General features: G+C 41.4%; 5 protein-coding genes and 1 long non-coding RNA gene across 9 annotated transcripts; 3 read left to right on the top strand and 3 right to left on the bottom strand.

Annotated features, from left to right (window-relative positions):
• The first annotated feature begins 15,684 nt into the window (after positions 1 to 15,684).
• LOC136139205 (uncharacterized) lies at positions 15,685 to 17,086 on the top strand. The gene is made up of 2 exons (XR_010656793.1): positions 15,685 to 15,765; positions 16,736 to 17,086. It is a non-coding gene; the product is annotated as an uncharacterized lncRNA (long non-coding RNA).
• A 950-nt stretch (positions 17,087 to 18,036) lies between these two features.
• Positions 18,037 to 26,732, top strand: LOC136138171 (RAD52 motif-containing protein 1-like). Of its 4 annotated transcripts, XM_065896773.1 has the most exons (8): positions 18,037 to 18,132; positions 18,513 to 18,692; positions 21,727 to 21,849; positions 22,225 to 22,393; positions 23,345 to 23,443; positions 25,090 to 25,179; positions 26,364 to 26,377; positions 26,652 to 26,732. In XM_065896773.1, exons 1-8 carry the CDS (start codon positions 18,037 to 18,039, stop codon positions 26,730 to 26,732), a joined length of 852 nt encoding a protein of 283 aa, XP_065752845.1. The 4 variants fall into 4 exon arrangements, with proteins under 4 accessions (XP_065752845.1, XP_065752847.1, XP_065752844.1 ...); XM_065896775.1 differs by lacking the exon at positions 23,345 to 23,443; XM_065896772.1 differs by lacking the exon at positions 26,364 to 26,377 and having other exon boundaries at positions 26,608 to 26,732.
• A 1,104-nt stretch (positions 26,733 to 27,836) lies between these two features.
• LOC136139040 (leucine-rich repeat-containing protein 37B-like) lies at positions 27,837 to 64,830 on the top strand. Its single transcript, XM_065897964.1, has 12 exons — positions 27,837 to 27,841; positions 28,367 to 28,438; positions 35,081 to 35,152; positions 38,412 to 38,483; positions 39,111 to 39,191; positions 45,089 to 45,160; positions 45,705 to 45,779; positions 54,638 to 54,756; positions 56,776 to 56,911; positions 58,277 to 58,580; positions 59,004 to 59,108; positions 64,777 to 64,830. The coding sequence occupies exons 1-12, from the start codon at positions 27,837 to 27,839 to the stop codon at positions 64,828 to 64,830; spliced, it is 1,167 nt and encodes a 388-aa protein (XP_065754036.1).
• Positions 64,831 to 71,689: 6,859 nt separating this feature from the next.
• Positions 71,690 to 104,729, bottom strand: LOC136139039 (leucine-rich repeat-containing protein 37B-like). The gene is given in 13 exon segments (XM_065897962.1): positions 71,690 to 71,740; positions 72,408 to 72,451; positions 75,013 to 75,131; positions 82,968 to 83,042; positions 83,587 to 83,658; positions 89,556 to 89,636; positions 90,264 to 90,335; positions 93,595 to 93,666; positions 100,302 to 100,373; positions 102,756 to 103,128; positions 103,131 to 103,235; positions 103,809 to 103,921; positions 104,425 to 104,729. Coding segments are annotated over 13 exon segments (1,554 nt in total).
• Positions 104,730 to 105,137: 408 nt separating this feature from the next.
• On the bottom strand, positions 105,138 to 115,486 carry LOC136139038 (RAD52 motif-containing protein 1-like). The gene is made up of 8 exons (XM_065897961.1): positions 115,474 to 115,486; positions 114,504 to 114,625; positions 113,944 to 114,123; positions 110,792 to 110,914; positions 110,248 to 110,416; positions 109,194 to 109,292; positions 106,935 to 107,019; positions 105,138 to 105,240 (listed from the first exon to the last, which is right to left on the bottom strand). The coding sequence occupies exons 1-8, from the start codon at positions 115,484 to 115,486 to the stop codon at positions 105,138 to 105,140; spliced, it is 894 nt and encodes a 297-aa protein (XP_065754033.1).
• A 303-nt stretch (positions 115,487 to 115,789) lies between these two features.
• On the bottom strand, positions 115,790 to 119,447 carry LYZL6 (lysozyme like 6). The gene is made up of 4 exons (XM_065897756.1): positions 119,249 to 119,447; positions 117,868 to 118,026; positions 116,882 to 116,960; positions 115,790 to 115,893 (listed from the first exon to the last, which is right to left on the bottom strand). Exons 1-4 carry the CDS (start codon positions 119,385 to 119,387, stop codon positions 115,824 to 115,826), a joined length of 447 nt encoding a protein of 148 aa, XP_065753828.1. The 5' UTR covers positions 119,388 to 119,447; the 3' UTR covers positions 115,790 to 115,823.
• Between the last annotated feature and the right edge of the window lie 6,409 nt (positions 119,448 to 125,856).

Here is a 125,856-nt window from a genome sequence, read left to right as displayed (position 1 = left end):
ACAATCCTGGGGACTTCCCTGGTGGTGCAGTGGTTAAGAATCCGCCTGCCAATGCAGGGGACACGGGTTTGAGCCCTGGTCTGGGAATATCCCACATGCCACGGAGCAACTAAGCCCATGTGCCACAACTACTGAGCCTGAGCTCTAGAGCCCGAGAGCCACAACTACTGAAGCCCATGTGCCTAGAGCCCATGGTCTGCAACAAGAGAAGCCACCACAATGAGAAGCCCATGCACCACGACAAAGAGTAGCCCCTGCTCTCTGCAACTAAAGAAAGCCCACGCACAGCAATGAAGACCCAACGCAGCCAAAAATAAATAAATTAATTAATTAATAAAAAAAAACAAAAAACAATCCTGTGAGAGAAGGATGATTATCCCCGTTTTACAGAGGAGAAGACTAAGGCTCAGTAGAAAAGAGCCCCAGGGAAGGGACAAAACTGTCTGGTTTCCTCATTCTAAGTCTTGTGTCAGACTTCACCAGATCAAACTGCCTCAGGTCTCTGGTTCCAAGAGTTTCAGGCAAACTGATTACTTATAGACTAAGTAATAATTAACTTAGTACTCAGAAAGCTCCATTTTTATCAAATAAGCCTAAAATCAACAAGAAACAATCTTACCCATCAGGTCTGTAGTCCCAACCAGGTGAGGCCAGGTCCTTTCCATGGTACACAGGTTTCACAGCTGTCCTTTCTTAAATGTTCCAACACACAGGAAGGAATTGTTCTGGTTGCTTTTCTTTATTATACTGCCTGGGCTTCTGTAAACATCCAATTTCACTTCTTCCAGAGACCAAGGAAGAAAGAAAAGAAATGGCTTATATGAGACTTACATTCAAAGAAGAAATGGATGGCTTGGCTTCCCCGCTTCTGAAACACTCCATCCATAGGTAAACAGCAACCTCTTCTCCTTAGAGACTTCTCAGCCATTCCCAACAGCCTCCTCTCTACAGCCTGAATCCAATCCTGCACCGGGCTGTTCAGAAACAAACAGCCTGACGTTTAAGCCATCCAGCTGCTGTACCAGGTGATGAGTCATGGTTTTCAGTTGGAAAAGAATGACAAAGTTATCTTCTGATTCAGAAAGGCAGCTGATCTTTCAGACATGTTAGTGCTGAGTAAACTGTACCTCCTCCCACCCGTAAAAAGCTGGATTTCTGGACAAGTGTCCTGGAGGGCGGGGGATGGAGAGAGCGTGCTGGGGGAACTGCATCTTTGAAGCAATTGGATACCAGCTGGAGGGCAAGAAACGTCTAGCCTGTGATTCCCAAACCAAAGGCTAGTGAGTGAGCCCAGAAATGTGAATCAGTGAACAGGGGGTAACTTTCTTTCCCCGCTCCTTCCTTCCATTCAATAATACCCATCTCCCCCATATTTTTGTCCCATCCTTAGGATTCCAGCAAGGACCAAACTCTGAATGACTAAAAACAGGAACTTTGCTCAAGGCATTCACCATTACATTTCTAGTGCCTAGAACAACACAGAGCACGCAGTGGTGCTCAGAAAATACCTGAATGAACAGAAGAATAAAACAAAAATAAGGCTCAGGGGCAGGTTATCTCCATTTCACAGACCGAGGAAAGCTGAGGTATACAATTCTCAGCCACGATGCAACTCCTTTCATTAAATCACCCTGCCAGCAGGCTGAGACCACTCCGATATATTGCACCTTAATGGGGGGTGGGGTGGGGGGATACTGAAGGGAGAGCTTCAACTTTCAAAGGAACAAGACTATAAACGGCAAAAGCAAAGACAACGGGTCCTGTTTGGGGCCCTTTAAAATTGCTGCCAAACGGCCAACCCTCTGAAGCCAGGTCACTAGAATTTGGAGAGAATGTGTGCCCTAAAAGCCCAGGAGATGATAAATGCTGAGCTTGGGGCACGGGTGCCTCAGGAATGTCCCTCTGCCTCAGCTACTCAGATATCTCAACTCCCCACGTTCATGGGTAACCAAATGGCCAAAACTCAAAGATTCAGCACCTGCAAAAAGAGGAAGTGATTCAACAGCCTCTGTACTCGCCTTAGCCTCCTGGGAACCCTCTCACCTACACTCTTCACAACATGTAACATCATCTCTGGCATCCACTGTGTTCCCTGTGTTAAGCGTTGAGACAGGTCTGCTGTCAGCTCCAGCCGGGACGAACACTGGGTGAGGAGGATCCTTTACAAGTGCCAGGACAACACACATGGACGTGGTTCTGTGACCACAGTCACACAGCGGTACTCCCTGAGTTTCTCCTGGGCCAGAAAACCAGCCAAAAGGAAGTGATGGCTTCCATTGGCCCAGGCTGTGAGTGAGCTAGGTGAGTGGCCATTCCTCACCTTCCAGGTATGTGGGCGACACCCACCATTCCAGCAGTAGCACAAGTCATTTAATATGAATGCTAGACCCATAATCCCTGGGAGCAGGTACAGCGGACAAGACACCCGGGAAAAAAAATCCCTGACCCTGACCCGAGGGCGGATCTCTACTTCTCCACACTTATTTACCACCTGAGGCCCTGCATGCACCCATCAAGGTGCTCAGTCTCTAACTGCTGGGCTCCCAGGAAGCACCTAAATTTGGCTGTTGAGGGGCAGCCGGTGGGGTTGCCAGGGGACTCTGCACTAAATTCTCAGATTGAATGGGGACGGGGGTCAAGAGAAAAATGGGTGTAGAGCTGAGGTGGGGACAGCAGAAGTGAAAGGGCAGGAGATCTCATTTTTAATAAGATTGGCTGAGGGTGGTAGTAACTGGGGCACCAAGAGTTGGGGGTGGTTTAGCAAAGACTTAGGGATGGGGGTGTCCTCTGATGGTTGGAGATGGAAAGGAAGTATATGGTGGGCTAGGAAGTTAGGGTATGAGTCTGTGAGGACAAGATACATGTAAGACTTGGGATAGGGCTGAGATCAGAGTTATCAAAAAGAAAAGGGTGTGCTCAACAGGGCATCTACTTTAGTGGTGGGTCTTAAATGAGAGTGGGACAGAGGTGGGGAGCTGACCAGGGGGGTGTGGGAGATTCGGATAAGAAAGCTGATCCCGAAAAGGGCAAACCAGAATGGTGGGTCCTGAAGAGGCCTGTGTGCAGCATTAGCACGGCCAAAGGGGTTGAGAGGTGAAGACGAGCTGTGTTAAAGGGAGGCGGAGGGATGTGGCCAAGGTCGGGGTTGGAAGTGGGCTACAGGGACATCAAGGGTGCGGCTGCATTTACGCAAGACCGGCGGTGAGAGGGTGGGGGTAAGGGCTGGGGTCAGGTCTCGAGTAGCAAATAGAGGGGAGAGGCCAGCAGCGGCAGTGCGGGCCGAAGGCTAGTTGGAGTGGGGCGCGGGGCTTGGGCTGGGAAGGGTGAGGACTCTGAAGCAGGACAGTCTCAAGGTAACCAAGGGTTTGTGATCACGGAGAGGGCTGCTGTTCCCTGTTCGCCTGTTCCCGTCCCGGCCTCGCCGCCCCTCTGCTGCCCGCCTCGCCCCCGACCCCTAACTCACCAAACGGAGTGGGGAGGGGGGCGGGGGCACTCCCGGTCGCTGCAGCCCCTAAGACTCCGACCGGACGCTGCGGCCTCCGGACTACTGACAACAGGAAGCGGTTCCCGCGGCGCCTGACGCCGTCTATCACGTCGGCTGGGCGTCCGGCCCCGCCCTGGCCCTCGGAGCCAATCGCGGGGCGCGGAGGAACCGCGGGGCGGGGCCAGCGCGCTTGGACGCCCCAGGGTTCCCAGGCCCGGAGCAGAGACATGATCTGGGAGACTCGCGATCCTCCCCTTTCTGTTGGGCGCAGAGAGGCAACGCCACAGACTCCGGGCGGAGTGCGTTCTCACTGCCTGCCTCTCGCAGGGTCTGCGTCAGACGAGATCCTGGCTTCTGGCTTCCTGACCTTATCTGGCCGCAGCACTATCTGCGTAGAATTGGGGCCGACACATGGCCGCCTTCAGCGAAGGTTGCCCACTTGTAAAATGGGACCAACGCTTATCCCGTTTTTGCCTCCCCCAGGGCATCAGCGTAGCCCGGTGGGCAGAGCCCAGGCCCAACTTAGAGCTTCCCTCCTGCTCTCAGGAAAAACGTAGATGTTTTGAGCACAGCTTATACCAAGTGAGCTCCTTGAGGTCCTCTGGGCATTGTCCTGTAACGCGCCATCATCCCCGCGCCGCACATGCTCAAGCAATTCTCATACAGCCTTGTTTGCTTTACATCGTATAAGTGCTATTTCTCTTTCAAATGGAATCAGAGCAAAACGTCAAAAGTAGCAGGGGTGTCCTGCCATACTTCAGACATTTAACACATGCAGGCTTTGATCGACTGAGAGCCTAGGGTCTGAGCGTGGGCCAGGGGCGGAGACGTACCACTACATGCAGGTCCAGGGGACCCTGGAGTGGCTTACAGGGCTGGGAGAGGAGGGGACAGGCCAGTTCTTAGGAGCAAGCTCCACTGATCTCTGCTGGATTCCTGTGCTCCATCCGCCTCTCCAGGGAAGGTGTTCCTCATATCTCTGGGAAGACTGAGGTCCCAGTGTAAGCAGTTGTGTGTGTGTGTGTGTGTGTGTGTGTGTGTGTGTGTGTGTGTGTTTCCAGGAGGAAAAGAACCCGATATAGCTTTTTGACATAAGAGAAGCCATTTTCAGCCTAAGCCATTTTGTGATCTGAGCCTGACCACAATGCTTGCCTTTGAACAGGTCTCAGTAATTAATGATCTTAAAGGAAAAAAGGAATGGAGGAAAGCCATCAAGAAACAATAATTCCGCGATAAAACAGGAGTCCTAGTTCCCTCCTTAAGGGATAGACTTAATAATCTGATACATATCTTTGAGTTGTACTACAGGAACTAAGGACCCCCACCCAGGTGGAGGGTGGTAACTACATGCTAAGACCGCAGACTGGTGGAAAATTAAGGAATGATGATGTTGACCTTTTCTGACCCTGGTGACTTCAATCAACTAAAGCTTGGACTCTGTCAACCTTTGCCCCTATTCTATGTTGAATTCCCCTCTGCTCAAGCCCCTTCATGAATGTGCATACACCACCCAAGCCCCTTCATGAAGTATGCATGTGCCCTTAGTTTAAAACTGCCCCAATTTTGCTGTCTGGGGAGATGCTGCTTTGGGAAAGATCCTCCATGTTCTCTTGCTGCAAGTAATAAATCCTTCCTTCTGGTCTTTGACTTGGTTGTGATATTGAATTGGTTGACTGGACCTGTGCCAGGGTCCTGGCCAGCTGAGACCCCTGGTCTCTGCCAAGGAGGTTTTTTCTGCTTGGATTAGCACAGCCAATAATGAAACCGATGCTGAGACTGGAACAGACAAGCTTTATTCAATGGCTAAAGAATGGAGAAGAGGGGCTCCCAGGTGGCACAGTGGTTAAGAATCTGCCTGCCAATGCAGGGACCCGGGTTCAGGCCCTGGTCCGGGAAGTTCCCACATGCCGCAGAGCAATGAAGCCACAACTACGGAGCCTGCGCTTGAGAGCCCACGAGCCACAATTACAGAAGCCCGTGTGCCTAGAGCCCATGCTCCGCAACAAGAAAAGCCACTGCAATGAGAAGCCGCACACCTCAACGAACAGTGGCTCCCGCTCGCCACAACTAGAGAAAGCCCATGTGCAGCAACGAAGACCCAACACAGCCAAAAATAACTAAGTAAAATAAATAAGTGAATAAAAAAAGAGAAAGAATGGAGAAGAGGAACTTTTCTCAAATCAACTTCTCAACCCAACTCAGGTGGAGACATCATATATATAGGAGAGGTAAAAGAGAGTGAATTGGAAAGAGACGAGGAATATTTGTGAGTTATCCAACAACAGGGGTGTGGTTTGGACGCGGAATTGATGCAATACTCCTTTTCAGTCCTTGTCTGGGCTCTTCCAGTTGTCATGGCAATTGTCAACTGTCATGGCGCTAGTGGGTGTGTCATTCAGCATGGTAATTCATTACAGTGAGGCTTAAGGTCTACTGGAAGTCAAATCTTCCACCATCTTGGGCCTAGTTGGTTCTAACCACTTCTTGTTTTTCTCTTTGCAGCTTCCTCCTGAAACTTAGATAGACTTAGTTTCCATTCGAGGGAGGGGTAGGTGGATGATTCTGGAGAAACAGCCTTGGTAATAACAGTTGTGTCTTTTAGGGACTTCCCTGGTGGTCCAGTGGTAAAGAATCCGCCTTCCAATGCAGGGGGCACGGGTTCAATCCCTGGTCAGGGAACTAAGATCCCACACGCTGAGGGGCATCTAAGCCTGCGCACCTCAACTAGAGAGGCTGCATGCTGCAAACTACAGAGCCCCACGTGCCCTGGAGCCTGCGCACCACAAGTAGAGAAGAGAAAACCCACACGCCACAACTAGAGAGAAGACCGGCACCACAGCGAAGGGCTCGCGCACCACAGCGAAAAATCCCGCGTGCCACAACGAAGATCCCACGTGCTGCAACTAAGACCCAACGCGGCCCAAAATAAACAAATAATAAATCTTTTTTAAAAAGTTATATCTTTTGGCTTGACAGCCAACAAGAGGTGAACCCAGCTTTCAGGTGACACCAGTGACAGTTTCCACTTATAAAAGCGTCTGCTGGGGCTGTGGTCGGCCCCTTCTGTAATTCTCCAGCAGTGAGAACCACCGCGGCTTTAGGCTAGATGCATCTGACTGCTGAGCACCTTCACTGGAGTTAACAGTTGAGCGGAAAGATTAGAAATAAGGACATAGAGGCAAAGTGTTCTCTCAGGGCCGAACTCATTGTAAACAAGGTGGAAAGTAAGAGATTTACTAGGGAAATCGGTTACCTTGGCAGGACAGTGTTTCTGGTCATGATTGGCACAGCAAGAGCCTCACTGGCTTGGCACAAGCATGCCCTCCCCACAAATGGAACGTGCAACGTCCCTCGGTTATTCTTTTTTTTTTTCTTTATTTTATTTATTTATTTATTTTTGGCTGTGTTGGGTCTTCATTGCTGTGTGCGGGCTTTCTCTAGTTGTGGTGAGCAGGAGCTACCGTTCGTTGTGGTGCGCGGGCTTCTCATGGCGGTGGCTTCTCTTGTTGCGGAGCACCGGCTCTAGGCGCGTGGGCTTCAGTAGTTGTGGCACGTGGGCTTCCGTAGTTGTGGCTCGCGGGCTGTAGAGTGCAGGCTCAGTAGTTGTGGCGCACGGGCTGAGTTGCTCCGCGGCATGTGGGATCTTCATGGACCAGGGCTCGAACCTGTGTCCCCTGCATTGGCAGGGGGATTCTTAACCACTGTACCACCAGGAAAGTCCTCCCTCAGTTATTCTGATAGGGGCAGAGTAAAGTAGGTGATTAAATAGTTAATCCCACTAGGGGATTGTAAGCAAAAACAAAGTATGGGAGACCCCTGTAAGTTAACGATTACTCAAGAAAGCAGGTTTGCTTAACCACAAAGCCAAGCAGGCTTGCTTAGCAACAAAACCATGCAACAGAAGCAAGAGACATGCCCCCAAACTATAAAACAATGGTGGCATGAGACCCACATCCTGCCCAGTGAGCTCAGTAAGTTAATGACCCCTAGGACATACTCTCTGTACACATAAAAAACAATAATTTATGGAAAGGTGATATTTCAAAGTGAAAGACCCTCATTGTACTGAGACCTGGAATAATTTTTCCATAGTCCCATGACAGAGAAAACCCCTCCGCCCGACATAGAGGAGGACTAATGATGGAAGCATGATGTCTACTCAAGAATGAGGAAGACGGTGGTCTTTTCCCCCTCCTCACTTTTCCTTTGATTATACAACTGTAGCCCACTGAGTTCTCAGGGCGGGGCACCCTCTCACCCACCCGCTTGTAAGCCTCACAAGCGTCCTCTTCTAATAAATCACTTCTTATCTAACACCTTGCCTCACTGAATTCTTTCTGTGCTGAGACATAAAGAACCAGAGCTCTTTGGAGCCCCCTGAAACGCCCCCAGCGGTTTCAATTGGGATGAATGTTTGCACAGCTGCCATCTGCAAAAGCTGTGGGAGTCCCCTGGATTAATGCTGTCTGACTTTTCAGCAGCACCCCCATCTCCCGGTCTTCTCTTATTTCCCAGGCTTCTCAGCCTCTGTGAAAAATCTGTGGGCTTGTCATCTTGCTCTACAAAACTTTGTGAAGCTGAATAAAGCCTTGCATCCTGGCAGGCGGCTGGGGGTGGGACGGCTGGAGAATGAAGGAGCATTCCACAAAAGGTTTCACACATGGACCAAGAGTCCACCAGGTAGACTCCAGCTAGAAAAAGAATCTCACATTACCACACAATTTGAAGAATAATAAAAGCACTTGCAAACTGCTAGACAAGAGAGCTTGAAATGCATCCTGGAGGAGGTGACTTTTGATGGATTTAAGTTTTAGGGACTTCCCTAGTAGCGTAGTGGTTAAGAATCCGCCTGCCAATGCAGGGGACACGGGTTCAAGCCCTGGTCTGGGAAGATTCCACATGCTGCCGAACAGAGCCTCCTCTGCTCCCTGTGATTCAGTGGGCACTGAAGTACTGGTTTAAGACCCCGCCCAGCATATGCACATGACCGTGGCTGGCCAATCAGGGTCTCCTCCTGCTGGACACATGGTCCAAAGGTGTGGAGTGGGAATGACTAATGACCATCTTTGCTGTCAGGGGGCAGGAGTCCTCTGGAGGCTGAATCCATGAAAGAGGAAAGCAGAGTCAAGGGACAGATGGGGAGAGGATGACGTTGTTTGAGTCCTGGAAGCAGCCAGCTCTAAGCCCGTAGGCTTCCTGGTTATGCGAGCTGATATACTGTGTGCCATTTGTGGTTTAAGCATTTTTTACTTGGATTGCTTTCACTTGGAACATAAAGAGCAGTGACTAATATATTATCTTTGTGAACTTGGGCGAGTTATTTACTCCCCCACCCCCGCCCCCAAGTCTCAGTTTCCTTATCTGTTAATTGGGGAGAATAAGATCTACCTCACAGGTCGCTGTAAGATGAGATAACATACACCCTCAATGTGTGATAGCTGTTAGTGATACAATAATTCTATTTGTGGAGACACAGGATTTATTGGCTCTGCAAACAGGGCTTGGTGGATACGTGTGTTACGAGGCCCCCTGCTGTAACTCGTCTTCCCAGGACTTACAGCCACATCTTGGAAACCCACTGCTCAACGGGTTGCCTCTTGAGCAGAGCAACGTCTAATCTTCTGTCCCCTTTTGGTCTATGCTTATTCCTTCTCTAAAAGCATCATGTGGTGTTGCATATTCCCCCTACCCCCGTTGCGGGAAAGAAAGTGGGGCCCGAGTGGATGCTCACGTTCCAGGTCTCAGGCGAGTCCCTGGGATGGCTGCCGAGTGTGGGTTCTTGGCTTCTCGCAGGAAGGAATTCAAGAGTGAGCTATAGTAAAGTGAAAGAAGGTTTATTCAGGGAGATACACACTCCACAGACAGAGTGTGAGCCATCTCGGAAGGCGAGAGGCCCCGAGGTATGGGCTGTCAGTTTTCATAGGGGTGGGTAATTTCATAGGCTAATGAGTGGGAGGAGTATTCCAGCTATTTTGGGGAAGGGGTGGGGGTGTCCAGGATTTGGGCTACGCCCACTTTTTGACCATTTATGATCAGCCTTGGAACTGTCATGGCGCCTGTGGGTGTGTCATTTAGCGTGCTGATATGTTACGAGTGTGTACTGAGGTTCAAGGTCTAGTGGAAGTCGACTCGTCCGCCATCTTGGACCTAGTTGATTCTAACGTTTATGTCGCGTGCTCTGGCTATGTCATTCTTTTTTTTTTTTTGCGGTACACGGGCCTCTCACTGTTGTGGCCTCTCCCGTTGCGGAGCACAGGCTCCGGACGCGCAGGTTCAGCGGCCATGGCTCACGAGCCCAGCCGCTCCGCGGCATGTGGGATCTTCCTGGACCGGGGGGCGAACCCGTGTCCCCTGCATCAGCAGGCGGACTCTCAACCACTGCGCCACCAGGGAAGCCCCTATGTCATTCTTTAGAGGTTGTGCCCTGCCCCCTTCCTCCTGTTTCACTTGGAAGGTATGCATTCTGCAGAACACTTCTTTCTGTTACACAACTAGGAATATCCTTACCAACAGGTCCCATGGCTGCTGTTTATTGATGCAGAATAAAATCACAGTCATCTGCATACATTTCTCAAGAGAAAAAAAAAATGCCGTCAACCAGTGCTTGACAATAGGTTGTTTTTCCCTTTTTTAAAAAAATTAGGGGCTTCCCTGGTGGCACAGTCGTTGAGAATCTGCCTGCCAGTGCAGGGGGCACGGGTTCGAGCCCTGGTCTGGGAGGATCCCACATGCCGCAGAGCAACTGGGCCCGTGAGCCACAAGTACTGAGCCTGGGCGTCTGGAGCCTGTGCTCCGCAACAAGAGCGGCCGCGACAGTGAAAGGCCCGCATACCGCAATGAAGAGTGGCCCCCGCTCTCTGCAACTAGAGAAAGCCCTCGCACAGAAATGAAGACCCAACATAGCCAAAAATAAATTAATTAATTGAAAAAAAAGAGTAATGAATTTAAAAATAAAATAAAAATTTATTTATTTATTTTTGGATGCATTATGTCTTCGTTGCTGCACGTGGGCTTTCTTTAGTTGTGTCGAGCAAGGGCTACTCTTCGTTGCGGTGCGCAGGCTTCTCATTGTGGTGGCTTCTCTTGCTGTGGAGCACGGGCTCTAGGCGTGCGGGCTTCAGTAGCTGTGGCTCGTGGGCTCTAGAGCGCAGGCTCAGTAGTTGTGGCGCACGGGTGTAGTTGCTCTGCGGCATGTGGGGTCTTCCCGGACCAGGGATGGAACCAGTGTCCCCTGCATTGGCAGGCAGATTTTTAACCACTGCGCCACCAGGAAAGCCCTGTTTTTCCTTTAACATCCCCTTGCTACTTCACATTGTTGTCTGTGAGCTCACAAGAGCAGAGAGATGGTGGCAGGAGCTAAAAGTTCACACTGTGAAAAAAAATTAAATGTGAAATCATAATATCTATTAACTTATTTTGTTTTAGGCTGATTGCAAAGTCATCTCCTGGGAATCACTGTCCTGGTACAGTGACCCTACATGGAAATTTCTATTTATTTGTTTATTTATTTATGGCTGCACCGGGTCTTAGTTGCGGCATGCAGGATCTTTAGTTGCGGCATGTGGGCTTCTTTAGTTGCAGCATGAGAACTGTTAGTTGTAGCATGCATGCAGGATCTAGTTCCCTGACCAGGGATCGAACCCGGGCCTCCTGCATTGGGAACACGGAGTCTTACCCACTGGACCACCAGGGAAGTCCCCCTATATGGGGATTTCTAATTCCCAGTTTGTTTTTTTTAATTTAATTACTTAATACAAATACATGATATAAAATTCAAAAGGTACAAAACGGGATATGGTGCTGCAGTCTCCCAGTTTTCTTTCCTGAGAGCAACTACCGTTATGAGTTTGTGTGCCCTTCTAGAGATATTCTGTACCAGCATCATCCAATAGAACCATAGTGATGAAACAGTCTATCTGCATATTGTCCGATATGGTAGCCGTTAGCCACATGTGACTATTGAGCACTTGAAATGTGGCTAGTGTGACTTAGGAGCTGACTTTTAAAATGTATTTAATTTGCATTAATTTAAATTGGGATTTACATAGCTACATGCAGTAGTGGCTACTGTGTTGGACTGTGCAGTTCTATACTGTACATCTAACACAAAGTGTATAATAGCATCTTGCTTTATTCACACAACAACACATACATCTTGGAGATAGATTGTTCCAGTCTGCCTTATTTTTAAAACCTGCTCTCGTAATCCAGTAAGGCAATCCCTTACCCAGTCTAGAGAAGTCATCACTTTTAATAAAAAGCTCTAAAATCTTTTACATGCATCATAACCAACACATCTCTCAAGAATGCTGCGTTCCCCACCCCTCCACTTATACCGGCCTGGGCCTGAGTAGTTTGACATTGAATAGTCCCTTTTAGGGACTGGAAGCTACGACTTACCATGAGTCACTGCCCTAAAATACGCTTTCCACCCTCATGCCCTGTGCCTGGAATTCAGTGGTGATGGTGGCATTCTTTAGGGTTAATCATGGCTCCCTTTAAGTGGTTCTCCTTTAGGGCGAAAAGTCTGCAGGGCAAGGCAACAATGAACGGAGAGCATCTGGGGCCAGTTTTGCTTCTGCCCCGATGACAGGGACAAAGACATGATGAGAGGGGCCAAGGGGCTTTGTGGAGCCATGCGGGCTCTGATGGTGAATCTCACTGTTCTTAAAGTTGTCTTTAAGTCCACGTGGATCCCTAACTAGGATTGTGGTTTTATTTAAAATTTTTATTTTTTATTTTTTTTTTTTATTTTTGGTCGCACCACACAGCACATGGGATCTTAGTTCTCCGACCAGGGATCGAACCTGGGCCCTAGGTAGTGAAAGTGCCTAGTCCTAACAACTGGACCGCCAGGGAACTCCCTAGGATTGTGCTTTTAGACAGCCTTCCTCTTAGGATATTTCAGGCAGTGAGTCTCTTTCCAGTGTCAAATGGAGTCTAGAGAAAGACACTTCACTAACCTGTTTTGATGTTTACCCTGTACAAACCTTTTCTTCTGTGAGGTCCCTATGTGAGGCTGATGTGGGTAAAAAACTCAGCTCCAAATGGCATAGTTCCTTTGCAGCTTATGGGGCCAATACATAGCATCTTGTGCTGACCTCTAGGAGGTCGGTCTGTATTTCACAAGGAATCATAAGGGGAGAATGAAGAAATGGTCTAAAATTCACTGAAGAATGTTCCTGAGTCATCACTGGGGGCAGGGCCTGCTACTAGACATTGGGGAGAGGAAGGAGATATGATTCTTGCCTTGTCAGCGTTCCTGACCTAATAGAGAACAGTGTTTGGGTCTGCACACTATGGACACTGTCTTTCACAATGTTCCATTTAGAGGTGACACCTGAAAGAGTGGAAGGTGTGCATTCTGCGGAACACTTACTTCTGTTACAGAACCAGGAATATCCGTGCCAACAGGTCCTATGGCTGCTGTTTATTGATGCGGAATAAAATCACAGTCATCTGCACACATCCCAAACCAAGACTCAGCCACATCCTGGGACAGATAGAATCATTAGTCCCGATTCCTCATCCCTCCCTGCATCCATACTCTTTGCCATGTCTCACTGTGGGCAGAGTGTACTGTCCAGTCCCCTGGCTTGGGTCTTGGCCATGTGACTTGCTTTGGCCCATGGAGTGGGCAGAAATGAGAGCATGCCAGTTCCGTGCCCAGCTGGAGGAAGCCTGATGGTGCTTGCCCCCGTATGCTTCTCTTGGGTAGATGCTGCCTCTTCAGCCCGGGCCCCTGAATGAACACACATGGAAAAGAGCTACCTTGGCTGATCTGCAGACCAGCAATGAGAAGCAGAGCAGACCCAGCCAGCAGAGCATTAAACCATAGCTGTACCAGCCAAACGGCAGACTGATGGGAATCGTTATTCCAACCCACTGAATTTCTGGATGGGTTTATTACATAGCATTATTGTGGCAGTAACTAACCAGTACATGTACCCACTCTTTTATTAGGTTATCAGTTCTCCAGGTGTCAACGCATCTCACTCTCACCAGGACCCCAGGGGCCAGAACTGGCCAGGGCCTGGTGCTCCCCAGGAGTGAGAGGCCCTCACCTCCATGGGGGGCGGGGGCAGCCGTCCAGTGTCCAAGACAAGAGTCCAGTCTCCCTCCCAGTCATCCTTTCACCTGGCCTCTCCCACCCTCAAATCCCTGCTCACCTCAGACCCCGAAGAAGCCAGAGAACCTCGGCAGCCCCTACTTCCCTGCCCCCCTTCCTTCCACACCTCAGCAGTTCAGTGAGCGTAACAAGGCTTGTTAAAATGGGTCTCTCTGCTTCTGAGGTTGACTCAGGATGGGTGGGCACGTGAGTTTGGAGGGTGACAGGCTCTCTGCTGGACCAAACTCTAGCCAGGCTCCTCTGAGCCTTCCTCTAGATCCAACCTTGGCCTATAAAGACGTCAACAAACACTAACATAGTTTCTAACAGCTCGAGACCACATGTCTAGGATGACCCTAGCCCTCCTTAAAGTGGCTGCCTGAAAAAAGCTCAAGGCTGCCTAAAGGATTTGCTGTTTGTTCTAGCCAGCACCTAAAGATAGGGCCCTTGTCTCCCGGCTTCTGGGACAGGGTAGGAGCCTAACTTTGAGAAGCGTCAGTTAGCCAGCACAGATGGGTTTCACGTGACCACCCCGCCTTCCCCTTCTCACTTCTCTGACTAGACAGACCCTCCCCCCTCCTCATCCCCTCATCTTCCCTTTAAAAGCCCTGTACAGGTCGCAGTTGAGTTCAGTTCATGAAGGTCTCTTTCCCTCTACCACTGCAATTGTGCATTATTGATTGAACTCTGATTTTACCACTTTAAGTAGCATGTGGCTTTGTTTATTATTGATAAGGGGGGGCGTGTGTGTGTCCAGGACTAGACTTTTATTTTTATTTACTTATTTAGGATCAGCGTTTTATTTTTAAATTTTTATTTTTTTATTTATTTATTTTCTTTACTTTTTGGCTGCGTCAGGTCTTAGTTGCAGCATGCGGGATCCCTTTATTGCAGCGCGCAGGATCTTCGTTGTAGGGCTCGGGCTTCTCTCTAGTTTTGGCGAGCAGGTTCTCTCTCTCTAGTTGTGGCACGGGTTCCAGAACGCGTGGGCTCTGTAGTTTGTGACGCGCGGGCTCTCTCGTTGAGGCGTGCAAACTCAGTAGTTGTGACGCGCGGGCTTAGTTGCCCTGTGGCATGTGAGATCCTAGTTCCCCAAACAGGGATTGAACCCACATCCCCTGCATTGGAAGGTAGACTATTTATTTATTTATATTATTATTATTTTTTTAAAAAATTTATTTTTGTCTGAGCTGTGTTTTCATTGCTGCACGCAGGCTTTCTCTAGTTGCGGTGAGCTGGAGCTACTCTTTGTTGTGATGCGTGGGCTTCTCATTGTGGTGGCTTTTCTTGTTGTGGAGCACGGGCTCTACGCAAGCGAGCTTCAGTAGTTGCGGCACGTGGGCTCAATACTTGTGACTCGCGGGCTCTAGAGCACAGGCTCAGTAGTTGTGGCACACAGTCTTAGTTGCTCCGCGGCAGGTGGGATCTTCCTGGACCAGGGCTCGAACCCATGTCTCCTGCATTGGCAGGTGGATTCTTAACTACTGCACCACCAGGGAAGTCTGGAAGGCAGATTCTTTACCACTGGACCATCAGGGAAGTCCCAGGATCATCCTTTTAAAGAAGCATCCTAGAGATGTTTGAGTGTAGAGCTCCACAGACCATATTTTGAGAGATGATATTTCCCTACGGACACCTTTCCTCTGGCAGCCCTTTTGAATGGCAGCTATGTTCTCTCCGATGCTGCACTGCCTGCAGTCTACCCAGCTTTCATCCCAGTGAGAACATTCCAGAGAGCAACTAAGGATCAACTCCAGGTGTTTCTCCAATCACCTCTGCAGCTGACTGCATGTCACCAGCAACCAGTGCCTCACCTGTTGCCCAACTACAGTGACACCTTCCAGATTTCTGACTCAGCTAGCTCTCCACCATGTTATTCTATGTAGAAACACCCCCTTTTACAAAGCCTTGGACACCCATAAGCCTATATAAAAAAAAAAAAGGAGTAGGGCTCCAGGACTTCTCCAAGTACAGGTGGTGCCTCCTCACCATACCTGTATACAGACGCATGTTGGATAGTGTTGGGTTGCAGGGAGAGCCAGTCTTCGGGACTGTCCCCTGTGCACTGACGGGTATCCTCTTTCTCCCTTTCAGAACTGCTGAGCCCAAATCTTCTTTCAATCATCAACTGTGCAAAAAAGATTGTGTCCGGAACAGGGGGGATGAAGAACTGGTGAGGAGGCCATGGTGGGATGAAGTTAGTGGGCAGAGCCTTAAGAAAGATGTAGTGACAGAGAAAGGGACAATAGGCCAGGACCTGACCTTTTCTATAGCCTAGAAAAATGTGGGATGTGGCAGAGCTTGGAATTCCGACTTAGAAGACCTGGGATCTGGCTCTTCCTCTGACACCGTATTAAACAAAACTCTTTTGGTTGTAGGCACAGAGCAACTTGAGCTAGCCGGGGGAGGTTTATTCTGAGAGGACAAGGTGTCTTGCTGAGCCCACATGAGGGGTGCAGCTGGGCCTCAGGAAGAGGGTGGAAGCAGGGCTAGAAACTTCCCTTTGCAGGTTTCTGCTTCTCTTTGTGCATTGGCTTCACTACTCCCTCTGCAGACCAGCTTTCTCTGCTCTACAGTCTACCAGACAGACTATGTCTGCCCTGAATCTATGGGCTAATGTCCTAAGCAACCATAGAGACTAGCTAGGCTCAGTCCCAGTCCAAGTGCCTGGCAGGGAGGATCTGATGGGTTCAGCTTGGACCCTGTGTCCCAGCTCCATTCATTCAGCTACAGGCATGGAAGAAATTAAGCAACATAAACACGGCTGCCATGGGCCCTCTCTACATAATTGGCAGCAACATTTTCTATAAGAAGTGTTGCTGGGCTTCCCTGGTGGTTCATTGGTTAAGAATCCGCCTGCTAATGCAGGGGACGTGGGTTCGAACCCTGGTCTGGGAAGATTCCACATGCCGTGGAGCAACAAAGTCCATGTGCCACAACTACTGAGCGAACGCGCCTGGAGCCTGTGCTCCGAAACAAGAGAAGCCACTGCTATAAGAAGCCTGCACACCGCAACAAAGAGTAGTCCCCACTCGCCGCAACTAGAGAAAGCCCGTGTGCAGCAACGAAGACCCAACGCAACCAAAAATAAATAAAATTGATTCTTAATAAAAAAAAAGAACCAATCTTCCTTCTCTCCACAGGGTAAAATGGAGGTTGCACTGTGCAGGCCGGCCACTCTCCTACTGGATGACAGGATGCCACCTGGCATGAGACAGGGAGCAGGCCTGTGGTGGAGTCATTCCAGAACTCCTCTCCTCACTTGGGAATTCTTCATTTCTCCTTCCTCTTGCCTCCACCTCATGTTATTTTCTTCCTTTCCCATTTACAAATAAAACTGACCAGAGGCCCAGGAGTAAATGGTTTTCTAGGACTTCCTCCTTGTTCCTATCCAGGCCCAGGCCCCTGGTTCCTGACTGTCATTTGCAAACCAAGAAGACCACGATGAAGAATTTTCTATATTTTTGGAATTATTAAAGCATTCCTTGTGCAAAGAATGTGTTAATTTAGTCATGATTAATCCCAAGTATATTTGAGTACCTAATAGAGTATGAGTGTGCTAGGTACCAGAAAAAGGATGATAAATCTGTAAATATTGTTCATGAGGTGTTCATAATCTATCTGCAGAAGATTATGGATCTTCTCCATACACAGATAATGGATACAATGAATAAATGGATACATACAATGAATGCAATGGATAATGATATGGATAATAAATCTATAGTTATTGGTTTGAAACAGTATCAAGATCCAAGTGATTCCTCCAAAGTCAACAATTCTTGAAGTAAAAGAGCTCAGAAGTAGGTAATGGGTGGGGATAAGGGTCTGATATATTGAGGTGGAGAAAGTCGTGGTGGGGATGAAGAAATGTGCTCGGTGATTTGGGGGTACTTTAGGAAAATGGACTGGAAACCAGCTTTTTAAGAATTTCATACTAGACTGTTGATGGCTTTAATGTTATACCTTGATTTACATATTTAAGACTCATGCAAACACTCAAGTCGAAGGATTGCATCTTTGGTGGTCATTTCTCACACAGAGTCGGGAAATCTAAGTTTTTAAAGTTCAGTGGATAGTTGGCGCTAACTACTTAGTACTCTAGTCTTCTCTGGGAGTTTGAAGATGAAGCCAGCTGCTGTAAAGATGTCCGCACCATTCGATCCTGTAAACTCACACTTTGGACTCTACGCTAAAAATACACTTGAATAGAAACGCTAAACTCCAAAACTTCTGGGCGCGCGGGTTGCGGAAGGGGAACTAGAGGCAGAGGCAAGCCCGGAGTGGGAGGAGCGAGGGAGAGGTCCGAGCACCGCCCCTGTCCCACTCCCACCCAGCTGGCTCCGCCCCTCAGGCTCCCATTTTTAAAAGGCGCGGGCGCGGGCGCGCGTGCGCAGGCGCAGTCCGCTTGCGCCCCGAGCCGCGCACGCGCGGTAACGGTCGAATGGTGGAGTTGGTAACTTTTGCGGTTCCCGTCGCGGGTGACAAAACCTTGCTGGTGTGGGAGCTGAGCTCTGGACCCACGGCCGAGGCCTTGCAAGTGAGCCGAGCCGGGGCGGAGGGAGGGGTGGAGGAAGCCGCCCCGCGCCCCAGTAACTGGGCGGCCCGGGGTACTGCTTCAGCACCTCATCTGCCTGTGGTCTCCGCTGAGAGGAATCTTAGTTCTAGAGCCGACCTGAGCAGTCAGCTCGCCCCCAGAGATTTTTGAGAGATAGTTGCCAACAGACGGCATTGCCTCCTAATGCTTCTCGAAGCTTAGGATTTCAGAGGGAAACTTGTTCATAAAATGAGAAGTGTTTGGAGTTGCGGGCTCACCACAGTTGCCTGTGGCGAAGGGCTCGGGGAATATAAGGGAATGGGCGGTTTGTTTTCCTGGGCGTGAAATTTCCTGCACTTACTTAGCATGCGACCACCCTACAGCATTCTCTGTTCACAGTCTTCTCCCAGTTTGGCCTTCTGTATTCGGTCCGAGTCTTCCCAAACGCAGCAGTGGCCGGTCCTGGGTTCTATGGCATCATCAAGTTTTATTCAGCAAGGGATGCCCACAGAGCCCAAAAGGCATGCGACCAGAAGCAGCTTTTTCAGACATCTCCAGTGAAGGTGGGTCCAAATGTGGAATTCCTCGCTCTACTGGGATGAAGTGCTGAATTTAAAACTGATAGGTCATCGGGAATTCCCTGGCGGTCCAGTGTTAGGACTCTGCACTTTCACTGCTGAGGGCCCGGGTTCAATCCCTGGTCGGGGAACTAAGATCCCAGCGGGGGCGGTGGGGGGTGGTGGAAAGGCCAGCGTTTGTAGAGCACTGTGGTGTACAGAATGCTCTCAGATTCACTGCTGCACTGATCCCCCAGTTCCCCAGATCTATCTTTCTTTTTTTTAGATGAAGAAACTCGAACTCAGGATGGTTAAGTGACTTACTTAAGGTTCATGACAGTACATGTGGAAACTAGAGGCCAAACCCAAAGTTAACTGATGTTAAACCCCATGTCATATTATGCTGCCCTTTAATTTAAGAAATCTTCACAAGAGTCTTCCTTATATTTACTTTTATGTGGATTTCAAATGTGTGAGGTTGACAAACGTTTTTCATTAATTAATTAATTAATTTTTGGCTGCGTTGGTCTTGTTGCTGCATGCTGGGTTTCTCTAGTTGCGGCGAGCGGGGATTCCTCTTCCTTGTGGTGTGTGGGCTTCTCATCACGATGGCTTCTCTCGTTGCGGAGCACGGGTTCTAGGCACACAGGCTTTAGTAGTTGTGGCTTACGGGCTTAGTTGCTCTGCGGCATGTGGGATCTTCCCGGACGAGGGATCGAACCCGTGTCCCCTGCATTGGCAGGCGGACTCTTAACCACTGTGCCACCAGGGACGTCCGGAGCTTGAGGAACTTTTGTCAGATGTAACATAAAGGAGGCCTCATCACCACTCTCAAGCTGCCTATTCAGAACTCCCTTCACATTTCAGAAAATGGTTAAAATATTCTTTCATGCATTGTAGAAACCTTATTCCATATTAACATGCCATCCAATTTTACTTCCCCAGAATTAACATTTCATTATGTGCCTCCATTCAGCCACCATTCCTTTTTCAAGGACCTTTTCAATTCCTCTGAATAAGTGAGTGAGGCTTAGATTTCCCAGAACTTTCCCTTTATAATTGTGTGTCTTCTCTGATTGGCTTCTCGCTCTGGCTACTTCCTACTGACCTTGCTGCCTATTCTCACCCATATTTCTTTACTCACTGATTTCACCTTTATTGAATCTGAGAACTCTCCTCAGATGTGACTCCAGGTACACTACCTCCCACTTCTGTACCCTGTTTAACACCCTCTTTAATCCTGGCTGTACTCCCTGGGATTGAAATGATTTTGTGTCAGGCATTCTTTTGTTTGCAGACCCTGCGACCATTTCACATAACCACTCAGATATTACAGATGGTCCTGGAAAGATTATGAAACAGTTACTTGGTGTCAGTTGTGAGTAATGAGTTCTTTTCTTATATTGGACATGAAGACCATTCCATAAGCTTAGGTTCTGAGATTTTCACAGCATAAGGCTCGGCACTGATAGAATGTTCTACAAGTCACTATAGAGTTGAGAGGAAAGGGCATTCGTATTAGATTTCCTTATTTAATGCAGAGCTTTAGTTTACTGCCCACACGCCCGAAATTGTTACCTACTTTAATTATGCGTTCTTTTTAAAATTTATTTATTTATTTATTTGGTTGCACCGGGTCTTAGTTGCAGCAGGCAGGCTCCTTAGTTGTGACTCGCAGTCTCCTTAACTGTGGTGTGCGAACTCTCAGTTGCAGCATGCATGTGAGACATAGTTCACTGACCAGGGATTGAACCAAGGCCCCCTGCATTGGGAGCATGGAGTCTTAACCACTGCACCAGCAGGGAAGTTCCAATTATGAGTTCTTTTATTCATTGGCAGTTATACATACTTCTTATCATTTTTCCCTTGTATTTTTTATAAATATAGAAAAGATAATAACATCTTAAAATAAAATGAAGGAAAGGCCTAATGTATCTGAGTTTTTCTCAGTAGCACGAAGGGATATGTTTGCCAACAAGAACTGTGGCAAGGTTATCCCAGATGTCAACTGTCTCTACTACCCAAGGGCTCAGAGCCCTTCTGAAGCTTCCTAATTGTCCAGGACAGCTCCATTATGACTCACTGTACAGGGCCTAGCCTCCCATGTGACACAACATTTAAAAAGTAGTCTTCATTTCTCCTTCCCAGCAGGCAGCTTCAGTTGGAGAAAATAATTTCATTTTCTTAATGTACTCATTCATTCACTCAGTCAACAGACCAGCACTCCACTATTATATGCCAAGACCTATGCTTGTTTCTGGTAACAGTGAAAGAATAATATACGGTTCCTTCAAGCACTTAAGGAGCTCATAAACTAGTGACGGGGAAGATGCACAAACAAATCAAAGAATTAACAATGCTTTGATTTTCTTTGTATTTGAATTTTTATGACTGTATTTATATACTACACGCTGTTCAAAATGGAAATAGACATTTAAGAAAGAACTAGTGATGGAAAAACTCCACAGTAATATGTAAGTCATTGAGAGAGTTAAGACTGGAAATATTGGCACTCTTAAAGAAGTTTGTTAATGCAGATGAATCTCTAATTCTTTTGGTTGCTTTATTTACATTTAGAGAGGTATACGTATTCGTCTTCTAACAGGGGTTAGTAACTTGGAGAGGGGGTGCTACAGATTAAGGTCCTAATTCAGTGGCAGGTCCATCTTATCTCCTCTTCAGCTCATATTCTCAAGCAGGAGCTACAGGATGAGATGACTAAAACTGTTCACTTCCTTTGCTTACCTCCAGCCCCATAATAGGCTTCTGCTGGGTTTCCTTGGTTGGTTTCATCATCACTTTCACCACCAGAGGTCAGGGAACCTTCCAGTTAATCAGGGGCCCTGGAAATGATGCAGGAAAGTACTGACCTAAAAATAATAAATAACATTTATTTAGGGCTCACTGTGAACTTATTGCTTAAAATGAGCTACTTAATCTTCACAGCCCCTCTATGAAATTGGTATTGATAAATATCAGGTATATCCAAAATAAGTCTCTATGTAGGGTTGTGATATTTTTAGGTCTTTTATGGCTTTAGGTTCGTCTCGGCACCGGACATAAGGCGGTTCAACATAATACGCCTGCCCTAAACAGCTCCAGATGCCAAGAATTGGCAAATTACTACTTTGGTTTCAATGGGTGGTCAAAAAGGATCATCAAGGTAAACTCTGTAGACTTTCTTTGACTAACGAGACTCCTTTCATCATTGAATTCCTAGACTTTAGAGAGAAGAATAGAACAGGGCTATGGGGAGGAGATGTGAGAGGCTTCCACATGGAAGTATCTGAGCATTGGCCTGCCACCTAGAATTAGTGATAATCTCAATGATATGGACGGTGGTGTCCCTAATTTTCTCCAGTATTTGTATGGTATATAATAAAAAATATTTGACCATATCTAATCATTCATTTGCAAGTCTCACTTGATTTTGAAGCTATAGTATACCTAAACTATTACCTGGGATTGCTGGAGTTTAGTTTTTATTTCTAACAACAGAATATTTTGAAGTCTAGCCTTTAATTCAAAATCCTAACAGCTTCAGGATCTTTCTAACCTTGAAGAAAAGGAAAAGGAAGATATTGTGACACCACTTCAGAAGCAAAGCCTGAAGTTGTTTTGTGCTTTAGAGGTGGTATTGCCCTCCCACGAGTGCAGGAGTCCCGAAGTTGGCATGGCTGAGGAACCTTTGGATAAGTTAGAGGAAGGTCTGTTATCCAATATGTGTGTGTATGGGGAGGTGAGGGAGTGGGATTTCTCTTTTTTCCTTTCTTTCTGAAATTCAACTTTTCAGATACATCATCACCATAGCTAAGCAAGTAAAGCCCTGGGCAGAATTTCTCTGCCTGACAATATAGGTTTTTATCTTAGGCAATACCTGACAGCACCTTAAACTTTAGAATTTTAGAACTGACTGCCTGCCAAGAAGCTTAGGAGGAGGGAAAATGAGTTAGTTTTTGTGTTTTTTTGGTTAATAATTTGTTATGTGCTAAAATAGTCCTTCAAATACGGATGTCTTCTGGCGTTCAGTTATCCCAACAAAATCATTGTCTAAAGATTGAAATAAACTCTTGTGTAAATGTTCAGTCCTTTGCCTCTTATAGAAGGGCCTGAGCGGAAAATGTAGATCCCTAGAAAGGGGATTCCGATTGGTACTGAGTTTTTTCCTAGAATCCATGGCACTTGGGCTTAGGGTTTTAAGTCAGAGGCAGGGCTGTTAGCGAATGGAGTGGAGGAGGCTCCACCATCCACCTGAGTGGGTGATGGTTGAGGAGAGGCCAGATCATCTGCACTACCACCAAATCTATCTCACTGTATGAATCCAGCCCTTCACGCACAGGAGAGCAGGGTCTGTAGCAGTGTAGCCTCAGCTTGTCCACTTGAAATCTGTGTGTCATATGCGATTTGTACCACGTTCTTGGTTTGCATTTCCCATCGAGTATTTTAGGAACTTCCAGAATAGATCTGAGCAGTAAAAATGTGCCAAGCCAGGGTATACCTACAGCAGAGACATTCAACCGCACCCCAGGGTTGTGCCTGCCCTAATCACTAAGATAATGATCTAAGAATCACAGATGCATTTTTAGTTTTAAACATATAAGCTAGAAATCAGTTATTCAGACAGGCATTTTAAATTCATCTGTTTTGGTTGGATTTAGGGTCATTATCATTCCTTATGAAAAGGAAGGTAACCCAGAAGCTTGCTATTCAGAAGGCTATGACAGATGCATTCCAGAAACTGCTGATTGTGGTTTTAGGTAAGACCTTTCTGATTGTCCTTGAAGTACTTCAGTTTCAGTGAGCAAATAAACTTATTTGAAAAGTTAATTGGATGAAAATAATGGTTATCTAAAACATTACGTATTCTTTCATTCACCAGATGCTTTCACAGCAGCAGTCTTAAATTTGTTCTTTGTGGCATTTATGAGAAAAACGACAGCACATATTATTGTCCCCAGTGTTTAGATGTAGAAGGACTTGCCTCAGTTCATACAGAAAGTGTTTGATCCAGTTCTTCCTCAATTGCTTGCTTATCGTACAGAATAGTGTAGTGAGTATAAGCCTTGCACACCTGTGTTTGAGTCCTAACTTTGTCTCTTAGATTTATTTGTTGTTGTTGTTGCAATTTTAGGTTTTTCTAGCCAGAGAAATTTGAAGGTGTTTAATATCTCTAAGCTGCAATTTCTTTATCTGAAAATAGGGTTAGTAATTCAGCTTACCACCTAATGGGGGATATTGTAAGAGTAAATGAGATGATGAATGTGAAAAGCTTAGAACTATGCCTGAAACATAGTAAGCAGACAAAATATATGGACAATTATTATTATCGTTGTTTTCTTGTTGAAAAGTTTATTAGATTATGTTTTTGGAATCAGTTTAATTTCAGTTTTCATTTCTGATGTATTGGGTGAATATGATTGTTATATAATTATTGGCTATGTTTCTGTGAGCCTTGAAAGTGGTCATGCTACTGAATAGCGTTGATTGTGTTCCCTATTGAGTTATACAGCGGTGAGAATGTCACAGGCTGTGCCCAAAGGAAACTTTATGATTAGTAGATTCCCGGAACAGAATTGCTCCCCTGCTTCACAGCGCTGCAGGCTTAGAGACTGAGAAATCCTAGCTAAGTTTCAGAGACCTTATTTGCTTGTAAGAGTTGACCCTGCATTGGTCTTGGCCTTTCCGCCTGGGCAGTCCTTCCAATGAAGTTTGACTTCCCTGGTCATCAGGCTGAATCTCCACCAGCTATCAACTCTGGGTAACAACCTTTAAGAACCAAACTAAATGTCTGGGTTGTTTGTCCTTAATATGCCAAGGTACTCCTTATATGTACTCAAAACTCCTTAGACCAAAAAGCCTGGTGGCTGTAGCTTGCCTTGAGGAAAGCTGTATTGTCCAAAGGGTACATGGGCCAGGTTCTGCCAGTCGAGTGTTCAAATGCTCTCTGTTTCTGTCTCCAAAGCTTTGTTCATTGTATCTGGTAGAATTTTGGTCCCAAGGACTAGGCACTTGCCTTGCTTCTAACATGAAGTATCTATTATAGTCCAGTGGTATCTATCCCAGGTTTGAACTCACTTTGACCCCCACCTAATGCCTTCCTATTACGTTGTATCGTGATTGAACATTTTTGTTTCCACAGCTTTTAATTCCTATGTCATTATTCCTTAGTTCTTATTTCTAAGATCATAAAGGTTTTTGAACCAAAGTTGATACTTGTTATATATTTTTTCACAAGTAATTATGATAAAAACGAAAGTGTCAGATGAGGGAACTTCTAGGAAAATGCTCTTATTTTCTGCTTTTGGAAGTCAAAAGAATGTCTAATTATTGGGTGCTACCATTGTATACAGGAAGTTTTAGAACAAGAAACCTTGTGAATTGATCCTTGTTAGTTTTCTTTCAGAAAGTGGTAAAGTAGCTGTGGCATATAGACCCTGTGAAGAGGTCACAGATGCTAGAACCGAAGAGGAACTACAGGATTTCATTCAGGTATGTGGAGATAAAAACTCAAGGGGTACACAGCCAGTGTAGCTGTAATTCAAAACACCCAGCAGGATTTGGAAGACTTGGGCATGTCTACTCAGCTCTGTCATTCTTAAGAAAAGGTGAAACTGTGAAACTGCTTTTGAGGCAGGGAATTTCTAGGACTTTTCCAAGTCCCGAGCCTTGTCTCTGGCCCCTTATTTGAAGTTTGGAGAGCAGGATTGAGGGCTATCAGTGTATGTCTATAGTTGTGGACACAGGAGAAGACACAGGTCTTTTAGAACTCCCCTCAAATAGAATTGCAGGGATTTGGGAATAAAGTAACTATGGCCTTAAGTGTGATTATGCTACAGTGTTTTAAAACTATTCATGCCTTTCAAGTAAGGTATATTACCCAGATCTCAGCATCTCATATATATCTTGTGTTAAATATTTTGCCGAAGAACCTTTCTGTAAACCAATTATATGGATGCCTCGAATTAGGGATTAAGTTGTCAACGTAATTTCTAAAAGATAACATTAATGTACTGCATATAGGATTTTTATTAAAAAGGAGCAAAAAATGTGTTTCATGTCATTGAGAGCTTATTTTCGGGCTAGATATCTGATGATTTAACTCATCCCAATGTTGCAAAGTTTGTTTTGAAGGGAAGAAAGTAGAGAAAGAAAAGGTGGTTATGTTCTGAAAAATGTAAAAATTTTGAAAGTTTTTCCTGTACAAAATAATTATTTTAATTCAATTTAAATCAGTCAAGGAAACTTCAGACGTATCCATGTTTGGGCTTTAAGAAGTCTAGCTTCCTGTGAAATGTGAGAGGAAGGGATTCCGTATTGATACTGAAGATTTCAGAAACCTGATTATAACAACAGATCCATTCCTAAATGAAGCCAATCTTGGAATCAGTTCCATTTAGAAACCATTATGTGCTAGGCACTGGAAATAAGATGAAGCTCCTTCTCTCTTGGAGTTTAGGTGTTAAAGGTGGACCAGACAATTAAAAAGGACTAAAATCAAATAGATTATGAAAAGGCCTGTGAAGAAAGTAAATAGGGTGCTAGTTACAGTAGTTCAAGAAAATTACTTAACATGCTGACTTTAACATTCTAAGTGTCTTCTCCATGTGTGCACACAGGGTTGACCTCTGAAAAGTGACACTGTAGTTTTTTCTAGATTAATGGCTCTGTTGAGACAAGGTGGGGTGTGGGAAGTTTGCCCATGCTAATGTAAAGGGCCATTCACTTGGTTTTAGACTCTCCTTCCCAGAATGAATTGCTCACCTGCCCCAAACCCCTCCTACAGAAGTTCTGGAGTCATCACTGATTCAGTGGTAACCCCTAAAAACAGAGTGGTGAATGAATAATGAGACGTGAATACTGAGAGTTTGGAGGAAATGGCAACATTTTCGAATAATTGTAAGGAGTGTTCGCCTCCCGGCAGCCGAATTGGTGCTCATTTTGCTGGTCAGCTACTTTTCTTCTCAGCCGTGTGGCCAAAGGGAGGAAGAATCTCTCTCAGACTTCAGCTGTGAGGAGGAAGAGTTCAGATTGCCAGAATTGGATTAGCACTTTTGAATTTCCCAGAATGCCACGTCCTGTGGTTTCCTCAGGAAGCTCTGCATCCTTTCCAATCCCCCTTGGCCTCTGGGCTGCTGGAGTTTGGGGCCACTCGGGTCTGCAGCCCAAATCCTGCCTCATTGTTTGGGGCCAGGGAGGGCCCGGCAGGAGGTAACTGTCGCCTTTGCAAGGGGAAGGATGGCTTGCGCCCTGGGGACTCTGGGAAAAAGGCCCACTCTGGTGGCGCGGATTGGATCTCCACACGAGCCTAATAAAGGTGGCGTAACTCCATATGTCGTAAATAACGGGTGGGCCGTTAGGCGGGGGAGGGGCGCGCGGTTGTTAACGGTGAGCCCTCGCGTCGCGGCGCTGGCATAACGGTTCCGTTCGGCTCTGAAGGAGGATGTGGCTCCGGCTCCTCACTGGCCTGGGCCGCTGCGTCTGGGAGCCGCCGCATGTCATGTCGTGGCTGCGCCTCTGTGTCACGGCTGCACCCCACGGCTCCTCCTCACATGGCAACGACTGTGGCTTCTAGTCCAGGCAGTTCAGGCTCCGGAGTGGGTCCTGGGCCCCGTCCAGGTGACCCCCAACCCCCCGCGGCTGACAGAGGCTTGGGCAGAATGATGATGGTATAACATGTGGAAATACAGCAGTTGGGAAGCAGAGTCAGTTTGAGGGAGATGAGTTCAGTCTTAGGCATCTTTTATTGGTGAGCATAAAGCAACCAGAAGGCTCTGTTTGAGTGGAAATGTCCCTCAGGCAGATGGGCAGACAGGTATCCGTTTTGACTTATTTCTGACTCCCGTGAAAAATGTGCATATAAACTGAATAGTTCCATTGTTGCTGAGGGAAGAGGACAAAGCTAAAGCTAAAGATTCAGTCATCCACTGAGTTAGTGGTTCAAACTGAACCTCAGGCATTTAACAGCTTCTTTAAACACGTCTAATTCATGGATACATTCTCACTGTTTAAAAAAAGAAATGTCACAGAAGTATATCGGATAAAATGTGAAAATTGCACCCCACCTTCCCTACCACCAATAAGGTAACTCCTGTTACTGTTTTGATGTGTGTCCTTCCTTCCGATCTCTTTCCTTTGCATTTTGTTCCCCTAATGAGGTAATAACTTTACTCCTTGTTCAGTGACTTGTGCTTTTCCCTACGCAATATGTTTAAGAGATATTTTCGTATTAGTCCCTCTAATTTCTAATTGCCTTGCCCGTATCCTTCTAACGCCTGGAGAGATTCTGAGGGCACTGAGCCAAAGCTTTGGTGTTGCCTGCCATAGGATTTCTTAATATTTATTTGCTGATATTGATAAATGTTTGCCATTTTTCTCATTGATTTGTAGGAGTCATTTTAGACACATAAGTGATTTTGGAAAAAAAGTAATTGGCATTTTGTATCCCAGAATTTGGACAGATAGGAAGTTCAGGTTCTGAGGGGATGCCTCATTGTTTGTGCCAGTGGCCTCACGGTATGTTTTTATTACTTGTGCACACTGGGAAGCTGGGCAGCTGTGGGAATTGAAAAGCTGGTCTTTTCTGCATTTGAATATTCCCTACATGGTGGCCATGATTCTTTTCCTTATTCTCTACATTCTTTTCCTACCTATTCAAGCATATGAACTGTGTTTCTTCACAGAAATTTCCAAGGAAACTCTATTTCTTACCTTGATGAAAGTATATGGAAGGCATACCGCTGGGCTGAGAAGCTGTGAGTATACTCTCCCCAAATGTGAATACAAAAAGCTAACTGCATTGTAAGATCCTTCTTGGTCCAGAATTTTGAGGTCAATACCTGTGAGCAAAGGTACTTCCCCTTCCATATCCCAAAGCAACCTAATGATTGAAATTCTGTGTTTATATAAAAAATTAAATTTGGCAGGACCTCTTGAAAATCAGTAAGAGACAATTTAAACTTATTTTCCATTATACAAGTAATACATGATTGTATTCTCAATATATAACAGTGAAATAAGAGGTATAGTGAAAACCCTCCTTTTGCCCTAATCCCGCACCCACTACTTTGAGTTTAGTATTAATCCTTCCAGATCTTTTCCATACGTTTGAGTACATACATATTTACAGATAGCAAAAGAGGTTTGTGTGTTTTTCTTATCATTTTTTACATAATTAACATCCTGAAATTTGATTCCTTCATTTCATGATATGTCTTAGATTTCTTTCCTTCCCAGTACATAGAGGGTTACCCCATTCCTTTAAACTCCTGCATAGTATTCCATAGTATGAATGTGTTACAGTTTAATAATGCCCCTATTGAAGGATGTTTAGATTATGACGAGTTTTCTTGTTACTTGCATTGCTGCAATGAATATCCTTGCACGTGCATTTTTGTGAGCCTGGTCGTTTATTTCTATAGAATAGTTATCTAGAAATGGGATTGTTGGGGTGAAGACTATTTAGATATAAAATTTTATTTGCCCTCAAAAGAGTTGTGCCAGCTTACCCTGCAGTCACCATGCTGTGATGACATTCATTTCCCCACACCCTTCCACCACTGGAGATTCTCACTTTTTTTTTTTTTTTTTGCTAATCTGACAGATGAATAAAAGGGGTCCCGTCTGAATTTGAATTTTCTTATTATTTGTGAAATTAAATATGTTTATATGTTTACTGAACATTTGTATTTTATCCTTGAATTGTCTGTCCTTTGCCCATTTTTCTGTTACTATTTTTTTATTGATTTGTAGTAAAAGTCAGTTTAGATACATAAGTTATTTTGGAAAACAAACATTCCAAGTAATTTTCATGACAGTCTGTGGTCATATCCTTAGTTCAACTTGAATAGACGTCATAAATGACTTCTGAATTAATAATAAAAGACATAACAGTCAATCTAAAAACTGGTATTATGACCACCCTTAAAGAGATGCCCCCTAAGTCTGATATCTTATTGGTAATGAAAAAACTGCTAGAACCAAGCCCTTTTTTTAATTTACAGATTTCCTAAATACTACATGTAGTTTATATTTCCCGTGATAGTACCTAACTTGGAGATTTAATTTCCCAATCTTGTAAGAAAAATGAAAGTCTTTTGGCACAAGAAATAGATAACATAATTTCCTCTGGGAGTGGAGGGGGGTGGTAGACTGAGGGACAGAGGTAAGAGAAAAAGTTTGAATTGTGTGCTACATATTTTTGGAATTTTGAGATGTGAATATATATTACATATTTTTAAAAGATAAATTCAAATTAAAAATTAATTTTTAAAAAGCATGTGCTTCGGAGATGATACACTATAACATGAGTCTGGTAAGGTTTGAAGATTTCTAAGTCAGCTTGAGGTTTATACCTTATAAGCAGAGGTTCCTAACTTGAGGTCAGTGGTTCCCCAAAGCAGAATTTCTTAACCTCCCTCCTGCTCCCCGGTGTATAACTCTTTGGCAAGCTGCAGAAGCTTATGTTCTTGGGATAATGTTTTACAATGTATAATAAGTCAAAATATATAGAAAAACAAAGGAAACCAACTATACTGAAATACTTTTCAGAATATTTTTAAAATTAGTGAATAGTAATAAATATGCTTCTCTTAATGCTTTAAATAACAAGATATAGTGGTAGGTCTAATAAATATTATAACTCCAGGGTAGTGATGAGAATAAATGATATTTCGAGGTATCTGCAGCATATACGTGATATGAAGTGACCTGTGATTTCTATTGGGGACCAAATTAACTATGCTGCTGATCTACTGTGGTTCGTTGCCTACATTCATAATGGAAGGAAGTGCTGGTTTTAGTTAGAGATTTGTGAAAACTGAGATGTACTTTTATTTCCCATCCAAGTTTGGCACTCTGCATTCAGTCCTCTCTATTCACAGACCTCTGCCCTAAAAGGATGATCCACAAGTCGAAATTGCGTGCACACTTTTGCGTGTGTTCAAGAAAGTGCAGTTTTTTAGGGAAAAACACCATTGCTTTTATGAAATTCTCAAAGGATTCTTGCCTCAAAAGATTGAGTCACAAATGTAGGGGAGAAAAAAGACATTTCTTTTCCTGTAATTATCCTCCTGAGTGATGATAAATGGATAATTTGTTTTAAATAAAAGTATCTGATAGTTGATAATTTGTCACTTTCTGAATTCATTCAATAAATATTTTTCGAGTATGTACTATATGCCACGAACTGTTTTACATGCTAGGGTTACAGGCCCAAGAATGAAACAGCCCAAGTATCCCAGTTCTCAGGGGGTTTACAAATAAATAGAAATCAGTATATAAGTGTAATAAATAGATAGATCTAATTTCAAGCATTGCTAAGTACTTTGGAGAGAAAGAAAGCAGGGGAAGGAGAGTAAATCAGTTCCAGAAAGGCCTATTGTTTGCATTATATATATAGTTAAATCAGTGAAACAAACAAACCCTGAGCCCTCTCAATTTCCTAGAAGTTTCAGAGGTGGAGAGAAGGATAATTGTCAATAATACAGAATCAAGAATGAATGTGAAATTCAGAAGATTGCCTTAGACCTGAACCCTGGTCAGAAGTTAGACATGGATCTTTCTTAAATGTTAACTTCATGCCTGGTTTTGATATATTCATGGTGTGAGAAAGTTTTAGATCTGGCTTTAACTCTGATTCCCCATAGTTTAAAATTTTTTTCTTCAGTCAAAATGTATATTTGAAGTTCTACAGATTAATGTATTTTATTTCAGTTATTCAGTTATTGCTTATTGGAAGCCCCTTTTTGGGTAATTTTCTGGTGACTGACTCATTCTCAGTCTAAACTTTACTTCTAGGCTGAATTTACCGTTGTTATTTTAAAAATTTCTACCATCCTGTCATCCAAACAACTTCACAGAAAGAAACCCTATTAATTTGAAATACATACTGTTTGGTTACGCCCTGTCCTACCATGATATTCAAACTCCAACCAGTCTGATATGGGCATCAGCCAATCAGAGAAGACAGTGCCATAAAGAGTTGAGGATCGGCCCCATCTCTTTGCAGTACTTACTGAATCCTTGTCAACTTTCAAAGTTATAATTAGTATATATGAGTTCCACTTTTGTGCAGCTTTTTTTCATATACCATCATTTCCTGTAACGTTTGTATATCATTTATGGTATATACATACAGTTTTGTTACGCGATATGGGGAGGTAGAGTTTTCTCCTACCTTTGATGGTATGAAAAGGGTTACCATACACGTCATTGGACATATTGATTTGGTTTTTTTCTTTTTGAATCATTTCCATGGAAATATGAAACCACGACTTAGAGGTGAGAAAACAATCAATCTTAGCACCATCTGTTGACCATTCCCCCTAACATGTATTCTGACAATCACTGCGATTCCTCCTAAAATGGTGAATTTCAAATTGAGGTCAGGGTCTTTCAATCATGCTCAGGGCTCCAAGAGTTCTTTGTGGGAATTGAAGTCTTTTGTGTTTTTGTTTTAGTGATCTTTTAAAAATGTGTGTGACTATATTCTCTGTAATATGAACCACCTTAATAACTGAGTTGCAGAGTTTCCAGGTAGTAATATTTTAATTCACATAAGCTATGAGTAAAGAATTAATTTATGAGCTGGAATTAAGCTATGAGATGGAATTAATATAAATATGTGACCAAGAGACACTGTGAGTGAAAAGCAGAACGTTTTAAATGCAGAATTCAGTGGAAATAGTTTCACAAGGCAACATAGCCTGTGTTCAGATCCCCAAGGCTCCTGAAGGATGTACCACTCTTAATATCACCTGCAAGGAAGGGAATTCTTCCAGGCAAGAGAACCTACCTTTGACATCTTATAGAGTTTCTTCCGTACTGGCTCTCTCTCTACCATTCCCTCACTCCACTCTTGGGATACAGGCTATGTGCCTTCCTGCTTACCAGATATAAGAAACTGGTGCAAAACACCACCCCCTCCTCACCGCAGCATGTTCCTAGTCTTTAGTGTGAGACCAGCGGAAGCAAAGTGCTTGACATTCCTCGGGCAGACCAAGGGGTCAGGCTTGACTGTGAATCCTTCCTGCTCCCTTCGTCCTGCATTCTTGAGAAGTCATTGGCTAGATCTCTCAGTTTCCTAATTTATTCTTTAACTGTCATTTCTGCTGCTCATATACTGAGTTTTCTTTAATTCTTGCGAACACTTTTCATTCGTATATTCCTGAGTTGATTAATGGAGGCACTATCTGCTTACATCTGTCTGAGGGTAATAATTGTGCTGTTCTATGGTTCTCTTGTGCTTCGTTAGCTCTGATTCATTGGCTCTAAGCTCTTTTGTTTGTTTTCTGTCCTTAATGGAGTTGGCTTTGTCACATTGTTTGGTCATTCCTGAGTGTAATTCATCTTTGTAGTTGAGATTCTACTGGTTTGTTTCCTAGCTTTAGGGGAGAAGTGAAACGAGCTGTTGGGGGTTATTACTCCCAATGGGTTCCCCTGAGAATAAGGCAGAGGTGGAAGGTGCCTTCTGGTGGCTAGCAGGGTTCTGGGACCTTGCCCCCTTGCTAACACCAATTGCTCCTGCCTAGAGGAAGACACCTTTTGCTTCCTGGATCAAGGAGGGAAGATGTGGGGTTGATGTGTGCTGTAGGCTGCTCCTACCACACTATTCCAACTGATCACCCTGTAGGTAGCTCCGGGCCGTTTCTGGTAGGGGGGCATTTGTGGAGCTGCTCCCACATATTGAGCTAAGGTTGTGAATTTTATGTTATATCTTTTGTATCATTCTTAGCGATTTTGGTGGAAGTTTAAGGGGTGGAGACCTGACATGTTTCGACCTGACATGTTTCAACCTGCCAGCTTGAAATAGCACAACTTCTTAGGAAACAATTTTGTATCCCTAATACATCCTAGACAAACTCAGACAAATATGTATCAGGATACAAATACAAGAATGTTCAAAGCAGTACTGTTTTTAATAAATAAAAACTAGAAAAATCTCAGTCTACACCAACAGTTGAATGAATAAAGTGTGGTATAATCATACTTAGAAGTCATACACTTCATCAGAAACATAACGCAAGAAGCCACATAAGTAATCTTAAGTTTTCTGATAGCCACTTACAAATAAAGGTAAAATGAAACAGATGAAGTAAATGTTAATATCTTTTACTTAACCCTTATATCCAAAATATTATCATTTTAACATGTACTCATTTTATACATGATTAATAATATATTCTATGTTGTTTCCATACTAAGTACTTAAAAATATCCAAAGTAATATCATATCTACATGTCTCAGTATAAAAATTAATGAGAGAATCTACATTTCTTTCCCATACTAACTCTTTGAAATCACAATTTGGTTTCTAAATTTTATTACAAATACTTGATTGGTATTTATATTTCATAAAATTTACACTCGAAAAAGTAATATCACATATGCAAATTGTTGCTAACATAAACATTTTCCAATAATTACATTGAGTATCAGTTTTTTTAATTTTAGAATAATTAAAGTTAATTAAATTAAAAATTGAACTCCTTAGTCACATTAGCCACTTTCAGATACTCAGAAGCCTCATGTAGTTGGACATGCAACACTACATACTACAGGCAAAAATGAACTAATTTTACAAAATAATGTTGAATGAAAGAAGCAATGTGGCAAATAATACATATAATATGATTCCACTTATATAAAGTTCAAGAACAAGCAAGACTTAACTGTGTTGTTTATGGCTGATAGAGAAAAGGCAAAACTACATTTAAAAAGCAAGGAAATTATTCTTAAAGTCAGGATAGTGGCTACCTCTAGGAAGTCAGAGAGAGGGTTGTGACTGGAAAAGGGCACACGGGGGGCTTCTGGGATGCTGGCAGGATTCTTTCTTGACATGAATGGTGTTAACGTGGGGATCTGTTTTGTAATTATTAAACAGTTGAACAGTTGTTCAATTGAATTATTGAACAGTTATGTATATTTTATGCACATATTAGTTTTCAAAAAATTTTAATGGGGGAAAAAGTCAGATGGCTTCATTTGCCCTGATACAGTTCTGTGTGGGACTTCCCATTAAGGTTTGGGGAAAGAGAGGAGGGAAGGGCAGCTCTGCAACGTTGGTGCCACCCAGAGCTGGGTTCTAACAGAGACTTCGTGATCTAGACAGTAGGCATTAACTATATGATTTGGTGGGAAGAGTGGGTGGTGTGTGTGTGTGTGTGCGCGCGCAGGCACACATGCGTGATGGAGAGAGATGGACACAAAGGAGGATGTGAAAAGAAGGTATAAATGAAAACAGAGCAGAAATCACCATCCCTAAATTAAATAAGAATTAGCTTGTTTAGGTGGCACCATTACCCAGCTTTCCTTCCCATATAGGAGTTAGTCCTATGTAATATATAGTTGTAGTTATTTTGCATTTTGATCCAGAAATAACCTTTTCATTTTTCAGAAATCTCAGTGAAAATTATTTGACTGAATTACATAAAGACTCATTTGAAGGCTTGCTATCCCTCCGATATTTGTAAGTTAATCATATTTATTTATGAGTTCTTATCTATAAAGTAGATTATCTATAAAGTAATTAAGGGGTTCAAGTTAGATAATCTCTTCAATTTCTTCTAGCAATAAACTTCTACAGCTCTGTAAGTCTGTGTAGGGCCCCAGCCCATCACTAGCCCTAAATATCTCCGATTCGTTTTTAATTTTTTAATTATATAGGCAAGGTATAGATAGAAAAATACCCTTTAGTTGTAGAGGAAAAGTGGTAATGAGGTCTGAGCAATTATAGACTCCCATATAAACATTGTTATATAAGTGTTCATATACTCTCCATCTGTATTTATATTTTGTTTATGACCTATGGATCAAATGTGGCCCACAGTCCGTTTTTATACAGCCCATAAGTCAAAAGTGATTTTGAAAGGGCTGTAAATGAGAAAAAAAAGAAACGAAGAAAAATAAGTGACAGAGACTGTATGTGGCCTGCAAAGCCTAAAATGTTTACTTATCTGGCCTTTACAGCAAAGGTTTGAAAAAGTTGGATAGTGACATGAGAGGAATTAAAATTAACCTCAAATTGTCACCTACAGGACAAGAAAACATAGATCCCTTACATTCGTATGAATGCCATTAACTCATAACTTTGATAATTTAATCTAATTTGAATTAACATTTAACTATTAAATATTTATGCAGATGAATTATAGAAACAGTACTGTCAAGGGACTTCCCTGGTGGTCCAGTGGTTAAGACTTTGCCTTCCAATGCAGGGGGTGCAGGTTCTATCCCTGATCAGGGAGCTAAGATCCCACATGCCTCATGGCCACAAAACCAAAACATAAAAAAAAAGAAGCAATATTGTAACAAATTCAATAAAGACTTTTAAAATGGTCCACATCAAAAAAAAAAAATCTTAAAAAAAGAATGTGTATTGTTAAGAACATATTAAGTTACCAAAAGAACAAGCTGTTGTTGAGGATTTCAATGCAGGAATTGTGATGCCAATATTAAGAATGTTTAAGATGATGGTTAAGTGGTATATTTAGAAATGTTTACAGTAAATCAGCATATCAATAATGCCCCTAACAAAAATCTCTCCAGCCTTTTGTTTTCTTGTTTTTTGTTTGTTTGTTTTGGTTTTTGGGCCACACCACAGGACTTGTGAGATCTTAGTTCCTGGACTAGGGATTGAGCCCAGGTCCCCAGCAGTGGAAGCGCCGAGTCCTAACCCCTGGACAGCCAGGGAATTCCCTCTCCAGCTTCTTTATCAAAGAGGAAATGCTTGCCTAGTGTTTCTTTTTATTTAGGGATAAGGAGATAACAGTGTTTTTTGCTATAAAAGCTCAGTTTTTGTCCTTTGTCCATGGCATCCAAAGCTGTGTATGTCATTAATCCTTAAGCCAATTAATGATCCTCTTTAGCAAATAGATTCTTCTTGCAAATATAAAAGGCTTAAGGGAAGTGGGTATAAAGAGCCTCACATGACCCTAAAAATAGTTCTTTTAATTATCAAAGCTTCCAAGCCTCAAGGGACAATCACTTTTATATTAATCTCTTCTCTGCCATCTGGGCTCCAAACCTTACAAACACAGTTTGAAGAAAAACAAATAAGATAAATGCTCAGTGGACTAGGCCCTTCATTACTTGTACTATGAAATACTTTATAATCTGATTATTTCACGTTAGCATAAGAATTCTCATTCTTAAAAAAAAATGCCAATCAATAATAAAGCGGAAAAAGAATATGCTAATAAGCACTATGCCTAGTGTTGTAAACACGACGACGGGTAAGACAGGTTTCCTTCTAGCAGCTCATGATCTCACAGGGAAAATAAACATATAAGCTCAAACCATAATGACAAAGTGCTGTGGAGGCACCATGAAGTAATAAAACTACATTTCTTTTAAAACAGTCATTTCCTCCTTCTATCCACTCTCCAGCTATATTTTGATTTTATAAATATTTGAGTTTGCTTTATGTCCACGCGTTGGCTTTAAACATGATAGACGACGCACATAAGCAGTATCTAGTCCATACTTTGAAGGAGTTTATACTCAGAGGAAATGGGTTGCAAAAATAGCTATATTTAAAGAAAGAAATGAATATGGGCAATGAGAGCTATAAGTTGGTATTGGAGCACAAAAGAGGGAAAGAAGACTTCAAATTGGATCAGGGAAGATGTTACTAGAGCAATGCTGTTGAAATGGGACCTCGAAGGGCCATTGGGTATCACTGACAGACATCTTGGGAAGAGTAATCTTGCAGAAGGAGAGTGGGAGAAAGGCAAAGCACAGGAAAAATACTCTGAGTACCTGTAGAGTACAAGTGGGAAGAGTAGGAGAGTAGAGCCAGATCATCTAGGGCTTTGGAGGCCAAGCCAAGGATAATATGCCAAGCTACCATGGTACCACAGCAGGGCTTTAGGGCAAGCTTTAGCCTGCAACAGAACCAACCACTGGGAGGGCTTGTGAAAACACAAGCTCCACCTCCATAGTTACTGATTCAAGAGGTCCCCAGTAGGGCTGAGTATTTGTATCTTCAATAAGTTCACAAGTGATGCTGGTATTTGAGAACAACTTCAGGAGAGTTAATCTGGGGATCGCGTGGAGGATGGCTTAGAAACGGAGAGCGAAGAGATGGAAACACCAGTCAGAAGACAGTTATTTCACCCATCCAGGTGAAATGAGAGACTAAGCTGGAATCAATGGAAATAAGACAGTCAGCTATAGTCAAGAGTAGGTATTTTCAAATAAAAGTCAATATGATAGAAAGTGTAATACTGAATTAAAGTTACATATTAATGAGAGGAGTAACTTCCTTTCAAGTTGTGTGAAAGGGTATCTTTTATTTCTTCTGGTAATGAATTGGCCTAGAAAAATAGAACTATACTGGGAAGTGTGTAAATATAAGAATATTCCTTTGAATATTAGAAATTATAATGATATATAGAGATAAAAACTTTGAGCTCGTAATCTGGAATTTGATGTGACCACAAAAGGTGGAATCTAATCAATGCTTCTGCTCTCAGGAAAGATTACCTCCAAAATCTATCAAGATCTATAGTTGTATATTTAATTTATGAAGACCCTGAAGGTGAGACTCTTAAGAGAGGTGAAGGCAGGGTTAGGGGCTCTGGAAGGTTCAAATAATAATTCCTAAGGTTTGGAGTTTATACCAAAGCTTCTTATTTATTATTATCATGCTAAACTCTACTAATTATTCCTACTAATTAGATATCTAATAGCTAACTGAGGCAATATTTTCCTTTTCCTTTTTCTAGAGATTTATCCTGCAATAAAATACAGTCTATCGAAAGACGTACATTTGAACCACTACCTTTTTTGCAGTTTATGTAAGTTACAACTATAACTTCATTATATTTGGAATTTTTATAAAGCTTAATTTTCTATAAAATTAGTTACTCATTTTGAAATGTGATTAAAATTACTACTAAAATTTTGTAGCAAATCCTTTTTGTGTCCAGCAAAGCTTAGTGTGAGAGTTATTAAACGGATCAGAGTGAATCATTGTAGAGCAGTGTTTCTCAACCATGGTGATTTTGCACGCAGGTGACATTTGGTAGTGTCTGGAGACATTTTTGCTTGTCAGAACTGTATATGCTCCTGGCATCTAGTGGACAGAGGCCACAGATGCTACTAAACATCCAACAGTGTACAGGAGAGCCTCCCACAGCAAAGAATTATCCAGCCCAAAATGTCAATAGTGCTGCCTTTCTAGAGAAATAAAGATCACTTAACACAAGTGTTTAATGAGCATTAACTATTTTGTTTCTAATGCACCACATATAAAATCGTGAAAGTATAAATCATAATATCTTCCACAGTGAGATTTCATTAGTGTGTGGGGGGAATAGTGATGTTATGTTTCATCATATGTAAATTAGATTTATTGCCAAACGATAACTGTTCTGAAAGAATATATATTTTTCTTCTTCTTTGGCTTGTGTCTTTTCTTGTAGAAATCTTGGTTGCAATTCACTCACAGAACTGAGCTTTGGAACGTTTCAGGCCTGGCATGGAATGCACTTTCTACACACGTTGTAAGTGAAATAGAAGATGAATACATGTAAAAAACTGTGTGTAAAAACATCATGCAGTTATTGGTTACCTGGGTGCAAGCCCAGTTTGAATTCTGGAAAGTATGTCTTGAGAGCCATTTTTTTTTTTTCAAATGAGGAAACTAAGGTACAAAGAGGCCAGGAGACTTGTTTAACTCATATATATGAAACGCTCTGCTTTCCATAGTACTGATCTTTGGCATGGGCAATAAAAGGCACCCAGCAAAAACGCTCAAATTAGCATTGTCATGGAATCCCACTGATGCCTCTCCACTATGCGAGTGGTCCATGAAGTTCCGCTTTTGAATTTAACTTTGATTCCTGCTCATGTGCAAAGTTCCTAACTGCTTAAAATGTATGCAACACAGAGCTGCAAAGAACTAAGTTTAGCACCCAATTCTTCAGGGAGCAACAGGTGTGGGTGCTTCCCCAACCATTATTAGCTCTTTTTAATGGTAAAGCAGAAAGAATTCCTGAACACCCACCACAGGGCTCTCCCCAGCCACCCAGAACATTATTTTTCAAAAAGCATGTATCTCTGAAGTGAATTATCTGTTGTCAATAGGAACCTTTTCGGTATGGAAAAAGACGTTGTTTGTGTTCAGCTGTAGTGTGAAAAATATAAGGAAAATACATTGTTGTAGCCTAATTCAATATACTTTCTTTGCTGACTGTTCTTCAATAAGAAGTGTGGGTTTTACACCCCTTCAGCTCAAAAATTCTGTGATTTCTCATGACACAAGGAAATGACAGTGGGTACGTTCAGTGGCCCGAAGGCGATTTTAGACTCAAGGTAAAGAGCTCTTCTACACCTGGCTTTGGAAAAGACTCTCTTACCTGTCTTGTGGTTCAGAAATCCAGTTTCACACAGTTCACACATTTTGGTTAATGAAGGTGTTGTGGCTGTGTCTGGAGCTGGATTAGTAATTTCTGCAGATACCTATCTTTAGTGGCCTCCTTCCTTTCCCTTGTTTGTTTGCTGATGCCTACCTTGGGGAGAGAGCACCAAGGGTCAGTTTTTCTTTTGCCAGCACAAGGGAGAGCAGGCTCATGACACCCCTTCACCAGGAGGTTTTAGGAGCGTCAATACAACCTCTTAAACTCACCACCTTTCCTAAACATCCTATAACACCAAGAGTTCCTTATAAGCATCTGAGTTTCACTATAGTTATGTAGGCAACCCAGGAAAATACATTGTGGAAATAAATAAATAAATAAATAAATCACAGTTTAAAAATTAATGAATTCATTCAAAAACATTCCCTGAGTGCCATGCCCACCGTGTGCCAGCACTGTACTAGCTGCTGGGGATACAAACACGCGTCGGGCAGGGACTTTGTCCCCAAGAAGCTTTCATGCCGGAAGGAGAAAGATGGGTGTTGATGGGAAAACATAGATGAGAGCCATTCTAGCATCTATGCAGCAGGGTAACAAAGTGAGGAAGGGGGGTGATGAAGTAGAAAATGGGTGGTAGGTTAGAAAAGATTTGTGATGGAAGAGGCACCAACTTGTTCCTTTGGAATTTGTGTTCCTCTTAAATGACAGAAAAAGGTAGTGAAAGAATCAGAACTATCTGGAGTTGGAAAGAAATCAGTACTGTACTCTCAACAGACTGTCCCAGTATAGTCAGTCTTTGTTTGGGGCTAAGTCTTTCTAATAGAAAAAGCTAATTTGCTTCAGGAAACATTTGCCATGATGAGATACAAACTTTATTGCATCTCTTTCCAAAGGGAAGCCACCAAGGGAAGATGCCACCCTCGAGTTAGGTCACTTTACTACCCTATAATGACATATTACTGGGGTGTTTATAAGTTGCCTGCATTAAATAAGTTTGGAAAAGGGCCCCAGCTGAGGTGGATTTATCATGAATTCAATGAAGCTTAGGCTTCAGGGCTCCTCACTTGCATAGCTCCCTTGCAAGGTCTTGAGAGGGGTCCTGGCGATTTTTGTAGTCATAACTTTGCATGTTTTTATTAGATATGATTTCCCAAAGTAGATGAGGTTCAGGCCCCACAAAACCTTGATTCATCACTGGGTTTCAGGTAATTATAAGACAGTAGGTTTCTTGAATGAAGCCTCGATGTTATTGACAAGCATAAGGTGAAGTAGTTAGCAGTGTGGTAGTCCATTTTAAATCCGAAATCTACCTCAAAGATGAGCCAAGAGCTTATTAATTAATAAAGTACCACTCTTTGAATGGTGGTAGTAATCATATCTCTTTCAGATAAAATCAGGAATGAAATATATTATGGAAAACCAGCAGTGGTTGATAATCCTAAATGTTAAGTATACCTTTTTTTCTGACTTTAAAGTATTTCTCCTTCATTCACCTATGCAGGTGCAGACTGATGGCTTATTTTTAAAAATTCTTTTAGTCACTTCAATGGTTCTAACAATACAAGCTCCATGATTTTAGGAGCTGGCTTGTCTGTGGTACATCAATATTGTACCAAGAACATAAGCACTACAAGAGAATAAGAGGAAAATCAAAGCCTTATCCCTATTGAATTATTTACCCCATTGTTGAGAATATCAGTGAGGGAGGTGAGGCCACACTATGAAGGCAAATTGAGCTGCGGTCACAGAGCCGCCCTAATGCTTCCCCATTCAGCTAGCACTGTTTCCTCTAGATAGCTATATACACACAAAAGCTTACACACTTCAGGGTGCTGTCATCACTTTTTGCTATGTACTAGAATCCTGGCTGCTTCTCAGATTTACAAAGGCATAAACGCTAAAAACAAAAATAACTTGGGTCTGCCCTGTGGGGTGATTCAGGGTGGCTGTTTTATTTGTAATAGTTCAGAATTTTGAGATCGTCACACCTAGCAACTACTATACTTTTCTTCTCCCAACTGCATCTTATTCTTCCCACCTGTAGTATTTTCTCCCATGCTATATGTTTTCTCACTTTCTTGATAGTGTCCTTGGAAGCACAACCTTTTTAATTTTTATGAAATCCAACTCATCCATTTTTCCTTTGGTTGTTTGTGCTTCTGGTGTCATATCTAAGAAACTGTTGTCTAATGCGAGGTCATAAAGATTTACTCCTGTGTTTTCTTCTAGGAGTTTTATAGCCTTAGCTCTTACATTTGGATATTTGATCCATTTGGAGTTAATTTTCATATACGGTGTGAAGTGTAGGAGTCCAGCTTCATTATTTTGTGTGTGGATGTACAGTTGTCCCAGCATCATTTGAAAAGACTGTTCTTTCCACATTGAATTGTTTTGGCACCCTTGTTGAAAATCAGTAGACCATAAATCAGACGGTTTATTTCTATACTGTCAGTTCTGTTCCATTGATTTACATGTCTTCTTATTCCAGTACCACACTGTGACTGCAGTAGCTTTGAACTGAGTTTTGAAACCAGGATGTGTGAGTCCTCCCACTTTGTACTTTACCGACACTGTTTTGGTTTATTCTGTTTCCTTAAATTGCTATATGAATTTTAGAATTAGCTTGGCAATTTCTGGAAAGAAGTCAGCTGGGATTTTCACAGGAATTGCAATGGGACCATAGGTCGATTTGGGAAGTAGTGAAATTTTAATAAGATTATCTTCCAGTCCATGAATCCAGCATGTCTTTATATTTAGATCTTCTTCAATTTCTTTCAACAGTTTTGTACTTTTCACTGTGAATCTTGCCCTTACTTGGTTAAATTTTTCCATAAGTGTTATATTTGTTATGATGCTGTTACACGTGGAATTGTTTTCTTAATTTCATTTTTGGATTACTCATTGCTGGTGTGTAGAAATAATATTGATCTTATATCCTACAACCTTGCTGAACTCATTTATTAATGCTAACGGTTATTTTCCTAGATTCCCAGGAATATGTCTTGTGGACTTCCAGTTTCCCAGGAATACATTGGAACATTTCAAAGTCTCTGTGGACATCTCATTCCTCAGCTTTTCTTTTTAAGCTTTTCGGTTGGGCTGTTTTTTGCCCCCAACTCTTATCCATTGCCTCATGCAACCGCCATGTTAAAATATTTGCTTGAAAATGTTTTCCAGAAATGCCAGCTGAGTAGAGTCTTTTCTCACTAGACAGCTCTGAGTCAGCTCAATGGCAAGCCTTTCAAGTGAGGTCTCCCAGGGGACCACCAGACATGTAAAACAATGACAGTTCTTTGGGAATGAGGCTTTGAAGGACCTCCCAGTCCATGCTGCTCCTTCTGGTACCAGGGATGTGGGCTGTTTTGCAAGGCTACCGCTGGCATGGAGAGCAAAGTTCAAGGACAAGTTAAAGCAACACAGATCTCATTTTTCTTACAGAAATTAATTTGTTTTCCTTGAATAAATTGCTCCCCAATTTGCTGCCAGTATGTTGGTTAAATTTCCAGAGTTCAGAAGTTGATTCTGACCATTTTTGCCAGTTTTGTTGTTTTTGTTATTGTTATTTTTGCTTCTATGGAGGGACGAATTTTCAGATGTCCTTCCTCCATCATTTTTACTGATTTTCCTGCAATTTTTAAAAAAATCTATAAAGTCTCAATGTCCATATGCTAATTAACTATTTATCGTGAGAGATGATTAAGGAAAAAATAAATAAAAAGAGAAATAAATAAATAAATAAAAAGAGAAAATATAATTCTCATAGAGGCTTTCCCAGATGGGTAAATGAAGTTTGAAAAGGTATGTCTATATTTAGTGCTCTGCAAATTAAGGTTAAAGTAACAGATGTTTTAAACACACCCCCCTCCTTTTCTTTTCATTCAGGTTAAACACAGGCTTTAGAGTCAGAACTAAGTTCAAATTCTAGCTCGGCTTCTTACTAGCTTGATGACTTACAACAAGTTATGTAACTTCTCTGTGCCTCAGTTTCCTCATTTGTACAATGGTGTAATATATATATCACATAAGGTTACTGTGAGGATTAAATGTTAAATGCTGATCACAGATGCCTGGCAACCTAAAAGATATTAGTTTTGATAATTATCTTTATAATATTCTGCAAAAATATGCTAATAATTCTTGAGTAGAGTTAACCTAAAGTCAGATGTTCTTTTCTTTCTTCCTGTTTCTTTTGGGTTTTTTTTCCCCCTTATTTGTTTTAAAGAACTAAGAAAAAAAGAAAGAAAGAAAGAAAGAAAGAAAAAACTAAGAAGAAAATCTATTCCAGGATTTTGGAATAAAATTTTGTTCCCCAAAATTAATTTGTTTATTTTATTGATATATAAACAAAATGTTATTTATTCAGCAAACATTTATTAAATACCTAGTAAATATTAGGCACTATGTCAGTCACGGGAATAATAATGACAATAAAGTGTGGCCTCTGCTCTCAAGTTGCTGACAATCTAGGAGAGTGACAAGTAAACAGTTGATTACATACACAGTAACAAAGGCTATAATACAAGAATACGCATGGGACTATGTGATGGGAGTATGGCTTTCACCAGTTCCCCTTGGATTTATCCCTTCTTTGGCTCCAGAATCAAGGAATTAGCCCTATTTTTGTCTTTAGCTGGGTAGTTTAAATCATGAAATTTTAACAAATTTGTGGAGATGAAAGAAAAACACCTTGAATTATGGAGGACACTAGAAATAGTACTTTTTTACAGAGCAAGGGCTTCCTACCAGCATAGTCACTTTGAGGGTTTTTAACCTAAAAAGTTCTTTGGCATATTTTTTCTTTGCTACCCACTTTTTTTCTATTTTATTGTTTGTTTGTTTCTTTCACTTCTCCACTTTATCATCTAGAGACCTGGGTAGTTCCCAGTGAAAGAGTGTTTTACAGATTCTACGGGTGATTTATAGGTAAAGAAAGAAAATGATTTTTTTTTTAACCTTCAAGTTCCATACCAAAAAAAATGAGTGTAAGCTTTCATGGAAGTAATTAAAAATGCAGATAATTTTAATTCCATTCCATTTTTCAGAATTCTCAATCGTAATCCTTTGACAACAGTTGAAGATTCTCATCTTTTTAAATTGCCAGCATTAAAATATTTGTAAGTATTGCAACAGGTTCATGGCTCATGAGATAATTTCTGCCCCTTTTTACTTTCGTCAAAGATTGAGTACTTTAGCTAAAAAGTCATAATTTAGATTTTAACTGGGTTATTGAAAATAAGAGTTATTGGCAAAGAAAAGGATTAAGAAAAGATATATATGGATAAGACAGCCAGCAGAGTATGAAAACAGTGTTGAAGAACACATACAGATATGGAACATGTAGATGCATGTAGGAATATTATTTATCCCAGAAAGAAAAAAGGAATAAGGGGTACATTATTTTTTTTTAAAGAGTGATCAAAAGAGGTAGATGCAGTTGAAAATGAGAAGTTAGGATAATAGAAAATGATTGTACTGTTCAGCACCAAGGTCATTAATTTGATGATGCAAATTTAAATTTCTTCAATAAGAGCTGTTTTGGATTATCATCTATGGCAAGTAAGAAGGCAGCATTGAAGTAATCACATATTCAGTGTCTTTTTAAGTTTAGAACTTTTGTCTTTGGGTTTTCTGTCACGCATGTTTGGGCTTCTCCTTCAGAGACATGGGAACAACACAAGTGTCACTTACAACAATTGAAAGCATCCTCATGATGACCCTTGAATTGGAAAAACTGTAAGTTGTTTTTTCTTACATTTATTTTCACTCCATTGTTTTTTTAGGTTTGTTTTATTATTTTCTTAAGTCAGGTTTATTTATGTATAATTTTCATTTAACAAAATTCACTATTTTTAAATATACAGTGTGACGTGTTTTGACAAACGTATAGTTCTGTCGCCACCACCACATTTGAGGTAAAGAAAACTTCTGCACTCCCAAAAGGCCGCTCATGTCACTCTGCAGTCAATCCATCCTCCTCTCTCTATCAGCCCCTGGCAACCACCAATCTGATTTTTGTCCGTATAATGTTGCCTTTTCCAGGATATTTTATGAATGAAGTCATGTGGAATGTAGCTTTTTGTTTCTGGCCTCTTTCACTTAGCCCGTCTCTTTGGAGATTCATCTGTTTTGTTGCACCTGTCAGTAGTTCATTCCTTTTTATTGCTGAGCAGTATTCTAGTTGACTGGATACACGGTTTGTTTACGCATTCGTCGTTTGATGAACATTGAGTTTTTTCTCGCTTTTTGGCTATTATGAACAAAGCCTCTGAAAACAGTCACATGTGTGTCTGAACATATGTTTTGTGCGAGCATATGTTTTCATTTCTTTGGGGTAAAATCCCTAAGGGTGGGATTGCTTCATCATATGCTAAGTGCATATTTAACTTTTTAAGAAACTGCTCAACTGTTTTCTAAAGTGCCTGTGCCAGTTTGCTTCCCCACGGGCAGTCTATGAGAGTTGCGGTTGCTCCATATCTTCACCTGATTCTTATATTAAAAAAAAAAAAAAGTTTAGCTTTTCTAGTAGGTGTGTAGTTGCATCTCGTGGTTTTTGCCACATTTTCCATTTCTGTAATAGCTGATGATGTTGAGTGTCTATTCATGTGCAAATATATTTTTAAATGAAGTGTCTGTTCAAATCCATTTTTAATTGGATATTGAGATTTAGGAGTGCTTTATATAAAAAGCAATGGAAAAAGTCCTTTCTCTCAAATACGTGTTTAGTAAATATCTTCTCCCAGATTGTGACTTATCTTCATTATATTAAAGTGTCTCTGAAGACTAGAAGTGTTAAATTTTTGATGAACTCTTAATTTAGCAATTTTAATTTTTTTTCATATTTATTTAATTTATTTGGTTGTGCTGGGTCTTAGTTGCGGCAGATGGGCTCATTAGTTGTGGCTCATGGTCTTCTTAGTCGTGGTATACGAACTCTTGGTTGCGGCATGCATGTGGGATCTAGTTCCCTGGCCAGGGATTGAACCCGGGCCCCCTGCATTGAGAACTCGGAGTCTTAACCACCAGGGAAGTCCCTTAGCAATTTTTCTTAGATGGTTTGTGCTTTTTTGTGTCTTATCTAAGAAATCTTTGTCTGAGATCCCATTGTCTAACCCAAAATCACGAAGATTTTCTCCTCTGTTTTCTTCCAGAAGTTGTGTAGTTACATTTAGGTCTATGATTCATTTTGTGTTAATTTTCATATATGTTGTGAGGGAAGGGTCAAGTTTCATTTTTTTTTGCAGTTTAAAAAACTATTTCTGTAGGACCCTATTGTGACAGTTTATTACACAACTTACTGCACCTTAAATTGTGCCATCCCCCTTACAATATGGAAAGCTAATAGAAACCTTGTTATGCCAAGGCTAGTTGAGGGGATTGCATGAGATTAGTATGCGGAAAGGGCCCTGCATTTAGCAGTCTGTTCCAACCGTCTTTGTCAGGTCAGCTGACCAATGACTGTCTTCACCATGCCGTCACACATTGGTCACTGCTCTAGCCTCATCTTCCTCAGCCTCCCACAGCATCTGCCACAATTGCGATCCCTGTCTTGTCAGCTAGATGCCCTCCTCTCTGCGTATTAAAAAGTATTTCCTTATGTAACGACAATACTGTTAACACACAGTATTTAAGAAATTAAATTCCTACACAATAATATTACTTAATAAAGATTTGCTATTCAAATTTCCCCAATTGTCTCTCTCATATAATATCATTTCTTTTAACAGCTTTTTGAGGTATAATTGACATACAATAATCTGTGTTCACACACACACATACATACACACCATGAAGACATCACCAAAATCAAAATGTACATCACCTCAGAAAGTTTCTTAATGTCTCTTGGTAATTCTTCCTTCCCATTGTTCCTCGCCCTTCCCAGTTGCCACGCAGCCATTGCTCTGCTCTCTGTCTGCATTTTCTAGAATTGTATGTAGATGGAATCATACAGGGTATACTTTTTTCTAACTGGCTTCTAACTCAGCATGATGATTTTAATCTTCATCCACATTGTTGCATATATCAGTAATCCATTTCTGTTTATTGCTGAATACTATTCCATTATATGGATGTACCACCGTTTATCTATTCACCATTGATGGACATTTGAGTTGTTTCAGTCTTTGTCTATTACAGATAAAGTTGCTATGAATATTTGTGAACAAGCCTTTGTATGGATGTATAATTCCATTTCTCTTGGGTAAATACCTGCAAGTAGAATGGTTGGATCATTGGTAAGTGTTATGTTTAAGTTTTTAAAGAATACCTATTTTCCATAGAGGGCTATAGATCATTTTACGTCTCTACCAGCGGTGTATGAGAGCTGCATTTTCTTCACATTGCAGCCAACATTTGGTATGCTCAGTATTTTTAATTTTAGATAGTTTAATAGGTGTGTAGTTGTATCTCACTGTAGCATCCCTAGTGATTAATCATGTCAAACATCTTCTCATATGCTTATTTTCCATCTGTATATCTTTGAATTTTTTATCTGTATTTTTCTCGAGTTTTGAGAGTTCTTTATATAATCTGGAAATTAGTCCTTTATCCAATATGTAAGTTGCTAAGTATTTTCTTCTATTCTGTGACTCATCTTTTCATTCTCTCAGGAGTGTCTTTTGCAGGGCAGAAATTCTTAATTTTGATGGTGTCTAATTTATCTATTTCATTCTTTTATGGATTATGCTTTTGGTGTTGTATCTAAGAAATCTTGCCTAACTCAGGGTCATAAAATTTTTCACCAGCTTTTTTTTTTTTTTTTTTTTTCCCGGTACGCCGGCCTCTCACTGTTGTGGCCTTTCCCGCCGCGGAGCACAGGCTCCGGACGCGCAGGCTCAGCGGCCATGGCTCACGGGCCCAGCCGCTCTGTGGCATGTGGGATCTTCCCGGACCGGGGCACCCCCTGTATCGGCAGGCAGACTCTCAACCACTGCGCCACCAGGGAAGCCCTCACCTGTTTTGTTCTAGAAGTTTTATAGTTTTATGTTTTACATTTAGATCTTTGAACCAATTTGAGTTCATTTCTGTATATGGTTTGGATGGAAGTTCATTTTTCTTTTTCACCTGGATATTCAATTTTTCCAGCATCATTTGTTGAAAAGACTATCGTTTCTCCACTTAAATACTTTTGAACCTGAAAGTCAGTTCTCCACATCTCTCTTCTTCAGAACTTTCTATTCTGTTCCTTTGATCTTTTTGTCTATGTTTACACTACTATCACAATGTCTTGAAGGTGTAGCTTCATAAGCCTTGAAATCAGTTACTGTTAGTTCTTCAACTTTGTTCTTTTTCAAAGTTGTTTTAGTTATTCTAAATTTTATTTCCATATGAATTTTAGAATTAGCTTGTCAATTTCTATAGAAAAGCCTACTGGGATTTTGATCTATAAATCGATTTGGGGAGAATTGATGTCTTAACAATATTGAATCTTCTGATCCATGAATACTTTATATCTCTCCATTTATTTAGGTCTTCCTTAATTTCTCCCAGCAATATTTTACAGTTTTCAGTGTGCAAGTCTTTTACATCTTTTGTCAGATTTATTCTAAGTATTTTATCTGTTTGATTCTATTATAAGTAGTATTTTAAAACTTTGATCTCTGATTGTTGATACAAATTAATCTTTTTGTATGTTGATCGTGTACCCTGCAAACTTGATAAACTCATTTTTTAGTTCCAGTAGTATTTTTGTGGATTCTATCAGGTTTTCTACATAATCATGTTATCTGCAAATGAAGATAGATTTACTTCTTCCTTTCCATTCTGAATATCTCTTTTCTTTTTGTTGCCCCATGGCACTGGCTAGAACCTTCAGTGCAATGTCAAATAGAAGTAATGAGAGCAGACATCCTTGCCTTTGTCCTGATCCTGGAGAGAAAGTACTTTGTCCTTCACCATTAAATATGATGTTAGGTATTTTGTAGAAGTCATTTATCAAGTTGAGGAAGTCTCCTTCCATTCCTAGTCTACTGAGGGCTGTATTTTTCTTTAATGTGGAATGGATGTTAGATTCTTTCATTCTTTTCCTGCACCTATTGCAATGACCATGTGATTTTTCCCTTCTTTTCTTTTCTTGATTTGTTTACTTATTTTTGGCCGCATTGGGTCTTCATTGTTGCACACAGGCTTTCTCTAGTTGTGGCGAGCAGGGACTACTCTTCGTTGCAGTATGCAGGCTTCTCATTGCCGTGGCTTCTCTTGTTGCAGAGCACGGGCTCTAGGTGCACGGGCTTCACTAGTTGTGGCACATGGGCTCAGTAGTTGTGGGTCACGGGCTCTAGAGCGCAGGCTCAGTTGTTGTGGTGCACAGGCTTAGTTGCTCCATGGCATGTGGGATCTTCCCAGACCAGGGTTCAAACCCGTGTACCCTGCACCGGCAGGTGGATTCTTAACCACTGCCCCACCAGAGATGTCCTGATTTTTCTTTTTTAGTGTACTAAGTTGGGTAAGTTGATTTTCAGATATTAAAGCAACCTTTCATTCTTGAGATAAACCCCACTTGGTCATGATGTATCATGTTTTCATATATTATTGGATTTGATATGCTAAAATTTTGTTAAGAATTTTTGCCTCTGAGTTCATGAGAGATATTGGTCTATAGTTTTCTTGTAATGTCATTGTCTAATCTTGGTATAGTGAAAGTTGGCCTTATAAATAAGTTGGGAAGTATTCCCTTCTCTTCAACTTTCTGGTAGAGTTTGTGTAGAATTGGCATTATTTTATTCCTTAAATGTTCAGTAGAATTTATCAGTTAAGCCACCTGGACTTGACGCTTTCTTTGTTGGAAGGTTTTAAACTGCATATCCAATTTCTTTAATATCTTTATTCTTGAATAAACTTTACTAGTGCATGTCTTTCAAGGAATTTGTCCATTTCATATTGAATTTATTGGTATAAAGTATTCTATAATATTCTCTTATTATCCTTTTAATATCTATAGTACTTTTCTATTTTGCAGTTCATTTATTTCTACTTTGACCTTTATTGTGCTCTTCTCTTACTCTGTGATTAATTTGCTCTTGTTTTTCCAGTTTAAGGTGGAAGTTGAGGAAGCTGAGTACAGCATTAGCATATCCCACATGTTGACATAATATGTTTTCAGTTTCAGTGAGTTCAAAATAGTTTTTGATTTCCCTTCTGATTTCTTCTTTGACCACAAAGTTACTCAGAAGTGTGTTGTTTAGTTTCCAAATATTTGGAGCTTTTTCAGCATTTTTAATTTCTAATTTAATTCCATTCTGGTCAGAGACATATATTGATTGACTAAAATCCTTTAAAAATTTTTTTAAAGTATTTTTTTAAGTTATTTTTTTGCTGCATTGGGTCTTTTTTGCTTTGCCTGGGCTTTCTCTAGTTTTAGCGAGCAGGGGCTACCCTTCATTGTGGTGCACCGGCTTCTCATTGGATGGCTTCTCTTGTTGCAGAGCACAGTCTCTAGGTGCGTGGGCTTCAGTAGTTGTGGCACACAGGCTTTAGCGTGCAGGCTCAGTAGTTGTGGCGTACGGGCTTAGTTGTTCTGCGGCATGTGGGATCTTCCCTGACCAGGGATTGAACCCGTGTCCCCTGCACTGGCAGGCAGATTCTTAATCACTGCACCACCAGGGAAGTCCCAATTCCAGTATTCTTAATCTTTTGTGTAGATCCATATTCCAATCTGGTGTCATTTTACTTCTGCTTAAAAATACTTCTTTTAACATTTCTTATAGTGAAAGTCTACTAGTAATGAATTCTTTCAGCTTTTGTATGTCTGAGATAGTCTTTATTTTGCTTTTGTTTTGACACATGTGGGTATAGAATTCTAGCTTGATACAATTCAATTCACTACTTTAAAGATGTTATTCCACTGAGTTCTTGTTTACATTGTTTCCAACAAGAATTCTGCTGTCATTGTTATCTTTGTTCCTCTGTATGTAGTGTATAGGTTTTTCCTCTGGCTGCTTTAAAATTTTTCTCTTTATTGCTGGTTTTGAGCAATTTGATTATTTTTTGTGCCTTGGTGTCGTTTTGTCCACGTTTCTTATGCTTAAAGTTCATTGATCTTCTTGACTTTGTGTGTTTACCAATGTAGAAAAATTTTGGGTATTATTTCTTCAAATTTTTGTATTTCTCCACTGCTTCATGGACTCTAAGTACACATGTACTAGACCACTTGACGTTGTTGCACAATTTGCTGATGCTCTATTCATTTTTGTTGTTTTGTTTTGTTACACGTTTTGTTTCATTTTGGATAGTTTCTATTACTATGCCTTAATGTTCACTGACCCTTTCTTCTGCAGTGTCTAATCTGCCATTAACCTCATTCAATGTCTTTTTCATTTAGACATTGTTTTTAATCTCTAGAAGCTCAATTTGGGTCTGTTTTACATTTTCCGTGCCTCTACTTAACATTTTCAGTGTTTAGTCTGGGTTTCTTAACAACTGAAATACAGTTCTAATACCTTTTCTTCATGTATAATAACTTTTCTTGTATGTGTGTGGTACGCAGGCTGCTCACTGTTGTGGCCTTTCTTGTGGCAGACCACAGACTCCGGATGCGCCGGCTCAGGAGAGCCCCATGTATAACACCTTTTTAAATGTTCTTTTCTACCAATTCTAACATCTGCATAGACTATGGGTTAGTTTTGATTGGTTGCCTTTTCTCCTCAGTATGGGTCATATTTTCCTACTTCTTTGCATGCTTGGCAATTTTTCATATGATAACAGATGTTGTGAGTTTAGTTTATTGTGTGCTATATATATTTATATTCCTGTAAAATGCTTGGGCTTTGTTTTGGGTGAAATTCAGTTACTCAAAACAGTTTTATTCTTTTATGTCTAGCTGTTAAGATTCGCTGGGTGGGAGTCCACGTAGCCTTTAGTCTGGAGCTCATTATTTGCAACTACTGAGACAAGTCCTTTCTGAGTATCATAAGGTCTTCCAGTCTGACTTGTAGGAAGAGGTACTGTTCCTACAGCCCTGTGTGATATCCAGTTCTTCTTATTATTAATCCTTTCTTGTGGTTCTTTTCCTGGCATCAAGTAATTCCTCACACAAATGTACTGACCAATACTGTGTTGAATTCTCAAGAGATCCCTCTGCATACCTCCAGAGTTCTTTGTCTGTGCACTTCTTTTCTCTCTGATACTCTGCTTTGTGAACTCTAGTTACCTTGGTTTTCCCAGACTCTCAGCTCCATTTCCTCAGTCAGGGCGTACACCAGGCTCGGCCTGGACTTCTCTTCCCTGTACCATGACCTGGAAACTCTCTCAGAGAAGTAAGTTAGGGCTATTACAGGTATCACTTCATTCATTTTCCATCTCCTGGGGATCACTGAACTGTATTGCCTGAGGTCCAGTTTCTTGAAAACTGTTGTTTCATATGTTCTGCCTGATGCTTTCATTGTTTCAGGTGGGAGGTTAAATTGGTCCTTGTTACTTCATCTTGACCAGTAGCCAATAACATTCTTTAAGTCTGTTTTATTTTGATACAGGGTCCAATTAAAGATTAGGCATTGCATGTCATATCTTTGTTTCCTTTAATCTAGAATATTTCCCTACTATTTTTTTTTTTTGGTCTTTTATGACATTGGCATTTTTGAAGAGTCTAAGCCAGTTGTCTTGTAAATTGTCCCACAATCTGGATTTGTCTGTTTCCTCATTTGATTCAAGGTAAACATTTTGGGGAAGAATACTATATACGTGATGTAGTCTTCATACTTCATCACTTCAGGTGGCCCAGTGCTAAGTTTGATCACTTGATTAAGCTGGTATCTTCCATATCTCTCCATTGTGAAGTTATTTTTCCCCTTGGTAATTGATAAATAATATGAGGTGCCATGCTTTGGGATCAGTGGAGATCCTACTTTCAAACAACTCTTCACCCAGCTGTGCATCAATGATGATCCTTGTCCTAATCGATTATTACATTGATAGTTGTAAAATGACACTTCCTGATCTATCATTCCTTTTGCATTTATTAGCTGACATGATTCTATAGAGAAGAGCTCCCCACTTTTAATTTTGAGTATCATTATGAGCTCTTGTGCTTTTTTTTAAATTAACTATGTTATACCTTATTATAATGATCATGTTATTCTTTGGAATGTTCCATTTGTCTAGATTTGGCCAATGCGATCTCTGTTATTGTTTAACCAAATGATGCTTTTTTATTACTAAAATAACTTCTAATATCTTACTACTGACAAATAGGAACTGAGAAAGGGACTCCAGAAGGTGAGGTCTTATTCAGACTCTTCTTAGAAGTCTGCCTTCTTCCTGTGTACTCTCAACCCAAAGGCTTTTGGGTTGGAAGGAGATATTTCTGAATCAAATTACAGATCAATGTCACCCAATTCTGATCCCTATTCCCTTTTTTCTAGACATACCATACCTACTGCCATCCTAATCCTTCTGTAGGGCACCTCTCTCCTTCTCTATATTTATTTACAACAGTCAAGAGCAGCAATTGGCCAACCGGCCCCTATCCTGTTCTCCAGCCCATGAGCCCCAAGAACTCCTTTTTGCACTGGTCTGTGGGGGCCTTGGACTACCCCTTCTACCCACTCAAGTAACTCTTTTATCACACATTTAATGACCAGTGTTTCCATTTATAGGATCTTACCTAGCCGTATGGGCTGCTGCCTCTGCCAATTTAACAATACTATTGAGGTTGCCTGTAAGACAGTCAAGCTGAGTTGTGACAGTGAATGCCTGACAGACGTGACACCTTGTGGTGAGTCTCAATTGTGGGATAATACATTTTTAATTTAATTTTTTAACGTTTATTTTTAATCAATGATGATAAATTTTAAAATTAGTGGTGTAATTGCATTGTTTTAATTCATTCATTCAGAGTTCTAGATCCCTAAGTTTCTAAGAACTACCCCTTTGCTAAAAATCAGATTCTTGGTTACATTATTAAGCTAATAATAGCTCAGGTACGTTGTTAGCTTAATAATGTAACTGATCCGCATACATAAAGGAACAAGAGAAAGGAATGGAAGGGGGAAGGGAATTCGCATTAATGACCACATATCCTATACTGTGCTCTCTGCAAATGAGAACTTATTCATATAGTGCATCACATTTTGTAAACTGATTTTATATACATTAAGTCTCAGGTACTCTGTCTCATAGGAGAGGTGTAAATATATTTTTGTTTATTTTGTGTGTTTCTGCAATTTTATAAAGAGTACAAGTGATGCTGTTTTATGTCCTATTTGGAGCCTGAGATTTTCTGGTTCCATAACCAGAAGCTGCTACCTAGCCCTTCTAATGGATGGGAGAGCTAGTTTATTCTTAGACTGTCTAGCTCTGAGCTTGCTCTGAATCTCAAGCTTTTCTATCCACAAGACACTCAGGGGGTTTCAACTATTTTTCTATATATTAGATTTATTGGCACTAACTTGATGACTTCCAAAATGTGTTTTCATGCCCAGGTAGCTTGAATGCAAGTCTCTTTCAGTGATCTAGAGCACATCATACAAATAACACTTTACACCTTATATAAAGACAATATTGCTGATTTTTCAACACGGCTTTTTTTTTTTTCTGGCCGTGCCACACAGCTTGTGTGATCTTAGTTCCCAAACCAGGGATTGAACCCGGGCCACAGCAGGGAAAGTGCCGGGTCCTAACCACCAGACCACCAGGGAACTCCCCTAGACAACTGTTTTACTAATTATATTACTCCCTTCTCCCCCAGATGTGGGCAGAAAAGGCATTTTTAATCTCCTTTTACAGGTGAGAAAAAACAAGATTAGAGGTGTTAAGTGCTATGACCCTAGTGCCCCGATCTCCTGTCCCCAGTTTGGGGCTCTCTGCACGCCCATGCTCCTCCTTTCTCATGACCCTCCTCTCCTCCTTTGACCCTCACCAAAACTACTTTTAATCCTTTTGAAAGAGAAGCCCAGCTACACAATGGTACACATTACCTTCACACAGTCAGAAGCTTTGGATGGTTCCCCAAGTAAAGCTGGAAATATTAGAAGTAAAATGAAATGAAAGCAAAGTAGCCATCTGACAGAAGTTGCTTGTTCCCTTCTGCAGTTGAAGACCTCAAGTATTATTCCATTGATTTGTTGAACATTCCACATTGGCATATAATCTGGCAAATCTCTGAATTTATACCCCAGATCCCTGCCCAAATTTTAGCAAAGAGCCAGGGTGGGCATAGTGGTTTTTTCTGTATAGATCCTTGTGTTATGGGCGCTGGGATATATGGAAGCAGGGACTGAGCAAAGGACTCGGTGGGCGGGTGGAGAAGGACATGTCCAAATGACGACCTGTTAGTGGCGGTTGTTGTCGTGGTCATCTGTGATAGCAGCAAGAACACAAGCACACTGAGGGGGTGGAAAGAGGAAGCCTCACCACCCTCTGCCCCTGAGGCAGGACAGGATGGGGTATATGAATGTGAGGAGTCACAGTAGATCTGCAGAGTCCAGCTGAGTAGGGGAATATTTGTCTTCCAGCCTTGCCTTTCCTTGAGTACTGGCCCCTGGGAGCCAGTGGAGTAATCCTGAATATAGTTACTATATTTCACGCTACAGAATTTTCTGAGTAGATAGCCACTTTTTCAAGAGATATCTTTTGCACATTTTGTTGTTGCCAGTCATAGGCTTAAGTGTGGGTTTCTTTTACTCCTCAGTGGCACTCAAACTTTGACTGATTCCTAATTTATTTGGCTGTGGACTGACAAAAAGCTGTCCCATCAGTGTTCAATGATCAAAAATAGTCCCTTCTTTTTTGACAGATGAAGAAACATCTATACGGAATGCAGAAGGATCGTTGATGAAGGTGTTACAAGCCTGGAAAAAGAACAGCACCGAACTGACTGTTGAGTCAGAGAGGGCGTCGTCAGATAAAAGTGCTGTCAGCTTGTCAGGCTTCATGAATGAGCAGCTGGACTTTAAGAATAAAAGTGATATTATCAGTACACTAAATGACATACTGCCTTATACCTCAGAGGGAAATCTAGGAGATGTGGAATCAACATTACTCCCATTCATTCAACTTCTTTTCTCAAATACACCAGATGGAGATATGCCGCAGGGCCTTTTGAAAGGCAATACAAGGAGCCCTTCTGTTAAACCTGTACCCAAGAATTCAACTAATAAAAACAAATTGAGGAAACTCCATTTTGCGGAAAACTTGTTAGATGCAGAAACTCAAGAAAAAATTGATGAGGTTAAAAAGGAAGAAAAACCTGCCACGCGTACGCGTTCCAACATTCCAAGTGCCATGTTTCATCGCTACATCTTTCAAAAGAAATTGCAAACTGCCCAACCGCAGAAAGACAGCCTAGCAAACACTGAGAGTACAGAGGAAAGGCTGCCGAGAGTGAACAGGGTCCTCAAGGGCCCAAGGGGCGTACAGAAAATGCACCTCAAAGCAGTGGGAGATGAGAGCGTCAGGGGGAAACAGAATGCCCAGCCGTCTGAGGCGAACACTGCCGAAGAAAGAAGGCTCGGGAGGCCATCCCCAAGAAAGCTGAAACAGCTTCTCCTGGTGCAGAGGCCCAGGAAGCTGGTGGGAAACTCCTCCAATGCAGAGTCTTCATTCCTAAAGGAATACAAGGCAGCAGGCTCCTCTTCCCGGAAACAGTACTTCAAGGGCAGGCCTTCTGCCTCCATCCCTCCAAAATCCCCGTCTGAGGTTAAAAGCAGATCAAAAGACTTACCCAACACTATTCATGTTTTAGAGGATGCGAAGGCTAGTGTTAGAAATATTAAGGACTTCGAACTAATCTCACATACTGGAAAAAAATACATCTTCCATAAAATTAGGTCTCATCGGGTCCACAGAAAACCCAAAGGCAAAAGGAGTCGAAAGTTCAGAAAGAAAAGTTCACTCAATAGAGTGATGCTTGCAAGCCCTCCGTTCTCTGTACTGAGGAGTCTCATAAACTCCCCTCCACGAGAGGCTCTTTCATCTTCAGAAGTGACTTCTCAGGAAAAGCCTTTTCCAGAATTATTTTCTCTTTCAGACCCTTCTACAGAAAACACTACTTCAGAAATCAATACTGCACACAATGTTTCTGAAGAAATTATTTCTACAGGATGCTCTACTCTGCCAGGAAGAACCGGCCCTGGAAACACTACCCATAGGAACGTGTCCCCTGCACATTCTACTGTTGCTGCAGACAGCAGTATGCCAACTGTTCAACACACCAACCAAACACGATGGGAGGACCACAACACGGGCACTGAATTATCCTCTAAGCCCACAGGCTTCGCTTTCCCAGGGCTCACATCCCCGGGTGATCAAGTTGAAACTCAGCTAAACCAGCAGCTACGGTCCCTCATCCCCAACAATGACGTGCGAAGGCTCATTTCTCATGTTATCCAGACTTTAAAGATGAACTGCTCGGAGACCCACGTGCAGCTGGCCTGTGCCAACCTCATCTTTAGAACAGGCCTCCTGATGAAGCTTCTCAGCAAGCGGCAAGAAGTAAATGTGTCCAAAGCGGGATGGGATATGGACCAGTGGAAAGCTGACAACTGTATCAGTGAGCGCACAGAAGCCCAGAGTGAGCAGAAAGGGCAGGAGTCAAGTGAGGTGAGGATAACCCCTGACACACGGGACCTGGACTTTTACTCAGTTTAGGACACGCCATTAATGTGCCCAAGCAGGAATGCCACGGGCTCCTAGTCTGTATCTTATCTTCAGCCATGAAACGGGCTAAGACAGTGATCTCCCACTTTGCTCATTTAGACAGTGTGCCACTATTCCTGGGGCAGATGAGAAAATGCATAACACAAGATAAATAAATTGTAGATAAATAAATTGTAGAAGAAAATGCTAATGATAAGATTAACAACATTAAATTTGGCCTGTTCTTATAGAAGCTACACGCCTGAAAGGATTGGGTTTTATAGTAGTTTAAGAATAGTTAGCTATCGTTTGGAATAGGTTTAAGAATAGTAAGTTTTCATCCCTTCTATCTCCTTGTTTTTAAAAAGTTGTTATTTATTTTTTTAGCTCACAAAAGAAGTTCCAGGATATGGCTATAACAACAGACTCATCTTGGCAATATCCATATCTGTAGTAGTGACGATTTGGCTTATAATTCTCTGTCTCATTAAGGTAAGGACAATAATTAATTCAGATTCAGAACCCACAAACTGAGAATGAAATCCACCTTTCCACCTACTACTACTTGATTCTTCTCTTTAGTCATAAGGACTGACATACACTTTGTTCTTTTACTGAAAAGTATATTCCTAGGATGTTTTTTTGTGTTTTCTTTTTTTGTTTATTTTGGCTGCGTTGGGGTTTCATTGTGGTGCACGCGCTTCTCACGGAGGTGGCTTCTCTTGTTGTGGAGTACGGGCTCTTGGCGTGTAGGCTCAGGAGTTGTGGCGCAGGGACTTAGTTGCTCCGCAGCATGTGGGACCTTCCCAGACCAGGGATCGAACCCGTGTCCCCTGCACTGGCAGGCGGATTCTTAATCACTGCGCCACCAGGGAAGTCCCCACAGGATTTTTAAAGGAACTCCACTCCCAGGAAATCTCTATGGAATTGGATCCATGATAACAAGCCATTGGACTATTTTGACAAGTTAAGTTTATAAGAAGGCCAGAGTTGACATGATAGTAAAATTCCTTCAACTCAAAAAACGATGCTGATTTGATGTACTCACCAGTCACTCTCATGCTACTTTTGATTTCTTTCCTTGTTGGCTGAAATGATGAGCGGTATACGATCTCCAAAGTCGTGGAGCTATTAGTCACCCTGGGAGCGGTAAAAGGACATGCCTAAAAGACAAAAGTGTGATCTTTTCAATTCCTTAGGTTTACTTAGCATCTTTCTTCTCCGGTATACTAGGAATTGTGTAGATAGGTTCCATTAAACCACTGCAAGTAAAATTCTGCAGCAGGCTACCCTAAAGTATGTCATATTTATAGTAGCCTATTCCTGGAGGTAGCCTGTCTACCTTTTGTTCAGTTACACAGTGGTTTATTACTTTTCCCCACAGGCAGTTGCTAACATTAAGAGAGTGGTTTTAATAAGCTGACAATCTTGATTCTACCCTGCGAATCCAACCTGCTTTATTGACCTTTTCTCTTGTAACGGCCTCCCTCCATTCCAGCCAAAGCGGCTCCTCACTACACGCTCGTTACACCATACCCATTCCCACTTTTGTCTGTGCCTTTGCCCGTCTAAAATTCCTTTATTTTGCTTTGCCTGTGGGAGTCCTATGAATCTCTGAAAAGCCAACTCAAGTTCAGGTATCTTTCTTCGTAAAGCCTTCCCTGAATACTGCAGCCCTCCTGATCCTAGTCCTGTGAGGTTTGTCACCATTTCTTAGGGGCCATAGCAAAGCAGTCCCTCCCCTCAGAACTCACAAAAGTGGTAAGCAGTTTTTAAAAAGGCAGCCCCCCAAGAGAGAAACACCAAAGTTAGCACGTCATGGAGCTGAGCAGAGATGCGTAAGGACCAATGGCTTGCAGCCCTATCAGACTTGAATACAACCTGACATGATGTACTAACTTCTAAAGAGAAATGTGTCTATCTGCAGGAGGGTTGGTCAGTAGTGAAAGCATAGAAAAGGTGAGGAGAGACCAACATGGGCAGTGCCCATCCTCACATTGCCCGAGAGTAGAGATGGCACCTTAGGCAGCATAACTGAAGAGTCAGGCCCCCTAGCCAGGCTGTGCCTGTTGAGGAGATGGACGGATCCAGCTACCTCAGGCCTTCCCATTAAATTCTCGATTCAGCTGATTCCTTTTCTAATTCTGTTCTCACCAAGTAGCCTTCGATTGTATGACTGTGCTTTAGTGTGCTATGGAGGCCTGTCTCCACAGAAGGTAATTCTCTCATTGTGTAGACACGGATGCCCTGTGTGTAGAAGAGATGTATTTCTCATTGTCAAGTAATAATTTGGCATTCTGATTTTTTTTTTTTTTTTTTTTTTTTTTTTTGTGGTATGCGGGCCTCTCACCGCTGTGGCTTCTCCCGTTGCGGAGCACAAGCTCCGGACGCGCAGGCTCAGCGGCCATGGCTCACGGGCCCAGGCCCTCCGCGACATGTGGGATCTTCCCGGACCGGGGCACAAACCCGTGTCCCCTGCCTCGGCAGGCGGACTCCCAACCATCTGCGCCACCAGGGAAGCCCTGGCATTCTGATTTTTGATCAATCCTGTGATATTGATAAAGTGCGACCGCCACAACAGGAAGACGTGAGTTCTCTCTTGGTGAGGAAGAGTATGATTTCTGAGCCAGGAGGCTGGGGACTGGCATGGGGTCAGCTTGCTAGTCATTGGCCATTGCCCAGACTGTACCCTCTACATCTCCAGGTGGCATATGGCCTTTTGCTTTTTTAGAATTTCTGGAAAGTCCCCTTTTTATTGTTTTTAACTTCTAGGTAGTTTAACCTTGCATTTGTTTTGTTTTGTTTTGTTTTGGCCTGCGGGATCTTTGTTCCCCAAGTAGGGATTGAACCTGTACCCTTGGCAGTGAAAGCGAGGAGTCCTAACCGTTATTTCCTCTCCCCACTTATATGATAAGCTTTTTGAGGACAGGGGCCATGCAGTGTTCTTCCTATGGTAGACAATAATGGGGTTGAACGGAAGAGAGATGAGGCATTATGTCAATTCCACAGTGAGGAATAATGCAGCCGAATATTTATTTGAAGTAGCATAGAGTCCAGCAATAGACCCATGGGTTGTTAAGACTTTTGAAATGTCATGTTTTAATATTCCAGTCACTGGAAGAAAATGAATAAATGGTGATAGAATAGCTGCCTAACTCGTTGGGGGGTCAATAATAGCAGATCCCCATTTTTCATCTTAAATAAACATATTTCCATAAATGTGAAAAAAGACCACATAAAGGTATTAGAAGAAAAAAAAAGCAATATTTTTATAATCTTATGGTGGGAAAGAGCCTTCAGAGCCTGATGCCACAAGCAGAGCCTTTGATACATTCCACCATCTTGCCTGTGACACCAGCTTAGCACTGATTCATGCCAAGCGTAAGTTGAAGAGTTTTCCATATATTGTCTGATTTAATGCCCACAGTCCTGTGAGGATGATATTACTATCCCTCCTTCATAGATGAAGGAGATCAGTGTGAGGGCCCAGTGGCCAAACCAAAAGCAGAAGCCAGTTTCACGCGACTGCAAAGCTTGTGCTCCCTACTCCACTCTTTTGTCGTGTCTCCTTAGAGACAAAAACACTGGAAAGATTTGAAACCCTGAAATTCAATGAAAGCCAGTATTTCTTTACTATGAAGAGTTGTTTGTTTGTTTGGAGGTGGTGGGGTTTGGCCATGCTGTGCAGCTTGCGGGATCTTAGTTCCCTGACCAGGGATTGAACCTTGGGCCACAGCAGTGAAAGAGCCAAGCCCTAACCACTGGACCACCAGGGAACTCCCAAGAGTTTTATGCGTCAACAAGAAGAAGACAAACAGTCTAGGGGAAAAGGGGGCAAGGGCTGTGAAGAGTAGGAGGTGTGTTGACAGTCTGCCACCATATCTGCCCATCCTCTCCTCATGGCTCATGTGGGGTGGGTTTTGTTAGCCAGGCCTTTGTCACCTCATGACGTAAAAATCATCTCTAATATTTTCTTCAACTACTTTTATAATCTGTCTCGAATTTGTTGTATTTCTTTTTTAGTGTGGTTGAGGTAAGGGATCTAACTTTTTCCCCCTACATGAAGATCTAGTTGTTTTCAAATCTTTCACTGAATGGTTTATTCTTTCTTCCCTGGTCTAATATACTCTCTTCATCTGGACTCTATTCTGTGATCCAGTTATCTTGTCCTGTACCAGTACCAATATCACACTGCTTAATTCTAGTTGCTCTATAACATATTTTATATCTGGTAGGGCAAAGTCCTACTCTTTGACCTTCTTTTTCATACATTTCATAACTATACTTACATATATTCTCTACCAAGTGTCAACTGGCTAGGTTTTATTTAAAAATTATTTTAGATATAAATGGATTGCATTGAATTTGTAGGTTAATTTGAGGAGAATTGACCTCTTTACAACATTCTAGGAGGATGGTATCTCATGCCATGTAAGTACTTCTTCTTAATGTCCTTCAGAAAAGTTTTAATATTTTCATCACATAGGTAGGTCTTACACATTTTTGGTTAAGTTTATTCCTAGGTACTTAATTTATTTTTATGGATATTGTAAATGGGATGTTTCTTCTGTTTTTTAGTTAGTTATTTGTGTTATATGGGAAAGCTATTGAGGCTTATATGTTGATCTCTTGATTTTGTATGGAGCCATCTTCCTCATGTTACTTCCAGTAAAATTTCGGTTGATTCTTTTGGTCTTTTTAGGTCCCTCATTTCATATGCAAATATGTTTGTCTCTTCCTTTCCAATACTTCGTTTTTCTTATCTTACTGATTAAGACCTCCTCCACAATGATCAATAGTAGCAGTAATCAGGGGCATCCTACTCTTGTTCTTGACTTTAAAACAAAGCTTAGGTTTCTGCTGGATACTTTTATTTTCTTTTCCTACTTCTAAGAGTTTTTATTAGGAATTATCTGTTGAACGTTATCTAAAACATTAAATAAAATATATCGCCGGCTGCATGCAAGACCCTAAGTTAGGTGCTGTGGAAGAGTCAAAGGATTTTTAAACAGGGTAGAATTCCTTGCCTTAAAAAGTTATCATCTCACTGGGTAGATAAGATTTAAAGTAAAAAGGATTGAATAAGGATTTGGAAATAGTTGTAATGGCTAATCATGATCATGTTTTCTTTGAAAACAGACTTATTCTCACAGAATCGCAAAAGACGAAGATAGAAAAAGCAGCAGAAGGTAAATATTGGTCTATGAAAGCAGAATTTTACAACTAGAGGAGAACGTAGAACTCATCTGTTTCCATTTCCTCACCAAAGGCTACAAGAATGTTTAATTACCCTAATGGTTTACCCTAATTTATCTATCAGCAGAATTAGCTCCCCAGCCCAAGCTGAGTTAGAACCGGACTGGCACAGATTCATCTGCTTTCACTAGTCCTTTAAGGAAAGAGGGTGGACGGGGAGGGGTTTTGGTTGTACCTGTTCCTGCTGGCCTGATGCCTGGTTCCTAGGCATCAGGCCAGACCAGAGGCCTTCTAGGAGGCTCTGGGGTCGGGAGGCCCATATGGTTGGGGATTTAGGGGCTGGCCTCACTCAAAGCTGGCGAAAGGTAGAACATATGAGTCCCTTCTGTAAAGTGGCAAGAAAACTTCCCTTCTCATCCTACTGTTTTTCAGGCCCCTACTCTCTATTCCCTTTATCCAAACCTCATAGAATTTTAACTGGGAGAAACTTTAGACAGTAGTTTTTCTCTTCCTTTTATAATAAGGAACTGGAGAAAGAGAAAGGGAAAATATCTTGTCACATGGTCATACTGCTAGTGATTATCAAAAAGAAGATGGTCCCTTTCCACTGAGGACTTCTCTACTGATCCCAGTGTGCTTGGGCTGTGAGCTAGATTTTATGTCACAATTCAGTAGACACATACTATATGGACAGTAGTAGTTTCTGAAACACACTTATTGTGCACTCTGATTTTTGTTCTATTCTATTTGTATTCAAAAAGAGTATTTTGTGCTTCCCTGCTGGTCATGGCCTTTAAACTGATTCCACAATTCACTGGCCCCTCAGTGACACCCTGCAGTGTGAAAGTCAGAGCTATAGATAACTTTGCTCGTTGGGTTCACGTGTTTACTTGGTGTGATTCAACTTACAGGATAGAGCATCCAGGACAATAAAAGCACCTTCTCCCCACACCCACACCCCCAGCAAATGCTGCATGTGCGACTAAGTCCGAAGCGGACTGGTGTGAAGCGCATCTAGAGAGTAACGTGTTTCTGCCCAGCGCCGTTGTGCAGTGTTTTCACTGCATGAGGGCACTTGGCCAAGGGCCAGGAAAGGTGAACGGGGCTGAAAATCCTGCCTATACTCCATGCTAAGCCACATGCAACGGTCTCCCCGGAGACACTGGGGGTCCATTTTGGACAGACACAGAACTGGAAGGCCAGCATGCATGGAATGAATTTCAAGATCCCGGGTCTGTGGTGATTTTGCTCATTGTGATTATGGACTGAGGTACCCGTTTAGTCCTAATAAGACCAGAGATAACACGTTGTGCGAGAGATGAAAAATGACATGTAACACTAAGTGTGTGTGTTTTCCTCCAAGGGGCTTTTTTCGATTTCTGCGGCGTAAGAGAAGCTCAGGGGAAAGTGAGAGTCAGGTAAATTTGAGGAGGGTAAAGTACTGTGGCCAGAGAAAGCAGGGGAGATGCAGAATTAATATTTCCCTTTCTGTGTTCTAGGAGGGCGTTTTCGGGACAAGGGGGCCACTTTATGCCACGGACCTGCCGTAGAAAGAGGATTTCACCGCCCAGGGTCAGAAGGGAAGGGGTAAGGAACTGTAGTAGCACTGACGAATGAGGTCAGAAGGACCAAGACAACTGATGGTTGCAAGACAAATTTTATTATGCCACAATTGCAGATTATATAGGCTAGAAAAATGGAGGTTGGTTGTCAGATGGTGGTTTACATCATCTAGCGACTGTCTCGGCTTCAAGATGAACTTCTCTGGGAGGAAACCCATAAGCCCAGAATCATGCAGAATAACCTGCGTGTGCAGGGGGGAGACAGCTTTGCTCGTCTCAGTTTCCATTCTTTCTGATCCCTGGGCCCTGGTGGTTTATCTCCTGTGGAATGGAACAAGGAGGGGAACAAGTAGGCACAGTCCCTTCGAGCAGCGGCGGCATGCCTGGCATGTCCGCAGCTGGCTCTCAAGGCTGAACGTTTCCCACAGGTCCCCCTTTTTTATTTTTTAATTTTTGTTGCAAAATAATTCCATGAAGCTTAGTGCCGAGAGTAGTATATTGTTGCATGAGGATACGAAACAGACATGAGAAGATTATTATCAATAATAGGCAAATTATGGCCAGGGTAATAAATCCTGACAACCCTCCAGTAATCCAAGACTGAGGGTTTAACCACTTTAATGATCCAGTAAAGTTTGACTTACATCTTCTGGCGAAATGTCAAGATGTGCATTTTGCATATCCTGAATTTCAGCATTTAACTTTTTAAGATCAAGACTAATATTATTATCTGACCAAACACTCAGCAGATGCATTTTTACTTTCTCCCATTCCCAAATAGAGTCATTATACTTATAAGGAGTAACACAAATCCATGTATACTTTGCATGACAAGCTAAACGCATCCTCAATTTTAATGCTGCCATCTGATCGCCTCTCCTTCTTCTTCTTTCTCTGAATCAACACTGTCAAATTTTCGTGAGAGTTGCAGAGCTTCTTCAACTTCTAAACTTGTTGTGAGCTGTGGCGAGCCATCTATTTGCTAGCCATCAACCTCTCCCCTGCAGAATGGCCAAATTTATCAACGGTGAGAAAATTTAAAATAAACAAAGCATGATTTATAAGGTTATGTGGTGTTGTTCTGTATAATTCCCCCTCTTTTATTTTTTCAATCGTTAGCTTTAAAGATCTATTTGCACGTTCTATAATACCGTGTCCTTGAGGGTTATATGGAATGCCTGTAATATGGGTAATTTGTAATGAACTACAAAATGTTGCAAGAGCAGCACTAGTGTGAGCGGGCCCATTATCTGTTTTAATAATTTTAGGAATATTCATAAATGCAAAACAATGTAATAAATGAGTAATAACATGTTTGGTAGCCTCTCCGGTCTGTGCTGTAGCACAGAGAAAACCAGAATAAGTATCAATAGTGACATGAACAAACTGTGATTTCCAAAAGAGGGGATGTGAGTAACATCCATTTGCCATAAATGACAAGGTAATAATCCACGAGGATTAACACCATGATGTGGAACAGGAAGGTGAGGGAAGCACTGTGGGCATTGCTTAACAATTTGTCGGGCGGCTTCATGAGCAAGGGAAAATTGTTTGCGTAAGGTGGTAGCTGACTGATGATGTAAAGCATGGGAGTGCTGTGCTGCTCGTAAAGGAGTTTGATCATAACTCACCGTAACGTAAGGGCGTCCTGGATATAAACCATGTTTATTTACAGTACGCAAGTAGCGAATGCAATACATTAGCCATTCTTGATAGCATGACGAACGGAAAGGAGGAGTACGGTAAATTGGGATATGTCCTGCTTTAGGGAAAAGAGATTGAGGAGGAAGAGTAACTTTAACTTTATTTTTGGGAGGAAAATGCACAGGATAAAGATTACGTTTAGATCAAGTTAAAACACCTGCAGTCGCATTGTTTAGACAATGGACCAGGCAAGTTATAATGAGCACGGTTATGTAGAGCTGCAACAGGACCATCGTGGGAACGAATAAGCTGGATTCCCTCTTTAAACGAAAAGAGGATGATAATTCAGGGTCATTAGTATGTCCTACAGTAGCAGTTTCCAAAAGAAGTAATAGATCAATAAGGTATTTACTATCAGAAAACAGATTAAGAGACACAGAGGGAAAATGCTCAAAAGCCATAATGACAGCATGTAGTTCAACACGCTGAGCTGAAGTCAATGGAGTTTGTTCAGTCAATTTTGTCCGGTCGTCAATGAGTACAATAGCCATTCCTGAGGAGGACCCGCTGGGAAAAACCAAAGGTACATGTGGAATAGGGTGTTGTTGGATTACAGAAGGAAAAATGTAAAGATTATTTTTACTAAATTGAATTATCAGCAGGATAATAACATTCTAGGTTTCCTGGAAATCCTGCAAGAGCAAGTCCCCATTCATTACTATGTTGAAAACGCCAATTTTGCTGACTAACTGAATAAGGGATAATAATTTGAGAAGATTCTATTCCTATATGTTGTAAGCATCTAGTTCTCCCTTGCATTATTAAATTACTAATAAGTTCATAATAAGGGCTAATAACTTTAGAGGGTGTAGTTTTCATATGAATCCATTCAATAATCCCAACAGTTTGTCATAAAACAGCTGTAGGTACATGAGGTGTTGGACAAACAATTAAAGAAATTGGCAGGTGAGTATGTATTCGAGTTAATTGTGCAGAGCTGATAGCTCTATTAACTATTTGTAAAGCTTGAAATCCTTCTGGAGTCATAGAGCGTGAAGAAGGAGGATCTGAGTCACCTTTAAGAATATCTAACAAAGGCTGTAATTGAGCAGTAGTAAGTTTTAAGGAAGGCCTTAGCCAATTAATATCTCCAAGTAGTTTTTGAAAATCATCTAATGTTTTTAAATTATCAACTCGAATTTGCAGTTTTTGAGGCCTAATAGTAGTGTTATCAATATATTTTCCCAAATATAAAAATGGAGATTATCTTTAAATTTTTTCTGAGGCAATGACCAAGCCAAATGATTGTAAGGATTGTTGTAAAAATTGAAAAGCAGTCTCTAATAAAGAAATATTATCAGTGGCTAAAAGTATATCATCCATATAATGTATGCGATATAACGTTGGAAACCTTTTTCTCGCAGGAGTCAAGGCCTGAGCCACATATTTTTGGCATAATGTAGGACTATTTGCCATACCCTGAGGCAATACTTTCCATTGAAATCTCCTCATGGGTTCCTTAAAATTTAAGGAAGGCAAGCTAAAAGCAAAATCTACAATTAAAAGATGGTAATTGTGTGGTATGGCTGTTGGAGAGGGTAGGCCTGGTTGAAGAGCTCCCATTATTAGCATAGTTTTATTAACAGCTCTTAGATCCTGTAATAACCTATATTTTCCAGATTTTTTCTTGATAATAAAAATAGGAGTATTCCAAGGACTATTGGAAGACTTTAAGTGTCCTAACTTTAATTGTTCTATAACTAACTACTCTGCAGCCTCTAATCTGTCCTTAGTGAGGGGCCATTGGTCCACCCATACAGGGTCATCAGTCAGCCAAGTAATTGGATCAGCAGTGAGTGGAGGAGAATCCAAGGCCCCTAAGAAAAACCCAAACCTTGTCTATCATTTTTTATTTTCACATCAATAGGATAGACAGTTCCTTGTTGATTTGTTCCCAGCCCTTTTGTGGGAAGAAATCCTTGATCCAACATCATATTAGAGACTTGAGAATTTGGACTATAAAGCAATACTCCCATTTCTTTTAATATGTCTCGGCCCCAGAGGTTTAAAGGCAGCCCAGGCAAAACATAAGGCTGGAAGTATCCTGAATGGCCCTCACTATCTTGCCATAATAATAACTGACTACTTTGCACAGGAGAAGAACTTTGTCCTAGTCCTTGAAGTTCTGTAATAGTAGGACTAACGGGCTGATGTTTAGGCCAGTGTATCTGCGTCATAACAGAGACATCAGCTCCCGTGTCTAACAAACCTGAAAAAACCTTTCCATTAATGGTTCATTTCATTTCTGGACATTCTTTCCCTATCTTCTGAATCCAGTAGGCAGCATTAGATGATCCAAAAGCCTTTGTTCCTCTCTTTTGATGTTGTAAAATTTGTCCATGAGGTACAAAGGGCAAAAGTAGCAATTGTGCAATTTTATCACAAGGAGAAATAGTTATTATATTTTTAATAGTTTGTGCCATGATTTTTATTTCTCCTTCGTAGTCAGAATCTATGACTCCTGGCATAATAGTTAAACCCTTCATGGTGACACTACTTTTTCCCAATAATAGTCCCATCAAACCCTTGGGTAAAGGTCCATAGATGCCCGTAGAGAGGGCCTGAGGACCCATTTCAGGAGTTAATACATATTGGGCGGAGGTACTGAGCTCCAGTCCTGCGCTTCCTGGTGTTGCTCTGGAGAGCGAGGATATTGTACGTTTTTGTTTCTGGTTAATGTCTGATTGATCATTTGAGGAGGATACACAGACATCGCCCCTATTGTTTGTTGGGGCCGGGGAAGGCCCCGGGAGGAGTTCCCTGACAGTGGTGTCCCATCCTTGTGGGCCAGTGAGCGACAGTCTTGTGCCCAATGTTTTCCCCTATTGGATCTAGGGCATAAACCAGGGATTTTTCGACCATCTGGAGGTTTTTGAGTAGGGAAGGAAGGACTAGGGTTAGGATTAAAAGATCTACATTCTCCAGCAAAATGACCTGCCTTTCCGCATTTAAAGCAAGTCTTTGATTGCTTCTAAATCCCACTTTAGTTAATGCTGCAGCCATAGCAGCACTCTGTATATAAGCAGGTCCAATGTCCGCACAAAGGTTGTTGTTGTTGTCCTCCAATGTTCCCCGTTTCCTTCAAGGTCGAATCGCAGCCTGACGTGCATTATTAGCGTTTTCAAAAGCAAGCTGCTTAACTACAGTTGTACCAGTGGGTCCGTCCACAGTGAGTCTCCCCACCGCCTGTGACAATCCATCTACAAAATCAGCATATGGGTCATCAGGTCCCTGTCTAATTGTTGAAAGATCCTCAGTTTTGTGTGTAGAAGGTAATTTCCTCCAGGCTTGTAATGCCAAATGATTTATTTGAGGATAAGCAACAAAGGGAGACGTTAATTGATCTTGTAAATATATTGTCCTTCCCCAACCAGCATATGAGAATCAACTGGAATATTATGGGCAGCATTCTGTTCTGCTTGTTCAGCAGCCCGTTCATAAAAATCAGACTTCCATATCAAATAATCTCCACCATTTAAACAAGCTCGTGCAATGGACTTCCAATCGGCGGGGGGAAGAGCTTCTCCTGCAATAGTGTCAACCGTAACAGTAGTAAAAGGAGCAGTGGGCCCATACTGAGCACAGGCAGATTTTCAATCTTTCAAAACTTTAAAAGGGAGAGGCTGATGCTCCCTAGCAGCTTGTTGAGGATTATTAGGATCAGGTCTTTCTATGACGGGACAACAGAAAATAGGATCTTCTCCTCGTTTTATTGCTCCTTGTACAGCGCGCTGCAAGGGACTGAGCATTTTCACAGATGGAGATTTTTGAGGAAGACAGTCCTTATTAATCTGCAGCTTTTTCGCTGACTTATCTATCATAGCCATTAGAAAATCATCCTCAAGGTATTTTTCTCTTTCGTGTTTAAAAGCCTCATCTGTTAAATCGAAATATTCCTCTTCATATGATATGTCAAAATTAATAAGTTCCCTAGATTTAGGAAGTGGCGGTGTAGAAGCCATCAGGGCAGTTTTATCTCCTGAAGAAGGCTTTGGCTTTTCTGACTTTACATTCAAATCACCACTATCATGAGAAGAATTTAAACATTCTTTTATCATATTCCACAAACTAAATGTAACAAGAGTATGAGTAGGCCCTCGAGACTCATAATAATTTTTTAAATCTTCTTCAACTTTCTGCCAGATTTCTATATCAACAGAGCCACCATCAGGAAACCAGGGAGATACATCATGGATATGCTGCAAAAATTCAGTCAACTGTGAGGTAGAAACCTTACTACCCCAAGCTTTAAGCATCGAAATTAAAACCTGAGCAAATAATTCACGCTCCTTTGAGCCCTTTTGTCCCATCTTCTTTTTTTTTTTTTTATGCGTTACGCGGGCCTCTCACTGTCGTGGCCTCTCCCGTTGCGGAGGACAGGCTCCGGACGCGCAGGCTCAGCGGCCATGGCTCACGGGCCCAGCCGCTCCGCGGCATGTGGGATCTTCCCAGACCGGGGCACGAACCCGCGTCCCCTGCATCGGCAGGCGGACTCTCAACCACTGCGCCACCAGGGAAGCCCCCATCTTCTTTTACTTCTGACTATTGCCTTACACTTTTACTCGTGGCCACACATACTTTGCATAAGGATTCTCTTACCTGCACTTTCTTTTAACTGCCTTCACGCTTCAGGTCCCTGTTCAGGCGCCGCTTGCCGCGGACCTGCCATAGAAAGAGGGTTTCACCGCCCAGGGTCAGAAGGGAAGGGGTAAGGAACTGAAGTAGCACCGACGAATGGGGTCAGAAGGACCAAGACAACTGATGGTGGCAAGGCAAATTTTATTATGCCACAGTTGCAGATTATATAGGCTAGAAAAAGGGAGGTTGGTTGTCAGATGGTGGTTTACATCATCTAGGGACTGTCTCGGCTTCAAGGTTAACTTCTCTGGGAAGAAACCCATAAGCCCAGAATCATGCAGAATAACCTGCGTGTGCAGGGGGGAGACAGCTTTGCTCGTCTCAGTTTCCATTCTTTCTGATCCCTGGGCCCTGGTGGTTTATCTCCCGTGGAATGGAACAAGGAGGGGAACAAGTAGGCACAGTCCCTTCGAGCAGCGGCGGCATGCCTGGCATGTCCGCAGCTGGCTCTCAAGGCTGAATGTTTCCCACAACTTTGGCTTAGGGTTATGTATAGACCTCTCAACGCCACACACAAGGAAACATGGCACAAAAGCTACATGACAGGGAGTCTTCTGATGAGGATGAGATATTCCATAAGGATGCAGGGTAAATGATAGGGGACAATTTAAAATTCTCATCTAAAATGAGGAAATAATGAGACTATAATTGTTCCTTTCAAAAGTAAAAGCCTTGGCATTAGTCTTCTTACCCCAGGGAAGTCATCGAAGCCCCAGCAGAGAAGCTTCTGGCTGCCTATTGGATTGATGAAGAGGCGGGTGAGGAACACGAGACTGCCACAGAGTGAGCCCTGTTCTGACTCAAGCCACCTGCAAATTTTATTTTCTTCTTCTATTGGTTTCTTATATTGGTTTCTCAGCATCGCCTGTAAAAATACTTATTTTTCTGATATTAAAATGTATAAATTCATAACCAAGTTTAACCATGTGGTAAAGGAATTAAAATGTAAATAGTTGAATATATACCAATAACAAGGGCCTGCAAGAAGAAGCAGGGCTGAAACTAGAATCCCTCCTGGTAGCCAGTACTTCCACAAGGGGAAATGTGGGCAAAGGAGGATGAGTAGAAGGATGAAGAGGGGCTTCCCTCCCTTGTTTGCCCAGTATCATCCGTCCCTGGGAACTGGAAAACATACCATCCTCAAGGGGCATAGATCATTAAATCAAATGTGTACCCTGTCTTGGTAGGGGGTTCTCCACCACTTCAAGCTGGGGGAAAATTCCCATTGGGTGGGTTTTTTTTCTTTAAAAAAAAATCCCTACCCTTGGATAACTAGCAGGGAGGTGCCAGAAAAACAGGGTAAAGAACATGCGAGAGCAGCCATTGCCCAAGACGGCCCTCCTCAGGCCCTGGCCTCTCCTGACCCCACTGCGGGTCAGCTGTGTGCTGCTCGGCTCCCTGTAGCTCAGCCCAGCAGCAAACCTACTCACGTCCTGCCACACCCAGCACAGGCCACGAGCTGCATGATTCCAAGTGATTCTATAATGACAGTGCCACGTGCGGAAGGTGCAAACGCTCTTCCACTCCTGCAAAGAAAGTCATTAATCACATTTATTAAGTCAGTGAGAGTTAAATACATTAATGAGTAAAAGAAATTCTGAATGAACAAGACTTGATAATCTACCAAAAGGACCACAGATACTGCTGGTGGTTTAGTAATATGAGGTGAAGAACGGTGCAAGCCATGGGGTGATAGTACACGGTCCCCCAGAGGATCAGTGGGCCTGGAAGACAGCCCAGCAGGTTCTGCTGGTTGGGTGGGGTTCCAATCAAAGTGAACCTATAGGCCTCTCAATGCCACAGGCAAGGAAAACATGGCACAAAAGCTACAGGACAGGGAGTCTTCTGATGAGGATGAGATATTCTATAAGGATGCAGGGTAAATGATAGGGGACAATTTAAAATTCTCATCTAAATGAGGAAATAATGGAAACTATAATTGTTCCTTTCAAAAGTAAAAGCCTTGGCATTAGTCTTCTTACCACAGGGAAGTCATCAAAGCCCCAGCAGAGAAGCTTCTGGCTGCCTATTGGATTGATGAAGAGGCGGGTGAGGAAAGTGAGACAGCACACGAGACTGCCACAGAGTGAGCCCTGTTCTGCCTTAAGCCACCTGCAAATGTTATTTTCTAATGCTGGCTTCTCAGCATTGCTTGTAAAATACTTATTTTTCTCATATTAAAATGTATAAATTCATAACCAAGTCTAACCATGTGGTAAGGAATTAAAATGTAAATAGTTGAATATTTATATACCAATAATAAGGGCCTGCAAGAAGAAGCAGGGCTGAAACTAGAATCCCTCATGGTAGCCAGTACTTCCACAAGAGGAAATGTGGGCAAAGAAGGATGAGTAGAAGGATGAAGAGGGGCTTCCCTCCCTTGTTTGCCCAGTATCATTCGTCCCTGGGAACTGGAAAACATACCATCCTCAAGGGGCATAGATCATTAAATCAAATAACAATTTATTCTGGTGCCCTCCTATCTCCTGGTTCATCAAGTACCAGTTATTTACAACATGCTCGACCTCCTGCCCATAGAGGATCATCTCCTTCTGGCCCCTCACGTACGTACGGTCATTGGGGTTGCAAGAATACTTGGATCACTGGGCCTCCCTCCACTGTGGAGCCAAGGCCTGACTTTTCTCCCAAGTTCTCAAACTCAGGTACAAATGTGTACCCTGTCTTGGTAGGGGGTTCTCCACCATTTCAAGCTGGTGGAAAATTCCCATTGGGTTGTTTTCTTTCTTTAAAAAAAGATCCCAACCCTTGGATAACTAGCAGGGAGGTGCCAGAAAAACAGGGTAAAGAACATGCGAGAGCAGCCATTGCCCAAGACGGCCCTCGTCAGGCCCTGGCCTCTCCTGACCCCACTGCGGGTCAGCTGTGTGCTGCTCTGCTCCCTCCAGCTCAGCCCAGCACCAAACCTAGCCACCTCCTGCCTCAGCCAGCACAGGCCCCAGGCTGCATGATTCTAAGTGATTCACTATATGAATAAGTTCTCATTTGCAGAGAGCACAGCATAGGAAAAGTGGCCATTAATGTTAATTCCCTTCCCCCTTCCATTCCTTTATCTTGTTCCATTATGTATGCAGATCAGTTATATTAGCTTAATAATGTAACCAAGAATCTGATTTTTAGCAAAGGGGTAGTTCTTAGAAACTTAGGGATCTAGAACTCTGAATGAATGAATTAAAACAATGCAATTACACCACTAATTTTAAAATTTATCATCATTGATTAAAAATAAACGTTAAAAAATTAAATTAAAAATGTATTATCCCACAATTGAGACTCACCACAAGGTGTCACGTCTGTCAGGCATTCACTGTCACAACTCAGCTTGACTGTCTTACAGGCAACCTCAATAGTATTGTTAAATTGGCAGAGGCAGCAGCCCATACGGCTAGGTAAGATCCTATAAATGGAAACACTGGTCATTAAATGTGTGATAAAAGAGTTACTTGAGTGGGTAGAAGGGGTAGTCCAAGGCCCCCACAGACCAGTGCAAAAAGGAGTTCTTGGGGCTCATGGGCTGGAGAACAGGATAGGGGCCGGTTGGCCAATTGCTGCTCTTGACTGTTGTAAATAAATATAGAGAAGGAGAGAGGTGCCCTACAGAAGGATTAGGATGGCAGTAGGTATGGTATGTCTAGAAAAAAGGGAATAGGGATCAGAATTGGGTGACATTGATCTGTAATTTGATTCAGAAATATCTCCTTCCAACCCAAAAGCCTTTGGGTTGAGAGTACACAGGAAGAAGGCAGACTTCTAAGAAGAGTCTGAATAAGACCTCACCTTCTGGAGTCCCTTTCTCAGTTCCTATTTGTCAGTAGTAAGATATTAGAAGTTATTTTAGTAATAAAAAAGCATCATTTGGTTAAACAATAACAGAGATCGCATTGGCCAAATCTAGACAAATGGAACATTCCAAAGAATAACATGATCATTATAATAAGGTATAACATAGTTAATTAAAAAAAAAAGCACATGAGTTCATAATGATACTCAAAATTAAAAGTGGGGAGCTCTTCTCTATAGAATCATGTCAGCTAATAAATGCAAAAGGAATGATAGATCAGGAAGTGTCATATTACAACTATCAATGTAATAATCGATTCGGACAAGGATCATCATTGATGCACAGCTGTGTGAAGAGTTGTTTGAAAGTAGGATCTCCACTGATCCCAAAGCATGGCACCTCATATGATTTATCAATTACCAAGGGGAAAAATAACTTCACAATGGAGAGATATGGAAGATACCAGCTTAATCAAGTGATCAAACTTAGCACTGGGCCACCTGCAGTGATGAAGACTACATCACGTATATAATATTCTTCCCCAAAATATTTACTTTGAATCAAATGAGGAAACAGACGAATCCAGATTGTGGGGCAATTTACAAGACAACTGGCTTAGACTCTTCAAAAATGCCAATGTCATAAAAGACCAAAAAAAAAAAAAAATAGTAGGGAAATATTCTAGATTAAAGGAAACAAAGATATGACATGCAATGCCTAATCTTTAATTGGACCCTGTATCAAAATAAAACAGACTTAAAGAATGTTATTGGCTACTGGTCAAGATGAAGTAACAAGGACCAATTTAACCTCCCACCTGAAACAATGAAAGCATCAGGCAGAACATATGAAACAACAGTTTTCAAGAAACTGGACCTCAGGCAATACAGTTCAGTGATCCCCAGGAGATGGAAAATGAATGAAGTGATACCTGTAATAGCCCTAACTTACTTCTCTGAGAGAGTTTCCAGGTCATGGTACAAGGAAGAGAAGTCCAGGCCGAGCCTGGTGTACGCCCTGACTGAGGAAATGGAGCTGAGAGTCTGGGAAAACCAAGGTAACTAGAGTTCACAAAGCAGAGTATCAGAGAGAAAAGAAGTGCACAAAGAACTCTGGGGATATGCAGAGGGATCTCTTGAGAATTCAACACAGTATTGGTCAGTACATTTGTGTGAGGAATTACTTGATGCCAGGAAAAGAACCACAAGAAAGGATTAATAATAAGGATAACTGGATATCACACAGGGCTGTAGGAATAGTACCTCTTCCTACAAGTCAGACTGGAAGACCTCATGATACTCAGAAAGGACTTGTCTCAGTAGTTGCAAATAATGAGCTCCAGACTAAAGGCTACGTGGACTCCCACCCAGCGAATCTTAACAGCTAGACGTAAAAGAATAAAACTGTTTTGAGTAACTGAATTTCACCCAAAACAAAGCCCAAGCATTTTACAGGAATATAAATATATATAGCACACAATAAACTAAACTCACAACATCTGTTATCATATGAAAAATTGCCAAGCATGCAAAGAAGTAGGAAAATATGACCCATACTGAGGAGAAAAGGCAACCAATCAAAACTAACCCATGGTCTATACAGATGTTAGAATTGGCAGAAAAGAATATTTAAAAAGTTATTATACATGAAGAAAAGTTATTATAACTATTTCATATGTTAAAAAACCCGGACTAGGGCTTCCCTGGTGGTGCAGGGGTTGAGAGTCCGCCTGCCGATGCACAGGACACAGGTTCGTGCCCCAGTCCGGGAAGATCCCACGTACCGCGGAGCGGTTTGGCCCATGCGACATGGCCACGGTGCCTGCGCGTCCAGAGCCTGTGCTCCGCAATGGGAGAGGCCACAACAGAGAAGCCCGTGTACTGCAAAAAAAAAAAAACAACCCAGACTAAATACTGAAAATCTTAAGTACAGGCATGGAAAATGCAAAACAGACCCAAATTGAGCTTCTAGAGATTAAAAACAATGTCTAAATGAAAAAGACATTGAACGAGGTTAATGGCAGAAGAGACACCGCAGAAGAAAGGGTCAGTGAACATTAAACCATAGTAATAGAAACTATCCAAAATTAAACAAAAAGAGTAACAAAACAAAACAACAACAAAAATGAATAGAGCATCAGCGAGTTGTGCAACAACTTCAAGTGGTCTAATACATGTGTACTTAGAGTCCATGAAGGAGGAGAAATACAATGAAGAAATAATTGCCAAAATTTGTCCAAATTGGTAAACACTATAAACCCACAAAGTCAAGAAGATCAATGAACTTTAAGCATAAGAAACATGGACAAAACGACACCAAGGCACAAAAAGTAATCAAATTGCTCAAAACCAGCAATTAAGAGAAAAATTTTAAAGCAGCCAGAGGAAAAAACTATACACTACATACAGAGGAACAAAGATAACAATGACAGCAGAATTCTTGTTGGAAACAATGTAAACGAGAACTCAGTGGAATAACATCTTTAAAGTAGTGAATTGAATTCTATCAACCTAGAATTCTGTACCCACATCTGTCAAAACAAAAGCAAAATAAGGACTATCTCAGACATACAAAAGCTGAAAGAATTCATTACTAGTAGACTTTCCCTATAAGAAATGTTAAAAGAAGTATTTTTAAGTAGAAGGAAAATGACACCAGATTGGAATAATGATCTACAAAAAAGATTAAAAATACTGGAATTGTGAGTCCCCTGGTGGTTCATTGGTTAAAAATCTGCTTGTCAATGCAGGTGACATGGGTTCCATCCCTGGTCCAAGATGATCCCACATGCTGTGGAGCAACTAAGCCCATATGCCACAACTACTGAGCCTGCACTCTAGAGCCTGTGTGCCACAACTACTGAAGCCCATGCACCTAGAGCCTGTGCTCTGCAATAAAAGAAGCCATCCAATGAGTAGCCGGTGCATCGCAACGAAGAGTAGCCTCTGCTAGCCACAACTGGAGAAACCCCAGGCAAAGCAGCAAAGACACAACGCAGCAAAAAAATACATTTCAAAAAAATACTTAAGTGCTTCCCTGGTGGCAGAGTGGTTGAGAATCTGCCTGCTAATGAAGGGGACACAGGTTCGAGCCCTGGTCTGGGAGGATCCCACATGCCACGGAGCAAGTAGGCCCGTGAGCCACAACTACTGAGTCTGCGCTCTAGAGCCCGTGAGCCACAATTACTGAGACCATATGCCGCAACTAGTGAAACCCGTGACCATAGAGCCCGTGCTCTGCAACAAGAGAAGCCACCGCAATGAGAAGCCTGCATACTGCAACGAAGAGTAGGCCTGGCTCGCCACAACTAGAGAAAGCCTGTGTGCAACAATGAAGACCCAATGCGGCCAAAAATAAATAAACAAATTAAGAAAAGAAAAGAAGGGAAAAATCACATAGTCATTGCAATAGGTGCAGGAAAAGAATGAAAGAATCTAACATCCATTCCTGATTAAAGAAAAATACAGCCCTCAGTAGACTAGGAATGGAAGGAGACTTCCTCAACTTGATAAATGACTTCTACAAAATACCTAACATCATATTTAATGGTGAAGGACAAAGTACTTTTTCTCCAGGATCAGGACAAAGGCAAGGATGTCTGTTCTCATTACTTCTATTTGACATTGCACTGAAGGTTCTAGCCAGTGCCATGGGGCAACAAAAAGAAAAGAGATATTCAGAATGGAAAGGAAGAAGTAAATCTATCTTTATTTGGAGATAACATGATTATGTAGAAAACCTGATAGAATCCACAAAAATACTACTGGAACTAAAAAATGAGTTTATCAAGTTTGCAGGGTACACGATCAACATACAAAAAGATTAATTTATCTCAACAAACAATCAGAGATCAAAGTTTTAAAATACTACTTATAATAGGATCAAACAGATAAAATACTTAGAATAAATCTGACAAAAGATGTAAAAGACTTACACACTGAAAACTGTAAAATATTGCTGGGGGAAATTAAGAAGACCTAAATAAATGGAGAGATATAAAGTATTCATGGATCAGAAGATTCAATATTGTTAAGACATCAATTCTCCCCAAATTGATTTATAGATCAAAGTCCCAGTAGGCTTTTCTATAGAAATTGACAAGCTAATTCTAAAATTCATATGGAAATAAAATTTAGAATAACTAAAACAACTTTGAAAAAGAACAAAGTTGGAGAACTAACAGTAACTGATTTCAAGGCTTATGAAGCTACACTTTCAAGACATTGTGATAGTAGTGTAAAGACAGAGAAAAAGATCAAAGGAAAAGAATAGAAAGTTCAGAAGTAGAGAGATGTGGACAACTGACTTTCAGGTTCAAAGGCATTTAAGTGGAGAAACGATAGTCTTTGCAACAAATGATGCTGGAGCAATTGAATATCCAGTTGCAAACAAACAAAAAAAAAAGAAGTTCCATCCAAAACATATACAGAAATGAACTCAAATTGGTTCAACGATCTAAATGTAAAACATAAAACTATAAAACTTCTAGAAGAAAGCACGTGAAAAATTTTACGACCATGAGTTCGGCAAGATTTCTTAGATACAACACCAAAAGCATAATCCATAAAAGAAAAATATACATAAATTAGACACCATCAAAATTAAGAATTTCTGCCCTGCATAAGACACTCCTGAGAGAATGAAAAGATGAGTCACAGAATGGGAGAAAATACTTAGCAATCTCTTATACTTAGATAAGAGATTCAAAGATATATGGATGGAAAATAAGCATATGAAAAGATGTTTGACATGATTAATCGTTAGGGATGCTACAGTGAGATACAACTACACACCTATTAAACTATCTAAAATTAAAAATACTGAGCATACCAAATGTTGGCTGCAATGTGAAGAAAATGCAGCTCTCATACACCGCTGGTAGAGACGTAAAATGATCTATAGCCCTCTATGGAAAATAGGTATTCTTTAAAAACTTAAACATAACACTTACCAATGATCCAACCATTCTACTTGCAGGTATTTACCCAAGAGAAATGGAATTATACATCCATACAAAGGCTTGTTCACAAATATTCATAGCAACTTTATCTGTAATAGACAAAGACTGAAACAACTCAAATGTCCATCAATGGTGAATAGATAAACGGTGGTACATCCATATAATGGAATAGTATTCAGCAATAAACAGAAATGGATTACTGATATATGCAACAATGTGGATGAAGATTAAAATCATCATGCTGAGTTAGAAGCCAGTTAGAAAAAAGTATACCCTGTATGATTCCATCTACATACAATTCTAGAAAATGCAGACAGAGAGCAGAGCAATGGCTGCGTGGCAACTGGGAAGGGCGAGGAACAATGGGAAGGAAGAATTACCAAGAGACATTAAGAAACTTTCTGAGGTGATGTACATTTTGATTTTGGTGATGTCTTCATGGTGTGTATGTATGTGTGTGTGTGAACACAGATTATTGTATGTCAATTATACCTCAAAAAGCTGTTAAAAGAAATGATATTATATGAGAGAGACAATTGGGGAAATTTGAATAGCAAATCTTTATTAAGTAATATTATTGTGTAGGAATTTAATTTCTTAAATACTGTGTGTTAACAGTATTGTCGTTACATAAGGAAATACTTTTTAATACGCAGAGAGGAGGGCATCTAGCTGACAAGACAGGGATCGCAATTGTGGCAGATGCTGTGGGAGGCTGAGGAAGATGAGGCTAGAGCAGTGACCAATGTGTGACGGCATGGTGAAGACAGTCATTGGTCAGCTGACCTGACAAAGACGGTTGGAACAGACTGCTAAATGCAGGGCCCTTTCCGCATACTAATCTCATGCAATCCCCTCAACTAGCCTTGGCATAACAAGGTTTCTATTAGCTTTCCATATTGTAAGGGGGATGGCACAATTTAAGGTGCAGTAAGTTGTGTAATAAACTGTCACAATAGGGTCCTACAGAAATAGTTTTTTAAACTGCAAAAAAAAATGAAACTTGACCCTTCCCTCACAACATATATGAAAATTAACACAAAATGAATCATAGACCTAAATGTAACTACACAACTTCTGGAAGAAAACAGAGGAGAAAATCTTCGTGATTTTGGGTTAGACAATGGGATCTCAGACAAAGATTTCTTAGATAAGACACAAAAAAGCACAAACCATCTAAGAAAAATTGCTAAGGGACTTCCCTGGTGGTTAAGACTCCGAGTTCTCAATGCAGGGGGCCCGGGTTCAATCCCTGGCCAGGGAACTAGATCCCACATGCATGCCGCAACCAAGAGTTCGTATACTACGACTAAGAAGACCATGAGCCACAACTAATGAGCCCATCTGCCGCAACTAAGACCCAGCACAACCAAATAAATTAAATAAATATGAAAAAAAATTAAAATTGCTAAATTAAGAGTTCATCAAAAATTTAACACTTCTAGTCTTCAGAGACACTTTAATATAATGAAGATAAGTCACAATCTGGGAGAAGATATTTACTAAACACGTATTTGAGAGAAAGGACTTTTTCCATTGCTTTTTATATAAAGCACTCCTAAATCTCAATATCCAATTAAAAATGGATTTGAACAGACACTTCATTTAAAAATATATTTGCACATGAATAGACACTCAACATCATCAGCTATTACAGAAATGGAAAATGTGGCAAAAACCACGAGATGCAACTACACACCTACTAGAAAAGCTAAACTTTTTTTTTTTTTTAATATAAGAATCAGGTGAAGATATGGAGCAACCGCAACTCTCATAGACTGCCCGTGGGGAAGCAAACTGGCACAGGCACTTTAGAAAACAGTTGAGCAGTTTCTTAAAAAGTTAAATATGCACTTAGCATATGATGAAGCAATCCCACCCTTAGGGATTTTACCCCAAAGAAATGAAAACATATGCTCGCACAAAACATATGTTCAGACACACATGTGACTGTTTTCAGAGGCTTTGTTCATAATAGCCAAAAAGCGAGAAAAAACTCAATGTTCATCAAACGACGAATGCGTAAACAAACCGTGTATCCAGTCAACTAGAATACTGCTCAGCAATAAAAAGGAATGAACTACTGACAGGTGCAACAAAACAGATGAATCTCCAAAGAGACGGGCTAAGTGAAAGAGGCCAGAAACAAAAAGCTACATTCCACATGACTTCATTCATAAAATATCCTGGAAAAGGCAACATTATACGGACAAAAATCAGATTGGTGGTTGCCAGGGGCTGATAGAGAGAGGAGGATGGATTGACTGCAGAGTGACATGAGCGGCCTTTTGGGAGTGCAGAAGTTTTCTTTACCTCAAATGTGGTGGTGGCGACAGAACTATACGTTTGTCAAAACACGTCACACTGTATATTTAAAAATAGTGAATTTTGTTAAATGAAAATTATACATAAATAAACCTGACTTAAGAAAATAATAAAACAAACCTAAAAAAACAATGGAGTGAAAATAAATGTAAGAAAAAACAACTTACAGTTTTTCCAATTCAAGGGTCATCATGAGGATGCTTTCAATTGTTGTAAGTGACACTTGTGTTGTTCCCATGTCTCTGAAGGAGAAGCCCAAACATGCGTGACAGAAAACCCAAAGACAAAAGTTCTAAACTTAAAAAGACACTGAATATGTGATTACTTCAATGCTGCCTTCTTACTTGCCATAGATGATAATCCAAAACAGCTCTTATTGAAGAAATTTAAATTTGCATCATCAAATTAATGACCTTGGTGCTGAACAGTACAATCATTTTCTATTATCCTAACTTCTCATTTTCAACTGCATCTACCTCTTTTGATCACTCTTTAAAAAAAAATAATGTACCCCTTATTCCTTTTTTCTTTCTGGGATAAATAATATTCCTACATGCATCTACATGTTCCATATCTGTATGTGTTCTTCAACACTGTTTTCATACTCTGCTGGCTGTCTTATCCATATATATCTTTTCTTAATCCTTTTCTTTGCCAATAACTCTTATTTTCAATAACCCAGTTAAAATCTAAATTATGACTTTTTAGCTAAAGTACTCAATCTTTGACGAAAGTAAAAAGGGGCAGAAATTATCTCATGAGCCATGAACCTGTTGCAATACTTACAAATATTTTAATGCTGGCAATTTAAAAAGATGAGAATCTTCAACTGTTGTCAAAGGATTACGATTGAGAATTCTGAAAAATGGAATGGAATTAAAATTATCTGCATTTTTAATTACTTCCATGAAAGCTTACACTCATTTTTTTTGGTATGGAACTTGAAGGTTAAAAAAAAAATCATTTTCTTTCTTTACCTATAAATCACCCGTAGAATCTGTAAAACACTCTTTCACTGGGAACTACCCAGGTCTCTAGATGATAAAGTGGAGAAGTGAAAGAAACAAACAAACAATAAAATAGAAAAAAAGTGGGTAGCAAAGAAAAAATATGCCAAAGAACTTTTTAGGTTAAAAACCCTCAAAGTGACTATGCTGGTAGGAAGCCCTTGCTCTGTAAAAAAGTACTATTTCTAGTGTCCTCCATAATTCAAGGTGTTTTTCTTTCATCTCCACAAATTTGTTAAAATTTCATGATTTAAACTACCCAGCTAAAGACAAAAATAGGGCTAATTCCTTGATTCTGGAGCCAAAGAAGGGATAAATCCAAGGGGAACTGGTGAAAGCCATACTCCCATCACATAGTCCCATGCGTATTCTTGTATTATAGCCTTTGTTACTGTGTATGTAATCAACTGTTTACTTGTCACTCTCCTAGATTGTCAGCAACTTGAGAGCAGAGGCCACACTTTATTGTCATTATTATTCCCGTGACTGACATAGTGCCTAATATTTACTAGGTATTTAATAAATGTTTGCTGAATAAATAACATTTTGTTTATATATCAATAAAATAAACAAATTAATTTTGGGGAACAAAATTTTATTCCAAAATCCTGGAATAGATTTTCTTCTTAGTTTTTTCTTTCTTTCTTTCTTTCTTTCTTTTTTTCTTAGTTCTTTAAAACAAATAAGGGGGAAAAAAAACCCAAAAGAAACAGGAAGAAAGAAAAGAACATCTGACTTTAGGTTAACTCTACTCAAGAATTATTAGCATATTTTTGCAGAATATTATAAAGATAATTATCAAAACTAATATCTTTTAGGTTGCCAGGCATCTGTGATCAGCATTTAACATTTAATCCTCACAGTAACCTTATGTGATATATATATTACACCATTGTACAAATGAGGAAACTGAGGCACAGAGAAGTTACATAACTTGTTGTAAGTCATCAAGCTAGTAAGAAGCCGAGCTAGAATTTGAACTTAGTTCTGACTCTAAAGCCTGTGTTTAACCTGAATGAAAAGAAAAGGAGGGGGGTGTGTTTAAAACATCTGTTACTTTAACCTTAATTTGCAGAGCACTAAATATAGACATACCTTTTCAAACTTCATTTACCCATCTGGGAAAGCCTCTATGAGAATTATATTTTCTCTTTTTATTTATTTATTTATTTCTCTTTTTATTTATTTTTTCCTTAATCATCTCTCACGATAAATAGTTAATTAGCATATGGACATTGAGACTTTATAGATTTTTTTAAAAATTGCAGGAAAATCAGTAAAAATGATGGAGGAAGGACATCTGAAAATTCGTCCCTCCATAGAAGCAAAAATAACAATAACAAAAACAACAAAACTGGCAAAAATGGTCAGAATCAACTTCTGAACTCTGGAAATTTAACCAACATACTGGCAGCAAATTGGGGAGCAATTTATTCAAGGAAAACAAATTAATTTCTGTAAGAAAAATGAGATCTGTGTTGCTTTAACTTGTCCTTGAACTTTGCTCTCCATGCCAGCGGTAGCCTTGCAAAACAGCCCACATCCCTGGTACCAGAAGGAGCAGCATGGACTGGGAGGTCCTTCAAAGCCTCATTCCCAAAGAACTGTCATTGTTTTACATGTCTGGTGGTCCCCTGGGAGACCTCACTTGAAAGGCTTGCCATTGAGCTGACTCAGAGCTGTCTAGTGAGAAAAGACTCTACTCAGCTGGCATTTCTGGAAAACATTTTCAAGCAAATATTTTAACATGGCGGTTGCATGAGGCAATGGATAAGAGTTGGGGGCAAAAAACAGCCCAACCGAAAAGCTTAAAAAGAAAAGCTGAGGAATGAGATGTCCACAGAGACTTTGAAATGTTCCAATGTATTCCTGGGAAACTGGAAGTCCACAAGACATATTCCTGGGAATCTAGGAAAATAACCGTTAGCATTAATAAATGAGTTCAGCAAGGTTGTAGGATATAAGATCAATATTATTTCTACACACCAGCAATGAGTAATCCAAAAATGAAATTAAGAAAACAATTCCACGTGTAACAGCATCATAACAAATATAACACTTATGGAAAAATTTAACCAAGTAAGGGCAAGATTCACAGTGAAAAGTACAAAACTGTTGAAAGAAATTGAAGAAGATCTAAATATAAAGACATGCTGGATTCATGGACTGGAAGATAATCTTATTAAAATTTCACTACTTCCCAAATCGACCTATGGTCCCATTGCAATTCCTGTGAAAATCCCAGCTGACTTCTTTCCAGAAATTGCCAAGCTAATTCTAAAATTCATATAGCAATTTAAGGAAACAGAATAAACCAAAACAGTGTCGGTAAAGTACAAAGTGGGAGGACTCACACATCCTGGTTTCAAAACTCAGTTCAAAGCTACTGCAGTCACAGTGTGGTACTGGAATAAGAAGACATGTAAATCAATGGAACAGAACTGACAGTATAGAAATAAACCGTCTGATTTATGGTCTACTGATTTTCAACAAGGGTGCCAAAACAATTCAATGTGGAAAGAACAGTCTTTTCAAATGATGCTGGGACAACTGTACATCCACACACAAAATAATGAAGCTGGACTCCTACACTTCACACCGTATATGAAAATTAACTCCAAATGGATCAAATATCCAAATGTAAGAGCTAAGGCTATAAAACTCCTAGAAGAAAACACAGGAGTAAATCTTTATGACCTCGCATTAGACAACAGTTTCTTAGATATGACACCAGAAGCACAAACAACCAAAGGAAAAATGGATGAGTTGGATTTCATAAAAATTAAAAAGGTTGTGCTTCCAAGGACACTATCAAGAAAGTGAGAAAACATATAGCATGGGAGAAAATACTACAGGTGGGAAGAATAAGATGCAGTTGGGAGAAGAAAAGTATAGTAGTTGCTAGGTGTGACGATCTCAAAATTCTGAACTATTACAAATAAAACAGCCACCCTGAATCACCCCACAGGGCAGACCCAAGTTATTTTTGTTTTTAGCGTTTATGCCTTTGTAAATCTGAGAAGCAGCCAGGATTCTAGTACATAGCAAAAAGTGATGACAGCACCCTGAAGTGTGTAAGCTTTTGTGTGTATATAGCTATCTAGAGGAAACAGTGCTAGCTGAATGGGGAAGCATTAGGGCGGCTCTGTGACCGCAGCTCAATTTGCCTTCATAGTGTGGCCTCACCTCCCTCACTGATATTCTCAACAATGGGGTAAATAATTCAATAGGGATAAGGCTTTGATTTTCCTCTTATTCTCTTGTAGTGCTTATGTTCTTGGTACAATATTGATGTACCACAGACAAGCCAGCTCCTAAAATCATGGAGCTTGTATTGTTAGAACCATTGAAGTGACTAAAAGAATTTTTAAAAATAAGCCATCAGTCTGCACCTGCATAGGTGAATGAAGGAGAAATACTTTAAAGTCAGAAAAAAAGGTATACTTAACATTTAGGATTATCAACCACTGCTGGTTTTCCATAATATATTTCATTCCTGATTTTATCTGAAAGAGATATGATTACTACCACCATTCAAAGAGTGGTACTTTATTAATTAATAAGCTCTTGGCTCATCTTTGAGGTAGATTTCGGATTTAAAATGGACTACCACACTGCTAACTACTTCACCTTATGCTTGTCAATAACATCGAGGCTTCATTCAAGAAACCTACTGTCTTATAATTACCTGAAACCCAGTGATGAATCAAGGTTTTGTGGGGCCTGAACCTCATCTACTTTGGGAAATCATATCTAATAAAAACATGCAAAGTTATGACTACAAAAATCGCCAGGACCCCTCTCAAGACCTTGCAAGGGAGCTATGCAAGTGAGGAGCCCTGAAGCCTAAGCTTCATTGAATTCATGATAAATCCACCTCAGCTGGGGCCCTTTTCCAAACTTATTTAATGCAGGCAACTTATAAACACCCCAGTAATATGTCATTATAGGGTAGTAAAGTGACCTAACTCGAGGGTGGCATCTTCCCTTGGTGGCTTCCCTTTGGAAAGAGATGCAATAAAGTTTGTATCTCATCATGGCAAATGTTTCCTGAAGCAAATTAGCTTTTTCTATTAGAAAGACTTAGCCCCAAACAAAGACTGACTATACTGGGACAGTCTGTTGAGAGTACAGTACTGATTTCTTTCCAACTCCAGATAGTTCTGATTCTTTCACTACCTTTTTCTGTCATTTAAGAGGAACACAAATTCCAAAGGAACAAGTTGGTGCCTCTTCCATCACAAATCTTTTCTAACCTACCACCCATTTTCTACTTCATCACCCCCCTTCCTCACTTTGTTACCCTGCTGCATAGATGCTAGAATGGCTCTCATCTATGTTTTCCCATCAACACCCATCTTTCTCCTTCCGGCATGAAAGCTTCTTGGGGACAAAGTCCCTGCCCGACGCGTGTTTGTATCCCCAGCAGCTAGTACAGTGCTGGCACACGGTGGGCATGGCACTCAGGGAATGTTTTTGAATGAATTCATTAATTTTTAAACTGTGATTTATTTATTTATTTATTTATTTCCACAATGTATTTTCCTGGGTTGCCTACATAACTATAGTGAAACTCAGATGCTTATAAGGAACTCTTGGTGTTATAGGATGTTTAGGAAAGGTGGTGAGTTTAAGAGGTTGTATTGACGCTCCTAAAACCTCCTGGTGAAGGGGTGTCATGAGCCTGCTCTCCCTTGTGCTGGCAAAAGAAAAACTGACCCTTGGTGCTCTCTCCCCAAGGTAGGCATCAGCAAACAAACAAGGGAAAGGAAGGAGGCCACTAAAGATAGGTATCTGCAGAAATTACTAATCCAGCTCCAGACACAGCCACAACACCTTCATTAACCAAAATGTGTGAACTGTGTGAAACTGGATTTCTGAACCACAAGACAGGTAAGAGAGTCTTTTCCAAAGCCAGGTGTAGAAGAGCTCTTTACCTTGAGTCTAAAATTGCCTTCGGGCCACTGAACGTACCCACTGTCATTTCCTTGTGTCATGAGAAATCACAGAATTTTTGAGCTGAAGGGGTGTAAAACCCACACTTCTTATTGAAGAACAGTCAGCAAAGAAAGTATATTGAATTAGGCTACAACAATGTATTTTCCTTATATTTTTCACACTACAGCTGAACACAAACAACGTCTTTTTCCATACCGAAAAGGTTCCTATTGACAACAGATAATTCACTTCAGAGATACATGCTTTTTGAAAAATAATGTTCTGGGTGGCTGGGGAGAGCCCTGTGGTGGGTGTTCAGGAATTCTTTCTGCTTTACCATTAAAAAGAGCTAATAATGGTTGGGGAAGCACCCACACCTGTTGCTCCCTGAAGAATTGGGTGCTAAACTTAGTTCTTTGCAGCTCTGTGTTGCATACATTTTAAGCAGTTAGGAACTTTGCACATGAGCAGGAATCAAAGTTAAATTCAAAAGCGGAACTTCATGGACCACTCGCATAGTGGAGAGGCATCAGTGGGATTCCATGACAATGCTAATTTGAGCGTTTTTGCTGGGTGCCTTTTATTGCCCATGCCAAAGATCAGTACTATGGAAAGCAGAGCGTTTCATATATATGAGTTAAACAAGTCTCCTGGCCTCTTTGTACCTTAGTTTCCTCATTTGAAAAAAAAAAAATGGCTCTCAAGACATACTTTCCAGAATTCAAACTGGGCTTGCACCCAGGTAACCAATAACTGCATGATGTTTTTACACACAGTTTTTTACATGTATTCATCTTCTATTTCACTTACAACGTGTGTAGAAAGTGCATTCCATGCCAGGCCTGAAACGTTCCAAAGCTCAGTTCTGTGAGTGAATTGCAACCAAGATTTCTACAAGAAAAGACACAAGCCAAAGAAGAAGAAAAATATATATTCTTTCAGAACAGTTATCGTTTGGCAATAAATCTAATTTACATATGATGAAACATAACATCACTATTCCCCCCACACACTAATGAAATCTCACTGTGGAAGATATTATGATTTATACTTTCACGATTTTATATGTGGTGCATTAGAAACAAAATAGTTAATGCTCATTAAACACTTGTGTTAAGTGATCTTTATTTCTCTAGAAAGGCAGCACTATTGACATTTTGGGCTGGATAATTCTTTGCTGTGGGAGGCTCTCCTGTACACTGTTGGATGTTTAGTAGCATCTGTGGCCTCTGTCCACTAGATGCCAGGAGCATATACAGTTCTGACAAGCAAAAATGTCTCCAGACACTACCAAATGTCACCTGCGTGCAAAATCACCATGGTTGAGAAACACTGCTCTACAATGATTCACTCTGATCCGTTTAATAACTCTCACACTAAGCTTTGCTGGACACAAAAAGGATTTGCTACAAAATTTTAGTAGTAATTTTAATCACATTTCAAAATGAGTAACTAATTTTATAGAAAATTAAGCTTTATAAAAATTCCAAATATAATGAAGTTATAGTTGTAACTTACATAAACTGCAAAAAAGGTAGTGGTTCAAATGTACGTCTTTCGATAGACTGTATTTTATTGCAGGATAAATCTCTAGAAAAAGGAAAAGGAAAATATTGCCTCAGTTAGCTATTAGATATCTAATTAGTAGGAATAATTAGTAGAGTTTAGCATGATAATAATAAATAAGAAGCTTTGGTATAAACTCCAAACCTTAGGAATTATTATTTGAACCTTCCAGAGCCCCTAACCCTGCCTTCACCTCTCTTAAGAGTCTCACCTTCAGGGTCTTCATAAATTAAATATACAACTATAGATCTTGATAGATTTTGGAGGTAATCTTTCCTGAGAGCAGAAGCATTGATTAGATTCCACCTTTTGTGGTCACATCAAATTCCAGATTACGAGCTCAAAGTTTTTATCTCTATATATCATTATAATTTCTAATATTCAAAGGAATATTCTTATATTTACACACTTCCCAGTATAGTTCTATTTTTCTAGGCCAATTCATTACCAGAAGAAATAAAAGATACCCTTTCACACAACTTGAAAGGAAGTTACTCCTCTCATTAATATGTAACTTTAATTCAGTATTACACTTTCTATCATATTGACTTTTATTTGAAAATACCTACTCTTGACTATAGCTGACTGTCTTATTTCCATTGATTCCAGCTTAGTCTCTCATTTCACCTGGATGGGTGAAATAACTGTCTTCTGACTGGTGTTTCCATCTCTTCGCTCTCCGTTTCTAAGCCATCCTCCATGCGATCCCCAGATTAACTCTCCTGAAGTTGTTCTCAAATACCAGCATCACTTGTGAACTTATTGAAGATACAAATACTCAGCCCTACTGGGGACCTCTTGAATCAGTAACTATGGAGGTGGAGCTTGTGTTTTCACAAGCCCTCCCAGTGGTTGGTTCTGTTGCAGGCTAAAGCTTGCCCTAAAGCCCTGCTGTGGTACCATGGTAGCTTGGCATATTATCCTTGGCTTGGCCTCCAAAGCCCTAGATGATCTGGCTCTACTCTCCTACTCTTCCCACTTGTACTCTACAGGTACTCAGAGTATTTTTCCTGTGCTTTGCCTTTCTCCCACTCTCCTTCTGCAAGATTACTCTTCCCAAGATGTCTGTCAGTGATACCCAATGGCCCTTCGAGGTCCCATTTCAACAGCATTGCTCTAGTAACATCTTCCCTGATCCAATTTGAAGTCTTCTTTCCCTCTTTTGTGCTCCAATACCAACTTATAGCTCTCATTGCCCATATTCATTTCTTTCTTTAAATATAGCTATTTTTGCAACCCATTTCCTCTGAGTATAAACTCCTTCAAAGTATGGACTAGATACTGCTTATGTGCGTCGTCTATCATGTTTAAAGCCAACGCGTGGACATAAAGCAAACTCAAATATTTATAAAATCAAAATATAGCTGGAGAGTGGATAGAAGGAGGAAATGACTGTTTTAAAAGAAATGTAGTTTTATTACTTCATGGTGCCTCCACAGCACTTTGTCATTATGGTTTGAGCTTATATGTTTATTTTCCCTGTGAGATCATGAGCTGCTAGAAGGAAACCTGTCTTACCCGTCGTCGTGTTTACAACACTAGGCATAGTGCTTATTAGCATATTCTTTTTCCGCTTTATTATTGATTGGCATTTTTTTTTAAGAATGAGAATTCTTATGCTAACGTGAAATAATCAGATTATAAAGTATTTCATAGTACAAGTAATGAAGGGCCTAGTCCACTGAGCATTTATCTTATTTGTTTTTCTTCAAACTGTGTTTGTAAGGTTTGGAGCCCAGATGGCAGAGAAGAGATTAATATAAAAGTGATTGTCCCTTGAGGCTTGGAAGCTTTGATAATTAAAAGAACTATTTTTAGGGTCATGTGAGGCTCTTTATACCCACTTCCCTTAAGCCTTTTATATTTGCAAGAAGAATCTATTTGCTAAAGAGGATCATTAATTGGCTTAAGGATTAATGACATACACAGCTTTGGATGCCATGGACAAAGGACAAAAACTGAGCTTTTATAGCAAAAAACACTGTTATCTCCTTATCCCTAAATAAAAAGAAACACTAGGCAAGCATTTCCTCTTTGATAAAGAAGCTGGAGAGGGAATTCCCTGGCTGTCCAGGGGTTAGGACTCGGCGCTTCCACTGCTGGGGACCTGGGCTCAATCCCTAGTCCAGGAACTAAGATCTCACAAGTCCTGTGGTGTGGCCCAAAAACCAAAACAAACAAACAAAAAACAAGAAAACAAAAGGCTGGAGAGATTTTTGTTAGGGGCATTATTGATATGCTGATTTACTGTAAACATTTCTAAATATACCACTTAACCATCATCTTAAACATTCTTAATATTGGCATCACAATTCCTGCATTGAAATCCTCAACAACAGCTTGTTCTTTTGGTAACTTAATATGTTCTTAACAATACACATTCTTTTTTTAAGATTTTTTTTTTTTGATGTGGACCATTTTAAAAGTCTTTATTGAATTTGTTACAATATTGCTTCTTTTTTTTTATGTTTTGGTTTTGTGGCCATGAGGCATGTGGGATCTTAGCTCCCTGATCAGGGATAGAACCTGCACCCCCTGCATTGGAAGGCAAAGTCTTAACCACTGGACCACCAGGGAAGTCCCTTGACAGTACTGTTTCTATAATTCATCTGCATAAATATTTAATAGTTAAATGTTAATTCAAATTAGATTAAATTATCAAAGTTATGAGTTAATGGCATTCATACGAATGTAAGGGATCTATGTTTTCTTGTCCTGTAGGTGACAATTTGAGGTTAATTTTAATTCCTCTCATGTCACTATCCAACTTTTTCAAACCTTTGCTGTAAAGGCCAGATAAGTAAACATTTTAGGCTTTGCAGGCCACATACAGTCTCTGTCACTTATTTTTCTTCGTTTCTTTTTTTTCTCATTTACAGCCCTTTCAAAATCACTTTTGACTTATGGGCTGTATAAAAACGGACTGTGGGCCACATTTGATCCATAGGTCATAAACAAAATATAAATACAGATGGAGAGTATATGAACACTTATATAACAATGTTTATATGGGAGTCTATAATTGCTCAGACCTCATTACCACTTTTCCTCTACAACTAAAGGGTATTTTTCTATCTATACCTTGCCTATATAATTAAAAAATTAAAAACGAATCGGAGATATTTAGGGCTAGTGATGGGCTGGGGCCCTACACAGACTTACAGAGCTGTAGAAGTTTATTGCTAGAAGAAATTGAAGAGATTATCTAACTTGAACCCCTTAATTACTTTATAGATAATCTACTTTATAGATAAGAACTCATAAATAAATATGATTAACTTACAAATATCGGAGGGATAGCAAGCCTTCAAATGAGTCTTTATGTAATTCAGTCAAATAATTTTCACTGAGATTTCTGAAAAATGAAAAGGTTATTTCTGGATCAAAATGCAAAATAACTACAACTATATATTACATAGGACTAACTCCTATATGGGAAGGAAAGCTGGGTAATGGTGCCACCTAAACAAGCTAATTCTTATTTAATTTAGGGATGGTGATTTCTGCTCTGTTTTCATTTATACCTTCTTTTCACATCCTCCTTTGTGTCCATCTCTCTCCATCACGCATGTGTGCCTGCGCGCGCACACACACACACACACCACCCACTCTTCCCACCAAATCATATAGTTAATGCCTACTGTCTAGATCACGAAGTCTCTGTTAGAACCCAGCTCTGGGTGGCACCAACGTTGCAGAGCTGCCCTTCCCTCCTCTCTTTCCCCAAACCTTAATGGGAAGTCCCACACAGAACTGTATCAGGGCAAATGAAGCCATCTGACTTTTTCCCCCATTAAAATTTTTTGAAAACTAATATGTGCATAAAATATACATAACTGTTCAATAATTCAATTGAACAACTGTTCAACTGTTTAATAATTACAAAACAGATCCCCACGTTAACACCATTCATGTCAAGAAAGAATCCTGCCAGCATCCCAGAAGCCCCCCGTGTGCCCTTTTCCAGTCACAACCCTCTCTCTGACTTCCTAGAGGTAGCCACTATCCTGACTTTAAGAATAATTTCCTTGCTTTTTAAATGTAGTTTTGCCTTTTCTCTATCAGCCATAAACAACACAGTTAAGTCTTGCTTGTTCTTGAACTTTATATAAGTGGAATCATATTATATGTATTATTTGCCACATTGCTTCTTTCATTCAACATTATTTTGTAAAATTAGTTCATTTTTGCCTGTAGTATGTAGTGTTGCATGTCCAACTACATGAGGCTTCTGAGTATCTGAAAGTGGCTAATGTGACTAAGGAGTTCAATTTTTAATTTAATTAACTTTAATTATTCTAAAATTAAAAAAACTGATACTCAATGTAATTATTGGAAAATGTTTATGTTAGCAACAATTTGCATATGTGATATTACTTTTTCGAGTGTAAATTTTATGAAATATAAATACCAATCAAGTATTTGTAATAAAATTTAGAAACCAAATTGTGATTTCAAAGAGTTAGTATGGGAAAGAAATGTAGATTCTCTCATTAATTTTTATACTGAGACATGTAGATATGATATTACTTTGGATATTTTTAAGTACTTAGTATGGAAACAACATAGAATATATTATTAATCATGTATAAAATGAGTACATGTTAAAATGATAATATTTTGGATATAAGGGTTAAGTAAAAGATATTAACATTTACTTCATCTGTTTCATTTTACCTTTATTTGTAAGTGGCTATCAGAAAACTTAAGATTACTTATGTGGCTTCTTGCGTTATGTTTCTGATGAAGTGTATGACTTCTAAGTATGATTATACCACACTTTATTCATTCAACTGTTGGTGTAGACTGAGATTTTTCTAGTTTTTATTTATTAAAAACAGTACTGCTTTGAACATTCTTGTATTTGTATCCTGATACATATTTGTCTGAGTTTGTCTAGGATGTATTAGGGATACAAAATTGTTTCCTAAGAAGTTGTGCTATTTCAAGCTGGCAGGTTGAAACATGTCAGGTCGAAACATGTCAGGTCTCCACCCCTTAAACTTCCACCAAAATCGCTAAGAATGATACAAAAGATATAACATAAAATTCACAACCTTAGCTCAATATGTGGGAGCAGCTCCACAAATGCCCCCCTACCAGAAACGGCCCGGAGCTACCTACAGGGTGATCAGTTGGAATAGTGTGGTAGGAGCAGCCTACAGCACACATCAACCCCACATCTTCCCTCCTTGATCCAGGAAGCAAAAGGTGTCTTCCTCTAGGCAGGAGCAATTGGTGTTAGCAAGGGGGCAAGGTCCCAGAACCCTGCTAGCCACCAGAAGGCACCTTCCACCTCTGCCTTATTCTCAGGGGAACCCATTGGGAGTAATAACCCCCAACAGCTCGTTTCACTTCTCCCCTAAAGCTAGGAAACAAACCAGTAGAATCTCAACTACAAAGATGAATTACACTCAGGAATGACCAAACAATGTGACAAAGCCAACTCCATTAAGGACAGAAAACAAACAAAAGAGCTTAGAGCCAATGAATCAGAGCTAACGAAGCACAAGAGAACCATAGAACAGCACAATTATTACCCTCAGACAGATGTAAGCAGATAGTGCCTCCATTAATCAACTCAGGAATATACGAATGAAAAGTGTTCGCAAGAATTAAAGAAAACTCAGTATATGAGCAGCAGAAATGACAGTTAAAGAATAAATTAGGAAACTGAGAGATCTAGCCAATGACTTCTCAAGAATGCAGGACGAAGGGAGCAGGAAGGATTCACAGTCAAGCCTGACCCCTTGGTCTGCCCGAGGAATGTCAAGCACTTTGCTTCCGCTGGTCTCACACTAAAGACTAGGAACATGCTGCGGTGAGGAGGGGGTGGTGTTTTGCACCAGTTTCTTATATCTGGTAAGCAGGAAGGCACATAGCCTGTATCCCAAGAGTGGAGTGAGGGAATGGTAGAGAGAGAGCCAGTACGGAAGAAACTCTATAAGATGTCAAAGGTAGGTTCTCTTGCCTGGAAGAATTCCCTTCCTTGCAGGTGATATTAAGAGTGGTACATCCTTCAGGAGCCTTGGGGATCTGAACACAGGCTATGTTGCCTTGTGAAACTATTTCCACTGAATTCTGCATTTAAAACGTTCTGCTTTTCACTCACAGTGTCTCTTGGTCACATATTTATATTAATTCCATCTCATAGCTTAATTCCAGCTCATAAATTAATTCTTTACTCATAGCTTATGTGAATTAAAATATTACTACCTGGAAGCTCTGCAACTCAGTTATTAAGGTGGTTCATATTACAGAGAATATAGTCACACACATTTTTAAAAGATCACTAAAACAAAAACACAAAAGACTTCAATTCCCACAAAGAACTCTTGGAGCCCTGAGCATGATTGAAAGACCCTGACCTCAATTTGAAATTCACCATTTTAGGAGGAATCGCAGTGATTGTCAGAATACATGTTAGGGGGAATGGTCAACAGATGGTGCTAAGATTGATTGTTTTCTCACCTCTAAGTCGTGGTTTCATATTTCCATGGAAATGATTCAAAAAGAAAAAAACCAAATCAATATGTCCAATGACGTGTATGGTAACCCTTTTCATACCATCAAAGGTAGGAGAAAACTCTACCTCCCCATATCGCGTAACAAAACTGTATGTATATACCATAAATGATATACAAACGTTACAGGAAATGATGGTATATGAAAAAAAGCTGCACAAAAGTGGAACTCATATATACTAATTATAACTTTGAAAGTTGACAAGGATTCAGTAAGTACTGCAAAGAGATGGGGCCGATCCTCAACTCTTTATGGCACTGTCTTCTCTGATTGGCTGATGCCCATATCAGACTGGTTGGAGTTTGAATATCATGGTAGGACAGGGCGTAACCAAACAGTATGTATTTCAAATTAATAGGGTTTCTTTCTGTGAAGTTGTTTGGATGACAGGATGGTAGAAATTTTTAAAATAACAACGGTAAATTCAGCCTAGAAGTAAAGTTTAGACTGAGAATGAGTCAGTCACCAGAAAATTACCCAAAAAGGGGCTTCCAATAAGCAATAACTGAATAACTGAAATAAAATACATTAATCTGTAGAACTTCAAATATACATTTTGACTGAAGAAAAAAATTTTAAACTATGGGGAATCAGAGTTAAAGCCAGATCTAAAACTTTCTCACACCATGAATATATCAAAACCAGGCATGAAGTTAACATTTAAGAAAGATCCATGTCTAACTTCTGACCAGGGTTCAGGTCTAAGGCAATCTTCTGAATTTCACATTCATTCTTGATTCTGTATTATTGACAATTATCCTTCTCTCCACCTCTGAAACTTCTAGGAAATTGAGAGGGCTCAGGGTTTGTTTGTTTCACTGATTTAACTATATATATAATGCAAACAATAGGCCTTTCTGGAACTGATTTACTCTCCTTCCCCTGCTTTCTTTCTCTCCAAAGTACTTAGCAATGCTTGAAATTAGATCTATCTATTTATTACACTTATATACTGATTTCTATTTATTTGTAAACCCCCTGAGAACTGGGATACTTGGGCTGTTTCATTCTTGGGCCTGTAACCCTAGCATGTAAAACAGTTCGTGGCATATAGTACATACTCGAAAAATATTTATTGAATGAATTCAGAAAGTGACAAATTATCAACTATCAGATACTTTTATTTAAAACAAATTATCTATTTATTGTCACTCAGGAGGATAATTACAGGAAAAGAAATGTCTTTTTTCTCCCCTACATTTGTGACTCAATCTTTTGAGGCAAGAATCCTTTGAGAATTTCATAAAAGCAATGGTGTTTTTCCCTAAAAAACTGCACTTTCTTGAACACACGCAAAAGTGTGCATGCAATTTCGACTTGTGGATCATCCTTTTAGGGCAGAGGTCTGTGAATAAAGAGGACTGAATGCAGAGTGCCAAACTTGGATGGGAAATAAAAGTACATCTCAGTTTTCACAAATCTCTAACTAAAACCAGCACTTCCTTCCATTATGAATGTAGGCAACGAACCACAGTAGATCAGCAGTATAGTTAATTTGGTCCCCAATAGAAATCACAGGTCACTTCATATCACGTATATGCTGCAGATACCTCGAAATATCATTTATTCTCATCACTACCCTGGAGTTATAATATTTATTAGACCTACCACTATATCTTGTTATTTAAAGCATTAAGAGAAGCATATTTATTACTATTTCACTAATTTTAAAAATATTCTGAAATATTGGTTTCCTTTGTTTTTCTATATATTTTGACTTACTATACATTTTAAAACATTATCCCAAGAACATAAGCTTCTGCAGCTTGCCAAAGAGTTATACACGGGGAAGCAGGAGGGAGGTTAAGAAATTCTGCTTTGGGGAACCACTGACCTCAAGTTAGGAACCTCTGCTTATAAGGTATAAACCTCAAGCTGACTTAGAAATCTTCAAACCATACCAGACTCATGTTATAGTGAGTATATCATCTCTGAAACACATGCTTTTCAGAAATTAATTTTTAATTTGAATTTATCTTTTAAAAATTATGTAATATATATTCACATCTCAAAATTCCAAAAATATGTAGCACACAATTCAAACTTTTTCTCTTACCTCTGTCCCTCAGTCTACCACCCCCCTGCACTCCCAGAGGAAATTAAGTTATCTATTTCTTGTGCCAAATGACTTTCATTTTTCTTACAAGATTGGGAAATAAAATCTCCAAGTTAGGTACTATCACGGGAAATATAAACTACATATAGTGTTTAGGAAATCTGTAAATTAAAAAAAGGGCTTGGTTCTAGCATTTTTTTCATTTCCAATAAGATATCAGACTAAGGGGGCATCTCTTTAAGGGTGGTCATAATACCAGTTTTTAGATTGACTGTTATGTCTTTTATTATTAATTCAGAAGTCATTTATGACGTCTATTCAAGTTGAACTAAGGATATGACCACAGACTGTCATGAAAATTACTTGGAATGTTTGTTTTCCAAAATAACTTACGTATCTAAACTGACTTTTTCTACAAATCAATAAAAAAATAGTAACAGAAAAATGGGCAAAGGACAGACAATTCAAGGATAAAATACAAATGTTCAGTAAACATATAAACATATTTAATTTCACAAATAATAAGAAAATTCAAATTCAGACGGGACCCCTTTTATTCATCTGTCAGATTAGCAAAAAAAAAAAAAAAAAGTGAGAATCTCCAGTGGTGGAAGGGTGTGGGGAAATGAATGTCATCACAGCATGGTGACTGCAGGGTAAGCTGGCACAACTTTTTTGAGGGCAAATAAAATTTTATATCTAAATAGTCTTCACCCCAACAATCCCATTTCTAGATAACTATTCTATAGAAATAAACGACCAGGCTCACAAAAATGCACGTGCAAGGATATTCATTGCAGCAATGCAAGTAATAAGAAAACTGGTCATAATCTAAACATCCTTCAATAGGGGCATTATTAAACTGTAACACATTCATACTATGGAATACTATGCAGGAGTTTAAAGGAATGGGGTAACCCTCTATGTACTGGGAAGGAAAGAAATCTAAGACATATCATGAAATGAAGGAATCAAATTTCAGGATGTTAATTATGTAAAAAATGATAAGAAAAACACACAAACCTCTTTTGCTATCTGTAAATATGTATGTACTCAAACGTATGGAAAAGATCTGGAAGGATTAATACTAAACTCAAAGTAGTGGGTGCGGGATTAGGGCAAAAGGAGGGTTTTCACTATACCTCTTATTTCACTGTTATATATTGAGAATACAGTCATGTATTACTTGTATAATGGAAAATAAGTTTAAATTGTCTCTTACTGATTTTCAAGAGGTCCTGCCAAATTTAATTTTTTATATAAACACAGAATTTCAATCATTAGGTTGCTTTGGGATATGGAAGGGGAAGTACCTTTGCTCACAGGTATTGACCTCAAAATTCTGGACCAAGAAGGATCTTACAATGCAGTTAGCTTTTTGTATTCACATTTGGGAAGAGTATACTCACAGCTTCTCAGCCCAGCGGTATGCCTTCCATATACTTTCATCAAGGTAAGAAATAGAGTTTCCTTGGAAATTTCTGTGAAGAAACACAGTTCATATGCTTGAATAGGTAGGAAAAGAATGTAGAGAATAAGGAAAAGAATCAAGGCCACCATGTAGGGAATATTCAAATGCAGAAAAGACCAGCTTTTCAATTCCCACAGCTGCCCAGCTTCCCAGTGTGCACAAGTAATAAAAACATGCTGTGAGGCCACTGGCACAAACAATGAGGCATCCCCTCAGAACCTGAACTTCCTGTCTGTCCAAATTCTTGGATACATAATGCCAATTACTTTTTTTCCAAAATCACTTATGTGTCTAAAATGACTCCTACAAATCAATGAGAAAAATGGCAAACATTTATCAATATCAGGAAATAAATATTGAGAAATCCTATGGCAGGCAACACCAAAGCTTTGGCTCAGTGCCCTCAGAATCTCTCCAGGTGTTAGAAGGATACAGGCAATTAGAAATTAGAGGGACTAATACGAAAATATCTCTTAAACATATTGCGTAGGGAAAAGCACAAGTCACTGAACAAGGAGTAAAGTTATTACCTCATTAGGGGAACAAAATGCAAAGGAAAGAGATCGGAAGGAAGGACACACATCAAAACAGTAACAGGAGTTACCTTATTGGTGGTAGGGAAGGTGGGGTGCAATTTTCACATTTTATCCGATATACTTCTGTGACATTTCTTTTTTTAAACAGTGAGAATGTATCCATGAATCAGACGTGTTTAAAAGAAGCTGTTAAATGCCTGAGGTTCAGTTTGAACCACTAACTCAGTGGATGACTGAATCTTTAGCTTTGTCCTCTTCCCTCAGCAACAATGGAACTATTCAGTTTATATGCACATTTTTCACGGGAGTCAGAAATAAGTCAAAACGGATACCTGTCTGCCCATCTGCCTGAGGGACATTTCCACTCAAACAGAGCCTTCTGGTTGCTTTATGCTCACCAATAAAAGATGCCTAAGACTGAACTCATCTCCCTCAAACTGACTCTGCTTCCCAACTGCTGTATTTCCACCTGTTATACCACCATCATTCTGCCCATCAACACATGTGATTTTTCTCTTTCCTGTACTACAATCCCCCAACTCTAGTCAATTACTACATCTTGTCAGGTTTTCCTCTGTAATACTCTCAGGATTTTCTTTCTACTTCCATCACAACCACTCTAATTCGACCCCTTCTCACTTTACTCCTAGATTTTGCTAAAGCATTCTATTTGGTCTCCCTGAACCAAGCTTTCCTCTCTAGGTCACTCCACATATGAAATCTAAAATCAGCCTCTTGGTTTAATCATTTGTCTCTCTTGCTTGAATACTTGCAGTGGCTCCCCATATCTCACAGCATAACTTTCAAACCCCCATTGCCGATAGTCAAGATATTTTATAATCCCATCTTTCATTGTTGCCTAACCCAATTCTTTACAGCCAGACTAATCTACTAAATTCTGATCATCCCTGCAGTCACACCTTTGCCTAGACTGTACTGCCTATTATTTTTCCGACAAATCACAGCCAATCTTGAAGTCCCAGCTAAAGATTTAGCTTATCCACGCAGCCTTCTGTGACCTCCACACCCCTGTGATTACAGGTTCTGGTGAATTACAGCACGTATCTGTATTTCTCTTAATACTTAATTATATATTACCTCCCTTTTAAGGCATATCCCCTTTCTTCCCACTTGTCATTGTCATGTTCTGGAGACAATGACATATACTTCTGTGGCTCCCACAGTACTTAGCCCTGGGTTGGGCACAAAATGGGTGCTACATATAGAAAGCCAGGGGACAAAGATGAGTTCTAGATATAACTGAGGGATTGAATAATAATAATAGCTAACACTAAAATATACGCTAGGCACTGATAGAAGAGCTTCACCAATATTAACTCATCTAAATCTCCCAATGAGATGGGAGTCACTGGGAGATTTAGCAGCCATAGGAGTCATCCTATGAGATGATGACTACCATAATCCCCATTTTACAGATGAGGAAATTGAGTCATAAAGCTAATAAATGACAGACCTGAGTTCAAACCCAGGTAGTCTGGCTCCGGAATCTCTACTCTTAACCACATTGTTGTATTACCACCAAAGAGATGGGGAGAGGGACAAGCTGCTGTAAAGAGGATGGAGTAAAGATGGGAGAAGAGTAGATGTTAAGGAATTAAATAATGGGGTAAAAAATGGAGAAGGAAAAAATAAGGGCAATTAAATGTAAAAGACTGGAGGAGAGGGAAAAATAGTTAAGAAGGAGGATGAAGATAAGGAATCATTGACAAACAAAAGGTAGAAACAGAAAGTCAGTCAATGTGGATTGGGGAGATAAGGAGGACCCAGGAAGACCTGAAGAAAGGCTGCATTGTCAGGCAGGATGCAGAGAACAAATGAGGAAAGGGGATTCTTACAGGATGGTGAAGGTGCCGTTGTAGGCGTTAGGCTCTGGCTCAGGCACTCTGTGGAGCTTCTGCTTTGGGCTGAGACCAACACATGACAGCGTCTCATTTTTGCAGGTACAGAGCTCACATATGCTGATGTTTGTGGTGGCATTCTGCCCTGGCTGCTTCTTTTCTGGGGTATATTGTACACCAGGAAGACCTGTGGATACTGAATACTGAGTCGAAGGAAAAAGAACCGTCTCAGATGGCCTTGGTTGCTGAGATATGTTAACTCCCAGGTCCACAGGTGAAACTGTGACTTGAGACAGGTTTGGTTGTGCAAGTGTCACCTCAGGGTGTTTTGGAGGGGGAGCTGTAGTCTGCTGCCGGGCTGTAGAATGTTCAGACTTGTAGTAGGTTCTGGAGTTGTGGTAAGCTCCAGGTTCAGAGGTTTAACTGTGATACTGGGTGATGTTGGAGGCTCAGTGTGATCCTGATCCGGTGTTGGAACTATTCGATTATGATATACTGGAGGCTGAGCTACAAAAACCTCCTTAGGTGGTTCTGCAGGCTGGGTTAAGGTCTCCTGCATGACTGGAGAAGGTTCACCCTCCTTAGTGGGTTCTGGCCTTCTGGTCAGTCCAAGGTCCAATGGTTGAATTGTGACCTCAATCAAAGTTGGGTGGTGAGCCTGAACTTGCTCTGGATTTAGAAATGTCACCTTGGGGTATGGTGGTTGAATTGGGGCTCCTTGGTGAACTGGAAAAAGTTCAACATTTTCAGAGGGGACTGGATGCTCATCTGAAAATTCCTGCCAGGCTGACAAAGGTTCCAACTGCTCAGAGGACACCGTAGACTGAGCCGAGGTTTCTTGTTGGAGTGGAGAAGTTTCAACCTCATTAGTGAACGCTAGAGTTACGATAAGTGCAACACCCACAGGTTTAACAGTGACATCGGGCCGCTGCAGAAGCTGAGCTTGATCCTGACCTAGAGGAGAAACTGTTGGCACATGATGCTCTGGAGAGAAAACTACAGTCACATTAGAGAGCCCTGGAGACTGAGCTGGAGAGGATTCCACCTCGCCAGGAGGCTCTGGAGGCTGAGCTGTGGCTTCCTGCTGAGGTGGAGAAGGTACAACCTCAGGAGCCTGTGGATGCTGATCTGGAGTCTCCTGCTGGCTGTGGCAGGTGTAAATTCTTCTCCAGGATGCTCTGGATACTCAGCTGGGGGCTCCTCTTGTACTGAAGGTTTATTATGTGTACCGGCTTCTGGAGATTGGGCTGGAGCCTCCTGTTGAACTGGCAAAGGTTCAACCTCCTCAGGTGGCTCTGAAGGCAGCGTGGGGGCCTCATGCTGGGTTGTAGAAAATTCTGCATTAGTAAGGGGCCCTGAGGGCTGAGCTGAAGGCTTGCGCTGATTTGGAGAAGGGCCCACCTCTGGAGTGGCTTCTTTTGTTATGGTAAGCTCCACATATGCAGGTTTGACAGCAACACCGGATAAGTTTGACTGCTGACCTTGAGGGTGACTTGGAGGTGAAACTGTCATTTCATGATGCTCTGGAGGTTGAGCTGGCTGTTCCTGTTGGGTTGGCGAAGGTTCCACCTCCCCTGAACAAGGCCCTGTAGGCAGCTCTCCAACAGAACCCATGTCCGGGTGTGGAGCCTCAGTCTCAGTCAACTCCTGATGAGGCAGGGCCAACATCTCGACTGGAGACCAGGACGTCAAGTAATTAAAGGCCCTGGCTTCTGCCAGGGGTGTAAGGGCATGGGGCAATTTGGGAGGGGGGTCTGAGGCATATGAAGACCAAGCCTCTGTCAGCCGCGGGGGGTTGGGGGTCACCTGGACGGGGCCCAGAGCCCACTGCGGAGGCTGAACTGCCTGGACTTGAAGCCACAGTTGTAGCCACGTGAGGAAGAGCCGTGGCAACCAAAGGCGCAGCCGGGACATAACGTGCGGCGGCTCCCAGGCACAGTGACCCAGGCCAGTGAGGAGCCGGAGCCACATCCTGTGTCCGAGCTGAACCGCTATGCCAGCGCCGACAAGAGCGCTCAGGTTAGCAACCGCGCGCCCCTCCCCCGCCTAATGTTCCACCCGTTATTTATGACATCTTTAGTTATGCCACCTTTATTAGGTTAGTGCGGAGATCCAATCCGCGCCACCAGAGTGGGCCTTTTGCCCAGAGTCCCCAGGGCCCAAGCCATCCTTCCCCTTGCAAAGGCGACAGTTACCTCCTGCCAGGCCCTCTTCCCAACCCCTCCCTGCCCTCCCTGGCCCCAAACAATGAGGCGGGATTTGGGCTGCAGACCCGAGTGGCCCCAAACTCCAGCAGCCCAGGGGTGGAGGGGGGTTGGGAAGGATGCAGAGCTTCCCGAGGAAACCACAGGACGTGGCATTCTGGGAAATTCAAAAGTGCTAATCCAGTTCTGGCAATTTGAACTCTTCCTCCTCAGAGCTGAAGTCTGAGAGACATTCTTCCTCCCTTTGGCCACACGGCTGACAAGAAAAGTAGCTGACCAGCAAAATGAGCACCAGTTGGGTGGCGGGAGGGGAACACACCTTACAATTATTCGAAAATGTTGCGTATATATGTCCATGCCACTCTCTCACTTTGTCACAGCAGCTCGGTGGTTTGTGACCACCTAGAGGGGTGGGATAGGGAGGGTGCAAGGGAGGGAGACGCAAGAGGGAAGAGATATGGGAACATATGTATATGTATAACTGATTTACTTTGTTATAAAACAGAAACTAACACACCATTGTAAAGCAAATATATTCCAATAAAGATGTTAAAAAAATAAAAAACAATAAAATAAAATGTTGCCATTTCCTCCAAACTCTCAGTATTCACGTCTCATTATTCATTCACCACTCTGTTATTAGGGGTTACCACTGAATCAATGATGACTCCAGAACTTCTGTAGGAGGGGTTTGGGGCAGGTGAGCAATTCATTCTGGGAAGGAGAGTCTAAAACCAAGTGAATGGCCCTTTACATTAGAATGGGCAAACTTCCCACACCCCACCTTGTCTCAACAGAGCCATTAATCTAGAAAAAACTACAGTGTCACTTTTCAGAGGTCAACCCTGTGTGCACACATGGAGAAGACACTTAGAATGTTAAAGTCAGCATGTTAAGTAATTTTCTTGAACTACTGCAACTAGCACCCTATTTACTTTCTTCACAGGCCTTTTCATAATCTATTTGATTTTAGTCCTTTTTAATTGTCCGGTACACCTTTAACACCTAAACTCCAAGAGAGAAGGAGCTTCGTCTTATTTCCAGTGCCTAGCACATAATGGTTTCTAAATGGAACTGATTCCAAGATTGGCCTCATTTAGGAATGGATCTGTTGTTATAATCAGGTTTCCGAAATCTTTAGTATCAATACGGAATCCTTTCCTCTCACATTTCACAGGAAGCTAGACTTCTTAAAGCCCAAACATGGATACGTCTGAAGTTTCCTTGACTGATTTAAATTGAATTAAAATAATTATTTTGTACAGGAAAAACTTTCAAAATTTTTACATTTTACAGAACATAACCACCTTTTCTTTCTCTACTTTCTTCCCTTCAGAACAAACTTTGCAACATTGGGGTGAGTTAAATCATCAGAAATCTAGCCCCCAATTCAGCTCTCAATGACATGAAACACATTTTTTGCTCCTTTTTAATAAAAATCCTATATGCAGTACATTAATGTTTTCTTTTAGAAATTACGTTGACAACTTAATCCCTAATTCGAGGCATTCATATAATTGGTTTACAGAAAGGTTCTTTGGCAAAATATTTAACACAAGATATATATGAGATGCTGAGAGCTGGGTAATATACCTTACTTGAAAGGCATGAATAGTTTTTAACACTATAGCATAATCACACTTAAGGCCATAGTTACTTTGTTCCCAAATCCTTGCAATTCTATTTGAGGGGAGTTCTAAAAGGCCTGTGTCTTCTCCTGTGTCCACAACTGTAGACGTACACTGATGGCCCTCAATCCTGCTCTCCAAACTTCAAATAAGGGGCCAGAGACAAGGCTCGGGACTTGGAAAAGTTCTAGAAATTCCCTGCCTCAAAAGCAGTTTCAGAGTTGCACCTTTTCCTAAGGATGACAGAGCTGAGTAGACATGCCAAAGTCTTCCAAATCCTGCTGGGTGTTTTGAATTATGGCTACACTGGCTGTGTACCCCTTGAGTTTTTATCTCCACATACTTGAATTAAATCCTGTAGTTCTTCTTCGGTTCTAGCATCTGTGGCCTCTTCACAGGGTCTATATGCCACAGCTACTTTACCACTTTCTGAAATAAAGTTAACAAGGATCAATTCACAAGGTTTCTTGTTCTAAAACGTCCTGTATACAATGGTAGCACCCATTAGACATTCTTTTGATTTCCAAAAGCAGAAAATAAGAGCATTTTCCTAGAAGTTCCCTCATCTGACACTTCTGTTTTTATCATAATTATATGTGAAAAAATATATAACAAGTATCAACTTTGGTTCAAAAACCTTTATGATCTTAGAAATAAGAACTAAGGAATAATGACATAGGAATTAAAAGCTGTGGAAACAAAAATGTTCAATCACAATACAATGTAATAGGAAGGCATTAGGTGGGGGTCAAAGTGAGTTCAAACCTGGGATAGATACCACTGGACTATAATAGATACTTCATGTTAGAAGCAAGGCAAGTGACTAGTCCTTGGGACCAAAATTCTACCAGATACAATGAACAAAGCTTTGGAGACAGAGACAGAGAGCATTTGAACACTCGACTGGCAGAACCTGGCCCATGTACCCTTTGGACAATACAGCTTTCCTCAAGGCAAGCTAAGCCACCAGGCTTTTTGGTCTAAGGAGTTTTGAGTACATATAAGGAGTACCTTGGCATATTAAGGACAAACAACCCAGACATTTAGTTTGGTTCTTAAAGGTTGTTACTCAGAGTTGACACCTGGTGGAGATTCAGCCTGATGACCAGGGAAGTCAAACTTCACTGGAAGGACTGCCAAGGCTGGAAGGCCAAGACCAATGCAGGGTCAACTCTTACAAGCAAATAAGCTCTCTGACAACTTAGCTAGGATTTCTCAGTCTCTAAGCCTGCAGGGCTGTGAAGCAAGGGAGCAATTCTGTTCCGGGAATCTACTAATCATAAAGTTTCCTTTGGGCACAGCCTGTGACATTCTCACTGCTGTATAACTCAATAGGGAACACAATCAACGCTATTCAGTAGCATGACCACTTTCAAGGCTCACAGAAACGTAGCCGATAATTATATAAGAATCATATTCACCCAATACATCAGAAATGAAAAATTAAACTGATTCCAAAAACATAATCTAATAAACTCTTCAACAAGAAAACAACAATGATAATAATAATAGTCCATATATTTTGTCTGCTTACTATGTTTCAGGCATAGTTCTAACCTTTTTACATTCATCATCTCATTTACTCTTACAATATCCCCCATTAGGTGGTAAGCTGAATTACTAACCATATTTGCAGATAAAGAAATTGCAGCTTTGGGCTTCCCTGGTGGCGCAGTGGTTGAGAATCTGCCTGCTAATGCAGGGGACACGGGTTCGAGCCCTGGTCTGGGTAGATCCCACGTGCCGCGGAGCAACTGGTCCCGTGAGCCACAACTACTGAGCCTGCGCGTTTGGAGCCTGTGCTCCGCAACAAGAGAGGCCCCAATAGTGGCAGGCCCGTGCACCGCGATGAAGAGTGGCCCCTGCTTGCCACAACTAGAGAAAGTCCTCCCACAGAAATGAAGACCCAACACAGCCCAAGATAAAAAAATAAATTTAAAAAAAAAGAAAGAAAGAAATTGCAGCTTAGAGATATTAAACACCTTCAAATTTCTCTGGCTAGAAAAACCTAAAATTGCAACAACAACAACAAAATCTAAGAGACAAAGTTAGGACTCAAACACAGGTGTGCAAGGCTTATACTCACTACACTATTCTGTACGATAAGCAAGCAATTGAGGAAGAACTGGATCAAACACTTTCTGTATGAACTGAGGCAAGTCCTTCTACGTCTAAACACTGGGGACAATAATATTCGCTGTCGTTTTTCTCATAAATGCCACAAAGAACAAATTTAAGACTGCTGCTGTGAAAGCATCTGGTGAATGAAAGAATAGGTAATATTTTAGATAACCATTATTTTCATCCAATTCACTTTTTTTTTTTTTTTTTTTTGCAGTATGCGGGCCTCTCACTGTTGTGGCCTCTCTCGTTGCGGAGCGCAGGCTCCGGACGCGCAGGCTCAGCAGCCATGGCTCATGGGCCCAGCCGCTCCGTGGCATGTGGGATCTTCCCAGACCGGGATACGAACCCGCGTCCCCTGCATCGGCAGGCAGACACTCAACCACCGCGCCACCAGGGAAGCCCCATCCAATTAACTTTTCAAATAAGTTTATTTGCTCACTGAAACTGAAGTACTTCAAGGACAATCAGAAAGGTCTTACCTAAAACCACAATCAGCAGTTTCTGGAATGCATCTGTCATAGCTTTCTGAATAGCAAGCTTCTGGGTTACCTTCCTTTTCATAAGGAATGATAATGACCCTAAATCCAACCAAAACAGATGAATTTAAAATGCCTGTCTGAATAACTGATTTCTAGCTTATATGTTTAAAACTAAAAATGCATCTGTGATTCTTAGATCATTATCTTAGTGATTAGGGCAGGCACTACAGTGGGGTGCGGTTGAATGTCTCTGCTGTAGGTATACCCTGGCTTGGCACATTTTTACTGCTCAGATCTATTCTGGAAGTTCCTAAAATACTCGATGGGAAGTGCAAACCAAGAACGTGGCACAAATCTCATATGACACACAGATTTCAAGTGGACAAGCTGAGGCTACACTGCTACAGACCCTGCTCTCCTGTGCGTGAAGGGCTGGATTCATACAGTGAGATAGATTTGGTGGTAGTGCAGATGATCTGGCCTCTCCTCAACCATCACCCACTCAGGTGGATGGTGGAGCCTCCTCCACTCCATTCGCTAACAGCCCTGCCTCTGACTCAAAACCCTAAGCCCAAGTGCCATGGACTCTAGGAAAAAACTCAGTACCAATCGGAATCCCCTTTCTAGGGATCTATATTTACTTTTTCTGCTCAGGCCCTTCTATAGGAGGCAAAGGACTGAACATTTACACAAGAGTTTATTTCAATCTTTAGACAATGGTTTTGTTGGGATAACTGAACGCCAGAAGACATCTGTATTTGAAGGACTATTTTAGCACATAACAAATTATTAACCAAAAAAAAACCGAAAAACTAATTTTCCCTCCTCCTAAGCTTCTTGGCAAGCAGTCAGTTCTAAAATTCTAAAGTTTAAGGTGCTGTCAAGTATTGCCTAAGATAAAAACCTGTATTGTCGGGCAGAAAAATTCTGCCCAGGGCTTTAGTTGCTTAGAAAAGGTGATGATGTATCTGAATAGTTGAGTTTCAGAAAGAAAGGAAAAAAGAGAAATCCCACTCCCTCACCTCCCCGTACACACACATACTGGAAAACAGACCTTCCTCCAACTTATCCAAAGGTTCCTCAGCCATGCCAACTCCAGGACTCCTGCACTCGTGGGAGGGCAACACCACCTCTACAGCACAGAAGAACTTGAGGCTTTGCTTCTGAAGTGGTGTCACAATATCTTCATTTTCCCTTTCTTCAAGGTTAGAAAGATCCTGAAGCTGTTAGGATTTTGAATTAAAGGCTAGACTTCAAAATATTCTGTTGTTAGAAATAAAAACTAAACTCCAGCAATCCCAGGTAATACTTTAAGTATGCTATAGCTTCAAAATCAAGTGAGACTTGCAAATGAATGACCAGATATGGTCAACTATTTTTTATTATATACCATACAAATACTGGAGAAAATTATGGACACCACCATCCAAGTCATTGAGATTATCACTAATTCTAGGTGGCAGGCCAAAGCTCAGATACTTCCATGTGGAAGCCTGTCACATCTCCTCCTCATAGCCCTGTTCTATTCTTCTCTCTAAAGTCTAGGAGTTCAATGTTGAAAGGAGTCTGGTTAGTCAAAGAAAGTCTACAGAGTTTACCTTGATGATCCTTTTTGACCACCCATTGAAACCAAAGTAGTAATTTGCCAATTCTTGGCATCTGGAGCTGTTTAGGGCAAGCGTATTATGTTGAACCGCCTTATGTCTGGTGCCGAGACGAACCTAAAGACATAAAAGACCTGAAAATATCACAACCCTATATAGAGACTTATTTTGGATATACCTGAGATTTATCAATACCAATTTCATAGAGGGGCTGTGAAGATTAAGTAGCACATTTTAAGCAATGAGTTCACAGTGAGCCCTAAATAAATGTTATTTATTATTTTTAAGTCAGTACTTTTCTGCATCATTTCCAGGGCCCCTGATTAACCGGAAGGTTCCCTGACCTCTAGTGGTGAAAGTGATGATGAAAGCAACCAAGGAAACCCAGCAGAAGCCTATTATGGGGCTGGAGGTAAGCAAAGGAAGTGAACGGTTTTAGTCGTCTCATCCTGTAGCTCCTGCTTGAGAATATGAGCTGAAGAGGAGATAAGATGGACCTGCCACTGAATTAGGACCTTAATCTGTAGCACCCCCTCCCCAAGTTACTAACCCCTGTTAGAAGAGGGAATACGTATACCTCTCTAAATGTAAATAAAGCAACCAAAACAATTAGAGGTTCATCTGCATTAACAAGCTTCTTTGAGAGTGCAAATATTTCCAGTTTTAACTCTATAAATAACTTACATATTACTGTGGAGTTTTTCCATCACTAGTTCTTTCTTAAATGTCTATTTCCATTTTGAACAGCGTGTAGTATATAAATATAGTCATAAAAATTCAAATAATACAATAAAGTCAAAGCATTGTTAATTCTTTGATTTGTTTGTGCATCTTCCCCGTCACTAGTTTATGAGCTCCTTAAGTGCTTGAAGGAACTGTATATTATTCTTTCCTTGTTACCAGAAACAAGCATAGGTCTTGGCATATAATAGGGGAGTGATGGTCTGTTGACTGAGTGAATGAATGAGTACATAAGAAAATGAAATTATTTTCTCCAACTGAAGCTGCCTGCTGGGAAGGAGAAATGAAGACTAATTTTTAAATGTTGAGTGTCGCATGGGAGGCTAGGCCCTGTACGGTGAGTCATAATGGAGCTGTCCTGGACAATTAGGAAGCTTCAGAAGGGCTCTGAGCCCTTGGGTAGTAGAGACAGTTGACATCTGGGATAACCTTGCCACAGTTCTTGTTGGCAAACATATCTCTTCATGCTACTGAGAAAAACTCAGATACATTAGGCCTCTCCTTCATTTTATTTTAAGATGTTATTATCTTTTCTGTATTTATAAAAAATACAAGGGAAAAAAGATAAGAAGTATGTATAACTGCCAATGAATAAAAGAACTCATAATTGGAACTTCCCTGCAGTGCAGTGGTTAAGACTCCATGCTCCCAATGCAGGGGGCCTTGGTTCAATACCTGGTCAGTGAACTATGTCTCACATGCATGCTGCAACTAAGAGTTCACACACCACAATTAAGGAGCCTGCGAGCCACAACTAAGGAGCCTGCCTGCTGCAACTAAGACCCGGTGCAACCAAATAAATAAAATTTTAAAAGAACGCATAATTAAAGTAGGTAACAATTTCGGGCGTGTGGGCAGTAAACTAAGGCTCTGCATTAAATAAGGAAATCTAATACGAATGCCCTTTCCTCTCAACTCTATAGTGACTTGTAGAACATTCTATCAGTGCCGAGCCTTATGCTGTGAAAATCTCAGAACCTAAGCTTATGGAATGGTCTTCATGTCCAATATAAGAAAAGAACTCATTACTCACAACTGACACCAAGTAACTGTTTCATAATCTTTCCAGGACCATCTGTAATATCTGAGTGGTTATGTGAAATGGTCGCAGGGTCTGCAAACAAAAGAATGCCTGACACAAAATCATTTCAATCCCAGGGAGTACAGCCAGGATTAAAGAGGGTGTTAAACAGGGTACAGAAGTGGGAGGTAGTGTACCTGGAGTCACATCTGAGGAGAGTTCTCAGATTCAATAAAGGTGAAATCAGTGAGTAAAGAAATATGGGTGAGAATAGGCAGCAAGGTCAGTAGGAAGTAGCCAGAGCGAGAAGCCAATCAGAGAAGACACACAATTATAAAGGGAAAGTTCTGGGAAATCTAAGCCTCACTCACTTATTCAGAGGAATTGAAAAGGTCCTTGAAAAAGGAATGGTGGCTGAATGGAGGCACATAATGAAATGTTAATTCTGGGGAAGTAAAATTGGATGGCATGTTAATATGGAATAAGGTTTCTACAATGCATGAAAGAATATTTTAACCATTTTCTGAAATGTGAAGGGAGTTCTGAATAGGCAGCTTGAGAGTGGTGATGAGGCCTCCTTTATGTTACATCTGACAAAAGTTCCTCAAGCTCCGGACGTCCCTGGTGGCACAGTGGTTAAGAGTCCGCCTGCCAATGCAGGGGACACGGGTTCGATCCCTCGTCCGGGAAGATCCCACATGCCGCAGAGCAACTAAGCCCGTAAGCCACAACTACTAAAGCCTGTGTGCCTAGAACCCGTGCTCCGCAACGAGAGAAGCCATCGTGATGAGAAGCCCACACACCACAAGGAAGAGGAATCCCCGCTCGCCGCAACTAGAGAAACCCAGCATGCAGCAACAAGACCAACGCAGCCAAAAATTAATTAATTAATTAATGAAAAACGTTTGTCAACCTCACACATTTGAAATCCACATAAAAGTAAATATAAGGAAGACTCTTGTGAAGATTTCTTAAATTAAAGGGCAGCATAATATGACATGGGGTTTAACATCAGTTAACTTTGGGTTTGGCCTCTAGTTTCCACATGTACTGTCATGAACCTTAAGTAAGTCACTTAACCATCCTGAGTTCGAGTTTCTTCATCTAAAAAAAAGAAAGATAGATCTGGGGAACTGGGGGATCAGTGGAGCAATGAATCTGAGAGCATTCTGTACACCACAGTGCTCTACAAACGCTGGCCTTTCCACCACCCCCCACCGCCCCCGCTGGGATCTTAGTTCCCCGACCAGGGATTGAACCCGGGCCCTCAGCAGTGAAAGTGCAGAGTCCTAACACTGGACCGCCAGGGAATTCCCGATGACCTATCAGTTTTAAATTCAGCACTTCATCCCAGTAGAGCGAGGAATTCCACATTTGGACCCACCTTCACTGGAGATGTCTGAAAAAGCTGCTTCTGGTCGCATGCCTTTTGGGCTCTGTGGGCATCCCTTGCTGAATAAAACTTGATGATGCCATAGAACCCAGGACCGGCCACTGCTTCGTTTGGGAAGACTCGGACCGAATACAGAAGGCCAAACTGGGAGAAGACTGTGAACAGAGAATGCTGTAGGGTGGTCGCATGCTAAGTAAGTGCAGGAAATTTCACGCCCAGGAAAACAAACCGCCCATTCCCTTATATTCCCCCAGCCCTTCGCCACAGGCAACTGTGGTGAGCCCGCAACTCCAAACACTTCTCATTTTATGAACAAGTTTCCCTCTGAAATCCTAAGCTTCGAGAAGCATTAGGAGGCAATGCCGTCTGTTGGCAACTATCTCTCAAAAATCTCTGGGGGCGAGCTGACTGCTCAGGTCGGCTCTAGAACTAAGATTCCTCTCAGCGGAGACCACAGGCAGATGAGGTGCTGAAGCAGTACCCCGGGCCGCCCAGTTACTGGGGCGCGGGGCGGCTTCCTCCACCCCTCCCTCCGCCCCGGCTCGGCTCACTTGCAAGGCCTCGGCCGTGGGTCCAGAGCTCAGCTCCCACACCAGCAAGGTTTTGTCACCCGCGACGGGAACCGCAAAAGGTACCAACTCCGCCAGTCTACCGTTACCGCGCGTGCGCGGTTCTAGGCGCAAGCGGACTGCGCCTGCGCACGCGCTCCCGCGCGTTTTAAAAAAGGGAGCCTGAGGGGCGGAGCCAGCTCGGCGGGAGTGGGACGGGGGCGGTGCTCGGACCTCTCCCTCGCCCCTCCCACTCTGGGCTTGCCTCTGCCTCTAGTTCCCCTTCCGCAACTCGCGCGCCCAGAAGTTTTGGAGTTTAGCGTTTGTATTCAAGTGTATTTTTAGCGTAGAGTCCAAAGTGTGAGTTTACAGGATCGAATGGTGCGGACATCTTTATAGCAGCTGGCTTCATCTTCAAACTCCCAGAGAAGACTAGAGTACTAAGTAGTTAGTGCTAACTATCCACTGAACTTTTAAAATTTAGATTTCCCGACTCTGTGTGAGAAATGTCCACCAAAGATGCAATCCCTCGACTTGAGTGTTTGCATGAGTCTTAAATATGCAAATCAAGGTATAACATTAAAGCCATCAACAGTCTAGTACGAAATTCTTAAAAAGCTGCTTTCCAGTCCATTTTCCTAAAGTACTGCCAAATAACCAGCACATTTCTCCATCCCCACCACGACTTTCTCCACCTCAATATATCAGACCCTTATCCCCACCCATTACCTACTTCTGACCTCTTTTACTTCAAGAATTGTTGACTTTGGAGGAATTACTTGGATCTTGATACTGTTTCAAACCAATAACTATAGATTTATTATCTATATCATTATCCATTGCATTCATTGTATGTATCCATATATTCATTGTATCCATTACCTGTGTATGGAGAAGATCCATAATCTTCTGCAGATAGATTATGAACACCTCATGAACAATATTTACAGATTTATCATCCTTTTTCTGGTACCTAGCACACTCATACTCTATTAGGTACTCCAATATACTTGGGATTAATCATGACTAAATTAACACATTCTTTGCACAAGGAATGCTTTAATAATTCCAAAAATATAGAAAATTCTTCATCGTGGTCTTCTTGGTTTGCAAATGACAGTCAGGAACCGGGGGCCTGGGCCTGGATAGGAACAAGGAGGAAGCCCTAGAAAACTATTGATTCCTGGGGCTCTGGTCAGTTTTATTTGTAAATGGGAAAGGAAGAAAATAACATGAGGTGGAGGCAAGAGGAAGGAGAAATGAAGAATTCCCAAGTGAGGAGAGGAGTTCTGGAATGACTCCACCACAGGCCTTCTCCCTGTCTCATGCCAGGTGGCATCCTGTCATCCAGTAGGAGAGTGGCCGGCCTGCACAGTGCAACCTCCATTTTACCCTGTGGAGAGAAAGAAGATTGGTTCTTTTTTAAAATTTAATCAATCAATTTTTTAATTTAATCAATTTTATTTATTTCTGGTTGTGTTGGGTCTTCGTTGCTGCACATGGGCTTTCTCTAGTTGCGGCGAGTGGGGACTACTCTTTGTTGCGGTGCGCGGGCTTCTTATTGTGATGGCTTCTCTTATTGCGGAGCACAGGCTCCAGGCGCGTGCGCTCAGTAGTTGTGGCACATGGGCTTTGTTGCTCCACGGCATGTGGGATCTTCCCGGACCAGGGCTCGAACCCGTGTCCCCTGCATTAGCAGGCGGATTCTTAACCAATGAGCTACCAGGGAAGCCCAGCAACACTTTTTATAGAAAATGTTGCTGCCAATTATGTAGAGAGGGCCCGTGGCAGCCGTGTTTATGTTGCTTAATTTCTTCCATGCCTGTAGCTGAATGAATGGAGCTGGGACACAGGGTCCAAGCTGAACCCATCAGATCCTCCCTGCCAGGCACTTGGACTGGGACTGAGCCTAGCTAGTCTCTATGGTTGCTTAGGACATTAGCCCATAGATTCAGGGCAGACATAGTCTGTCTGGTAGACTGTAGAGCAGAGAAAGCTGGTCTGCAGAGGGAGTAGTGAAGCCAATGCACAAAGAGAAGCAGAAACCTGCAAAGGGAAGTTTCTAGCCCTGCTTCCACCCTCTTCCTGAGGCCCAGCTGCACCCCTCGTGTGGGCTCAGCAAGACACCTTGTCCTCTCAGAATAAATCTCCCCCAGCTAGCACAAGTTGTTCTGTTCCAGCAACCAAAAGGGTTTTGTTTAATACGGTGTCAGAGGAAGAGCCAGATCCCAGGTCTTCTAAGTCGGAGTTCCAAGCCCTGCCACATCCCACATTTTTCTAGGCATAGAAAAGGTCAGGTCCTGGCCTACTGTCCCTTTTTCTGTCACTACATCTTGCTTAAGGCTCCGCCCACTAACTTCGTCCCACCATGGCCTCCTCACCAGTTCTTCATCCCCCTTGTTCCGGACACAATCTTTTTCGCACAGTTGATGATTGAAAGAAGATTGGGGCTCAGCAGTTCTGAAAGGGAGAAAGAGAATACCCGTCAGAGCACAGGGGACAGTCCCGAAGACCGGCTCTCCCTGCAAGGCATGTGCCACCCAGTGGCTGAGCACTTCCGGACGAGACAAGTCTTCCCCCTCACAGGCCCATTTGGACATCCATACAATGGCTGCTGGAGGTTGGGGATGGTTGGGGGGTGGGGTCAGGAGGGGCAGGAGGGCTGAGATTTGAGCCTGTTTACTGTCATACTTCCTAATGGATGGTAGTTCACCCCAAGTGTGGAGGATTCTAGGGAAAGGAAATGCCAAAAGAGGCAGCACAGAGACGAAGGAAAAGTCGTGCCTAAGGAGGGAGGCTCTTCAGGTGAAGAGCCCAGGGCCATTAATCAGAGTACAAAGGAGGAGATGGGGGACAGAATCACAGACCTGTGGAGCCTCCTGGATTAGCCCTGAGGTGGGAGTTTGCACTTGGCCTTCGGTCAGACCATTAGCCAAAGGCAGCTCTACTTGGTGGTGAGAGCTGAGCCTTCAGGGCCACCAGTTTGGCATTCAGCACTGGTTCTATGAGCCTCAGTTTGCTCACCAATAAAGCAGGGATCATACTAGTTTCTACTGCATGGGAAGTTGGATGAAATGAGCTATGTATGTAAAGTACTGAGTATATAATACGCTCTCAGTAAATGCTGGCTGTTGCACTGCTCTGCTGCTACTGCCTGTGCAGAGCTTCTCTGGACCCTGCTAGCACACTGCAGAACCGCCTATGGGCATTTAGGGGCACGAGTCAACCCTCTGCTCAGTAACGGGATTCCCTGATTCCTTGAACCAATCCTCTGGGGTTGTTTCCAGGCTGTGTGTGGGAAGGGAAGTCCCGTGAGCAGAGCCTGGTCATCTCTCTCACCTCTCCCACCCTGGGGCCCTGGCCAGACCTTGACAGTCCACTTGGCAAATGTTTTCCGTGTGACTCTTGTAATCATTGCACCAGTAGTGGCTGTTGATCTGGAAGATGCCATAGTCAAAGCTGCCATCTGTATTTTCATTTACCTTTGTTATGTTGAAGTGACTTTCCACGAAAGCCAGGCACAGCCCTTAGAACAAGGAGAAGAGGGTTTTTAGATGGGGGCCAAGCTGAGGGACAAGGAAGACGGAGGAGAAAGGGAGACGAGGAATCACAAGAAAGGAACAGGATTCCCTGGTGGTGCAGTGGTTAAGACACCTAAGCCCGTGTGCCACAACTACAGAGCCTGCACTCTAGAGCCAGCGAGCCACAAGTACTGAAGCCCACGCACTCTAGAGCCCGTGCTCCATAACAAGAGAAGCCACCGCAATGAGAAGCCTGCACAACTCAACGAAGAGTAACCCCCGCTCACCACAACTAGAGAAAGCCTGCGCACAGCAACAAAGACCCAACACAGCCAATAATTAATTAATTTTTTTTTAAAAAAAAAAAAGAAGAAAGGAACAAAGCCTAAGAGGCTAGATGGGGCTAGTGGGCCAGAAACACCCATTAGCTTCTCCTCTCATTCTTCAGTCCATCCACCCATCAGTACAACCACTCATCCGTCCATCTGTCCATGCATGATTTCTGCACTTAATGATCACCTACTGTGTGCCAGAAACTGTGCAAAACCCAGTGAGGGACATTTAGCTGGCTCAAATGCAGATGCTGCCTTCAAGGTGCCTATAGAATAAGAATGAAGATATGTACCTAAAAAACCCACAAAGCAAGATGAAAGGAGAGAGTGTTATAAGGCAGACGTGCCTTACATTTCTGGGCAAGAGGGAGCTATCTCTACCATGGAGCAGGATGAAACCTTTGCACTGGCTGTTCCCGCTGCCTGGAATGCTCTTCCGCCAGATGTTTGGGGTACTAGGTCCTTTATTCCATTCAGCACTGCTCAATGTCACCTCCTCAGAGAGGCCTTCCTTGACTTCCCCCTCTAGAACAGTGTCACCCATCACTCCTCACTGCTTTATTCTTCTGCATAGCATTTATCACCACCAGGAAGCACTTCATATATTTGTGTGTTTCTTTCTTGCTGTCTCTTCCCCTAGAATGTGAACACTATGAGAGAAGGAGCTGTGTTGATATCTGTATCCCCAGCGCCTAAAATAGTTCCTGGGACATAATAAGTGCTCAGTTAAGAATCGTGGAACAAATATCGAATGTTGGGAAAGGCTTCTTGGACAGGGCTGCTTTTTGAACTTGACTTTGAAAAACAAATGAGAGAAAAAGAAAGATGGCCACGGAGGGCATGACCGGGAGAGGAGGAGAAAGGGGGTGTGAGGGTGTGAGGAAACGGCACTCACAGTCACTCAGGGAGTAGCCCTCAAAGCCAACCAAGTCCTCCTGGTGCAGCACCTTGGCCAAGTCACATCGGTTGATGAGGCTGGCTTGATTCACAGCAACGAGACAGCTGACCAAGGAGATGAGTAGCAGGGTCGTCATCCTCAGAGGGGAGGAGACGCAGTGGAGGGTGAGCAGAGAAAGGCCTGCAGGTCCTAGGGTCTCCCAGGAGAGAGAGTCTTCTGGGGAATCTGGAGAGAGCAACCACATGTCCTCGCTTACTCACTGCCCCCCTCCTGGCTGTTTCTCTTTCCTCTCATGTATTATTTTATAAATACATTTTTTGGGGGGGGTCTCCTGTTGTTTTGTTTCTGTTTTTGTTTTTGTTTTTCCTAGTCTAAAATTAACGATGCTGGGGCATGTCAAATAGAAATGAGAGCCAGCTCAAAGGGGTACCCACTGGCCAAATCTGGAACAGCATTTTTTGGGTAACAGCTTTACTGAGATATGATTCACAATATATAATTCACATACCATACACTTAATTCATTTAAAGTATACAATTCAATCATTTTTCACAGAACTGTGCAACCAATCCCACAGTCAACTTTAGAATATTTTCATCAACCCGAAAAGAAACCCCATATCCGTTAGCACTCACTGTCTGTTCCACTTCCCTCCAGCCTCTGGCAACCAATAATCTACTTTCTATCTCTATAGATTTGCATATTCTGAACATTTCATATAAATGAAGTCATACAATATCTGGTCTTTTGTGTTTGACTTCTTTCACTTAACAATGTTTTCAAGGTTTCATCCATGTTGTAGCATGTACCAATATTTCATGCCCTTTCACGGCTGAATAGTATGCCATTGTATGCATATATCACAATATGGTTATGCATTCATCGGTTTGTGGACATTTAAGTTTTTTCTATTTTTTGCCTATTATGAATAATGCTGCTATGAACATTCGTGTACAAGTTTTTGTGTGGACAAATGTTTCCATTCCTTTGGATACATACCAAAGAGTGGACTTGCTGGGTCACATGGTGACCTAAAGTTTAAACTTTTGAGGAATTGCTGGACTTCCAAAGCGGCTGTACCATTTTACATTCCCATCAGCAATGTATGGAGGTTCCAATTTCTCCACATCCTCACCAACAGAGTTATTAACTGTCTTTTTGATCAAAGCTATCCTAATGGGTGTAAAGTGGTATCACATTGTGATTTTGATTTACATTTGCCTCATGGCTAATAATGTTGATCATCTTTTCACATGCTCATTGGCTATTTGTGTAACTTTGGTAAAATGTCTTTTCAGAACCTCTGCCCACTTTTTCAGTTGGGTTGTTTGTCTTTTCATTATTGAGTTGTAAGTGCTCTTTACATATTCTGGGTATTAGAACCTTATCAGATACTTGCTTTGCAAATCCTCACATTCTGTGGGTTGCCTTTCACTTTCTTTTCTTTTTTAATAAATTTATTTATTTATTTATTTTTGGCTGCGTTGGGTGTTTGTTGCTGTGCGTGGGCTTTCTCTAGTTGTGGCGAGTGGGGGCTACTGTTGGTTGCAGTGCGTGGGCTTCTCTTGTTGCGGACAAGGTTGAGGTGGCTTCTCTTGTTGCAGAGCACGGACTCCAGGCACGTGTGCTTCAGTAGTTGTGGCATGTGGGCTCAGTAGTTGTGGCTCACGGGCTCTAGAGCACAGGCTCAGTAGTTGTGGCATACAGGCTTCGTTTCTCTGTGGCATGTGGGATCTTCCCGGACCAGGGCTCAAGCCTGTGTCCCCTGCATTGGCAGGCAGATTCTTAACCACTGCACCACTAGGGAAGTCCCGCCTTTCACTTTCTTGATGGTGTTGTTTGAAACACTAAAGTTTTAAATTTTGATGAAGACTGATTTATGTATTTTTTCTTTTGTTGCATATGCTTTTGGTATCATATATGTGAAACCAATGCATAAAGGTTTCCAAGGTAATCTGGAACAATTTGACCATCAAAATAAATGATGATAGTGACAGATTATCACCCACTGAATGAGATAGGAATCCATGAGTTCATAACAGTAATAGATAAATAGATACATAATGGGGATTAAAGGGGAACTCTTCTTGACGAGAAAATGCTGACTGATAAATGTGGAGGGAGTCATGAAGTTCGAAAATCACCATCTTGAAACCATCATAAACTGGTTTGAGCAAGAAATAATCATCAATAGATGCTGAATATGAGGGGGTGGGAAGCTTGGTGAAGAACTGAGTATGTTCATGGTCTTAAAGTATCTCCCCTTGATTGCATGAGAAAAACAGTAACAATACAGTGGAGAAACCAGACAGTATTTTGACCTGGTAATCAAAATTAACACCACCAGTGAGGGACAGAGAGAAATTATGTGCCTCCAGATGTGATACCCTGAGAAGGACACACATCACTTATGCAGCATTCTGGCCAGAGATGCATAACCTGTAGCTAATCTTGAGGAAACATCAGACAAAGCCAAATGGAGGGGAAATCTATAAGATAACTGGCCTGGGTTCTTCAAAATGACCAATGCCATGAAAGCAAAGAATGAGGCTATTTCTATCACTAGGGGTGTGTGTGTGTGCGTGTGTGTGTGCGCGTGTGCGTGCGTGCGTGTGTGTGCGTGTGCGCGTGCGTGTGCGCGTGCGTGTGCGTGTGTGTGTATCTTTCCCATTAAAGTAGGTGTATGTCCCTGAGGATTCCTCCATCCACTAGCTTCATGAGTCAGGTAGCTTCTTGGACAACATGGCTACCCTGATGCCTGTCTCCTCACGGATGTTTTATTCTGTCTCCTAAGACTCACTCCATTGCAGCCTGAGCTTGCGACCATTCTTTTGCCTCTCTCTTCCACCCTACAGTTGCCAGATTTAGCAAATAAAATTACAGGATGCCCTGTTACACTAGAAGTTCAGACAAACAACAAATAAGTTTTTAGTGTAAGTGTGTCTCATGCAACCTTACTCTACCCTGACTCGGTAGGGTCCTACAGAGACAGGTATCACTGAACCTCGGAAAGCAGGGAGCTCCATCTCTGCCCATGAAAGCCCCTCTTGGGGTTCCCTGGGGAAAAAGTGGTTCGGACAGGTGTACCTCCAACTTCCCCTCCCGAGCTTACCACTCTCCTATCCCTCTCTGACCCCAGGTCCCAGCCGGCCTAGGGCTTCCTGGGAGAATCTGTAGAACAAAGCCTTTTGGGTAGGAGCCTCCTCTTCCTCATGGACTACCCTCTGGCCCCGCCTAGCTCATCGCTCTCCATGTTCTAAAGAAGACGGGAGTGCTCAGCCATCCCCACCTTCTGGAACCCCAGTTCTGTGATGTCATCACTTTCCTGGAAATACTCTGGTCTTACATGCAAATTGGCTCAGTCTTGAGGCCAAACTTCAGGCAGAAATGGTAGATGGGCCTGGAGGGATTGGTGACAACTGTGGGATAGGGTAGAGGGGGCTGGTTGTACTGTCTGGGCACCTCCCTTCCCTTCTGGGAACAGTACCACCTTTAAGGGAACTCCTTCCCCCATGGTGCTTTAGTGCCACAGTCACAGGGTCCTGCACTCCAGGTGACAGGGTGTGCCCGTGCCCCAACCAGCGTATCTTGAACTGAAATTAAGCAGAGCAGCTCAGCTTCTCCCAGGTAGACTTTGGGTGTGGGGCCAGAGGCGGACAGTTTGGAATCACGTGGATACGGCCCATCCGAGAGAATAAGCCTCCTTGAACAGGGATCAGAGTCCAGACAGGATTCCAGCCCCAGGGTCCACCCTTTCTGCAACCTAAACACCCTTTTGCCCTTACTACTACCCTATGATTCAATAAATGTCCTTTCTTGTGTAAACACGTTTGAGTTGAGTTTCTGTCACTTACAACCAAAAGAGACCTGTCAGGAGAGAAAGCATGGGGTTAACCATCCACGGAATGGTGACCTGACAACCTGTCACCTCCCCATGAAGGCCACACGTCTTAGTATCATTTGTCAACAAAGTCTGGGAGACATTTCCACCAACCATAGCAAAAAGGAAGCAAGAGAAAATTCTGTTACTGATGTTCACTCCACCCTCTGAAACAGGGTGATAAGGTCTGACAGAAAGGAAGTAGGAAGAGCTTTCTAAATGGGCAGTGATGCCCCATACCCTCTGGCTTTGGACTTCCCTCCCCAGTGGGACAGCAGCGCATTGCATCTTGGGATGTGAAGGCAGCCGGAGCTCTGGTGGAGGTTGAACTCTGGGAGGAGGGTATTCTCTGGGTACCACTTTATGAAGTATCGTTTGGGGCCAAAAATATGCAGGTGCCTCAGATGACCCAAACTACCATGTCTGTGTAGAATCAGAGACCTGGGTAGGAGGAGAGGCTTCCATAGCCCAGGACCACATGCTGGAAATTGGGCCAGGGGAGGGTCTCCCTGCAGCTTAAAGTCTTAGAGGGGATGATGGCAGCACTCAAAGGGGGACCAGAGGGACCCTCCACCCCCACCCCCCAACTGTGACAGACATGAGCCCTGAATGGATTCCTACACATTCAAGGACCTGGCACCCAACCTGGGACCCAACCTGGGACCCAACTTGGGACCCAAGGATAAATTCGGAATATTGCAACCTGGGACAAGAAGACATGGAAGCCACAGATCATTGGTCTAAATAAATATTTACAAGTTATAAATCAAACTAACAAGCTGTTAACTAAAATATTTTCTATCCTCATATTCTGACAAACATTCCTTTAAAAGGATAAAATTTTAAAATGTGTATGAAGCTATGCTTTATATATGACTGAAAGTTAGCAAAATGTCAAAGATGAATGAATTTAACCTTTATTCCACACGTCTAGGTGCTCTGTTAACGGGCTGACAATGTTGGGATGAATAACAGACAGATGCATAATTCATAAAGGATTATAACTATTCCATGAAATTCATTTTTCTTATCTCCCTTTCAATACAATCACTAATTATATTACTATTATCAAGATTTTTCAATATATTTAAGAATTTAAAACATAATTATATTCAAAGTACAAAATTTTAAATATATTTTCATCAAAAATATAAATTTATGTGAAAAATGTATTAATTTTCTGTTTTCCAAAAATGAGCTTTTTTAAAATATTGAAAGGTATCTAATAATTCAAAAGGCAAAATACAAATTAACATGAATATTAAATTTTTATATCAAATTATTTCTATAAATCCAAGCACTTTCTTTTACTCTTTTTTTTTTTTTGCTGTACGCGGGCCTCTCACTGTTGTGGCCTCTCCCGTTGCGGAGCACAGGCTCCGGACGCACAGGCTTAGTGGCCATGGCTCACGGGTCCAGCCGCTCCGTGGCATGTGGGATCTTCCTGGACCGGGGCACGAACCCGTGTCCCCTGCATCGGCAGGCGGACTCCCAACCACCGCGCCACCAGGGAAGCCCTTCTTTTACTCTTTGAAAGCTTAATTAAATTTTATCAAGTAACTTTTAATTTTAAAATTTAACTTAAATTTTATTTAAATCATAAATTAATTTTAAAACCTTGTTTAATTTAAAACTTTTAAAATGAAAATGTTACAATTCATAAGTCTAGCATTCAATGTCCATCTTGTTGCTAATGTAAAGAATTAGTATCATGTTATGTCTGAAGTCTAAACATATAAAAATTTAAGAGTAATATGTAATGTGATTTATGCAATACTACAAAAATTTCCTCAGCTTTTTACAACTGAGGCAAATACTGTACTAATTCCCGTGTACTTCCAGAACCATGAGTAGAAACATGAAAATAAGAATGGTACCACTCAGAACTACTAGAAAATGATATTTCATTGTGTTCAAATCTATTGCGTTCAAGCTACCTGAGAGGAAAGCTCTGACAAGTTAGTCTTTTCTCTTCCCTAAGTTCTTTTCTGCTCAAAGCATCTCTGGACTCTGAAATTGTACCAAGCAGGAGTCATTAAGCGTTCATCAAACCTTTAGACGCAGTTGCATTTTTCCCCATGAACACAGGGTAAGATGTAAAGAAGCATCTCCCCAGGGCCTAAACATTGTTAGTCAAGAGAGTGGATGTTTCGGGTTAAGTCGTGCTGTGCCAGTGCTGAGTGCCAGATCTGCAGTGACAGAGGCATCCTGTGGTCTAATTTAATTATCTTGTCTGCAGGTGCACTAAGCACAGGCCCAGCTAGGGGCTCCACTTGTCAGTGTTAATGGCAATACTGGAAAAGTATGCTCTGGCGATAAATTGCTATAGAAACCAGAGGAAAAGTTAAGGAAGTGTCTGCTTTGAGTTTTCAATAAAATATGAGAAACCCCCCAAATGATACCGCTGGCTGAAATGCAGAATACAAGGAACTAAAATCCAGTGACAGAAATGAAATCTGTATTGAAGGCAGGAAGAGCAGAATCCACAGGGCAGAAGAGTCAATCAAGGCTGGAATCACACACTTGGGAAGTTCTTCAAATGCAGAGCAGAAAGACGTGTGGAAAACAATGGGACCAAAAAAGGATGTATATGGATGATAAAGATTAGAGACTTAAACTGGGACAAAGACACCAGAGCTGAAAAAGGTGAGTTTGCAGATCTACAGGTAACCTGTGTTCCAGGAAAAATACATGAAAAGACAGTCACTACTGAGACATATTCAAA

Source organism: Phocoena phocoena, chromosome 19, assembly GCF_963924675.1.
Source record: "Phocoena phocoena chromosome 19, mPhoPho1.1, whole genome shotgun sequence".
NCBI classification, from domain to species: domain Eukaryota; kingdom Metazoa; phylum Chordata; class Mammalia; order Artiodactyla; family Phocoenidae; genus Phocoena; species Phocoena phocoena.
Note: the sequence above shows the minus strand (reverse complement) of the source record. Positions and strands in the feature narration are given on the sequence as shown.

Coding starts and splice junctions, on each gene's coding strand:
- LOC136138171 (XM_065896772.1), top strand. CDS start 18,037: ATGGTGGAGTTGGTAACTTTTGCGGTTCCCGTCGCGGGTGACAAAACC. Junction 23,444..25,089: donor ACTGCTGATTGTGGTTTTAG/GTAAGACCTTTC, acceptor GTTTTCTTTCAG/AAAGTGGTAAAGTAGCTGTG. Junction 25,180..26,607: donor ACAGGATTTCATTCAGGTAT/GTGGAGATAAAA, acceptor GCCTCCCGGCAG/CCGAATTGGTGCTCATTTTG.
- LOC136139040 (XM_065897964.1), top strand. Junction 54,757..56,775: donor GACAGACGTGACACCTTGTG/GTGAGTCTCAAT, acceptor CTTTTTTGACAG/ATGAAGAAACATCTATACGG. Junction 59,109..64,776: donor TAATTCTCTGTCTCATTAAG/GTAAGGACAATA, acceptor CCACACCCCCAG/CAAATGCTGCATGTGCGACT.
- LOC136139038 (XM_065897961.1), bottom strand. Junction 114,124..114,503: donor CCACGGCCGAGGCCTTGCAA/GTGAGCCGAGCC, acceptor ACCACCCTACAG/CATTCTCTGTTCACAGTCTT. Junction 110,915..113,943: donor TTCAGACATCTCCAGTGAAG/GTGGGTCCAAAT, acceptor TTATGTCTTTAG/GTTCGTCTCGGCACCAGACA.
- LYZL6 (XM_065897756.1), bottom strand. CDS start 119,387: ATGACGACCCTGCTACTCATCTCCTTGGTCAGCTGTCTCGTTGCTGTG. Junction 118,027..119,248: donor GGGCTACTCCCTGAGTGACT/GTGAGTGCCGTT, acceptor CCTTGTTCTAAG/GGCTGTGCCTGGCTTTCGTG. Junction 116,961..117,867: donor TTGCCAAGTGGACTGTCAAG/GTCTGGCCAGGG, acceptor TCTCCCTTTCAG/AACTGCTGAGCCCCAATCTT.